The sequence below is a fragment of the Lonchura striata genome, chromosome 6, assembly GCF_050655825.1.
Source record: "Lonchura striata isolate lonStrDom1 chromosome 6, ASM5065582v1, whole genome shotgun sequence".
Taxonomy (NCBI): Eukaryota; Metazoa; Chordata; class Aves; order Passeriformes; family Estrildidae; genus Lonchura; species Lonchura striata.
In genome coordinates this window covers 36,323,805-36,467,146 of record NC_140708.1, presented here as the reverse complement: position 1 = coordinate 36,467,146, position 143,342 = coordinate 36,323,805, and the positions used below count along the sequence as shown (strand labels likewise).

General features: G+C 42.9%; 1 protein-coding gene and 2 long non-coding RNA genes across 18 annotated transcripts in view; all 3 read left to right on the top strand.

The window, feature by feature from the left end:
- LOC146767088 (uncharacterized) overlaps positions 1 to 149 on the top strand; it is a 722-nt gene extending 573 nt beyond the window's left edge. Inside the window, exon 3 of the long non-coding RNA XR_014956346.1 lies at positions 15 to 149. This is a non-coding gene — a long non-coding RNA (uncharacterized LOC146767088). The remainder of the gene's footprint in view (positions 1 to 14) is intronic.
- Positions 150 to 34,122: 33,973 nt separating this feature from the next.
- Positions 34,123 to 114,648, top strand: FGFR2 (fibroblast growth factor receptor 2). 16 transcript variants are annotated; one of them, XM_077784721.2, is made up of 18 exons: positions 34,123 to 34,249; positions 38,497 to 38,750; positions 53,631 to 53,897; positions 54,585 to 54,659; positions 61,540 to 61,709; positions 67,835 to 67,958; positions 85,236 to 85,426; positions 87,945 to 88,089; positions 90,243 to 90,446; positions 98,341 to 98,491; positions 101,113 to 101,234; positions 101,886 to 101,996; positions 102,743 to 102,933; positions 106,467 to 106,589; positions 107,881 to 107,951; positions 109,722 to 109,859; positions 110,617 to 110,722; positions 114,309 to 114,648. In XM_077784721.2, exons 2-18 carry the CDS (start codon positions 38,576 to 38,578, stop codon positions 114,471 to 114,473), a joined length of 2,529 nt encoding a protein of 842 aa, XP_077640847.1. In that variant the 5' UTR covers positions 34,123 to 34,249; positions 38,497 to 38,575; the 3' UTR covers positions 114,474 to 114,648. The 16 variants fall into 16 exon arrangements, with proteins under 16 accessions (XP_077640847.1, XP_085439851.1, XP_021384968.1 ...); XM_085583725.1 differs by lacking the exon at positions 87,945 to 88,089 and adding an exon at positions 86,251 to 86,398; XM_085583726.1 differs by lacking the exon at positions 87,945 to 88,089 and adding an exon at positions 86,251 to 86,398 and having other exon boundaries at positions 34,166 to 34,249; positions 38,500 to 38,750.
- A 7,843-nt stretch (positions 114,649 to 122,491) lies between these two features.
- LOC146767087 (uncharacterized) lies at positions 122,492 to 127,922 on the top strand. Its single transcript, XR_014956344.1, has 3 exons — positions 122,492 to 122,576; positions 125,730 to 125,876; positions 126,856 to 127,922. It is a non-coding gene; the product is annotated as an uncharacterized LOC146767087 (long non-coding RNA).
- Positions 127,923 to 143,342: the final 15,420 nt, after the last annotated feature.

Here is a 143,342-nt window from a genome sequence, read left to right as displayed (position 1 = left end):
TCTTTTTTTGGCAGGTATTCAGCAGGCTGAGAGTGCAGGGAGTGCCTGCTGAAGTTCACAGCTCCTGAAGTGCAAAAAATGTCTTTTAATTCCACTCTGCAGAGAACAGGGATGTGCAGCTTTTTCTGCTCTGCAGCATTCATGGTGCAGGCTCTACCCTGGTGAGGGCAATAGGTGAGAAACTGTCCTACTCTGCTCTACAGACAGCTCTAGAAAATATTGCATTAAATTTCCTCAAGTTTTTAGTGTATCTCAGCCTTCACTTGCTAAGAAAACTTTAAAGGACTTCAACTTAAAGCACTTCTCTGTAGCAATACTTTGTGCAGTATCTGCCACGTGGTGATGACCTGGCTGGTACATCTCCCTCCATTTGGGAGGAAGAATCCCACTGCTCCTCCTTTACAGAGAAGACCTGAAAAGCAGAATTAAGTGTCTTGTGCAGTGTCTCAATGGGGCAGAGATGAATTCTGAACTTTGGTCATGCCAGACCCTCACCAGCATCACAATTCCTTTCCCTTGTCCCAAAGGTTTCAGCTGAATAAGCCCACCTGGGCAGCATCACCCTGAGAGTGTGCAGTTGTTTCTGCTTGGCCCAGGAAATGCTCCTGCCTGCTTGGGGAAGGTTTCCCAAAGGATTGCTGCCCACTCAGTGCTGGGTAGGGATTTTATGTCTCATCCAAAGCACCTGTCAAATGCTCACCACGAGAACTTGGGATATGGAGATTTCAAAAGGAGTGATGGGTCTGAAAGGGAGCCCAAGGCATGAGTGCTGCCAAGGTGAGTCGTGTGTACAACTTGTATTTAACACAAGTGTAAAATATTGATTTTCTGTGGCCTGGATGATTTCACAAATCATTTTGGCACTATATTTTGTTCCCTAAGCCGTTTAAGGAGATAATTAATATCCATGTAAAAAAAACTTGTAGCTCAGCCTCTTGTCCTTCACTGCAGAAACACACCTGAGCTGTATCCACCTCCTCTCACAAGCCTTGTCCAATGCTGCCCTTCCCTGGGTGTTAACCTGATTTATTTGCTGCTCCTTGAAAGACTGGTTTCTTCATTCAGCCTATGTCTTTTAACACCAGCCTTCTCCTTGGCTCTGTTGATAACAGAATTACAGCAAAACAGAGGATTTGATAATATTTTAATATATTGAGTTTTTAAATATTAAATTCTTCAGCTTCCATTTCTTGCAGACAGAGCAGGTTTTGATTCTGGCTGCACTGAGGGGTTTTAATTTGGTGAAGATTCGGGATGGACACGAACTGAACCATTTTATTTTCTTTTCCTTTGTAAGTAACCTTCAGAGCCAGTCTGGCTGGAAGATGTAAGTCTGGCTGCTTCCTTTCTGTGCAGAGACACTGGATCAACACCTGTGACACACAGCTAGGGATGGATTCCACATATTGCAGCACTCACTCCCCTGCCAGTGCGGGGACAGGACAGATTGTCAGCTTCTGCTGCAGCCATCTAATAACCACCATCTGTTTTCCATTTTTAGTTTAGACACAAGCAATAGACCTGAATCAAAACCGTGGTTCCAGACTCTGTGAGGATTGCTAGAAATTCTCCTGAGTTTAAGAATTAAATAAATAACAATAACAAAAACAACAAAAAAATGGTTTAATCTCCCAGCAGAAATCCAGAGAGCTGTGCACGTGCCTGCAGACTCATTACCTCATTCACTCCAGCCCCCGCGCTGTCAGGGCTTGTTCCTTGTCACATCTCAAGCCTCTACCAAAATTTCTGCAGGGCAGGGACTGTGTATGTTTGCCTGGTCATGTATCTATGGGAATAAGGTGAAGTACTAATGGTATTAACAGCAAGTGTGAAAGGCAGTTTGGAAACCAGAGTTAATTCTGAAATTTGGCTCTTCAGTTCACTGTGAGTAACCAGGGAGAAAGAAGAAACCTGGCATTAAATGTAATTAAAATTAGGATTTGAAATGAGAATTGTCTTCCAAATCATAATGGCCATCGAGGAAATGGCCAGCGAAATCATCAGCCATGGGCCAGCTCAGTGACACCCCAATGCCACCCCAATGACACCTCCTTCCCTTTGGGCTACAAGCAAAGGTGATGTGACCAGGTGGGCACGGCCCTGGCCCAGCGAGGGATGTGGCACAGGGTTTGGGCACAGAGGGAGGAGAGGAGAGGCTGTGCTGGGCTGCAGCACTGTCTTTGGAGCCTGGTTTGGGATAAATCCATCCTGCCAGGGGGAAGCAGTGACTCGGAGGGACCACTCCTCCTCCTGATTCCTGTCCTGACGTGGTTCTCTCCCCACAGCCTCAGTCATTCCTGCTCCTCTCCAGCTCTGGTGATGCATTCCCGGCCTGCTGGCAGCCCAGGAGAGGGGTCTACCTGGAAAACTGAAGGAGCATTGATGTAAGAGAATAATATTATCAAAAAGCAGGATTTGACTGTGAGGCTTTCCAGGGACTGTCTCAAGCTGCTGAGGATTGAAGAGTCATCAGGGTTAAACTCTAAAAAGAAGCTAATTCCCAAAAGACCTTGGCCTTTGAAGTGGTGATGTCAACAGGAGAAAGAGAAAAAAGAAAAGTCTCTTCTGCTGGTGTTTGTCACTTGGAGACAAAAATGACTGCCCATGGCAGGGGTCTGGGACTGGCTGGGCTTTAATTTCCCTCCCAGTACAAACCACTCTGGTTCTATGAATACCTGAGGGCGTCATTGGTGATGTCAGAGGGTTGGAAAGCATTTCTGGAGTGAGCAGGTGAATCTCTCCACAGGGAGGGCAGTGACGGGGCCAGTCCTTTGCTCCCCAAACAGTAGGGGACATTGCAGAGGACATTGTCTCCTACATGGCTGCAGGGACCTGTGCCAGGTGCTCCCAATCTCCTTGGGAGAGCACACAGGGCAGCAGCCCTATTCCCATGGAGCCAGGTCACAGGGCTGAAGCAGAGCTGCATTTCTGCAGTGGAGGCTGCTGGTCTGGCAGAGCTGCTGGCAAAGGGATGAGAGATGTTTCCTCTCCTTTTGGCAGAATGAATGGTTTGATTTGGTTTGGTTTCCCCTGACATGGTGAACAAGCTGGCAGCAGAGGAGGGGACAGGAGCAGCAGAGCTGCTGAGAGTCACAAGAATGTTATGTGGGACTGGGCAGGCTTCCCTCTAGGTTTGCATATGTTTTAAAACCTGGATGTGGCCTTGGAGTTGGTTAGAGAGAGCTTCTACCTCCCTCCACCTGCAGCCCTGCCCATGAGACAATATCTGAGCTGCTGAGCTAAGGAAACATTGCTATTCCAGAGCCTCTGGTGTTATCCCTTCCCAAGAAAACAAGCGTGTGGCTCTCTGCAGGGTGAGAGAGGATTTGGGCACTGCATTCAGGCCTGGAGCTCTGAATGGAAAGACTGAGCTCTGCACAGCACTGAGCAAAGCTCCTCACAGCTTTCTGCCCAGAAGCTGAGTCTCCTCTGCCAACCTTCAGCTCTGCCCAGCCTTCCCAGAACGTGGTCCAAAGCCATCCTGATTTCTGCTCCCCACTGCAAGGAGCTCAGAATCAGGATTAGGATAGGTGGGTGTTGTCCTGGCCCAGTTTTTGGAAGGCTGGTTAACAGGAGTTCAGCACTGAAAATACCTGCTATGGACATGACCCTGCAGAGCTCATCCAATGTGAAGGAAACTGTTTTTGTCCAAGTCTCCCAAGCCAGGAAGAAAAAGTGACTTTATAATATTTTTTTAATGTTTCAGCTTCTGCCTGACTGTTGCAACCTTCCTGTTATTTGCTGCATCATTGTTTGTCCTGCTGGGGAGGGACAGGGAGGGCAGCCCTGCTGTTTAATCACTTGCCTTCATTGCTCACTTGTGGTTAATCCTTGCTCCTCAGCACAGCAAGTGGAATGCAGCAGTGCTGCTTTGCATTACCGCCCTGGAGCTGAGAACCAGGCCAATATCATCAAAATTCAAGGCATTCCTTTCCCAAACCCACTTTACATGGAAAAGTACCCTTAACTCTCTCTAGCCCCGAATACCAGGCTTGAGGGCCTCTTTACCTGCCAATGATGCTGGGCAAGCTTTCAGCCCAGATAAATCACAGGCAGCTGGGGAATGGGTGGAGGCTCTCGTTTCACCACTTGAAAGGCAACTTTTAAAAGTTGGTTGGAATTCAGCCTTTAATTTTGCACCCACAGATTTGAGGCTGTAATCAGATGTGAGCTGGGAATCTGCAGATCCCATCTTCTGCAGCACCAACACCACCTCTTGCTGCCTGCCTAATCCGAGAGAACAGTTAGGTAATTAAAGGTCTGGATGTGTTTAGCTTTTCCCACCGCTGAGAATGGGCAGAGCATTAAAAGGCTTTGGGTCCTGTGCACACATCCTGGGTGAGCAGATTCCTGTCCTCCTCATCATCTCTGAGTGCTCCCTGTAGCTTTTCCATTTATCATAGAGTGCTCTGATATGCTCCTCCAAATGCAATTATTATTACTCTTATTGCAGTTATTATCATTATACAAAACCCCTAAACCTGCACACTTCCAAAAATGAGACTTCATTTAGTGAAGATTCTTTAAAATATATTTATTTCATTTTCCAAATCCAAACTTCGGGAAAATTTTGTATGCAGCATCCATGGCTTGGGGCTGTGCCTGTGGGCAGCCAGAGCCTCAACATTGCTTCCAGGGGAATATTGCTCCACACAGCCCAGCAGAAAATTGTTATTTTTATTGGCATTTGTGCTGCAGCAGAATTTGGAAGAGGCCATGGAGGAGCTTTATGGTATGGTCTGCTTGCTCGTGTTGTCACTGGTAAAAAAAAACCAAAACAAAACAAAACAAATGAATTTTAAAACTCTAACCCCTGTTCTCTGCATAATGATGGGGGAAATGTTGCTCTGGTCTGCTGCCTTACCTGAAATGTCACTGCACATCTCAAAAAAAAAGTCAGGGAAGTAAAGTGAAGAAAGAAATATGGGTTTTTTTCATTCCTTTCCTAAATATATGTAGTAAGTATGGAAGGAGGAGGTATATTTTTGCTGGGATACTCCTTGAAGAAGTCACTGATATTTGTGTTTACTGCTGGATCCCATCATATCTGCTGTACTTCATTCACAGAATGATGGATTTAACTCAAAGGACAAAGTGCAATGGAGCAAAATGATTGGACTTACTGTGAAGTACGTGATTCTCACAGGTGCTCTCTTATTTTATTAAGAAAAAATTAAGACTCTGCACAGAAGCAACTGATGCTGCATCAGGCTTTGGATGTGCTCTTCCCTGTGGGACTGTGATCCCAGTGATCTGACTGAGTCCCAGCTGGAAGTGAATGTTGTCTGGGACTGATCCCAATGCCCAAACACACCAACCATGGCTGGGGGCAGGTGACCTCCCCAGAGAAGCCAACCCATGCCAGGAAAGCATCACTTGCAGTCAGGCACAGGAGGGGAGATGCATTTTGCTCTGGGGGTGTGTTCTCAGCAGCAGTTCTCAGTCTGGATCATGATTAATGCTGTGCCTAGTCTAAAAATTCAAATTTTTATTCATATAATTGGGCATTGAGCTTGCTTTTATTTTTAATTTTTGTTTCCTGACTCATTTGAATGTATCAGACAAAGTCTTTTTCCTCTCCTGGAAAAACTCTGTAAATGTCTTATCATGATTCCATCTTGATATGCTTCTGGTTCTCCTCTCCACCTTCCCCTTCATTCTGGAACCTGCACCATGTGTACATTTGACATGATCACATTTGTATTTCTATGTCTTGAGATTAATTTTCTTCTTTCCATCCTTTTGCTTTCATTACCTTGCCTTGTTGCACTTTAGGCTGCAAAACCTGTGGGGCAGAAATTTTCCTCCTACAAAACCAGTCCCAGGGTGATGAGCAAACCAGGGTGCAGAGGGCACATTGTGTGCTCTCATGGGCTGCTGGGGTGTTCACAGGGAAAAGCTCTTTATTGCAGATGAATGCAGAGCATGGAAATGGAGTGGAATTCATATTTCACAGAATCATTTAGCTTGGAAAAGGCCTTGTTAAACATCATGTAATATTTATTCCACGTTTGCTGGCCTGAACCACTAAGCAAAGTTGCTGAGGGCTGTTGCCTCTCCCAGCAGTGGCTGTGGTGGGGGGTTTGTGAGGCTGTCTTGCATCCTTCAAGATGCAAGACCCTGTCTTAGGGATATCCTGTTTTATTATTTATTTAAAGGATGTTTTCATTCATGACACTGCAATTTCTGAACCCAGCATGGCGGGACCATAAAATAATAGCGGGTCTGTTTGGGAGGACGTGTTTTATTTGGCACATTTCGGTGAAGAGAAGTACAAAGGAAGAAAAAAAGGTTGCAGAGCTGGGCTCTGTCCGTTTGTAACCACTCACCACAAATAACTGCTTGCTGCTGCCCACACGTGATATTTTAGGGCCTGAGCTCTTAAAAAGAAGCTCTTAAACATCAGCAATATTTACTGCCGTGCAGCCTCCTGGCCACACATAATGACTGCAGTGTTTTTTATGAAAATGAAACTCATCACATTTGGGGCTTTGCTTTAAGACCTCACATCCATCACTCAACCCCAAGCCGTGCCTCACACCTTTCCAATTCCCAGAGTCCTGCTCTAAATGTCTCTTTTTTCTGCCTTCCTCCTTGCTGCCTGCTCCTTGAGGAAATATCCTCTTTCCAAAGCTGTTTGCTGAACACTCCTACTGATCTGGAGGAGAGAGGGAAACCTGATCACATCCATGAAGCAAATGCAATTAGAGCACAGTTATTGACTGTCAAAATAAAAACAAACATAAGTTGTATAAAGATCAAGCAGCACCTAAGGTAAGTAAAGGAAAAAATATTTTTGCCCACCACAAAATTAATGGTAGGACTCACTTCCACAGGATATTGTGAAGGGCAGAAATAGAAATGATTCTTTTAAATTAACTAAGAAAATGAATGAAGGCTGGATTCATCACTTGTTATGAAATGCAATGACTCAGGTGAATAAAGCTGCTGAGAAAGCTCCCAGGGAGTTGGTAGGAGCTGGGAGGACCAGGAATCCACTGCTGGTCCTGTGGAATGTGGGATGGATCTGACTCAGCCACTCTTACGTGTTTATCAATCGTGCCACCTGTCAGGAATAAAACAATTACAAAACATAATTTCAAACTGCTGCAGACTGCATAAATGCAGTTAATTCAAGGTATGGATTTGCCTTACTGATGAGATGACCTAGTTCTTCAACCTTTTCATCTCTCACTTTCTTCCCTTCTGCCTAATATTATCTTTCTCCTGCTCTGGTAATGGGAAGTTTTGTTTTGCTGCTCCTCAGGGCTGTGCCTGTGGCTTTCTGTCTGTAAAGCTGTCCCACGCAACTAAAAGTAAAGCAGTTTATTCATTTGCTTTTGTTTTCTCCCATTCCTTGACAACCCCAAATCCTCTGGTTCTCCCTTACCCCTTAGTCTCCTTCTCTCTACATAGTGGAGAATAAACACAGCAAAAAACCTTTCCACCAAGCAGGAAAGGTTGGTAGGACATTTCCAAAGTGCTTGGTCCCTTATCAAAGACCCTTGTGATGAAACCGGGTAGGACATTTCCAAAGTGTTTGGTCTCTTATCACAGACCCTTGTGATGAAATTGGGTAGGACATTTCCAAGGTGCTTGGTCCCTTATCACAGACCCTTATGATGAAACTGGGGCTCAACCAGCACCAAGGCCACTGCTGAGTGTCTGAAAACTCTTCTTCCCACCACTCTGTTTCAATTTGAGCCCCCCACCCTCTGGTTATTTTGAATTAGGGCTGTGCCTGGGACCACTGCATTACACAGTGTGACATGAGAATTTATATAAAATATATAACAAACAGCCCAGCACTGCTGGCTGGCTGAGCATCACTTCATCTCTCGTGCCGGGGGGAGTGCAGGATGCAGGCAGATGAATTTCTTACATTGAGATGCACCTTCCTCTCTAAGGTTAGACTGTAAAACCATGAAGGAAATGCAAGATAAGCCACGGCTTCAGCAACCTCCTTTGTCTTGTCCCTCCCCACCCACTGCTGGTGCCCACAGACACTGCTGAGCTTTGTTGGGTGCCCTGCTGGGCAGCAGCACAATGCCCAGTGCCACAAGTCACCAGCTGTCTCAGGGCCACAGTAAACAAGCAGGGACAATGAGGGCTCTGCAGAGGGGCAGTGGCTTTGTGCCAGGGCTGGTGGCCGTACCTGAGGTGACAAACGGACAATTGAGCCCTCTGGGATGGTGCAGAGAGCATCAGCAAGGCTGGGCTTGTGCAGGCTGGCACATGATAACGTTATTGCTTCTGTCATTTGATGCTGGGTGAAGAATGCAGGAAAAAAAAAAAAAAGTGGTTTTAGCCAGCCAAGTTAGCATGTGATGTATTGCAAAAAACGTTAATTACTTGGTTTTTAAAATTTTAAAAGTTTAATAATAATAAAATGGTTATAAAAATAATAATATAATTAGAGTAATAAAGTTTAGAGTTAGGACAATTACAAGACAATAAAAAGTAAAGAATTACGGACGTTTGGATGCTCTCAGACACTAAGTTACGAAAAATATGATTTGTGAACAAAGGAATTACCCTTAAACTAATATACTTGTGGCATATTCATACATTTTTTATAGTTATTAATACATTCTATTCTAAATAAGAAACTCTGTTGTATGTCAACTGGTTTTTTTTTAATTTTCTGGAGTCTTTGAGTTTGAGTAAGGTTTGAAGAAATTAGCTGTTTCTGATAAGAAGCCATAAATTTTTTTTCTTTGGAAGATTTAGGTGTTTTTTGAAGCTAGTATTTTATTCTTAAAAAAAACTTCCCCTACATACATAGTCTCTATTTGAACATTATGTTGTAACCTAAAACTACATTTAACACACTACGTAAGAGAACATTTCTAACATTATACATATAGTATTCATTGTAGCATTTGTGAAAAGGCAATCATAAAATATGCGTTTTTCACAAGTATGATTGGTGAGGTTATTTTATGGCATATTCTGCTCTGCTCCCTTTTTCTGTCCCCTGCAGTCTGGTGGAAAACCACTCTGATATTCCTGGTTATCAGGCACACCAGGATGGTGGAATTCCTGGCTCAGTTAACAACTGGCAATTACCCAGGGATCAATACACCCTGAAAATTTCAGGGTGGCTCACCTTGGGCAGGCTTTCAAAGTATCAAAAACTGAATGCCTGGCCTAAAGCATCCAGGATGGTAGAAAGGTAACTCACACCTGTATAAAAAATGGTCTGGTGAGGATTTATACCCCGAGGAACTGGATAGCTCTGCACAGCACGCAATGAGAAACCCAGCAATGGGCACCTGGGCTTGAAGATGTTGGTTTGTGCTCTCCGTGACACACTTTGTAAAACCAAAATCTGAGTGTAAATAGTAGCAGATAAAGAATTTTTTTTTTTTAATGGCCTGTTGCCATGAAGAAATGGAGCTGAGCAAGCAAACAAGCAAAGGCAGCTGAGAGAATGAAGGTTCCATTACTCACAGTGCATTTGTTTACTTTCTTTGGCAGGAGACACAGGTGTGAGCTCTTTGTTTCTTGCTGCAGGCTGGAAAGAAGCCTGCCTGCTCCTTGCCATGCAGGTAGCATAGCTCTAGTACCAAAGAATATTCTTTAGCCACCTCTTCAATGAAAGCACAAATGCCTTTTGGAAAAAAAGAAGTCCAAGGACCAGCTAAAGTTGAATAAATAAAACCTGCAAACTGTTTCACGCAAGGCTCTAAGGATGGTTTTCATTTATTCACCTCACCTCCCCCTGAAATAACCTAAACTGAATGTTCATGGATTACTCTCCCCAGTTTTGCTTCCTGGCCTAGATCTTTGCACATTTTCACCTCTCAGGTGTTGAAAATCCCCACAGACTCCCCCTGAGTGCAGACTCTGTACACGCTCTCTTCATGGTTCTGTTAGTCTTTTGTATTTTAAACATTGTAAGGATTCTTTCTGTATGCACTTTTTGATTTTAGACCCTTTTAGTTTAGCAAGTTTAATGGAATCACAGAGAATTTGGGAGAGGGCAAAGTGTAAGAGCAGTAGTGAGGATGGGTGAGTGAACCTAGGTCGGAGATGCTGTCTCAGAATCTGTGTTATTGATGATCCTGAGATTGTAGAAAGTCTCTGTCTTTCTGCTCTCCTGCCAAAGCAGAAGCCATAATTGGTCTGTGCTGGTTTCCAGGTTGTTTATTCTGTTTATCTCTCACATGTTCTGCTGCCCTGCCCAGCTCTGTCCTGCAGGGCAGCGTGTGGGGCTCTGCCCTCAGTGGGATGTGACAAACATTAAATACCAGAAACTCCCTGGGCTGGATTTACAATAATGTGCCAATATCTGTCACCTACGTTGGACAGTGTGTCCCCAGCCTGAACCAACAGAAAAATGCCAACACCACAGTGAGACATGGAGGGCATGAAGAAGGAGAAAAAGGACAAGGCACACCCAATTTCCTCCATCTTGTCCCCTTTGGACCCCTCATCTAGAATCCTAAAATTTTACTTTTGCACCCGTGCCACACTTAATTATGACTTATATCAAACACTCAGAGCTTGTAATTCATCCTGTAAGATGGAAAACTCTTTTCCATGGGCAGAGATCACAGCCAGTGTCTCTGGGGGCTCTGTCCAGGGGGTTCCTGACCCCTGCCAGGGTCCCAGGGCAGCCAGAGGGATGCCCTGGATTCCCACAATGCTGGATACAGAGCGACAGTTTTTGGGGAATAGGGGCCACATCCAGCCTTAGGAAAGGGAGTTAAGTTTTCAAAACTAAATGAGCTGTGGAGAAGCCTCTCCTGGAGTAGGAGACAGACACCCAGGCCAGCTGTGTACCCTGGACACCTTTCCTGGGGGATGGATAACAGGGAGAAAAGCAGCACCTGGAGAAAGCAGCCTGGGTGGACTGACAGCACTGTCTTGTGTGCGAGGCTGGAGAGCAGGGAGAGGGAGAGAGGGAGAGGAAGAGCAGGCAGCTGCTCTGTGGATGCTCCGAGTATTTGGCTAATGATGGTAATAAAACAGGATTAGCTGCTAGCCCTGGATTGATGGCCGTGGCAATTGCCAGCCACTCTGCTTCCCTTCTGCGAGCAAAGGAAGGTGGCTGCATGTGGGAATTACTTTTAAAAGCTCATTAGCTGGGTGTTAAGTCTCATCAAACAGTTAACATTTCAAACAAGTACAACCTGGGTATAATTGCAGCCTCTCTAAATTTGTTTGCCCCATTAATACCTGCCACTATCAATTATTTAATTCCTCCTCAGCTGTTTGAGTGCTCGTTTCACACTGAGCCTTACATGGATTTGTTTGTTTGTTTCTGGCCAGAAGCTAGCAGGAGTTTTTTAAACCAGAAGATGTGTTTTCTGCTCCATGAGCCCTGTAATCTGAAGGTAAGAGATTAAGTGGAAGACAATGAGGATGGCGAGCTTTGGTTTCATGCTGCAAAATCCATAGGAAATTTCTAGGCAGAGGGCAAGCCCAGGGTGGAGAAGATTGGGGTTTGGAGGACCTGCTTTGAGTCTCCCAGATGTGCCAAGGAATTCCCACCAAAGCAAATGGAGCCTGAGTCATGCAGGAGACTTCAGGTCATGTTTATTCCAGCAACAGGAGAACCATGGCAGCAGGAAAACAAACTCTGGGACAGAGGACAGATAAATGAGACATTCCTGGGCAGCAGGGAGTGAGTGAGTTCCACAGGGATGCCAGAGGGGAGAGAGGGTCCCCTGCCCTGGAGCACTGGGGGAGTGTAAGAGGGGTGAATTGTCAGGCTGATAAGGAAAATCATAACCAGGAAAAATCTTTATTAGTGCTGACCCAAACATTTTTGCTGTTTCTTACCTCGGAATGTTTGCTTTTATTGCTGTTGATTCTCTTTTTGTCTGGCTGCTGTGTCTCTGCTGAAAGTTTTGTGGCACAGATGGCTCTCTGGTAATTTCTGTGTATGTCCTCCAGGACAGCTATTTAAATTTGACTTTTTTTTTTTTTTTAAAGTGGCACCTGTTGTATGTGAGTATTAACTGAAGAGGGCAACAAAGTGGGCTGGCAGGTGAAAGCCCTCCTCTTGATCTCCCTGTGCTTATCTTTAATGCTTTTAAGCACAGAGAATCAAAATAATTAATTAGGGCAGCATTTCTGTGGTCAGAGGGAGAGCTTTGCTTTGGCTCCCAGCTCCCCACAGCTGCTCAGCTGCCACGTGAGCAGGCATTTCTGTGCAGTGCATATGTGGCACTCTGTGCTCCTGGTGACCGAGAAAAGGGGTTTATTTTGGAAACTGCTAATGGCTTTGTTTGCACATTTATTCCCTTTGCTGAGAGAGGCTGCAGACTTGTTACTGTGACCTTTAGTGATGCTGTGATAAGAAGCTGCTTTGGAGGAAAGCAGGTCTGATGCTTTGGGCATCCAGGGGCCTTTGGAAAGGTTTCCAAACCATCGAGGCAGGATGCTGATTGCAGCTGGAATCCATAGGCTGGGCAATGTTTGCTAGGGTAAATATTTGGAATGTAGGTGTAGGAATTTAGAAGGAAAGAGGTTAATGGATATACTTCTCCAAGGCACTGGGTTGCTAGTTTTGAGAGACCAGTTCTGGAGGCATCTCCAGCTGTGCCAGGGTTGCTTCCAGTTTGTTTCCTGTAGAGCAGAGGCCTGCACATAGAGGGGAATGTGCCTTCCTCCCATCTTCAGTCAGGAGCCCTGCAAAGCTGTCAGGCACCAGCTGAAAAGGGCCTTTTGCCTCCTGGAAAGGGAAATAGCAAACCACCCGTGAAGCCTGAGCAGCAGCACTCAGTGTTCTCCCATCTGCAGACCACCTCTTAAATATAGCTGCAAAATAATTCAAGTTTAAATGTTCATTTTTGTATAAGATGCAAACTATAAATTGTTCTTGCTCTTTATTTTGGCGCTAGAGATGCAAACAGCAAGGCATGTTGTACTTCCTTTATAAATTAATCCCTCCAAAAGTGGCTGTAATTGACTTTCAAGTTTTGGTAATATTGGTTTCCATGTATGTTCCCAGTTTCTAGTAGTAAAAAAAGCCTGCTCACATGAATCATAATTTATGACAGGGAAAACTGAATTATGAAGATATCCATGCTGAAAGTATGGAGTGCTTTTTTTTATTATCATTCTTGGTTCAAGAATTAGCTTGGAACTGGTCATTTAAAGAAGAAAAACAATGCTGGTTGCTTTTCCAGTGGCCTTTTCAGCTCGTGCATGTAATAATATATAAAATGAGGCATATTTCCATAGCTGCCATTCTGGAGTGAGCAATTCTTGTTATTAGCTTGTCTAGCCTGGTTTGTTTGCTTTGAACTTCAGTCAGGGGATGAGTGCATGCTTGACATTTCTTCTGCTTTAGACACTAAAATGTCTAAAGCAATGCCAGCCTGGGCTCCATTATGGGAAACGAGTAAAATCCATTCAGTATGTTCATGAGCAGCTATTCTGATTTTTAATATACTTACAAAGTATATAACCACTTTTGGCTGCTTATGCAGCCAATGTTTTCCATGTTTAAAAGACAAAAAAACCCCAAAAAAACTAGTGTAGGTTTTCTTAGATATTGAAAAAGCACCAGCAAAATCCATATTTGTTTTATGTGGCTGAACCTGTTTATACTGCCCAGGGTGAGGATAATATGCCCTTAAACAGGAGAGGAATCTTGTCTACAGCTGCTGTCATATTTTTTATTATAAAAGATGACACATGAAAAGTGAAGATTTTGCCTAATGGTTATGTTGGTCATGAGAATCCGATCAGACACATCTGTGATTTTAGCTCAGTTCCTTGGTCCCTGGAAGTACTTTAAGTACATCCCTGACCTGATCCCTGTTGTACAAATAAAGTGAGTATATCTTTGTGGTTATTAGTTTCAATGGGGCTTGCACATGTGTTCAATAACTATGTACAACAAAAGCTCTGCTGAATTCAGGCTCCAGGTTTGTTTTTCAAGTCAAGAACAATGGCATTTGTCCAGCTTGTCCTGAGAGCTACGGATAAAACCACTGTGGATGTTGAAAGTAGAGTTCTCCAGGCTCAAAACTGTTAAAAAAATAGACAAACTGCATTTCTCCCTCTCAGATTCCCTGGAGATGTCTGATTTGGCTGATGGCTTGCCATCAATATCATCATCAGATAATCCCAGAATGAAAACATCATTAAGGTTGGAAAAAGCCTCCAGTGAGCCTGATAGTAACTGAGCACTGCCAAGGCCACCACTAACCATGTCCCCAAATGCCACATCCACACATTGAAATCTTCCACCACTGCCCTGGGCAGCCTGTGCCAATGCTTGACCACCCTTTAGAGAAAAAAACTTCTCCTAATACCCAATCTAAACTCCTCTGGCACAACTTGAGGCCCTTTCTTCTTGTCCTGTCTTGTCCTGTTACCTGGGAGAAGAGACTGATCCCCAGTGATGTTCATCAATTTAGATATTGCTGTGCAAGCTCCAGGCATCTCTTTTAATTAATGGCATTATTTATACCTCTCTGAGTATGCCTAAACCTTTTTTTTTCCTTCCCTTTTGCCACAGCAATTAATTAACCTAAAGGCTGATATAAGTGGCAGTGAGTATGACCAGAAATCATGTTCAGAAGTGGTCTTCACCACGTACCTTCATGCTGGCTCTGCTGGAACCCTGTCAGGGCTCCTTCCCACAAGATGTGTCTGAACAGGAGGCATCCAGGCTCTGCCCTTTTCCAGCAGCAGCAGCAGGAAGCGATTTCAGAGTTCCTCCTTTGGGTTCATTCCACCCAAACGTGGATATTTTTTTGGTGAATACAGCATGCATGCAGCCTGCTTGACCTCAGTAAATACTGTGTGAGCCGGTGTGTAAACTCGAGGTTGGTGGCTTGGAGAGGCTGCTCTGGCAGCAGGGACCTGCCATCAATCACAGCCCTTGCAAGCAGAGCAGGCTCTGTTAGTCAGTAAAAACTGCAGATGAGGAGGAGCTCAGTGGTGGGAGAGCAGCACTGCTGTGTGAGGTAATTCACCTGTGGCCCTGCTGTGTGTGCACAATAGCAACAGAGCCAACCTTTCCCCACATTAGTCACTGTCAGGTTTTTTTCCTGGTGGCTAGCAGCTATCACTTGAATCTTCCTAACTAGACCGAGTCCCAAATAGTTCCAAACTGTCCCCTGGTCAGCTTGTTATGGCGAAAAGACTGGACTCTCCATTCACAAACTCTTTAAATTTGTGTTTCCTTCATGAAATCCCTACTTTGGGATGTCCATGATGTCTTTAAACTTTCTGTCTCCAAATCTTCATATAGAGTTCAAGGTTGGCACCTGGTAGTTATCCTTAACACTTCACATCAGACACAGTGCAACTAACATCCTACTATTTATTGTTTTGCTCCCTGGGGGAAACTTGATTTTTTTTTTCCCTGAAGATTAACCCAGTCACCCAAACCAGACATTTTTTGTGATGGTTCCTGTCAGAACATTTTCAGTAGTGGCCCAGTGGTGTTCAAGATGGAGATGAAGCAAGACAATATGGCTCCAACAAAGCTAATAGGAAAAACTCCCATGAAGTTCAGCAGAATCAGGGTTTAATCCCTGCTATTGTAGAGTTAAGAAAAGCTCCATGAGAGAGAAGTCTTAAAAAAAATTATTAGAGAACAGTTATGATCTCGCATGTCAAATGTATTTAATTAGAAGAATTTTTCCAGTACCTCTAGAGATTTAGGGACATGCAGTGGGACCTTTTCTGCTTGGAAAATACTTTGCCCATTGTGGGCACTAGGAGAGGAGAAAAATTGAAATAATCTGTATCCAATTGCAGTTAGAAATGTAATACAATGGGATAGGGCTGAGACCCACAGGGAAGCAGTGGCAGCACTCCCACTGACCTTAATGGGAGCTGGACCACATCCCACACGGCCTCGGAGACGTTTGTGGGGGGAGAGAAGTCTACTGCAAAGCTGAAAGATGAGAAGGAAGAAACTCATGGATTTCAAAACTCTGTGGCTCAAGTGGGGCCAGAGCCAGAACCTGCTGAAGCAAACACAGAGTCGACGGTCAGGCAGGCTTGGTTTGACTCATTCTGTTGGCTCTTTTGTTTTGCAGAAAGTTTTTTGGGTTTGTTCGTTCCCACTCTTAGAAAATACCTGTTCATCAGCAGATACTGCAATTAGCAGCTCCTCTGTGTAACTGATATGCTGGATTTTATCCAAAATCATAGGTTTTATCCAAAACCACAGGTTTTATCCAAAATCACAGTGTGTTTTCACTGATGAAGTCCAGCAGGAGCTGGTGACCTCCACTCTAAGCAGTTCCACTCCCAGAGGGGGATGTCTCCCATGGGATCACCTGTGGGCAAGGGCTGGGAAAAGGCTGGCAAAAAGGGGTCTTACAGTGGTGGCGTTTCTGTTGCTGAAAATTGAGGCAGATCATGGTGGTAAAAATGCTGCTGTCTCACTGGCTTTCAAGACAGCAGAAAAATGATGAGGAGGTAAAATTTGCTAGTGGTAAAATATTTGAAATGCAGCTGAGGAAAGGCTTAATGGTGAAAAGGCATTTCCTTCATGTAGAGGAAAAGGAAACCCAAAGAAATAGAATGAAAATACCTTCAACCTCAACAGGGCCAGCGAAGGGCAGAGAGCTCCCAAAGTGCTGTTGCTTCCTTTCCATTTTGTGAACTTAAGGAAAGAGGTCTCTACCATGGTTCAGTTCACAGAAATCAGGTTTCTGATTTACAAATGTGGGGAGCTAAAGACAGGGCAAACACAAAGCCTCTTCTGGATACCAGGACGAGCTTTGCTCCGTGTTTCTCCGAGTACATCAGTTCTCCAAACTACATGGAACAGTCTCCAGCACTTTCAGCAAAGCCTGGCTCACCAACACCAGCTTTATAGAGAATTAGGAGGGTCCTCCTCCACAAAGAGCTCTTGGAGAGACAGTGCACAGGAGGAGCCCAGCTCCTGAGCAAAGAGCTGCCTGTGCTTCCAGAAGAACTTGCTAGAAGCCACAATGCATCTTGGAAGGAGCGGGGCTCATATTTCAGCCCTGGATTTTAGGCACACGTTGTGACAGCCGGCGGCAGACATGCCAGGAACTTCATTCCGTAAATCACATTTCTTGCAAAGGAGGCCTCTGTGCTCAGTAGTAGTAGCGTTTGTTTCTTCTTTTTCTTGGCTGCTTTGCTTGGAAGTAGTGTAAAGACTTAACCCTGGTGAGAAGGACCTGCAGAGAAATAATGGAGTATGTGAGAGCTCCGGCTTTTGCCTTGTTAAATGAAACTTTGTCTATATAAACACCCTTGAAAAAACCCACTGGTAATGCTGCAAACATGGGATTCTGCAGTGGGCTGTTTTCATTTAGCCTCTTGGCAGCATTTTTAACAAGAATATGTTTTTTTGCGACTTTCAAACCAGACACATCATCTTGGATGAACTATAATGGTAATAAAAGCATTGCAAATATCTCTATTTCTAACCCAGGTTTTGCTGGAAACATCTTACTGCTCAGAGGAGAAATAGAGCCTTCATGTACTGAGTGCAAATTGCTTAGAATTGAGCATATTCCTGTCTTTACTTACACCCCAGCTCTACTCTTAGTGTTCTTTGGTTGGCTCAGTATCACCCCCCTTGTTAAAGGTGGCTTTTACTTTCATCCAGCTGTGCTGCAGAAACTTCTGAAGCTCCTGGCCTGATGTACTTTGCCTTTTCCCTCTGAAGTGTGTGATGTGCTTAATGCAACAGTGTTTTGTATACACAAAGGCTATCATCACCCCAAATTACCTGTTTGTAGACAAATGTTTCCTCAGTCAGTTGCTGAGGGTGAGGAAGATCTCTGCTGTCAGGTAAGGAAAGGCCTCAGTCTAGAGTGAAGTCTGCTTTGAACATTTCTGAATTAATATTTTGCAAAGAAATGTACATACGGAGACATGGTGTTCAGCTTGATTATAGTGGTGACCCTAAAATATGCAAATGGAGTGAAGATAGTAATCACAAAAAGGGTTTAATTAGCAAAGCACCCACTGATTTGTAGAGCAGACATGACCAGCTTCAGTTTGAAGTTCTTGCTCCTACCAAAGATGCTGAACCACATCATCAGCTCATCATAACCTTGTGTATCCACTGCCAGCCTAAGGCTAGGCAGGAATTTGCCCTCACTACTAGCTAGAAAGTTACTCCAGAATCTCTCTCAATAGCTCCAAACTTTCCAACTTCCATGTGTTCTACATTTTCTTGTCATTGCCAGCTGGTAAAGTTTGGCATAACTGTCACTGTTAATCCTGAGCAGCACAACTCTATTCATTGTACCACTGAATTCAGTCTTTCTTTTTTCTTCTTGTCAGTTCTGATCCCATTCTCCCTGAATAGACATTCCCATCTTCCTGTGTTTGGCAGTCCTTTCCAGTCTTATGCTATCAACAAAATTCAACATGCTCCTATTTCCTGTGCCAAGAATATGAATGAAAATATCTAATATTGATCTAATATCTAATATTACTATTAAGCTAATTATCTAATAACCCAACACTCAATGTCTGGGAACTCCCCTGTTCAACTCTCTCCATGTTGATGTCCCTCCCTTCAGTTTGAGATCACACTCCAGCTTCCCTAAGAATTCCTTTCTGGCTCTCTGCTGAAAGTTGCTGGGAATGCTGGGGTCTGCCCATTCCTCTCCTCAAAAGCTGGGTGAAGACCAAAAAGCACATTTCCTTAAAATATACCAGTCATAGAATCACAGACTGGTTTGGGTTGGAAGGGACCTTAAAGCTCATCCTATTCCCCTGCCCTGGGCTGGGACAATTTCCACTGTCCCAGGTTGCTCCAAGCCTTATCCAGCCTGGCCTGGAGCTCAGAGGGATGGGGCAGCCACAGCTTCTCTGGGAACTTCTCTGGCCTCACCAACCTCGCAGTAAATAATTTCTTCCTCATATCTCATCTAAACCTTCCCTCTGTCAATCTGAAGCCATTCCCTCTTGTCTTGTCACTACGTGCCTCTGTAAATTAAAAAAAAGTAACCCAAAACCAGCAGAACTCTGGAAGCAGGGGCTGTCTCTGAGCCAAAACACATCTTAATAATGAAATGTGGAGTGAGAAAATGAATTGTGCCTTCTGCAAAATCGCTGGTTTTATAAGAACCATAGGCAATGGGACGTTTATCACCAAGAGCCCCCAGTAGCTCATTGACAACAATTCATGCTGTCCATGAAGGTATAGATTGGGTGTGCTGTCACACAGCTGCTGTTGGCCAGTGCAGGTTAATTCCTTGAAGATGTGGCCTCAACACCGAGGATTCTCCCCTGCTTTGGAGAAGAGCTTCCTCTGGGAACGCCGGTGGCAGCTGCAGCACCACCACCACTGACCACAGCAAAAATCATCTCCTCCAAACTCCTTCATGTGGGACAAACACCGCGTGGAAAACCTGAGCCTGTGCCCTTCCCAGGGGCTTTGCTCTTTCACCTCTGCCCTCCTGCACCCAGGGAATCGACCATCAGTGCTCCACAGCCCACTGAGGCCCCTTGAGCCTCACCAGAGGAGGGGCGAGGGAGCAGCACCCTTGTGGTGCAGGTCATCCTTCCTGTTGGAATCCTGGGTGCTGAGAATTTTAAACTTTCCCTGCTGAAAGGCACAGACTTGCAAGACAGCACTGCATTCAACCTGAGGCTGCGGAGAAGGCTTCCAAAATTGATTTATAGACTGGGATTGTGGGTGTGTGGTTGGTTAGAAGTGTGTAATATCACAGGGTGGAAAACTTAGAGTTTGGGATTTTAAAATAAAATAGAGTAATGGATATAAAGCAAGATGGAGGTTTTAGGGCAGGTTGTTCTTTTTCACCTTCTTCTTCATGGGTTTGGGTGTTGTTTTGTGATTGGACAGAAAAGCATTGTGGGCTTTGAGGGATCAGTTATTGGGTTAAAAGGGAAAATAATCTCAGTGTCATTTTTTAATAAGGTAGTTTAGTCTTAGTTCAGCCTTAAAAGACCTTGAAACTGTGCCTCTGTGACCATTTTATGCTGTTTTCCTGCATGCAAGGTGTGGTGCAGATATCATGCTGAAATTTTGATAACAATAAGCAAGAAGCTGAAGTCCCCTGTCGGGGAGCCCTGAGGGAGAAGCCAAACTTGGGGGTAGCAAATACTTGTGGTGGTGCAGGAGGCAGGCAGGGAGTTAATTTTGTGCTCTGCCATGGCTTAGAGCTGCCAGCCCTGCCAGCCTGCTGTCGCTGTCGGGGCAGGATGGGAATGAGAAGACTCTGATCAGAAGGCTGCTGAGTGTAAAACTGATTTATTCAAAATAAACTGCTCTTTTATACAGAGCTCCATGAGGACCAACTCCATTGGTCCTGAAGTGAAAATAACCCACAGCATTGGTGCGAAGTGCTTGACGCACCATGATAGAACTTAACTATAAACAATGTGAATAAGAAGAGAGATAGAGAATTATTTACGTTTTTCTCCAGCTCTTTCCCAGGCTTCTGCCTGGCTAGAAACTCTCCATTTCTCTCTTTGACTGGATCTGAGGCCCACAGCCTGTGAGGAGCAGCGGGTCAAGCTGCGGGTCAAGCGGAGCCACGGCGGCGCTCCCGGCCTCACCCCACTGCTCCTCCTGCAGCCCCCCAAGGGCCAGTGGAAAACAACAATCAGGAGTTAGTTCCATTGTTTGCCTCCCAATGTCCCGTGCCAAGCACAACAGGAATTCCCTGCGCCGCGAGGTGCGGGCAGGCGCAGGAGCAGCCCGCTGGTTTGTGGCTCTGCAGCTCTGCTTTCTGCATTTTGGGGTTGTGGGGACAGCCACGGCTGTGCCATGCTGTGGTGTTTCGTGTTTGTGTTGTTTCATGGAGTCGCGGAGTGTGCTGGGTTGGAAGGGATCCATCAGGACCATCAAATCCAGCTCCTGGCCCTGTGCAGGGCATCCCAACTCTCCCACCCTGTGCCCAGGAGTGTTGTCCAAACGCTTCCTGAGCTCTGTCAGGCTTGGTGTTCTGATCACTGCTCCTCTTCCAGTGCTCAACCATCCTCTGGGTGAAAAGCCTTTTATTGATACCCAACCTAAACCTCCCCATAAACACCTAATTTTAATGATGTTTGATGCAGTGTTGTCCCTCCTGTCTATTCGTTATTTTTTTTCAAATGTTTAATTAGCCTAAATAAAAGACTGGATAACTGACATTAACTCAGGAAATTCCTGTAAATGTAGCAAATTTACAGAGTTTACTGGCTATTGCGTGCAGTCTCTCCCTGACTGTGTGTGCATCACCCCATGCTTCCCTGTGTGACAAACCATTAGTGCCAAAGGGTTCTGGTGTGGGGAAAGGGCTCTGTAATGAAGCAAAATTATAATGAGGTTTTGTGGCTGAAAGCTGAAGCTGAAGAATTCAGACCAGTAATAAGGTGTGCATTCTTGGCCACTGGAGAATTTAATATCTGAAACAATTTGCCTAGGGATATGACGAATTCTCTCTTTGAAAGCTTAAATTAAGTTGTTTTTTGTTTTTTTTTTTTTTTTTTTTTCTCTCTAAACAGTCTGGTTCAACCAGAAGTTATGGTCTTAATGCTGAAGGTTCTGGTAGCAAGTACCTGACCCAGGCAATGCAGGAGTTCAGACGAGACGCTGCAAGTCTCCACTTGGGTGAAATAAAATGTTTTAAATTCTGTACTAAAGCATTGCTTATGTTCATGCTTTAAGTCTTACCTCAATCTTTCCTGCATGAAGAAGTGGGGGGAAAGTGAGAACAAATGGCATTTTCTGAATTTTTCTGTGATGTGCTTTTACTTCTGTATCTATTCCTCCAATAACTTCTTCCTGACATTAAATATAACTTGGTTTAAAGGGAATTGTCTCACCTTCAGAGAGCCTCCTGATCCCTTTTCTTGTCCTGGGGAATGGGTTACTGCTTGCCTGATGGAACACCAGTGCTAAGGGATAATTCACCAGGAAATACCCCCGGCCAAGCAATGAACTGCACAGCAGCCCTCTTTCTACTCATTTTCCTGCAAAAACAATCCTTGTGTGCTTAGATATTTAAGGAATGCAAAATACAGTGGTGGTAGTGACTTTTGGAGTTGCTAAGTATATTTTTCTTCTCTTCCCTTAGCATAAAGGGGAATTTTACAAAAGCCCCTCTGGTGGGCAGGGTGCAGACCTCCCTGGCTGGAGCAGGATTTCTCCTCCTCCTCTTCCTCCTCCTGGCCCCTTGTGGAGGAGCTGTGGCTGAATTCCAGTGACATCCAAACCACTGCTACCTGCCCAAGTGGCTCCTGAGCCCCTGCAGATGAGCTGGGGAAGGGATGGGCAAGGAAGATTTCTACATCCCTGGGAATACCTGGGCTGGCAGGAGTTGCAGGGCTGTCACCACAGCAGTGCTGAACAGTCAGCAGCAGACTAGTGATGAGAAGGAAAAAAAAAAAAAAACAAATAAGAAGAGGACCTTTGATACAATCCCATAGAAACCACCCCTACAACCCAAGACTACCCTACAAACTCATCCAGAACTGTATAAAACTACTAAATTAATCCAGTGTTTATGATCTAGATGAACCCTTGTACTGGTTTCAGCTGTTTCTGTACAAGGACCTCGAAGGAAAATGAAGATAAAGGCCTGTATGTGAGGTCTACTTGACTTTTCTCTGTCCCTATGATAGTGGTGCATGAATGTCTACAGGGAATGCCAAACTTAATTATGTTGTCTGTGAATAATGAGTCTTCTCTTAATACTCTGGAATTAGTAGGTAAACAAGGGAGTGTTTTTTGGGGACACAGATGTAGTGGCTCCAGTATTTCCCATGATTATACACTTAGATTTATTCAGTCAGTGGGTTTGATGAACCCTCAGACCACATCCCCACAATGACATCAGTCAGACTCCCTCTCTTGTGCTTTAGGAGCTCATTCTAATAAATGTTATACTTTTTAACCTCTGAGCAAAGCAGGGTTGGAGGAGAACTGAAATACCAATTTACTTTATATGAAAAGCAGGCAATGTCCAAGGGATAAAATACTGGATCCATCCTTTTGCCAATGCTAAATTATTCTTCATTGTGTACAAAACAGCTTCACAAATTATTGCTTTTTCAACCTTACTGCCCAGTAGTTACTGAACAGAAAAATCCGTGTTTTCATTTAGAAAGCTGCTCACTCTGGAGAAACAAATTTATTTACCAGCAAGAGTTTTACTTTTTGAAGCAAAACCAGTACTTTGCTGAAGAGTGTTTTGGGGAAAACTGCGTATGTTTATCTCCCTGTGTTTACTGAAAATAAACAGAAAAATCTCCCTAGCAGAGGTTCTCTTTAATGGTGATGAGGCCCAGACCTGAAAAACTCTGGTGGGTTGTGAGCTGGCAGATGTGAAAGTTCTTATTCTCTTCTGCCTTCATGGCTTTCATCAGCAGAGATGCACAGGGTGGCATTTGAAGACTGTAGCTCACCAGGAGAGTGTGAATAATACCCTCTGGTAGGAAAGGAGATGAGATTTATACAAGGAATTTCAAAGCCTGCAATTGAGGAGTACATGCAGGTAAATTTTGCTGGGGAGATGTTTCTTTATTGGCCTGAGACACACTCACTTGACAATGCTTTGTGTTTGGCCAGTAAATTATTTAATGGAACAAACAGTTAATCTTCAGTCCCAGCCTTGACTCTGGCTCTGCTCTTCAAGCTCGTACTCACTCCAGAGAAAATGTTCCTGCTGACAAATTCACGGTGATTTTTCATGTTGTTGGCGAGGTCTGGCACATTTCTTCAAGGAAAATAAATCTTGATATGAAATAGGGAATATTCACCTAAGGAGGAGCCGAGTAAAGGTTGGCTATTGGTTATTTGGGTGTACCTTCCTTCAGGGGAAGAAACTCATCCTTCTGTTTAACTCTTGAAACATTGAGAGCAGGCCACAATCTCCTGACAAATGTGTAAAATCCTGTCCATGTGTATCCACAGAGCAGAGCTGGAACTGAGCAATGAATAAAGACCATCAGAAAACTTGCAGGAGATGAAACAATGAGCAATGACCCAGAATTTGGGTGGGGATGAACTTTTGGGCAGGGGTGGTTTCAAACTAAAAGGTTGATATAAGGAATTTTTTTTCACAATGAGTGTGTGAAACACTGGCCCAGGTAGCCCAGAGAAGCTGCCCCCTCCCTGGAAGTGTTCAAGGCCAGGTTGGTTGGGGTTGGAGCCACCTGGTCTAGTGGAAGCTGTCCCTGCCCATGGCTGGGAGTTGGGATGAAATTATCTTTAATGACCCTTCCAACCCAAATATTTTAGAACTCTGTAATTCAATAAAGAATAAAGGAAGATGTAGCCCTGGGGTGCTCTGTAGCAATAGTAAATTCAATAATAAATTTCTAGGACTGGACATGTGTATAACTGAGCCTTACCCCAGCACAGTGACACCCTGGATGGAAAACTGCTCTAAGGGAGATTTGTCATATGGAAGTGGTACCCAGCCCTCACAAGGAAATAATTTCTCCTGCTTATCTACAAGCTCTTCTGCAATGCTGGGTGAAGTCAAATATTACACTCTAAAAGACAATTACGTGTCTTTCACTTCCTCAAGTCCCTCGAAAGCCAAATAGTGCTATCTAATCTAAACCACCAGCTCTTCTCCATCCCCTCAGACACATGCTGTGCATTACATTTCTGCAGAAATCCACTGCAGTCTGCTTCAGCAATCCCTTTGAAGTCCTTGGAAGCTTATCTGTACTCCAGCAAGCAAGGGTGTGTCTCCAGGCCAGCTTGCTGGCGACCATAAAGCAGAAATTTATCCCAGAGGCCACAGGTGGCTCTCTGGGGATTTTTTTTTTTCTCTGACTGTAAAGAGCTCTCCAGAAGTTAGCCCAGAATAAAGGGCTTCTCAGGCTGTCAGTGATGCTGAGTGTGAGTGGGAATGTATTGTGGGTCTGGCCCACCAAGTCTTAAACGAAAACCTTCAAGAAAGCACATTTTCAGAAGATTCTTGAAGGTCACAGCTGCCTCGTGACAAAACTGAGCAGGCAAAACCAAAGAGGGGTTGGCAGGAGGCATCTGCCTGTCTCCTCTCCAAACCCCAGCCAATCCCCCAGGTGCACCCACCAGCACCAGCCTTCCCCTGCCCAGCTCCATTCCCACTCTCCAGAGGGGGTACAGACCCCACTTCCCTTGCCTCATCACCATTCTCATCCCCCTTTCCCAGTAACCACAAATACTATGCCAAAAAATAAAAGCTAGAAAATGGTTTTAATGCCACAAGAGAAAAGAAAAAAAAAAAAAAAAGAAAATCTGACATTAATCCTGAGATGAAAATGGTTGAGCAAGTATTTATGTTGATTTAGGGCTGTTCTTGTTGCATTCTTGAAACTACTGAAGTTATCTTGTAATCCATCTGAATTGCAGCTTGAGGCATTTTGAGCTAATTTTCAATTGTGCTGCCTTTAACTATTCTTTACCTCCTTCTGCCTCCCAGTATCTGTGAAAAAACATTCATCAGGCTTAGGAAAACTAAGCCTATAGCCTCTGAGGTGTCTCTGTATCAGAGAATGAAGACAGCATTTCTTAAAAAGACAAATTTTGGGGTCTGATGAGATTTTGGATTCTGTTGAGAGATGACACTTTTGCAGGGCTGGGTTTTGCCTGGAGGAGAGTTTACTGAGCAGCTCCGTTTCTGTTTATTTTCTGAATGCTTGGAGTGAATGCACGCCTCTCTAGATGTTTAGAAAGCAGCAGCAGCACTGGAGATGGGGTTTATTTATTCACAAGATATGTATTGTGCAAACAGCTGTGCACTGCTTCTCCCCACTGCCCTGGTGATGAGATTCAGCTCCCAGCCCACAGATCCCATGGGGAGAGGCAGCACAGCCCCCCAGGAGTGGGGTCTGCAGTGCCTGGAGGCTCCTGCCTCTCCTCCAGCACCAGCCCAGTGGGTTTATCCCTTCCTGCAGCTGGAGCTCTGTCTGCTGGCTGGAAAGAGGGAGGAAAACTGGACATGACCCAGCACTCACTGGGTGCCCAGAGCAGATGTGGCTGCCCCATCCCTGAAGTGTCCAAGGCCACGCTGGACAGGGTTTGGACCAACCTGGGACAGTGGAAGGTGCCCATGGCAGGGGAACTTGGAAGTTTGACCGTTAAAGGTTCTTCCAACACAAACCATTCCATGATTCCAACATGGATATGAGGATTTTGGAAGAGTTTTTCCCTCTGGTGAAGTTAATTCCCTTCTCCCACCATTCTCCCTATTAACAGAAGAGCTCCAAATGGGTGGCAAATTTGTCAGTTTTGGATGCAAGGCTGTTGGGCCAGTTTGGTGATCTTCTCAGCATCCAAGGAAAGGAAATCTCAACACTAAACCCAGCATTTAACATATCCAATGACCAGACAGATTTTCCCAGAGTACAAAGCAGCTGTCTGTCTCTAAGCACATGGGCTCATACCATGATTTTCCTCTGGGATCTTTTGCAAGTTGCTCCCTGAGGAAAGTGGGGTTTAAAGCCATTTTTCATGTGCCTCTGGAAAATACTCTTGGTCTGCTCCTTACCCCTTAAACCAAAAGAAATCTGGGCATTCAAGGTAGGAAAGAAGAAAGAAAAGAAACATGGTATTCCCCAAAGAAATCTTGTATTTCGCCATCATGTCCTGGCTCCAGGACAGTTTTAGTGAGAGCACCATATGAGCACCTTCCTTTGCTCCTTCAGCTTCATTTCCCTTTTGTCCCTTCTCTTGACCCCTGGGCACCCCTGTGGCATGGAAAGAGACCCATTGCTTGTAGTTGCCTCCTGCCTGTTTGTTTGCAGAGACAGGGTTAAACCTGCATTATTTCTTATTTCTTATAATTATGTTTTTCCTGTTGAACACAATTCCAAATGCAGGTCTTTTGCTTTTAGCTCATTTTTTCAGTGCTTGTTCCTCCCCACCACCGCCCTTGGTTGTACTCTGGCGATCACAGCAGTTTCTGTTTAAAATGTTTCAGTTTCTCTGTTTTCTAGAATTAACCAGGAGCTTGTTGCTACATGTGGAGCAGGGCGGGACTGCTGATGCTTTTTTTTTTTTTTTTTTCTCTTTCTTTTTTTTTTTCCTCTCAGAAAGTAGATTACTGAATGTAAGGCTTCAGGGAATAAAATTTACAGGAGAGAAATTGCCTTGTATGTTTTTAAGGCAGAGCTATGTTGCTGGCCAACACAGGATTTCACCCTTTGCATGCCATGAAAAACTCTTTTCAGAGCTAATGCTTTCTGTAAATCTGGGATCAGTGTTTCTCCAGTTCCTCACTCCTTACTACTCTTTTCTTATCCTCTGAGGCAAAAATTGAATTTGTTGCTTTCAGGTGCATTGCTGCTCTGATTTGCATGTAATGAGGCTGAATATTCCTGTAAAAATTTGAAGCCCTATTTAAAATCTCCCTTTTTAAAGAGATGTTTGAGATTTAGCATTTGTCACCCATCAACATTATGGCCCTTTTCAAAGGACCTGCAAAATTTTGGGACCCATCCATCTCGGGAAGGTAGGGAGAGGCTATTTATCATGAAACCACTGTGGAGGATACCCGTGGGACAGGGCTGGGTCTACAAGGCTGTCTTTGGCAAATTAAAGGAGCACCAGGATTAAAAACCAGCACAAGCTCTGCTGCACATCCTCAGGACCTGCTGTATTCCTCCCACTAGAGGACAGCAGCTGGGTCAAGGCAGCCACCAGGAGCTTTTCACAGCAGAAGCAGGAATATAACAGCCCTACCCTTCCTGTAGAAACTTGTTCCTTTCTAGTGGTTTTCACATAATGAATCCCAGTGAATATTTAACTCAGTCTCCCCTGTAATCAAGTTTCTGGCCTCTTTACTTGTACCCACAGTGCAAAACATTTCCTGACCCATGGAGTTCAGCAGCCCTGGGAGTCTCCAGCAGGATCTCTGCTCAGTTGGCATCAGGAGAGCAGCGTGAGGGTTTTGGGGTTTTTCTCATCCAGCAATCACCAACACAACCTTTGTTATCCTTTAAGAAATGGAATCTGACCTCAACTTGGCTATCTAAATCAAAAGCAGGCCTTCTCTCCAAGCCCTGAAATATGGCTGTGTGTTTACACATATATGAATATTCATTCATATGCATATGAATATTCAGTAATGCAAGTCTGGATTTCATGCAAAGCAAGCTTCCCTGCAACCCTGTATTTAAAACAGAAGATAAAGAAGGAGAAAAGTATGTTTCTGGGTCTGTGGGAGCAGGGAAAAAGGACAATTTGGGTCTGTGTGTGGGAAACCTTTCTGTGACTTTGGTTTAAAGAACTCCCCATGCTTGTATCAAATTGCCTTTGGACTTTATCTGCCTGACCATCACCTTTCCATGCCATTTTTGGGGACTGCAGCTTGTGAACGTGGTTGCAAAGTTAACAAATGTGGGCTGTTAAACCTCGATGCATCTCTGTTTATGGAGACTTTCTTGGGCAGATCACTGGCTGCTCCCCAAGGCAACCCAGTGAAATTGTGGGTACCACAATCCCCTGGCAAAGTGGAGGAGGCCACCTTCCAGTGGGCACTGGAGCTGATAAAAGGCATGGCTTACACTGAGAGGAAGAAGAAAATTCCTGTGAAAACTACGGTAGGAGATAGGAAAGGAAATTATGTGCAAAGGATGGGGAGAGGAGAAAGAATATTGACTGCCTGGAGAATGCTGACTTGAAAGATGTTTGAGGGTTAAGAAGAATGAGGCAGGGAAATAGTTGTAGGCATTTCATGCTTTATTACCCAAGGTGGGAAGTAGAAGAATTTTTTTTATTTTATATTTTTAACTGCTACAGAGTGACTGTGCCTGCTTGTGTCTGCACCTGGCCTGTGGGAGAGAGAACTGGAAGTGCAGAGCTTGGCACTGCAGCAGAGGATTTGGGAAGCAGGAGGGATCTGTTGGGATTTGGTGCTGTGGGACAGCTGGGTCACAGAAAGAGCAGAGTGCCCACACTGTGGGTTCCTTCCTTCCAGTTTCCTGCTCCTTGCAGGATTCAAACTGTAACACGAGCCCTGGTGCAAGGCTGACTTCACACCTCCTGCTCTGTGCCTGGAAGCTGGAGCACCTCTGCTGAGCCCTGCGGTGTCAGCAGGGAGGAACCTGATCTGATGGAGCCCTGCAGGGAAGCTGCCACAACCACCAGTGAGGCACAGGGCTCCTCTAAAACAAACCAGTGGGTATTGATCAGCTGGAAACAGAAACGAGAAGTGCTTGGGCCAGCAAGTAAAATATACCCCAGTTCTGTAACAGAAGGAGAAATTTTCTTTGCAGCCTTTGTCTCCTCGTTTTTACAAGTCTGGCTCTGTCAGAAGTTTATTCACGGGGTTTCTCTGCATTCTGCTTTAAAGGAGATCACTGCTAAAAGATCTTCTGCCATGTATGCTGCTTTCCACTCTTTTAGAAATGATACTGTTCCCCGAGAGCCAGGGGTGCTTTACCAGGACAGTGTGTGACAAATCCTTTATGAGGGAATACATAATAAATGGAGGATTTTCTTTTATTTTGATTATTTAGTATTCAATATTTGCATTATGGAAGTGCCTGGAGGTTCCAGCTGAGATCACTGCCCTATTGTTCTAAGCCATGCATAAAAACATGGTCAGAGATGAGGAGCTTAACATCTAAATAGATGAACTGGATAAAGGGTGGGAGACAGGAAGCATCTATTATTCTCATTTCATAGCTGGAGAGCTTGGACACAGACAAATTAAGTGCTTTTCCCAGGAAAGCCAATGGAGAAGGGCAGAAATCATGGATTGTCCAGGATGCCACTGTAATACCCTGCTCAAAACACTCCATATTTCCTGCTTAAATATATCTTGCGACACTGTAATGAAAACAACAAATATTTGTTTGGAATATTTTCCTTAAGACACACAAAATGAGAGGTGCAGCAGAAAGGTTACATGGCTACAAGGCATAACAATCCAAGGGGAGTGTTGATACTCAAATGCCATTACAAGACACTGACACAGCAACAGTCAAAGTAAGATTTTTTTTTTCCTCAACTGCTTAGCCTTACTGCCTGGAGAAGTATTTCCTAGAATATTCAGCTGTTCATAATGCAGAGGAAGATCAAATATTGATGGACAAAAGCAATTAATTTGCCCCCTTCTCTTGCTTAACCAAAATGAGGTTTCCTTGTTTGATAAACACCCAGTAAAACTATCCTTTGATGGGCCAGGAGCAGCAGCTTCCCCTTCCTGTACAAATTTTCCTGCAAAAGAACTTAGTAGCCCATCTGCTTCACACTTTCATGGATAATTATTGGATCTATTTGTATTAAAATAATTAATTGTTATCTCAATTTCTTAATTTAGCAGCCTCTTGAAGTAGTATCTGGTGAGAATTATTGATGGAAGCCTCTCTTTTAGTAGTAGCTTTTGTTTTAAAACAGGGTTGTTTTTGTATGAAATGACTTTTCCCTAAGACACTGAAAAATCTATAGAGCAACTTTGCCTGTCTTTGAAAAAAAAAAATCAGAAGTGGGGTCCTATTATTTGCTCTTGGGTACCCTAAAAAGGAGTTTGAAGCTGCCTGGAAAGAAAACCATAAACATTTTGGAAACCAGGTAAATATTTTAGCTGCCAAAGTTTGAGTTTAGACACTTAGCTTTGGAAGAACTTCAAAGAAAAGAAAAATCTTAGACAAGCATTTAATCATATCCAGCATGAGCAGGAGAAATTTTTGGATGGGACAGTTGGAATAACAGGGAAGAATTGTTGATTCCCATTGTCTTTCATGGAGAAAACCCTCGGTGATGTGTGTGGTTGAATTTGGATTTAGGGAGTTTCTCCCCAAAGACCTCTAAGACTTGAATGTGTGGGCTTTCATTTTCTTTCATTTTTTTCCCTGCTTTAACTCCATGTATTTTATTGCTGTTTCCATCAGCGGCATGTTGGCAGGTCCTGAACCTGGAGAATGGTGCAGTGCTGCAGAACCTCCTTCCCCGGGGTACCCATGGCCTCCCTTGCCATCTGCCAGGAGCTGGGGCTGCTTCCTCGCTGGAATTCCACGGAGGAGCCGCTTCCCGCGGAGCTCTGCCTGCCCTGATATCTCCAGCACTTAAAAGAAATGTCAGAGAGTCTGCGGGGATTAGAAGAACTGAGAGAGCTCTGTGCTGTGCTTTTTTCCGAGGTGACTTTTCCCGCATTTCTCGGAGGCGCTGCCTGCCCATCTCACCCCATCTCCCCGCAGACACGAGCTGCTTGCCACCTGCTGAACCTTCTGCCTTCATCCCTTCCAGCTGGGATGAAGGGATGAGCTGGTCCAGCCCAGGAGCAGCCTGAAGTCGGGCACATCTTTACCCCCCCAGGTAAAAGGGATGTTGGGAGGGAATGAATCCATTCCCTAACTTTTTGCCTTCATCCCTTCCAGCTGGGATGAAGGGATGAGCTGATCCAGCCCAGGAGCAGCCTGAAGTCGGGCACATCTTTACCCCGCCAGGTAAAAGGGATGTTGGGAGGGAATTAATCCATCTCCTCACTTTCTGCCTTCATCCCTTCCAGCTGGGATGAAGGGATGAGCTGGGCTCTGCTGGGTCCAGCCCAGGAGCAGCCTGAAGTCGGGCACATCTTTACCCCGCCAGGTAAAAGAGATGTTGGGAAGGATTGAATCCATCTCATCACCCAGCTGTGCCCTCGCTGCAGCTGGAGCAGGGCTGGGACCCTGCTCCTGTTGAACATTAACTCTATCCCTGCCTGCGTGCAGAGGGAGGACTGGACTGGGCTGACAGCAGCGACAAAGAGCTGGCAGGGCTGAAAGATTCAATTTAACTTTCTTTCTCCTCCCCCGCTTCCACATGCGAGGGCACACAGCGCTGTTCCTGCTTTTGAAACTTGCGGGGCAAAGGAGCATTGGTGTCCTCATTTTCCTTCCTCCCTATTGATGTATCATTGCCAGGATGAAAAAGGACGTCTCAAGAGCTTTTGAAAAAATGGGTGACTACTCAAGACATTTTATAAAGGAGGAAGAATGGGAGAGAAAATAGGACTCGGTAGGGGGTAGAAGGAGCCTGAATGTGTGCCTTGTCTGTCTATTCTTTAGCTTGAAACCTGGAGCTGTTGTTCCTATTTCAGTTCAAACTGTCACCTTTAGTTCATGATGGCTTTACTGCCCTTGCTCCTGAACCTCAACAGATTGGGGCTTATTTACCTATTCACACTCTGCTGTGGAACCTCATTAATAGGCTTATTAGCCACACCATTCACGTGCAGGAGGGCTCACAGAAAGGATCCCAGCCACTTTGAGAGGAGGAGGAAAAAACTAAAGAGATTATGCTCTCATTCAGCAGCCTAACTGCTATGAAAGGCTCCCTGGGCCCACTGAGATCTCTTGAAGCCTAAATATGATGACAGAATTGATCCCCCCCCCCCCCACCCCTTTAATTCCAAACATGCTTCTGCTTTTCTCAGATTGAGGAGCTGGGCTGTTGTGGGCCACTTCAGGAGAATGTGGCTCATTTAAGAGAAAAGGCTGCTATTGATAGACTGCTATCTTTTCATCCTCCAAAAGAATAAATTCTGACAAGTGCTTCCAGACCTTGGAAATAGGTGTTCTGACTTGTCATTTTTAGTGGAATGCTTCCTTTTCTTTCAGAGTATGCAAAGATATCGATGAATGGGGAAAGGTATTGCAGCTTCCTGTGCCGGACAATAATTTATGTGAGAATGTGTTAACAATGTTTTCAATGGGCGATGGACATGCCCGGTGCTGGGAAAATTGGATCTTGACTGTGACATCTCAGCTTCTCAATTAGTAACATTCAGATGTCTGTTGCTTTAGGAACAACAAAAAAACCCCGCAAAAACAAAAAACGAAACCTGTGTTTCCAATCAATTACAAATTTGTCTGCCCTCCCTCATAAAGGCTGCCGTAGTGGTGGGAAAATACGTGCTGGGAGGTAAGTACAGAAAACTTGAAGTTTTTGGTGTCTAGGTGTGTGGAAATAGTCTTACACTACGATGCGTGGCCTCAGTCCTTGAAAATCCCCTTGATCAATACTTCACACAACATATAAAATGTACAGTAGAGCTTAAATAAAGTAACATTAAATTGATCAACACTGATTAAATTTGAGGCAACCACCACTTATTGATTTTGTTGTCAAGCTGATTCTACACAAGCAAGCATTACAGACTCCATATTCAAAACCTTTGAATGGTTGATGGTATCTAAAGCAAATGTTTTATTAAGCAAGGATCAGGCTAAGCTATATTGAATTCTGAATACCAATATTATGCAGTTTTAAATCCGTGTGGCCAAACAAATGATGTTTGCATAACTTTTCGACAACTTTTCCCATTTGGGCACCACACGGGTATTAAAAGTGCACTGTCAGACCAACTCACGGGGCAGCTGGAATCAAGCTTTGGATGAGAGGCTCCTGAGGGTAATTTTTGGAGCGGGTGTTATCCAGCTACCCTCTCTGGATGGGACTGGCCGCTGGCCAGCCGTGGCTTCTGAGCCAGAAACACTGCAGGAGAGGTTTCGGGGACAACTGCCGAGCTGGTACCATTTCAGCGTGAGGATGCAGACGCTGCCCAGCGCCGGGGTGGCGGTGCCGCAGCCCAGGCTCACCCGCTGCGGCGGCGCTTTCCGCGCACCTCTCCCTCTCCCTCTCCTTTCCAGCCCGCTGGAAAAACTTTCAGCGGAGCAGCCGGCCGGGAGCAGCGCGGGTTCCTGCCCTCGTCCCCGCGGCCGCCCCGGGATGCGCTGCCCCGCTGCCCCGGGCGGGCAGGGCCGGAGCGCGGCTCCCCCGCTCCCCTCCTGCCCCGCGCCGCTGCTGCCGCGGGGGCACCCGCGACCCCCGGGCGGGGTGGGGGCTCCCGGCTCCGCACCTCCGAGGGCTCGGCGGCGATTGGCAGAGCCCGGCAGCGCCGTCCAGGAAACGGCTCGGGTTGCAGCGGGGGGAGTGACCGGGGGAGGAGGAAGGAGCCGGAGGAGTGCGCCGAGAGGGGGGGAAAAGGGGGCAGAGAAAACCCACCTCCCACCCGAGGGGGCTGTCGGCGTGACAAAGCTGCGGCGGCTCGGGGCGGGCGGCTGGATGGAGCGGAGCGGGACCCGCGGCGCGCTGCTCGGCGATGCCCGCGCGGGGGAGGAGGCAGCTGGCGCCGGGCACGGCGGGCTCGCCCCTGTGAGGCGGTAGCCGCCGCGGCCGAGCCAGGGCACGGCACGGGACGGGGCGCCGGGCCGGCTCCTGCCTCGCCTCGCCGCCCTCCTGCCTGCCCCGGGCGCGTCCCGCGGGGGATGCGCGGCGCTGCGCCGCTGCGGGCTCGCCAGCCGCGGCCGCCCGCGCCGTGACCGCGGCCGCAGCCGCGGGAGTTCCGCCCCGTCCCGGGAGCCGCCGCTCCGCAGCGGAGCCCGCCCGGCGCTCTCGCCGCAGGTAAAGGCAGCGGGCGGGCCGGGGAAGGGCGGCTCGGGGCAGGGCTGGGGGTCCCGCCGCGCTCCCGGCTCCGGGCGGGGCTCGGGGGTCCCCCGGTGCGGGGCTGGGGGTGCCCGGGCCGGGATGCGCCGGTGCGGGGCTCGGGGGTCCCCCGGTGCGGGGCTGGGGGTGCCCGGGCCGGGATGCGCCGGTGCGGGGCTCGGGGATGCCCCGGTGCGGGGCTGGGGGTGCCCGGGCCGGGATGCGCCGGTGCGGGGCTCCCTTTGCTCCGCGGTGGAGCTGCGGGTCGCGTTGCGGTCGCTCGGTCGCCGCTGCGGTGCGGGGGGAAGCCCGAGCAGCAGCGCTGTTCCCCTGCCGTTCCCGCATCCCCGTGGGTGTCTTCGGGGATGGTTCCAGCGGTGACAGCAGCACGGGCGGAGGAAGGGAGGCTCGCCCCGGAGGAGCAGCCCCGCCTCGGTAGCGGCCGCGGGTCGGAGCCCGGTCCTGCCCCGCCGTGCTGCGGGAGCGGGGCTGCGGGGCACAACCGCCCCGTCTGGGACAAGGGGGGAGAGAAATCGTCAATGAAATATATATTTAAATGCAAAACGGCCCCTTCAAACTGGGACCCATTATGCGTTTGGTGTGAAACGCTATCAACATTTAAAACTTTATTGTCTCCTTTGTACCAAATCCCTGTAAATCTTCCACTAGCCTTTTCTCATTTTCATCTGAAAAGCCTGTTTGGGCTGAATAGACAGCAATCAGCAGCCTCTGGACTTCTCCCGCTCTCTGGAATGTCAATTAAAATGCAGATTTTTCTTCCCCCCCCCCCTCCCCGATCTCTTGGTGGCAAAAGACTTGAGAAAAACAGGATAGTCCTGGAAAGCAAATGAAAGAAGTTCAAACAATGAAAAAGTACTGAAGCTGCCAGCCGGTTCCCATTAGTCCTTCAGAATTAATGTTTAATAGCTGTGATACTCAGATTTGCTTGGCGATTGAACTCTGCTGAAGAGTCTTGTTAGATATATATGTGTATGTATATTTTTATAGATGGATGTATATTTCTGCATTTTCTGTCCATACACAATTCTTCTGTCAGTGGAATTGTGTATATAAAGCTGTTAGCTTTAAAGCTTCTTCAACCTGGATTTTTTCTGACGAAGCTACTAGGCTTTTAGAGCCCTTGAGGTTTCTTTGTGGAGGGAAGATCCATATTTCACTCAGATTTTGCTATTCCCCGCCTAATTGAGAAAGATGCTGAAAAGTTATACAGTGACCAATGCATTGATTTGGTTAACATACTCTACAAATCGTGCTGTCCCTGGGGAGTGATAAACATCTTATAAACAACAATGCAAGTAGATTAAAAAGAACACTGAGAATTGAATTTAATTAATGTCACTGCTGAACAAGTACTACTTGTTTGTGTGTGCGAGTGTGTTTAAACTGAAGTGCAGCTTGGAGGAATTTGGTTGGGCTCCCAAACCAGTCTGCTTTCCCATGCTTGTCAGTTTGGCAAAGAAAATTTGGGCAGGTATGTGACGAGGTGAAAATTGACTTGATGAGCGAGTGGCAAGGAGAGCCATCAATCATTGGGGGCTGACAACTCCTCCCCAAAGTGTAGGCTGAGAAGAGAGACAGAGTTCCCTTTCAAGGGGAAAAATAAACACTACGTGTGGCTTTCACTGAGTCTGAGACTCCAGGAGGGATTATGGTATTGTAGTCAGGAAGCCAGAATTGTGGAGGCCAAAAAGCATGCTGGGGCTGTGTTCCAAACATTGAGATAGAGGTACATAATTATCCAGCACAGGAGGTCTTTCCAGGGACTCGTCCCCCAGCAACTGTGGCAATTAAACTATGAAAAGAATTTGGTTTCGTTGCATCTTCGCTGGACTCCACTTCTTTTGGGAGAGGGCAATCCTTGAAGCCTGTCTGCTGTCCTGGTGGTAGAGTGGTTTGGCTCCATGGATGGGTGCAGAGCTCTGATTTTTGCATCGTTGCGCCTTCGCAAGGCAGGATTTTGGGTTTGCTGCTGCCCTGTGGATGAAGAATCCCTTCTTTCTGCCGGCAGATGTTGAGGTGCAGGAGGCAACAAAAACCTTCAGGTGAGGAGACGCGTGGCCAAGTAGCTTTGTGCGGCTCTTCAGGATTTAGGGTGAGGATAGGAACCACAAATGTGCTGTCAGTGGTGTTTAGTGTAGTCTGAAAATCTGAAACTGCAGGAATGTCAGTGGAATTAATGCTCTTGGAGTTTGAAATACATGCTGGCGTTCTGGTATGTTTTCTTTCTGCAAAACCGTGATAGGATTTTGCATTTATCAACATAGGCTTTAATCGGAGTTTACAGGATGATTTATGGAAATGAAATCAGCATTACAGCCAGGCTGTTAATGAGGGGTTTCTACCCACTTTACAGCTGGATAAACTGAGCTGCAGGGCTGTGGCTGCCAGACAGCGAGGTGGGCAGTGGACCTGGGTGGTGGCATCCAGGGGGGTTTGCTCCACGCACAGAGTGGTCCCAAAACCAGAGCTCTCTTCAGCTCTACACCTGCTCTCTGCTTATTTAGAAAAGGGCCGGGCAAGCTCTTTGCAAATGTTTGTGCAGTGGTCTGGTGGTGTTTTCGCTGGAAATGTAATGGTAGTTGCTAGCTTGTGGTCTGGGATGCTGGAGCCAGGCTGAAATCTTTACAGGAAGGGACAGGGCTTTGAGGTGATACCAACGGAGTTGGAAAAAGCTTGCCCTGAAGTAGCAGGGATTCACCTTGTATTGTTTTCCTCAAGTGATTTATTTATGTCATCCAAAACCTGTTTCTACTGACTCCAAAAGTTACTGTGTATAGTGCCCAAGATAAAAGATGCCCCAGCAGCATTTGTGAACTTTGTAGCAGCTAGCGCAAGGCTAATAAAAATCAGAATCAACTTTTTAAATGGTTGGCTTTATAAAAGGAGAATCTTTGTCCCTGTTTCAGCATGCTGAGGTACCACACCAAATCTGAATGACAAGAAGTTTGGAGAAGGTTTACATTATCTCCACACTCCCTTACTTCTTCTTTTTTTTATTATTTTTTTTATTTTTTATTTTCAAGTGTTGAGGGCAGGAGGGAAAAAGAGGTTTTGTGGTTTTTTTTCCCCTTCCAGACAAGTGCTCTCCAAATTTTAGTTGAGTTTCATCACATCTAAGATGAATCATTGACCAGATTAGAACAATTGCTGCAGTTACTTGTTTTATCCATTTACTGAGGTTTTACTTTTATTTCTGAAGCGGAAAATCAGGTCTCATTTTCTGCTTGAGCTGTTAAATCACCCTGTGAGGAGGATGCTCTTCTGACCCTCACCTGGCATCTCAGTGTGGAGGCAACAGGGTCCCCTGAAGGGAGTGCCAGTTCCTTTCATGCCACTTCTGTCAGACCGTGGCTGGATTATCACTTAACTTCATCCATTTAAATTTGTTTTATTGTGAATAAGATAGACTCTTTTTTTTTCCCCCACCTCTGAAAAATATATCTCAATAAGCATCACTGAGAGACTGAGCAAAGAAAGTTTTGTGCACAAAGGTTGGCATGTATGGATGGAAAGTGGTGATTGTGAAACAGCACTCTCTACCATATTTTATACAGATTTTAATTACCTGTAATGCAGTGTAGCAAACCAATATCACTGCAAAGACTTGAGCCTTTCACCTGACAAGGACTCAGGGGTTTCCAAAGACCACTAAACTGAGTCAGAAGAAGGTACATCCATGAAATAGTCTTACAGATCTTTCCAAGTCTGAGCAGTATATTTTTTCAACTGTTTTTCTTCTGGAAAATTACTGAATTCCTGCAAATTCGTCTGGCTGCAGAACTGCCTAGGTGAAGGAATGAAAAACAAGGCAAACTTACATAAACCTTCAAACAATAACAAGAATATAATTTGTATAATTGTGGTAATTTTGTAGCATTACAGGTTATATGCCTGCACATGTGTGTGCCTCTCATTTTTTGAAAACCTGTATGTTTTTCTGTCAGTAAAATAGCTCTCAATATGTGCTGAGAAGTGATTTTGTGAAAACAAGGAGGACTTGGTTACGCCTCAGGTGATGATGGAAACTGCTAACAGAAGATGAAAAGTCACTCACTTTTCACATATTCTTGAAGCTGGAAAACTACTTTCCCCATCCTCCTGCTCCCCTCCCTCTCACCTCAGCTCTGTTGGAGGCTTTATGAAGTTTTTGGTTTGTGTTTGGAGATGTTTTTGCTGACAGTGTTCCATCTCTCTCCTCCCCGCAGCAGCCGTCGTTCCAAGGGAGGAGGCATTACCCTGGCCGAAGGCACGGCTTTCTCTCCATGCTTCTCTAGAGGTGTTCAGATGGGATTAAAGTCCACATGGAGATATGGAAATGGACCAGGAATTTACTCTAAAAAGATGGTCAGCTGGGATTCGGGTTGCCTTATCTGCCTGGTGGTGGTCACCATGGCTGGACTTTCCCTGGCTCGACCTTCATTTAATTTAGTTGTTGAAGACACCACGGTGGAACCTGAAGGTAAATCACTCTCGAATACTTAATTCCTTAAAAGAAGCTAATTTTAAATGCTTGGACATGTGAAATAGAAGTCAAGATCTTTCCATGTGCTCTGGTAAATCTAAGGCAAGTAGCAGAGCAGCCCTGGCGAGTTACGGTTTCTGACTTTCCCTGCTCTCGCCTGGGCTGTGTTTGTACAAGCGTGCGTTTGTTTATTCTTGTGCAAGCCAGTGGTGTCAGTGATTTCACTTGGGACTGTCATCACGTTGTATAATCAAAGTGTACAGATGAAAGTTTTCAGGAACGGGTCTTTAAGGAAACCACTCTGTGGCACTTGGGTGTTGCTGTCTCAAGGAACAAAGCGGATGAGTGGCTGCTGCTCTTTGGGATTGTCTTAACCTGAGGAGTCCAGAGAAAAATGAATCTCTGTGGTTTTCATTTGGGAATGTTTAGTTTTGCTGGGCACGCTGCAGAAATGCTATGGCAGCTTTGTTGGTGTTTGTACTCAGGACAAACGTCCCTGTTGCTGTTAATATCCAGGCACAATCGGTGGTGCAGTGCCTGGATCACAAGTTCTGAAGATGTGAATGTTGAGATCTCAATAGAAGGGCTGGAGTTTATTGCTGTGAGAGCAAAGGCCAATCTAGACCTTCACGTTGAAAGAGGTGTTTTGATAAAATCTCCTATTTTGAGCTTGCACGTGTTGGTATGTTCTTCTAGGTTTATCTGCTCCTCAAGCTTTGCAAAGTGGTTTTCTTCTCTGGAGAGCTCAGGAGAGGCTGCTTTTTCATTGTTGTGAGCTGATTGTGTTGAAGAATGATTTTACTGTGTTGTGCTGGATCATTCCTGCTCTCTGAGCATCTGGGGGAGGAAGTGAGGCTTCTTTCATAAGGTTGTATCTGCCTTTTGGAGGAGTGATCACAGTTCTAATAACTCAGCTGTCAAGCTGATCTAATAGTCCACAGAGCATTTCTGACCTGGCAAGCTTGCTGCAGAGAGTTTGGCCTTTACACAATCTACTACTCATGTCCATGGATGCAGCTTCGTTTTTATTTAATAAATATTCATGCAAAACTTATTTGTTTCTATCCACTGCCTCTAAAAATAGACGTCACCAGCTAACGCATTTTTAGAATCCACTCCAAGTACATTTTTATTGATGGCAGGGGATGAACTATTTAGAGGTGATGAGCCCTCTTCCCTAGCAAACATTCCTGAAAAAAATTCTCAAAGAATAGCAATATTGTCATCTGTCAGGCACAGAGATTGTTGATAGCAAAAATGCTTGGGTTTTTTGTTTTTTCTTCTTTTGAAGGTAACCCGAGATTTAAAAAAAAACCAAAACCTCTTGTTGCCACTTACTGTATGATTTGTTAATTGAACATCTGGTGCCTTTTTGGCTTTTCAGGAGAACGACAAAATCATGAATAATTCTGGTTTCAGCCTAGCTTTGTAGTGAGGTCCCCTAGTTTTAGGGTTAAGTCAGAAATAATGTGGTTGAAGATTGGCAAAGTGCTTTATGGGAAGAAGAGTAATATTTTTTGAATGGTGACTGATAATTTTGCAACTTTTCAGGGAAAGAATAGCTTTCATTATTTTGGAAAGCACAGTTTGAGACTATATGTGTCGTACACACTGATATGTAGGGGGTGGAATCTGGGTTTTATCAAAGAGTAAATTGTTAAAAAAGATTTAAAACTTCTTTCCTGGGAAGGAATGTTACTGATGTGAAACAATTTTTGATGTGAGAACCGAAATCATTACCAGAAACAAGAAAAAAAAAATCAAAACGCTTCTAAGTTAATGGCATAATAAGAGCTTTTATGCTGCAGAATACAGGGAATTGTGTGGGTTTTATATCTGAGATTTGGGAAATAAAACCTCCTTTATGTATTTCATTAAACCCTTTGATAAGAAAAAGCAAACCAAAACACAACCAAGGTTTTTACACAATCACCTTCTCTGGGTTCTGTCACTGCCACCCACAAGCTCTCCAAGCCCAAACCAAAAAAACCCTTCAAAAGATCTCTTCAAAGACAGAGCAGACTTCTTTTTTAATTTAGTAAATGCCAAAACGTTTTGTACACAGCTAATTTGGGGGGTCAGGTGCTCCAATAATGTAAATTTTCAGTGGGGCTGCTGACTGCAGTCATTAGAGCTATGACATTTCATGCCAGCTGAGAAGGTCGGCAGGGCCACGACCTTTGGTGACATTTGCTGATCTGCTCCTGAGCCTTCCTTCACGGACATGCCCTGAATTGTCTGTATTTATTTATTTATTTTTAATACAAGGTGCTTGGATTGTTATTGTTTATTGTCTTGGTGACTCAGACTATTGGAAAAGCTTCACACAGCATTAACGGGAATTGAGATTTGTTGCTTTGGGTGTAACAGAGAAAATGCCTTCTCTCAGCTGTGCATAACTTTAGGGGCACTTGCAATCCTTTTCTTCAGATTATCTGGCTATATATAAAAAATACTAAGGTATGTGCTTTAGTTCAAGCAGTATTTACCTAGCAGGGTAATCAGCTGATGGATATGTGCAAGATGTCATGCATTAAGGGGGTGCTGTGCCTTTTGGCTCTTCTCAGTCAGTCTTGAGTAAATAAATATCCTCTGTTACCACTGAGTATTACTCTGGTCCGCTTGAAAGTGTTTACACTGGAAATAGCATCTTGATCCATTGTGAGTGGTAATGTTGGTGCTGCTATTGTGGCATCCTGAGTGTGGTGGATCTCAGCTGTGGTGCTTTATTCCCAAGCAGTGGTGGCAAAACCCAGGGCTGTTGAGCTGTGTGAGCAGAAACAGGACCTGCAGGACTTCTGTGGGGACTGCCAGCTCTCAAATTATCTCTCACATCAAGTGTTTACATACATGTTTTTTGTCTCAGGGAGCAGAGAGACTTTTTCTGCTTTTAAATGTTTAGAAACAAGCTTTCCCCAGCGTGTACAAAGGCACCATTCTCTCAGCCTGTGCGTGCCCAGGCCTTTGATGATAGCCAGCATTTCACAAGGGCTCTGACCGCACACATGGGTTGAAGGGTTACTTTGTGAACTGAATAATTAGTTTGGACGTGTATTTGATAAATAGTGAGCTCTCCCTTGACCTCCCCTTGCCCAGGCTGTGTGTTATCATCCTGCTGGGGAGCTAATTTGGTCTCTTACCCCCATGCAATGCCTTGACACCATCCTTGGAGCACCCACTTGGAGCCCCCGCCCGGTGCGGTGGCAACACGTTTCAGTTCTTTTAATTTAGGTCAAATTTCAAAGGATTAATTTAAGCTTTCCACAAGGGACAGCCTATTTCTGTGTCCTGTGGAAAACAGAGTAGTTCAGAATGGTCCTACATTTGGGAGATTCCCAGGAGCAGCAGGGAAGGGGAGAGAACCCCTTTACCGGGTGATGTGTGTTTATGGTGGAAGTGAATAATGAATTTTTCTATGGGATTTAATCAGTCATAGCCACTTGCTGACACAAAACAACATCCAAAAATAAGTATGTTCAGCAGAGTACCTTCCTTTCTGCAAAAATGTTGAGTCTTTTGAGCAACGTACCTTCATTTTTGTCAAAATGTTGGCAGTGCTTAAAGATTAATGTCACCTGTGGTCACAGTGGTCAGCACTGTCCACTTGGAGATCCTTCTTGAGCTGCTGTGAGCTGCCTGGGCCAGGATGGGGGATTTTGTGAGGTGCTCCAGTGTGTGCAGCAGGGATGCTGTGGTGGTGGGATGTCCCCTGTCCCACTCCCCAGTCTGGGGTGTCCCCATGGGTCCTCTCCAGCCAGTGCCACCCTGCCGAGAGGTCACAGGGCTGGAGTACCCTGCACATCCATCATTTATTTTCCTGGGACAGAGGTGGTGTAGAAGCACCAGAATGCTGCTTCTAGTTTGGTAGGAAAAAAAATAAAGCAAATGGTTCACCCGAACTTCTGACTGTTTTATTTTGGCTTTTTCTTTTTTAAACAAGAACAGCGGCTTTGATATCTGCGAGTTAAATTAAGAATTCAAAACGATTAGTTAAATCAGAGTCGGCTTCATATTTTAAATTTATTTAATTTTAATTTTATTTCATGGAAGGGCAATTATTAAAGCCCATTATGGAGGAATGTGACATCCCCACAGCTTCGGGTGAGGGCTGGCTGCCCTTTCAGGGATCTGGTTCAGTAAGTTATTTGGCCCAGTACAGGATTTGCTAGCTGAGATTCTGGGGAATTGTACAAGCAGCCAGATTAAATCAGTCTTAATGTGTCCATTCTGTGTTTAAAATCTGCAGCCCTTTAGCAGGAGCATGGTCTTGAGCTTCAAACTAATTGGACATGGGTAGGGTTGTTATTTACAGTCAGTGTTGATGAGACACTGGGAGTTGGTAGTCTCTCTGTGTGGCTACTATTTTGCAAAGTAGCAGAAATAATTGCATGTTTTAGGCTTATCTGCTATACAGTTGAAGCTTTTTGAAGGAGTATAATAGTTATTAACTTTTGGGAATTTGATTCCTTTAGTGAGGGTTTGTTTTGTTTTTTTTTTTTTTTTGAGCCAGATTATCAAAGATGCTGACTTGTGAGGTTTTTTTATCTTTTTATTCTTTCTTAAAAATAACTTGTGTAGATAAAACTCCAAACCAGCAGCTGACTCCAATGAATGCATGGTTTCCTAATATTAAAATAGTTCTTCCTTGGCAGGGAAATAACAACAAATTTTGGGCCATAGCAACTTTTTTACAGGCAAGTTTGAAACCTCTGAAAGCAGAATTTACAATGAAAATGCTGACATCTCCAGTTATGCAAGTTGCATGAGAAAATGGACTATTGTGATGTTTTAATAATACCCATGGCGTAGCTCTTAACGAGCTTATTTCTATATCCAGCTTCACTAGAAATGATCTTTAAATGGCTTTAAACAAAAACAGAGATAAGTGTTTTCTTAAAATGAATATTTCGTTTAGGATCGGATGGGAGTGCTAGAAAAATACTCAACTATGTCATTTTCTGTCATTTAGGGAGAAAAAATTGCTTATTGGAAGTGTCAGATTTTAAGTGTCATGCATTTGAGACTCAGTATTAAAGCTTTAGAGTGAAAGAGACTTTCTTCGAAGCAGTGCTCCTGAGCAGTTTAAATCTTGTGTTTCTAAAAGAACCATCACCCGCTTTGGCAAGTTGTGTCTTGTCTAGCACACCTGGTTTGACTAGAGGAGAAAATTCATTTCAGTGTAGTTAAAGAAGTGCAAAATTCAGGCTGAAAAGGGACCATGAATCCCAGCTGGACAAGTGGGAACATCTTCTGCAGAGGGTTGGTGGTTGTGGTGGTGGTGGGAAACGGGGCAGTATTTGGTTTGGCACGGAGCCTTCCAGAGTAAAATCATCCTGTGAGCAACCTGGGGACTGATTTGGAACTCAGACCTTTGAGTTGAGGCTCAGCACGTTGCAGGGTGTGTTTGCAGTGGGGTTTTTTCGGGGAGATTTGGCACGGCGTGCTCCCCAAATCACAGACGCCGTCTTGCAGTACCAGGGAATAAACTGACTTTTAAACTGATTGAAAGAGAAGTTGGAGCAACTGAGCAACTTTGGAGCGACTTTGTAAGAGTCAGATCTTAAATAAGGACCAGATTTGCAGGAGTTCAGCAGCCAACAGCTCCTGTTATAATTACGAAACGTGCGCTGGGAGTGCCAGAGCTGTTCTGGAAGTTTGGCCCTTCGGGTTTCAGTCGGAGCTGGGAGCGTCAGCAGAACTGCCTTGGCATTTGCTCCTTGGGGACTGTGCTTCCCAACCAAGACATTGCAAAACAAGAGATTCTGTAAGGATTTTTTTTTTAATGTGGATTTTTTTTTTTTTTTACTTTCAAGACCACCTTATAATGCATAAACTGATTATGTGTGTCTCCAGATTGTCCTTTCCCATCTCTTAATTATCACTGGTAGTTTCTTTGTTTTGTTTTGTTTTTTTTTTTCCAAAGAACCCTTTTTTAATGGGTTTGTTTTTCCTGGACTTCTGAATATCAGATACTGTGATACATCTTGTGGGCTTCATTTTCTGCTGGTTCAGGTTTTTGTGCCTCTTGTCACCACACAAATGCAATTATCCATATCAAAGAAAGGGATTGAAAGCTGAATTCTACAGTGTTGCTTTGTTCACTTGCTGTGCTATTATTATTTTAATTGTATTTTTAAAGTGACTGTAAGTGAAAGCATTTGGTGAACCCCAGTGAAGCTGAGGAGTTGAGACCTGACCTACTTTCATTCCCCTCCTCACACGTTGCAGGTTGTGTGTAATTATTGCTTTTCCTCCCCCACAAAAGAACTGGCTCATCAGTTTGGGACATTGACCGTGTCAAGCAAAGCCACAAGAACTGGGAAGAGGGGAAAATTCCTTTGTACCAAGCAAATGGCTTGCATTTGTGAGGGTTTACTGGAAAGGGAAATGTGTTGGAGGATGGAAGGGAGAAAAACGAGCATGAGAGACTGGTTGAGCATGAGAGGCTGGTTGAGGATGAGAAAACCATAGTTTGGTTGTATTTGAATTTTTGTTTTCTTTTAGCTGTTCTATTTTGAATTGAGTTTTGTTACATGGAAGGAAAAAACTTTTGTGACCCTTCAGGCTTTCTCCCAGGGGACTTGTGGCTGTTTCTGAGTGGGGCTGGAGTGGGATGCTGTGGCTGGGGGTGCCTTGGTGGGCTGTACCCACCAGGACAAGGCTGTAGGAAGTTCTGTTGTGGTTGGACGGACAGCAATTGATCAGATCACCATGAAATAACTTAGTTTTTAAACTGTAATAAAAAGTTGAGTGGTAGGAAAACTCATGCTACGCTTCCTTTAGGATGGGCAGTGTGGGGAGGTGAGCTGCTGGCAGGACCTGCTGCTGGGCAGGAGCAGAACCTGCTCTGGGAGACTGGCTTTGCAAGTTTGGAAAGTGCCCTGCTCAGTGGCTCAGTGTTGCAATATTTAATTTGTTTCAAGGAAAGTAATATGACTTCTAATCCTGAATGCCACCTGACAGTTCTTGAAAGTAATTTTTAACACCCAGTTCAAATTTTTAAGTACTTCTTGAGCATGGTTCTGTTAAACACTGTTTGTTCATGAAAATTAGTGCTGTTGAGATACTACAGTATTGAAGTATCCAGATTTCCCTGGTACTGTTTACTCAGCAGGGTAGCACAGGTATTTTAGCTGTGCAGGATTAACATGGAGACTCTTAATAAATCTGCAGTGAACCACAGCTCAGTAATAGCTCTTCTGACAATTCAGAAGCATTTGAACCTCTCCCATTAGTATGGCAAAGTGCCCAGGAGCCACTGGTCCTGTCAGGAGTGACAGAGGTGTCTGCAGGTTCACTGTGTGAGTGCTTGTGTGCCACCTGGAAAGGCATGTAGCCAGCCTGGCTTTTCACTTCAGGGCTTGTGCTGCTCTTTCTTTGTCCCCACTGGAGACTGTCCTCTGTGTGGAGCTGGAATTAAACAAGTTATGATGCCTCTTGCCTAAATATTGCTCTCGGTTGAAAGGGAGCCTGGTATGCCTTGAGGCTTTGAAGTGCTTGGAGAATATCCCGTGGTTTATGCCCTGTGTGTTGTGGATGAGGCTCTCAAAAGTGCTGAGAGGATGTTTTGGGGATATTGTTTCCAGTGCCTATTTTCAAATCCCCCTTTAGGAAGTGGGGGGAGATGAATTTCAGGGGAGCAGGCAAGATGAGACTTCCAGACGAGCTGCTAAAATTAAGAGGATTTGTATAGTCAAGTAAAAGTGGGACCGTGTACAAAAGAAACAACTGCAGATTTGCTTGTAGGGAATCTGAATAGATGTTCTCTGCATCCAGAACTAACACTGCAACATTGAATTGTGCAATTTTTATCCTCCCAGTTGTAATTTATTTCTTTTGCACATTGAGCAGTTATAGTCTTGAGCATGGATTTTGGCAAACACGGAAGAAAAAGGTTCTGTTTTTATGTTTGGATCTATGTTCTGTTCAGGTTTTATGTTGCTCTTGAAATGCAAATAAAGAACCTGAAAAAGAGCTACAGATTGGAATAGACGGAAGAAAATACTGAACCCAAGAAAAACCTTTTGTAACCAAATATACGTGCTCGTACGCTTTCCCAAGGCTGTATATCTTACTATGGAGCCTTTCCCAAGCAGACTTTAAGGCTGGGTTGAACAACAGGAGCTGGTTTAATTGCTCTGCCACTTGGTTACGTGCAGAGTTCAGTCAGGGAGATTTAAAGTTCTGCTCTTGCTGAAAGAAGAAACAATAAGAAAACGTTCCTAGTTTCAAATTCTGCTTTTTTAAGAAGAGAAGATTAATTTTTTTTTTTCAGCTTTTCATTTGAGGTTCTGGCAAAATGCGATTCATTTCCCCTTTGTATTGTATAATAGATTACATGAGAAGACTCTTCTGTAATGAGTTTGAAGAGTAGTTAATTATTTTTGAGATTGTGTTACAAGTGTGTTAGGTTTGTCGTACTCCTCAGTTCACTTAGCAGAGAGGTTCCCACTCTGTTCATTTAGGCAGATGGTGGATTTTATAACTTGGACAGAAATGGTAAAGATTTGCTGCCTGGAACCAAGCATTCACATCCTGAAGATGGCCTTTAGTTTCTCATCAAACTGACGAAATTACAGACAGTAATTTTAGGGGGTTTGGTGTGACTCCTCAGGGTTGGGGATGCTCTTTCCCTCCATGCTTGCCACCTCTTCGTGCAGAAGCCATCCTGGTGCTTTCCTGTTTCTTGCCCTATCTGGAGATCAGTCCTGTGGTGCTGCTGCATGAAGAACTCTCCATCCTGCCAGGAGCAGACGTGCGGGATGGGGACGAGCAGGAAGAAGTGGCAGGGCAGTTCCCAGCAGCAGGAGGTGGCCTCGCTGGTCTCTGCTGTTTACTTTGAACTTGGCATGCTCTGAGTCTTCCCTGGCCTGGCTTCCAGCAGCACAGACACCCAGCCAAGCCCACGAGCATGTGATACTCAAGGCTGCGTGGTTGTGCAGCCGTAACTCAACACTCACGTCTATAAAGACAGGTAGGAGCAAGCAGGCTACGAGTTGTAGGAATTTTTAATCTCTGCACAAAGCCTAGACAAGTATAATTTCTTTCTCTTTGGGAATGAATCTTTCTATAACCACACGGTGAGTGAGACACATCCACCCAATGCTTGGCAGCCATCAAAGCCCTGATGAAACTTTTCGTGTCCCTCACCCCTGGTAGCAGGGGACCATCCTCGTGAGGTTTGGTCCCGCTGCTCTCCTCTGCTGGGTGTGATGAGGTCTGGGTGGCTGTAGCCAGGGCCAAATGCTGCCTGGGGGCTGCTACCTGCTGCCAAGGAGTATGACCCAAGACAGATGGGATATAATCACATGGGGATAATTTCTGGTTTTAGCAGAGGATTTTTTCTTGTCCACGGAGTCTGACAAGTGGCAAAATGCTTTGTTGCTCACCAGAATGTTTTATTTTTCTAAGCCTTCAAAGCTTAGGAAAACAAGATATAGTGCAGTGTAATATTTTCCCTTACCCATGATGACATTGGCAAGTTATTGCAATTGGAGGAGATTCACTTTTTTAGGCTTTTTTAGATGGTTTTAGTATATGCAACACTCAGTAGGAGTTGACATGGTGCAGAGGTCCAAGCTCCAGCAGGTCACTGTGGCTGTAAGCTCCAAACATGCTGGAGAACCAGCCACGTATGATGTGGCAACTTTTTTTGCTAATGTTAATTTCCAGGACAAGAGGATTATTCTGGTTCCTTATGTAATTTTTTTTTTTTTGTGTCTAGTTTAATCTCTTTACCCATCAGATGATTGTGTCCTTATTCTATAAGGATAACAATACTAATGAACATGCCAGGAGAAAGTTATTTTTGAGAATCTGGCACTTTGTTTTGTGAAAGTTTATCAAATAGAGCAGATGAGGGGTTTCTGGTAAAGGAATGATTAAAGACTTAGAATCTGCCACATATTTATATTTGTAACCATCATGGATAGCTTTTTCAAGTTTTGTGTTTGAAGCTTTTCTACAAGGCCCAGATCTTTTTAATCAGATTTGAGCAACTAATGTTTTTCTACATTATCTGGTGGGAAATGATTCGTGCTCTTTGCAGTCTTGTTCAGGGACAAGGGATTTAAAAAATAATAAACTGTTAGTGTTTTAAAATTATGGGAGGAACTGTAGCAATTTGGGACGTGTTTTATCAGGACAGAGACTTCCTGATGGTGCCTGGCAGAGGCAGAGCTGGCAGCTGGCTGACAGGAACAGTACCAGTGGGACAGCAGGAACCCAGTGGCTTTGGAGCAGCTGATGGATGAATTGCAAACACTGTTTTGTGCCCCTTTGTCTAAGGAACCTTTGTTTTGCTCTTGGCTAATGGGAGATGGTCACCATGGCCAGGAATGACACTCTGCATTCTTAAACTGGTGGGCTGTGTCTTTTGCAGGCTGATTTTATCATCCGTTGTCAGAAGAGGGCACGGAGATCCTCTAAATATTGGTCTGCCAGCTTAAATGAAGGGAGAGTCCCATCATCTTGTCCCTGGGAGCGGGGAGGGAAGGCTGCACACCTGCCTGGTGATACCTGGGCTGCCTCCTGCGGAGAGCCTAAAGCCTTGGGCTGCACTTGCAAAGTCATGAGACCTATTTGACATCCCCATTCCATGCTGTTCATCCAGCATGGCCTTGCTGGACTTCCCCCAGTGACAGGAGAACCACGAGGAGGGGTAGGAGAAGCAGCAGTGGTGGTGGTGGTTGGCAGCCTGGCATTCCCTGTGGGGACATGCAGTTTTGCAGTGAACCTCTTGGATTCCTGACAGGTCAGGTCTGTTGACCCTTCTGGGCACACTGTGGTGAGTGTTTAGTTATTTACTGAAGCCTTTTGAAGTGAAAGTGGCTTGATGGGGTCTGAGGCTTTTGTGTTCTGGAGAGTTGTGTGAGAATCTTTGCTGGGGTTAGCTATTAGCTGATGGTTTCATTATTTGGCTCTGTAACTAAGTAACTAAATGACTTGAGACTTAAGATAAGCAGCTCTTTGTTAACATTTTATTAAATGGAGACTAATGATAATGATAATAATTTAAAACTTAAGGAAGTATAAACCTCTCTCAGTGAATGAATTTGGAACAGAAACATAATTTCGAATACAATTGCGTATCTTAATAATCTGAAATAGAGCAGTCAGAGTGTCCCCAGTCCTCTATTGTGGTCATGGCTTTTATACAAACAGTCTTTACTCCACTTGATGGCTGGATGGAATAAACCATGCTGTGAGGCTGTATGAGCAGGCAGAGAAAAAGTTCACAGCTGTTTATTTAACAGCAGCTTGGTTTTCCATGGCAATATTGTTCAACAGCTCCACCTATAAAGTTTAAATACATTGTGTGCACCTCTGTTACAAATAAGGATGTAGCTGAGAGCAGAAAATAGCAGAAGCAGTGGTCCCTGTCCTGCAGTGTTTAAGAACTCCCAGAGTCATTCTGCATGTGCCTTTGTTGCTTGTTTGGTGTTCTAAGGGGTGACAGACAGGTGTAATTCACCTCAGTCAGTGTATCTCTGCAGGAGGAACCAGTGCCACAGTTACAGGATTTGCAGGATTTACTTAAAAAGGAATCTTGTGCCTCTTTAGAATCAAGGAATGGTTTGGATTGGAGGAGACCTTTAAAGGCCATCTTGTCCAACCTCCCTGCAATGAGCTGGGGTATCTTCAACCAGACCAGTCTGCTCAGAGCCCTGCCCAGCCTGACCTCAAATGTTTCCAGGGATGAGCATCCACTGCCTCTCTGGGCAGCTTGTGCCACTGCCACCCTCCTTGTAGAAACTTCTTTCTATCTAACCTGACCAACCCAGCAAAGGGCTCTGGTGATGGCTGAGGATCCAGATCCAAGGCAGAGCTTCCAAGAGGGCTGGAGGAGCTGGATGTGATAACAGGTCATCAAGCCTTGCCTGGAGAGCAGGGACAGAATCCTGCCGGCAGCCACAGGGCAGCCATTGGTTTGGTGGTACAGCATGGACATGAGCTCAAACTTTGTCCCTAAATTTCAGAGCAGAGCAAAAATCCCTGTGTAGTGTCCCAGGGAGAGTTAACTCTGCAGCATGGGTTGTTTATGTGCTGCTGGGAATTTCTGAACAGTTTGAACTGGTTGATTTTTGCAGTGAAGCTGTTGGGTGGATTCATGCCTCAGAATCCCACCTGTTCTCTGTTTGCTTTTGGGCACCATTTCAAACCCACACTGGAAAAAAGTTTATAGGCAAACATTATAAAAAGTGACAGTCTTAAGTGCTGCTACATTCTAGTTTGGCAACACAAAGGCTTACCTGAAGTAACTCACGATTTCCAAACATGACTTCATTATATCATGACAACACTTTGCTGCATCTTCCCTGATACTCTTAAGAGAGAAAGAAATGGAGGAGGATAATATATACCAAATGCTAATACCTGTTTGAAACTTGTTTTTCTTTAGTGTACTACTGATTTTCTTTATAAAAGGAGTTTTTTAATTGTAATTTTGAAATAAATTACTGTTCTCAGGTTTGGATTTGGATTTGTATTGAAAGACTCTGCAAATTTGGAGTTAGTAGTTGAAAAGAGATGAAATCAGTAATATGATGCTAAAGATTTATTTTCATTTTAATTTCTTTTTAATTGTGTGTGGGCTCATCCTGTGAGTTTCCTGACACTGTTCAGCAGAAGGCTCTAATGCATTTAAAGGAGATTTAAGGTATCATCACCCAAGGTGGCTTTTAAAGAAGTTTAAACAAAGACATTTTTAGTCTCCAGTACATTGCTGTCACAGTGTAAACTCTGTAAAAGAAATTTTTTTGCAGGTAGAATGTTACAAAGAAGTCTTATTTAACTTCAAAGTAAATTAGGTGACTGGCTTCAGGTACCTTCTTTATTTGACAGTGAAATCTAATTTAAAACAATTCTCAAGCAGACTCAAACACACTCATTACTGTGATGAAATATATGTAGAAAGGAGCCCATGCTCCTTCTGAAAATTTGATTTCTGTGAGCGTAATGTGACACACCTCAGTGAAACACCTGAATTGCAGACCTGTGTGTTCATGACTCTATCAGCAAGACTGAATTAATTTATAAGAGGTATAAATCTCTACTGGAGCCTAGACTCTTGAGATGGAACTCTGCATGCTAGGGAGTTAGAGACCTTGTTATAAAATCTAAATCCTAAAAACTTTACAGTCTCTGTAACTGGTCGTGTTTTGGGATGGATTTCACGTGCCACCTTGGTGTGATGTGTGTGTCAAACCTGTTCTTTGAGCAAACATGTTTGCCCTAATGAAAAGGCAGGAGAAGCTTTGATAGGGCACGTTCCTGTAATGACAGGATTGCAGGATGAGTGGGAGAGAAATTGGGTCTCCAGGTCCATGAGTAGAACCTGATACCTAAATGCATGAGTCCCCCACCCTGCTGGACCCTTCTGGTGCTCATAGAATCATGTTTCCTGCTGGAATGGACCCATGGAGACCATCAAGTCCAACTCTCTGCTCCTTGCAGGGCTGCACAAAACCCAGCTACTGACACAACTTCAGCATTTCCAGACATCTCAGACGTGGTGCTTGTTTCAGGCTTCCCTGTTGAAAGTGTGATACAGAAAACGACAACCCAAGGAGGAGGAACACTGGTTTCAGGGTTTTGGCATTCTTAGAAGGAAGTAGGGACTTCACCTTTTAGAGCTGCCTCAGATCCCAAGCAGACAGAGAGGTGTTTTATTTATTCCTGGGCTCACAGGTGGTGCCTGTGCAGGGCAGGACGTGTCCGGGCTGCGCGGGGAGCAGCTGTCTCTATGCTCTGACCCTCCCCATGAGCAAACAGAAGATGCCTCTGTGCTTCTTTCCTTTATTTACCATTCCTGCCACTCTTGGTGAGGCCCTTGGGAGAGGGATAGTGTGGAGGTAGGGAGCAACCAGTTGCAGAAGCAGTGCCAGTCTGTGGGACAGCCTGAGCTCATGGTAGGTGTGCTGAGCTTCCCACTGTGGAGACAGTCTGGAGTGCCCGGGGCTGCAGTTCCTTTCCCCCTGCTGAGAGCTGGCCCTGCAAGGGGGAATGAATCTCTAGTAACTATAGGCAGATGTAGTTTTCCAAGGGTGTTTTTTTGGAAAAAGACTGTGGTTTGACATTCTTGTTACCAAAGGGAGCTGACGGATGAGCCATTTAGTTCTGAACTTCTGTGTGTACTTCGATTCTGAAAGCTTTGCTTGTGCTCCTGGGTTTCTGCTGTATTCACTTGGGAGAGGTTGTGAAATAAGTAATGAAGCAAAAAAGAATTTAAAGGGAAAAGTTACTGCCATGGAGAGAAGTGTTCATTGCATAGAAGGCAAATGAGACTTCGTGATGAGCACAGGGAGAAAAATAAAAGGAATCATATATACTGTGTATAGGAACTCATGTTTATTAGTTTAGTGAATGAAGGGGGTTTGGGGTGTCCTTTTCTTTAGAAACAGCACCTCCTAGGTTTTAACAATTAAAAAGTGACTTATAACAAAATCAGGTAGGGAAAGATAATTATTCATTTGAATTGTGGACCTAAATGCTAAGATAGAAAACAGAATTTGCCTTTTGAACCCCTCCTTCTCCTTCAAGTCCTTTGAAGTCTCCAGGTTCTGCAGCCCTCATTGTCCCCTGCTCTCTGTGACCCATGAGAGGAGTAATGTGTTGGTGTGGCACTGGGGACAAGGGACATGCCAAGACACTGGTCAAAAGTGCCTGAGCTTTACTCGTGGTGAACTTCTTGAAAATAACCTGCATGTGGTTCAGTTTAACAACACAGGCTGATCGGGACAAAACTTTTTTTTTTTTTTTAATTTAACGTAACTTGATTTCCGTGGATACAAAGGGCCTTCACTGACCTGTGTTGGAAATTCTCTCCTTTCCCTTCTCTTTCTTCTATTTTTTCCTCCTTTCCTTCCACCTTCGCAGAGCCGCCAACCAAATACCAAATCTCTCAGCCAGATGTTTACTCAGCACTTCCAGGAGAGACGCTTGAGTTGCGCTGTCAATTGAGAGACGCCGTCATGATCAGTTGGACTAAGGATGGGCTCCCTTTGGGGCCTGACAATAGGACAGTGATTATTGGGGAGTACTTACAAATTAAGGATGCCACAGCCAGAGATTCGGGCCTCTATGCTTGCACTGCTGTTAGGACCCTAGACAGTGATACTCTGTACTTCATTGTAAATGTTACAGGTGAGTGAGTCAAACACAGGTTTTTGCATGCAGAAGGTGTAAGATGTGATGTTAAGACAAATAATGACCTAACATGAAACAGTCCACTAGGGCACAGTGAGTTAAGATGAGCTCTGTAGCTGTTTTGGGGGTTTTTCTCCTCGTCCTGACCCTGAAATTGGCTCAGTTTATATCTACTCCTTTTTGCTCCATGGGCTCTACAAAGATTAACAGCTGCTGTAGAGCTCTCTGTTTTATGCCACTCCGACAGGATTAAATTAGAAAGAGTTGCTGTGATGATGAGAAATCCAATAGAATGAATATAGGTTTTTGTCCCCTCCATCAGAAAAGGAGAATGTGTGTTGTACATCCTTCAAGTTTAGCAATAAATTGTTCCGGAGATACTCAGTTCTGTTCAACTGCATTTCTCAAACAGAAATTAAAATATTAAGTAGAAAGAGATTTTTGCGATTGGCAAACTCCCTTGGGAAACTCTGTAGCACTTCAGGACTATTAGCTAGTTTTGTTACAATTTTACATGGAAATAGCACATTTTGTGGCTGGATTTTCTTTTTCTCTAGCTTCTGCACAACTAACAAACACTTGTTTTTCTTAATATACAGTCTAAGATGTAGCTTATCAATTTGTTTTTCTGTAAAAAAAAAAAAAGTAGGCTGGTTTAAAGACTTGGTTGTTTTTAATGTGCAGATGCTCTTTCCTCTGGGGATGATGAAGACGACAATGATGGGTCCGAGGACTTTGTGAATGACAGCAACCAGATGAGTAAGTAACAACGAACTGCCAGAAGTCACTAGCAAGATCCACGTGGAAAATTATGTCCCATCTCTTGCACTCCTGTCTTCAGAGCTTCTTGATTGTTAACTGCATGTCCTGTCAAGTAGTGGTATCTTTGTCCTCCTCTGTTTTCTGTTTCATGTAGCTCGTAACTTGGAAAAGAAAAATAAAAATAAACTAGTATTCTTCTGAATGTGCTTTTCTGGTCTGTACTTTCTTTTTCCCCCTTCTTCCTGGCGTTTCTGCAGTTTCCTTTCTTTCTGAATTGAAGTTTGGTCTTTGTCTGGTTTACACTCTCACAGATGAACTAACTTTTCCTCAACCTGAGCAGAAATGCAACAGAAGAAACAAAGATCCAGCTCATTTTGTTAAAAGGTGGTATGAAAACTTAAAAAAACCCTTAAATTGTAATGAGGAAAATACTTCAATCCCCAATTCCAGCAGAAATCTCACCAGGGATAATGAATTTGGAAGCAATGAGGTTCTTTTGTCTGCAAAGGACCTTAAGGTTTGTTGCAAAGAAGGCGATTCAGTGCTAAACCCACATTTTATGTTACTTATGCATGATGAAAATGGGCTAAAAGAGTCTTAGACCTATCTGAATGCGTTAAACCTCGTCCCCTTTAGAGAATTCCTAAAGCTATTAATAAACTCTAAATAGAGCACTCTCTAAGAGGAAAAAAAACTGTGTAAAATTCATATTGGCTCCTTGTGCCACTGTGCAGCGTTGCAAAACCCCCTCGGTGGCTTGGTGGTTTGCTGTCGCTGGTAAAGGCAATAACACAGAGAGCACAGAAATCCTTTGGGGGAGATGACAGTGGGCAGGGAGTGCATTTGGTGCTCAGCCTGGCAAGGAGCTGGCAGCTGCCCTGCAGCTTGGAGCACTCGCTCAGGTGGGACAGTGTGGGGCTGATCTCTGTGCCTTTTGTGTGCTGCTGCCCCCGGTCTGGAGCTGTGAAACGTTAGATGCTATTTAAAGTGATATAAGTTCCTAGCTGCCTGTTTGGCCTCTGCCATCTGTTAGTGTGATTAACCCTGGGCTGATGCACAGGTGCCTCTGGAAGGGGCTGAGATCAGGCAGCTGGAGGCTGCCCTGACAGAGGAATGCAGTGGCAAAGAGAATGGGAGCGCTTGGAAAAGGGACACTGCTTTTAAAGGAGGTTGTCTAGGCAAAACTCACCAATCCAGGCAGTGTTAGCTCTGCCCTGAAATGGACCCGTGGTTGGAAATTCCTTTTAGGAAACTTTTCTGATGCTTGCTGTTCCTTAAAGCTTTACTAGTATTGGTCAGAAAAGGGTTTGTGATATTTTCAGTGGCAATTGTGCTTCTGATCTGCAGTGGTGGCTTTGGTGATCCATTGTGAGCATAAATGGCTTTTGGAAGAAGTGAAGGGCCTGCTCTCGAGGCAGCTGTGCTCTGTAATGGCCTCAGAAGGATTCCTGCCCTTCCAGTGACAGGGAGCAGTGCCCAGCGGTTGCGCTAATGACGTTCTTGTAAAACGAGCTATCATTTTAAGCTACTGTTAATCAATCTTGATTGGGGAGCTGGTGAAAGGCCCTTGACAGTGTCCATCTGCTGGGACAGGGCTGTGTGCTGCAGCAGGGGCCAGCACACTTTCCCTGCTCTGAGCGAAAGATGCCTCTCGGGCGTGAGAGTTTAAACATCGCGGATGGAGGGGAAAGCACAGCCATAAAGATGGAAGGGAGGAAACTGCAAAAAAACAGATCTGGGCCTGAGCAGAGCATTCCACAAGCAACTCCTTGTTGGATTGCTCTCTAGATGGTGCCCACTGGGAGCAACACAGCCTCCCAGGGTTTGAGCTGGAAGCAGGACTTTGACTGAAGGGTCGCAGCACCGTGTCCCACCAAGTATTCTGTGCTCAGCGAAAAGTTGCATCCCTTGGATTAATACAAGGCTGCTGAAAGAGGGTTGTGATTTGGCAAATAATATATGAAAATCAGGGATGGGACTTGAGATGGTGTGCCTAGTGCCTTGTAAGTCTTCTTTTCCTCTTCCAAGTTTTCTATCGCATCCAAGAGGCCACAGCTAATTGAAGGCACTGTGCTGCAAGGCAGATGGAGGAGGGATCAGGAGCTGTCTTCCCGGTGTGTGCTGTGGGGCAGGCAGTGGTACACAATGGCCAAATGTCCTTTACCCTTCCCTGCCTAAGGGATGTTGAGCCTGGCAAAGTCCACGACCTCACAATAGTCCCTGGCTGCTGTTCTTCTACAGAAGTCTTTTAAGTGTTTCCTCAATCATGGTTTGAGCTTTGCAGATCTCAAATGATTTAACTGATAATTTACATACAAATTATAGCTGTGATCATTAAGGATAAGCAATGGAAATTGGCCTGGTTATGGCTTTACTGATGGAAACAAAAGGCCGTAGTCTTCAAAGGTTGTTGCTTTTTGATGAAACAATTCTGATAAAGTCCAGCTGTCTTGGCATGTTAATTATGATGAGATGAAGCAGGAAATGGCTGTAGTGCCTTCAACAGGAAGCTGAACCTTGGCATTCTCATTCCTGCATACTTAAAACTAAAACAAACCTTTTAGAGCTGTTTTATTCACACTGCTAAGTATTCTTTTAAGCTGTTTTATTTTCTTTGTCTCCTTTGCAAATACATATTTCAGAGGCCAAGGTTTCTGAATGCAGGTGGAGAGGCTGTTGAGGAAATCTAGTACAATTTTCAAGGCTACCCAGAAAATGCAATTGCTCTTGAAGTCAGTGGAGTCTGTAGGTGACTGTAGATATGAGGAGCAGCTTCTCCTTGGGGAGAGGAGGGCACTGGTGTGTACCCATGTGCATTTGACCATTGGCTCTGTGTGTATTTTTCAGTAAGAGGCACGCAGAGCAGATTTCACTCTGTGTTTGCTGTCCCTTCAGCTTGACAGATACTTTAACTGTCTGAAAAAACACTGTGGTAGATTTGTTCCAGACTGCATCCTGAATAGCTTTTTATTACTTCCAGCTTTTGTTGAAGGGATTAGTGCTCGTGGAGAAGGTGCAGGATTGGTTCCACTGCAAAACAGTCCCCTTTCTCCACAAAATGGCTTTGTTGGCAACTCAAGTTTTCCCCTTTGTTACCCTAAAGATGGGCCTTAGCTTGGTTCTTGGAGGGTCATCTCCAAAGACTTGCTTTTGCAAACTTTTGTGCTGATCATCATTCTGGCAGCAGTGGAAAAGACATTGCTGGCACTTACTGCCTTGTCCTTGTTGTGATTTTGGGAGGTAGCCCTAATTTGAGGGATTTCTACAATCCTGACCTGATGCTGGCAAGGCAGCAGCTGTCGTGGTGGTTGCAATCAAGTCCACCAACTAATTTATTCTGTAGACCTCTGCGTAGCCCTGAAGATGCTGCTGCTCTGCCTTGAATTCTGGTCAGGCAACTGGAGACTTTATGACTTTTTTTTTTTCTTATCGCCCTTTAAACAATTTCTTCTGGGCCGAGCAATGGTAAATTGGCACCAAGAACAAAAAGTATCTAAATGTAATCCACATGCTGTTCCTTTCATGCCTTGAAGAGTTTCAGAAAGGATGAAACAAGGTTCAAATTCATCAAATCCTGTAGAGTGGAAACCCACTCAGGGGAGCAGCAAAAATTGGATGTTGCCTAGAAGTGTTTTTTAATTAAAGGTCAAATACAATAGTAGTGAAAACCTTGGAGGGGTTTGATGTGGTCACTTCTGGCACTCTATTGCCTGCTTGAGGTGCTTGTCAGGCAGGCTTGGAGTTGACTGCTTTTGTGTTTCTTTGTACTAGGTAAGTCCAAATAAAAACTGAAGAGTCCTGAAGTGGTCCCCTGGGCTCCCTAATTTCAATTTCACATGCAGGAGATTTGGCTGATTAGATGTAATGTCTGTGCAGTGTGGGTCAGCAGGATATTTTCTTCACTAATGAGAACTCTACGGGCAATCAGGAATTCCCACCCGTTCCCCTGCTGCTTGTTGCTGCTTCATGCTGGAGTCTGCCCTGTGGTTACTGTGAACTTTCAGCAGTGGTGCCACCAACTTTACCTGTCCTGATAGCAGTGATGGGATGTGATGGACATGGCCCTGAGAGCAGTCAGCACCTGGTGCTATCTACTCATTAATTGTGCTCATTATGGGTTTTAGTGAAGCTCGGCGTTTTTCCTCTCAAGACAATTAGAAGCCCTAAAAGGTGTTTTGGGTTATGATGATTTAATCTATAAAGAAGAATGCTGTGTGTTGATCAGATCAATCACTGGATGAAAGCACAATTTGAGGGCAAATGTGAAGGTTTGTGGATGTTGCTGCCTTTTCTTCTTTTCCTTGAACATGCTGAGGAGCTGCCAAATGTAGGATGTCTTGAAGCATTTTCAGATGGTGCTTTCCATATGTGATGTCTGCATGTTTTTCTCCAAGCTGACCTGTAATTTAAGAGCATTGCAGGTTATGCTGAGGGTTGGGTGAGGGGAAACTTTCCAAACAGACCTTTCTCCCATTCTGGGGTATTTATTTTCCCTTTCTGTGGGACAAAACAGAGCCACTTCTCTTATTCCTGCCTGCATCTGCTTGGCCTCTTTTCTGCACCCATCTCTGTCAGAGATTTCCCTCTGTGCATTTGTTGTATTGGAGCTTTTCCAGGAGCAGATTGTTGATGGAAAGGATAGTTATTTTCAAGAAAACCAGAGCTGGACCATAACAGTACAAACCTGGCTGTATGAAGCAGCTTTGTTTGGGGAGCTGCTGGAGGCTGCATCCTGACCAACTCCAGTGCCCTGGTCCCAGTCTGCAGCCTGATGGGAACATCCAGAGCTTGGCCCTTCCAGCCCGTGGGCTGCAGGGCAGCTTTGCCATGGGTGAGCTGTGGAGCTCGAGGCTCAGAGGCTGCATTTGCTCACTCATGTGAGCTCTGTGTGCTCCCTAAGTGTGAGAGAGGTTCGTGTGATGGATGTGACCATGCTGGCTGCAGAGTTGCTGGCTTGGCAGTATCCATTTGGGACTAAAACAAGCCCTCTGCTCTGGCTGGGGTGCTGAGACAATGGTTTGGATGGTTGATTGTCTTTGACCTGCTCTAGTTTTCTTTGACTTTGTGGGAGCTGTGAGCAGGGCCCAGCAATGGTTGCCTTGTATTGCCTTGTGGAAGACTTTTTAGCAGTCCAGAGAAAACAGCTTTTTAGTCCCTCAGTACCAGCATGTAATTCTGCCTTTGCCTGCTGTACTTGTAATGTAATTTGGCCTTTGTGTGTAGCAGTTAATTCCTCTGTTTGGCTTTGTTTAAAGTCTTCTGTTGTTTTAATGTGATCCTGCTTTTAGCAAATAATGTTAACAGTGATTTTCCTTGCATCCCTAATTCACTTTAGTCTGCGTAACAATTTCTTAGTGTTGCAGTTAAATTTTCAATAGTTACTTGATTTTCTGTTTTGATTACATGCATAAATTTGCTTTGCTTTTCTACTTCATTAATTTTAACACTAATTGCCACTTCAGGCAAAAAAAAAAAAACACCAAACACTTATCGTTCATAGCATCATTATGGGACTTGCTTTTAGAATGTTTTCTTTATACTGAGAGAGATTTTGTTAAAGGGTTCATTCCTGTATTTTCTGTCCAGCTGTATTTTTATTTAGAGAGGGGGAGTAGCAGGATTTCTGAGTTTGCACTGATTGTAAGAACTGCTATAAATATTTGAGGAACGGAAGAATTTATTTATAGTGGAGTGTTGGCTTGCTAATGAAGGAAATGAAACAGGGCTGGGAGAAATGGAGTTATTCTTCTGGACCCCTCTAGTCCTAAAAATTCCACGCTAATCTGATTTGCTTCAGGAAAACTCCATTGTAAAAAAAATTAATGTTTCCTACTATTTACTAGATCTTGAATCTTTAACTTAAAAAAAAACTGTTACGGTGAGATGACTAAAGCAATGCCATGAAGTCATTGAGAAATGTAGATGAAGTGGTGCAAGGACCCAGAGCATGGGATGGCTTTGTCTTTGGGTCTGTGTATCCAAGTTTACTTTTGTGAGGGTAAAAACATATGGGCAGTTGTAAATTCTGTTCTGCTGTGTTTTCTCTACTGGTACATGACAAATGTGCTTCTCATGACATTCACGTGGGCATAAGCTGGGCAAGGACATGGGAAGGAGTGAGTGAGAGCCAGGAGAGCCATGTCAGGGTCTGGGAAAATGATCACCTCAGAAAATGTGAGTTGAGAGAGAGGCACTCTCATTTTGTGCCATGTTTTTGGATGCCACTGACCCTTTGGACTTTAAGAGGCCCGTTAGTGTGGGAAAGCCCTTCAAAATGAGAAATTATTTTGTTGATCCACATTTCCTCATTTGATTCCATCTGCTTGGGTTAAGATTTCAGAAGTATGTTCCATTTGTAAATAGATTTCAGTGGTTTCCGTGGCAGTAGGAGCACAGTTCACCTTGGCTTCACACGTTGCAGGCTTTAGCTGCTGTCAGGCAGGTGGGTGTTTTTATCCCCCTTCTCACAGAAGGGGAAAAGGGCTGATGCTTCCAAGCATCTTCTGTGTTGGTTTGTCTGGCTTCACAGCCGAGGGGGAAAAATTCTGAGTTTGAACCATTGCAGTAACTCAGCTCCAAAGTGTCTGATGAAAACCTGGTCCCTGTGTCTTGACGTACACAAAACAAAAGTTGTCTGTGGTTAATTACTGGAGTTTTGTCACAAATTAAATAGCCTGAGCAGCAGATTGAGCCATTTGCAAAACCCAGGCTGACACTTGCAGCAGCCGATCTGCCGTGTGCTCTTTTTGAACCAGTTGTTTAAAAACGTCGCGTGTTCTTTTTAAACCGCGCTTCAAGCGGTTTCCTGGTGGAAGGGGCTGGAGGGGGAGCTCGGTTTCCAAGTGCTGATGTTTCTGGATGTGTCCCTTCGGAACAGGGGCACCTTACTGGACACACACGGACAAAATGGAGAAGAGGCTCCACGCCGTGCCAGCCGCCAACACCGTCAAGTTCCGCTGCCCGGCCATGGGAAACCCAACGCCCACCATGCGCTGGCTGAAAAACGGGAAGGAGTTCAAGCAGGAGCATCGCATTGGTGGCTACAAGGTAAGGGCTCGTGGTGGAGTTTTGGAGTGTCTCTTCTTGACCAAAGCTGTAAAAAAATATAAAACCACCCAAACAACCCAAAGCCAGCCCTCCTCCCCCTCAGAAAAAAAAAAAAAAAAAATCAAAACCAGAAATCCACCAAAAACTTGCTGAAGTCAACAGAAAATCTTTTAGCGGCCTTGGATCAAATGTGGAAGCAAAAAGAGGTGGTTGTTTTCTTCTGGGGAAGGTGGGTGGTTTCTTTGGCAGTTACTGAGCACTAATTTTTTTTTTTTTTTTTTTTGAAATTCAAGCTTCTAGCCTAGCAGTGCAGCTAAGGATTATTTATAGAGACGTATTTGGAAAACTAAAGACTGACTTAGCGAAGCAGATTAAGACTGTTTTGCTCTACTCATTTTTGGCTGCATTGTTAAAAACATGACCATCCGCTTTGGTGAGCGTAAGGCAGTTTAATAAAGGAAGCCTTGGAAGTCAAAAGTTATTATTTTCTATAGAGTTTATGGCCTGTGAAACTGAAATGGGAAGAAGAATTTGAGGGAAAGTAACAGCAATTACTTGGAAGGGTTTGTTTGAATTTTAAATAGCTTCAGATAAGATGTCTTATTCTGAGTTGGTGGTTACTGATTAAGAGAGAGTTTTAGGGAGGCCAGCTCGCTCTGTGTGTCAGTGCACAGACCTTTCACCTCGTGGTATCTGCCTGGGTCAGGTCAGAAGTCAGGATTTGGTCATCTGATCCCTCTCCTCCAAGGAACTGGGAATGCGTGACTTTGGTGGCAAATTGCTGTTCAAGCATGGCCATTTCTGACTTCACCTCCCGTGTGGATCTTCTCTCAGTGGTTTCCTCATGTCCCCGACACCTCTGCAGCTCTTCCCTCAAGAGGAGAAGTTTCGAGCAGTCCCCTTGTGTCAGGAATCCCCAGCCTGGAGCTTGTGCTGAGCTGCTCAGAGCAGTTTGCAATGGTCATTAGACACAAGTTAATTGTCTTTGCTAGACAGAGCTCAATTCTGAGTCCTGAGGCTGCCCCCAGTCCTGCCCCACTGCTTTGCCCCATGGTTGCAGTGTTTTTGGGGGGCTGCCTTAGTTGAGCCATTGCTTTGTGAGCTGTCGATTCAGGTCCTGCCCGGTGCAAAAAATCTGTTTTCCAGTGCAGAGGAGGGCAAGCCTCAGTCTCCTTTCCTCTCTAGCTGGATTTACTGTAGAAAGTGTCAATTTTTCCAACATTTGTGTTAGCAGAGAGCAGAGCCCAGAAAGTCTCCCCGCTTGAGCACTAATTATCTAGGTAGACTTTTCCATCTATGTTTGCTTACACCATAAATTTCTGTTGCTTATGAGTGTACACCTGGCAACACCTTCTGCCTTTCATAACGCTGTGGAGTGTTAATGAATTGGCTCCCATTCAGTGATTTTTGCCCTTCTCAGTGCTTTTTTAAAAACAAAAAAAGTGCCAATTAAGGAAAAAAAAAAAAATCCCCAACCAAACTAATCCTGTCTTGGAAAATAATAGTAACTGTGCTGGTAGTAACCAGGCTGTTACTTTGAACACTTTGCATCTGATGAAGGGGAAATGAAGATATCACTCTTGAAGACCATGTAGGAAAATGTGTGTCTAGAGAGGCAGGATGGGGATACCTGGTGTCTGCTTTGGGATCTTTGGTGGGTAAATCAGCTCGTGTGGGGCTCTGTGCTGCCACTGTTAGTCTGGGTTAGGGAGCTGGGTGAGATCATTTAGAGTTGTGCCCATTAAGTGGCACAAATTCAACTTTTGGTCACGTGTATTAAATGCATGCAATTTCCTAGGTATGTATGTACTCTGGGAAGGAACTACAGATGCCTGTTCCTAAAAGCCAGCTGTACCTCTAATTCTAAATCATAACTGCTTATATCTCTTTAGTCCAAAGAAAAAAAAGAGGGCACACAGCTGAGGATTTCAGACTTTCTTGTTGCTTGTAAAGACATTACATTTTAAATTATCTTGTAGGATTTACTTACCGTTGTCAAATCAACGAAATCTGTGTATATTCTATTTTCTGTCATTTTGAATAATCATCTTTGAAGATGGAAGTTTGTTCACAGTGAAGGGGTGTTAAAGAGTGAGGACTCCATAGTCTTTTTTTTTGAACTGTGTCCTCATCCTGTTTAAGGGGCAGGATGAAGTCACTGTGGGCTTAAGAAAAATTACACTAGAATAGAGAGAATAGTATTTTCTTGACACCACTTTTATTTTATTGCCAATGAACTTTTATTCAAGGAGTCCTCAGGAAGGACTGAGTCTATTCGTTTTGGTCTGTGTTTAACCAGGTATCACAGCAGCTCATGCTAAACCTTGCACATTGCTTTGTCTTGAATCTGGGTGTTGCTCTCTGCAAGGCATTTTTGCTGGAGATATTCACAATATTTGGGATAGAATAGCTGGAAGCAAACCTGGCCATATCTGACAGAAGAGACAAACATCCCTTGAAGCCCTAAGGGACAAAGGGAAGGGAAAGAAAACGTGAAACTTCTCAGTAATCCTTCAGCCACCTCTTTCCTGCTAAGAATGAGAAATCCCTTGGTGTATTGTTTTTATCAAAATCAGATAGTGGTCTGTAGCACTTTGTCCCTCGTACTGGGGAATGTCTTGAGTCAATTTGCACTCGGGCAGGCTAGCAGGAGGGTGTATGTTCTGGCCAAGATAGCTTCCAGGGCGGAATTCCTGCACTGTGACTAATTCTGGGTGGTGAATTTCAAAATTGATCCTTTTATGATCTTTCAAGATATACCCAACCTCCTTAAAATAAAGAGAACAGGATCAGTTACTGAATAGCTAAATCCTTTTTACTCTGATTTCTCGAAGTGATGATAACTCTTGTTTGTGCCTTTGGAGGCATTTTATATTTTCTTTGAGTTGATAATCTAAATCCTCTCAGAGACCACAGGAGCCTTTTCTTTCCTGTACATCACCCAGAAAGCAAACGCATTTCTATCAGCTGTTACTGTTTAAGCATTAACACGTGTGTGTTTGCACCTATGCATTTGGATAAGCTTCATCACTGCAGCTGTCTTAAACACATTTAAATCCAGCCAGGTAAATACAGAGTAAGAAAATTCATGATTACAGGAACAACTGCAGAAGCCTATGGCCTCTGCCAGGGGTGTTCTGTACTTGTTCTCTTTGTCTGAGCAGTACCACTGTACTGCTGTCTGAGCTGTGCTGCTGTTGTGAAGAGCTGTGTTTTCATTTCTAATCCTTCTTTCCTTTGAGATTAGTTTAAAATTGATCTATTTTTAGCTAACTGACAACTTTTCATGGCATTATCTCTCCAGTGAAGACACACATTTTAAGACTGAACAGAACCGTCCACTCTTCTTTTTGGGAAACTCCAAAAGCAAAAAGTTTATATGAAAAATTCCTTGCCCTTTCCCAGTTCTCTGACCAATATTCCTTGGCATTTTGATTCCAGTTTGTTTCCCACCTCCAAGCTATAATTTAACAGTGCAGTTTGTATGCAGTTTGATACTGATAATTCAGTTTAAAAATGGAATCTTTTGTTTGGAGGAATGGTTAAAACCTTAATGGAGAAGATCTTCCCCCCCCCCCCCCCCCAATAAAGCTGTCAGTAATTTGCTAGAAGTGTCCATAACTAGTCAGGAAAAAACCTGAACTAAGGCATGTAGCATTTCACATTAAAAGACCGTATTACTAAAGCCTGTGTTTCAGGCTGTGTGGGTGCAGGGATGTGGCTGGAGTATTGCATGTCTGAGAATGAAAAGTTGAATTTGTAAATCTTCAGTGGGAGAAGAGGCTCCTCATCCTCAGCAAAGGGGGTTTTTCCTGGACTTTGCAATGCTGCACTTGTAGCCAACAATCTTGTTGGATCCAGATCCCTGACATAAATCCAGTTGTCTGACAATGTGTCATAACTCCTTTGGACCTCTACAGTAGTTGTTTAGCTTAAACCAAAGTAGCTTAAGCTGTTGTTTTGTTTTAAAGATATTATCTCTGTCTATGGATTTACAAGAAGGGAAATTGCACAAATACTTTTTAATATTGCCATCCAGTATATCCACTTGTGGCTGTTAAGTTAGATATGTTTTTTTACTGAACATAAACAATTTCTTGTGTTTTCCTGTCAAATTAATTACCTGCAGCTTTTTTGAAATTTTTATTTGTTTTAACTTTTGTGGCAATGTGATCTGGTCTTCCTGTTTCACAGTCACATTGGTTAAAAACTCTTGCTCTGATTCCGAGAAGTGTGTTTTAACTTGTTTTGGCAGAAAGTTCAGGTCACTTTGGCCAAGTGTCCTTCAAAATAAATCACAAAGAAGTATTTAATACTCAAAATATGTAGCTGTTTATTTGTTATTTACAAACAATTTATGACAGCAGCTCTTCCTCACCCAAACTTTGACTTTCAGAGTTGCTACACAGAACAACGAGATGTTAAAACAACACTGATAAACTCTTTCTAGTTCTATAAACTTATCCTTAGCCCTTCACAGTGCGAAGAAAAGTCAAGATATTTTAATGAAATCAATATAATTGTTTGACCATCAACACGAGGGGCTGAGGAGAGAAGCCTTAAGTTTAGGCTGGAGATTTTGAGGCCGTGTCACAATTTCTCTGACATTAGCATAGCATCTTCTCCTGCTGCTGGAGTCTTGCCCACACTTTCTTTGCTTTTCAAAGCTCACATGGCCAGTCATTAGCTAATATTAGTCCACAACTGAGCAATAAGAGACATATCCAGCTATTGAGATAATTCCTAGCTGGGGCAACTAGGATATGCCAGGAGGTGCCTATAGAAAGAACTTCTCTTCCAAGCTTTGAACCGAAGGCATTTTTACCTCCAGCAAGTGCTCTTGGCACTGGGATGTGGCCCTGTGCAGCTTTTCCTGCTGGATAAGGACCTACAAAATAGTCAGGCCCGATGCAGGATTTCATAGCTATAGTTGTAATGATGTTTTAAGAATGTATGGTTACTGGAAGCGTCACTGAATGGTCCATAAATTTTTCTGGTGTACAGCACTGAATTACTGCTTTCCATTTGGCTGATTAAAATGACTGTAGCAGATTGTGTTTTATTCCATTTGCTGAAATATGTACTTTGCTGTTGAAGAATTGTACGTTGCAGCTACAGAGAATGTTAAGCTTTCTGAGCACTTTGTCAAAAATGTAATGCTAAAACAAGGAATTTGTTTTATAAGATATAGCCAGCAAAAGGTCATTTTGGGAGCCAACTTCTGATGCAGGAAATATATGTATGTACCGGATGGCTCTGTATCCTTCCAGTACTGGGCTGGATCCTATTTTCTGTGAGACCAAAGCCAGTGCTCCCTTGGAGCTCGAAAAGGAATGGAATTAGTACCTTTAATAAATTCTGAGAGGGATTCTGTGAGATAAATATAATTATAAAATACATATATATTATAATCCTATATTATTTTATATCAATACTATAGTATATATATTATTATTTTTATTATTTATTTTATTTATAAAAATAGATATAATAGAATCCTTATGCTCTGTTTCCATGAGGACTTTTTTCGGGCATTTTTAATGAAGCAGCATGTTTCTAGGATTAATTTCTTTCTTGGGGTACCCCAGAGCAGCAGGAGTTCTGGGGGAGGCATCCCAAACATAACCCCTCAGTTTCTCTAAAATGTGAGCTGTGTCATTGGGCTTTTAGGAAGGGTGAAGACGTGGATGTTTAGGGGATCATGTCCATCCTGGGTTGCTGATGGGTAGTTATTACCAGGTGGCTGTTTGGAGACAGATGGGGAATACCCTGAGAGTGTGCATTCACTTTAGAGTGGATTGAAAGACAAAGTCCAGTAAGACAACTGCTGCTAATTGGTGCCACCCTGCTCAGCCTGGGAGGACTGAGTGTGCACTGACATCTGCAGTGCTTGGAGCAGGGGCCAGGTAGATTTACAGCAGAGGGTGTGAAAGCTTTCACCCTGCAGCCGTGCTGTCCTGCATCAAGCACAAATCATTTCAGCATCCAGAACTGTCAAACGAGCGCAGAAGAGGCTTCCAGCTGTGGATTACACCAGGTTAATTATTCAGGGAGCAGTTTTTTGGAAGGGGAGAGGGTAAAACTCTGCTTGAGAAGATCCCAACCTGCCTGGTTCCATCCCCCAGGTCCGTAACCAGCACTGGAGCCTCATCATGGAGAGCGTGGTGCCGTCGGACAAGGGGAACTACACGTGCATAGTGGAGAACCAGTACGGGTCCATCAACCACACCTACCACCTCGACGTGGTTGGTAAGTGAAGCTCTCAGGGGCAGGACAATGTTTGTCACTAATGGCTTTCTCTATTAAAGCATTTGGAAGTGAGCTGATGCATTCCACGTTTATTTTGGAGATGATTTCACAGTATTCTAAAGATAAGATTTAAGCCAATTGCTTCATGACTTTGTATATTCATCTGTCTCACTTGTGCCTGTAGGATTAATCTACCCCTGCCTTGGCAAAAAGTGTAATATCCATGTGCAATATCCACCCACAGGTTTGCCATGACGACCAAATAATACATGCTGATGCAACTTTAATCATTAGCATTACAATTTAATTATTACTTGTACAATTGTACTAACACAGGCTTTAATAACTGCAGTTAGGAAAACTGTCAAGCAATCCTTTAGAGTCCTGTTATTATAGCTGAAATTATTATTTTTTTTTTAAATGAAAAGCTAGATATTGACTTTGCAGCCAGAGCAGACCTGGAGCTTCAGGAAAGGGAGTTTGCATTCACAGCAGCTCTAAGCCTTGTTGGGTGGGCTCTGAGCAGTCCCCAAAACACAGATGATAAAAATTCAGAAGAAGTGTTTTACCTGAGGACAAATTCTAAACAGCTGTGTGGATTTTTAAGTAGCAGCAAAGCTGTGATTACAGGCTTAATAATATTACCCAATTAATACCTAAATCCTGATGACTTTAATAAGGCTTACAGATATTTATTTAAGTGGTTAGCTAAATTAGAGCTTGAAATCTCAGGAACAATTTTTGTTCACCTCTAGTCTTTCTGATTAGCCTGGATGGGTGTGAGCAATTTTATTGACTCTGAAGGTATTGTCCAAAATAACCAGTGTGGCTTTTCTTACAGCACCTTTAGGGAAATGAGTCATGGTTTCTAAAGAATATCTTGCATGGGCTTTGCTGTCTCCACCTTTGTGAAGTGATCTGAGCATTAGAAGCTCTGTGAATAGAACTTTTGATCAATCACTACTGAAAGCAAATATTAATTTGGTTATTGTATGCTATTTTTGGCTGGTGACACACAGCCAAACTCCATAGATTCTTTGTGGAATATCTTACTGTAAGGGCTTATAGAACTTAAATGGTGAAAAAATGTTAATTTCCCTAGTTCTTGATTGGTTTTACGTGAGAAGAAATATATCCCTTGCATTGTTTTGGATGGTCTTTAAAAGTAGTGTCTTGTTTCATCTGAGACCGCCTAAATCTGCAGAAACACACAAATCCAAGAGAAAACAAGTGCCAGCTTCTTGGGTGGCATGAAAGGAAAACATTCCCTGTGAAAATGCCAAGGAGAGCTAGGCTTTGTGGAGCAGAGGAGGAGAAAGATCACTTTGGGATGAGGATGCCATCAGACCAAATCCCCACCACCAGCCTCATCCTTTTAAGTCTTCAGAGCCCCTGAACCACCCAGCTCACCTGTACTTGAGTTTGGGCAGTCAGCACTGAAAGCAGTGAGGATTTTCATGGCCTAGGCAATATTTTTACCCAGGGTGAGCTCTGGGGATGGTTGAGGTGGGCTGGGTGGCTGGCAAAGCCATTTTTGTTTGAACACTTGTTTAAACAAAATTTATGGAGGGTGCAGCAGCAACGGCTGCCGGGGATGGGTGTCAGTTGTTGTGGGAAGCTGTGTTCTGCGTGGTGTGGTTCTCTGCTGGCCATCTCTCCCCGGGCTCAGGCTGCCTGCAGGGGCTTGCCAGGCTCTAAAAACCTCTCCTTGATGAAATGAAACTGGTTAAAAATTCCCCTTCTCTACCCCCTCTTCGTTTTCCTGTCCCAGCCTGGCGTGTTTCGTGTTGACCATAAATTTCTTCTCCCATTTTTTTTTTCCTAGCAAATGTGTTCATGGATGATGCAGTCACTTGAGCAAATATTTGTTAGAAGCCCTCTCACCTCCTCTCCTGCTTTGAGCCTTTTGAATGTCTTACATTGAGGAATATTTTGCAGAAGTTTATTTTTCCTTGCAGTAAAGTATAGTGGCCTGCATGAATGAATGGAATGGTAGTAGGGATTATGTCATTTATTTAAATGTCTAGTCCTTTCCTATAGAGAGGCAGGAAAGTAAATAATGAGGTTTTCAAAAGTGATGAGAGGTTTGGTGTGCTGGGTACCCAGCTGATGGCACCCAGAGGACCCTCCTTGTGTCCTGTAAGAAATGAAACCAGAAGTTCAAAAATTACTTTTGCAAGTCACAACCTGTGTTTTGGAGTCCTGCATACTTAGTAATTTTGCCACTCTTTAAAAAAAAAAAATCATTTGATGAGTTCAAGGGTATAATTGCGAGTCTGTTTTCAAACCTGTGCATGGGAATGTGCACCTTGGGTTGAATTTAGTGTGAATCTCTCAAGAGATTGGGATTTTAACCTAAAGGGGGGTTGATGTTGGAGTGCCCAGCCATTCCTGTGCGGCTGGAGGCTTGCAGTAATTGTGGAGCATTCATAAAATTGCTGAAGCAGTAAATTAAGGCTGGCCAGAAGGGGAAACTCTGACAGTTTTTCTAGTTGAGACAGTTCTACAGAGTTAGCTTTATGCCCTTTTTTCTGTTTTCATATGAATTTTCAGTTCCCACAGGGTTGTGGAGAATTATGAATGTTTGTTTAGAGGCAATTGCCTACGTAGACCGCATCTTACGAACTTCAGGTCGTAATTCTAGGTCAAGTTCTGTGTAGAAAGCTGTCAGTTGAAAGCCTCTGAAATTACTTTTTCTATATGGTTTAACTGGTTCCAGAGCTGATTAAGTGTAAGTAATAGCAAATGGTATTAAACATGGTAACATATTACACTAACATGAGCATCTGACTATATGGTGTAATGTAGAGAACCCTCTGATTATGTCACAGAGTTGGGAGGTATCCCAGGAAAAATCGTGCCAAATAGTGACACAATGCTAGTTAGGCATATGCCAATAACTTTCCAAACCTTGAACTCTTTTGACAATTAAAAGCCTGGAGCCAGCAGGGCTGAGAAGTTTTCAGTCAGAATGTAGGTGTGAAGCATTCTCATTTTTACCTTGTAATTACTTGCAAGAACTCTTAAGACTCAGCTCAGATGGTCTTGTTCAAATTTACAGACCTGGCAAAACCCTTGCAGTGATTTTTTTTTTTTAACAGTGAGAGTAGAAAATACAGAAGGAAAAAAAAAAAGCAGCAAGTCATTGGCAGCCTCTCTACTGCACAGGATACTTGTGCACAGTGACTGTGTTAGCAGGGAATGGCCCATTCAAATTGGCCAGGATGTTCTGTGCTGAACAAAGTTATTCTCTGAATGTTTGGGATACCCCAGTCAATGGCTTTTTCCTTCCTTCTCCATTTCCAAGTGGGGATTGAAGCAGGGCTTTGCTCAGGGACTCAGATGTGTTTGCAAACAGTGGTGATACAAAACTCCAGGAGGACGCTGTCACAGGGAGACGAGTCGATTTTAGCTTTTTATTAGAGCAATACACAGAGGCTTCAATTAATATTGGATACTTATTGTCCAGGGCAACGTGCCAGCACATAGGAATTGCTTACAACAGAAATACAGCAAGGCCAGGAGAGCGAAATGTCACTGTCCATTTTACAGATGAAAACCTGGAGTGATGAAATTTCTTGCCCTGGGTCACACAGGAAGCTGGTGACAGAGCCAAGAAGCAAAGCTGGTCTTTGAATCCTAATCCAGTACCTTAATTAAAAGAATGTTCTTTCCCTTGTATAGCTTAGCCCATTAGCTGTTTTTTTACATGCAGCTGAAGTGCCTTTTCTCCTCCTTTGTATTTAACAGTAGGTAGAAACTTGGGTTTTTATGGCAAGCTTACTAATAGACTAACTCCATTCTCAGTACATGTATATAAAGTCGTGCAGTCTTGAGGGAGAAGGAATGGGAACGAGGTGGATTTCACTCTCGAGTTGTATTGTAGTGAATCCGGGTTGTAGGAAGCAACGTGGGAATGCAGCCACTGAGACTTGTATATAATTAGATCACTCTTGGATGGCAATTATTGCTGGAGTACAATTTCAGCAGCGGCAGTTCTGTTTGAGCATGGAGGAGCTAATTGAATTTGGGTTTTAACGGCAAAAGAAAAAAAAAAAAGTCACTCTTTGAGCAGTCCTGCTCCAGGTAGCCATTTCTGCCCTATTTAATGTTGTCATCCGGGGAGACAAAAGATGGTTTGGTTTCAGGTGAAGTTTGCCACGTTGCCTCATTTAGTGGGATTTGCAAGCAGCTGCTACAGCACAACACCTCTACAAAGAATATATGATGACCCTGCTGTTTGCTATAAAAATGAATATGCTGCAAATGTATTTTTTTCCAAAAGAAGCCCTTCTGCAGCCAGGTTAGCAGTACTTTAAACAGTTCCTAATTTGCCTAATAGCCATGCCTTTGGCTCTCTTTGCTGAGGAGTTAGCTCCAGGGGTGGCAGAGCACCACGCAGCTGTCCCTTAAGAGTAATTCATATTTTCATATAAAAGCAGTGTGAGAGTAACTTCTCACCCAGAAAGCATTTTAAATGACTCTCAGTTTAAAGCTTGTGCCTCAGAAATCTCATGTATGAGTGATTTTACTGATGGCTGTGCAGAAAAATACTTTTATTCTGAACTCTTGGTAGTTTTAGAAGATATATTTTAGGATATTATAAGATATCCTATTTGCCATAGGATAAATTTTGTTCTTGTTTTTTTATGACATGCTGTTAAAAATCTTACTAAAATGGAATCGACATTTTGCTATTGGTACTTCACTGTTTATGTTTCCCTTCGTTTAGACAGAAGGAAAAACTTCTGCTTTTGCTTCTAGTCAAGTTTTATTTTTGGACTTTCATGTCCTCTCCCAGTCTCTAGCTGCGAACATGGCATGAGCACATATTTTTTTTTTTAAAGACATGTTTCCATTTTGTCATTCCCAAATCCATAAAAACATATGGATTGTTGTTTGCCTTTTGCTGAGGCTTGTTGAAATAAAGTTCAGAATTAGTTTGACTCAAGTATAGTTCTTCCCTTGATTTCCAGATTGTTTTTAGGATTCGGGTTACATACGAAAAAAGGAACTGACACCAACTCAATAACATGCCTTGGGTGTTGCATCATTAAAGTCTGGCAGGAGTTAAGGGCAGGTATTACAACCAAGCCTAAACTTGCATTTCTGGCAGATGTTCTTGCAGTTGTTGACTGCCTCTTTACAAGGACAAGCTTTGGCTTGACGTCTTCGCCCCGGCGCTCGCGGCGCGGGACAAGATGAGGCAGGGACAGAAAGCACGAAGGAATCCAGGCTGCTGCCTGCCCTCGGGTCTCTCTAGGCTGAGAGGGAAGATGCTTTTATTTAATGTGTTGATAAGCCCAGTGTGGACTTTACACCTGGCACCAGGCTCTTGGCAAGGTGCTGCATCGCAGGAGGAATTACGCAAATTGTTTAGCGCTGGGGGCTGTGCGGTTTGCTCCCGAAAACAAAGCCCACACTGTGATGGTTCAGCTCAGGCAAAATGAAAGCTTATGGGTTTCCCCCCTCTGCTCCCTTAATAAGGTAAAAATATTCCAACCCTGTAGTTTTATAGCATTAAAGCTTCTGATTTCATTGGAGTAGTCTGGCTAAATTACATTTTATGGACAAATACTGGTGTCATTACTTCATCTGCTGGGTGAACAGTGAATTTGTCATGTTTGGAATGCTTCCTGCAGAGTCTGCTGGGGAGGACTGGTCTCCCTGTCCCATTTTCTGTCTTATTACAGCCCCAAGGCAGTTATTTCTCCTTCTTTTGATGAGTGATGAACAGGATATTGTTTCAGCTCTGTTATTATAATTTTTAATCATGCCTTCTAATTTGTGTTGTATCCTACTTATGGAAGTGCAAGTAGGAATTTGCAGGAGTTGTCTGAAGATGCAAACACAGGACTGTTGCCTTGTTAATGTGCAATTGGCATCTGTCAAAAGCCATATCTGTGCCTAATAGGAGGTTCTTTCTGACCTGATCCAGGTTTTCTCACAGCTTTATTAGTGAAAAAATGGAAGCGTAATTGGCAGCAAATTGGTAAAGCTATGTCTTAAAAATACAGAAAAAAATGAAGCTAAAATTATTATAAATATAGAAAAGTTGTAAATGAACTGTGATACAGGTTGGATGATGACATATTGAAGACAAACACAAGGTTTACAATGTAGGAGAAAAAAAAATATTAAGGGCTGTTACCAAAGTGAGAAAGGGGAGAGGGGGAGGAATCTGGCAGTAGAAAAGCATGGACAAATCAGTAAAATGTAAAATTCTGTATCTAATAAAGAAAAAGGCCTCACTTAGAACCTCAGTGTTGGTCTCCTCTCCTCTCTCTGCTCTGCAGAGCACTGTGTGACCTGACATCCAGAGGTGGCTGTGATTTACAGCTTTTGAGGGTTTTTGAGGGTTTTAAGCAATTATGTCATCTTTGGATTGCTACTGTTCCTCTGGTGCAGCTTCCACAGCTGTTATTCCATTTAAACATAAAAAGACACATTAAAAATCAGAGTTTGGTAAACACGTTTGAATACTGATTCACTCTGTAAATTTAAGGTACTGAGTTTATTTTTTTTCAGATTGCTCTTTGAAAGGTATCATGAACATGTTGAAATTTTTGACTTTTCATGAAAGTAAAACACTGTGCTGTCAGAACTTAAGCAAAGGGAAGAACCCAACATGACAGTGTGTTAGTTGGAATAAAGTAATTTATCATTTTTACAGGATGCTTATAAAAGTCTAAAATTACATATACTTTTAGGGGGGTTTTAATCACCATCACAAGTAAAGCATCAGTTGTTTTTGTGTATTCTGCATTTATAAGTGAATCTCCCTGCATTCCTTGCTGTTTATTCCTGCAGCACTGTTTCTGCTATTCAGTTGGACTATGTGCATTACTGAGCAACATGATTTCATTGCAGCAGTTGGTTTCCTTTGATATTTGTGCACCTAGGGTGTTTGTGAGCATACCTATGTCTATATTTCACAGAATAATGAGGTTGGAAGAGACCTCTAAGATCATCAAGTCCAACCTATGCCCTAGTGAATTTTCCAGCAAATGGGTTTTACTGCCCCAACTGCTTTTCAGAGACATTTTCTTAGAAAGCAGCTCAGGCACCTGCTGCTCAGCCAGAGGCTGTTGGTGATGCTCCTGTCCCTGCTTCCTAGGAAGCTGTCCTTTTTTGCTGAAAGGCAGCAAAAGGGGGTGCAGGAATGCTGTGGGTTTTCCCCAGCAGGCAACCAAGCCCCACACAATTCTTGCTTACTCCTCACCATGGGATGGGGAAGAGAATCAGAAGGGCAGAACTGAGGACTCGTGGGCTGAGATAAGAACAGTTCAATAATTTAAATATAATGGCAATAATGAAAAAGAAAATAAGGAAAAGAGAGAGAAATAAAACTCAAGAAAGTCAAGTGACGCAAATGAAAAACAGTTGCTCAGCACTGACTGACGGGTGCTCAGCCAGTTCCTGAGTGGCTCCTGGCCACCTTTCCCCACAATTGATGCACTGAGTTTGTGGTCTGGAGTATCTCTGTGGTCAGCTCTCCTGGCTGTGTCCCCCCCCAGCTCCTTGTGCCCCCCAGTTATCCCCCCTGGCAGGGCAGCAGGAGGAGCTGACAGGTCCTTGACTGAGTGTCAGAGCTGCTCAGCAGCCACCAAACCATCAGTGTGTTCTCAGCATTATTCTCATCCTTGATCCAGACAGGGCACTGTACCAGTGCTAGGAAGAAAATTACCTACCCCAGCCAGAACCAGGAGAGGAGCTGTGGAAAGTTAATACATCAATTTTGTAGTTCTGGAGCACCAAGTTTATGTCCAAGTGTGGCCAGCCTGTGAACGCTGCTGCATCTTGTGAAATGTACTTGGATTGACCCAAATTACTGGAAATAAAATGAAAAATATGTGTAATCAGGGTCTTCCCATGAGCAGTTTTCTTCAGCATCTGGCCCAGCTTTCAGAGCAGTGGATTGTGTGCTGCAGAAGGGAATGTGGTGCTGGTGGAGGGATGTCCCCAAACTTCACCACCAGGGAAGGGAAGCCCAAAGAGCTCAGTGAGGGCTGACACAGACATGTCATGATGCTGAGCCAGGACTGTCCAGCTCTGAAATTCTGTGTGCTGGAGCTTCTTTTCTGCCCTGAGACCTGCACAGTTGGTATAGCCAGTCAGCTGCTGGTTGGCTGTGTCTGGCAGGGAGCTGGGGAAGGGTGAATTCCACAGTGCTTCTGATAATTCCACACCTGCACTGCTCAACAGAGCAAGCTTGCTGTGTAAGAAAAGGGGGGAGCGGTGTAGAAATGTAAGGAGTGCTTTTAAAGCTTTACATAATCTTTTCCATTTTACTTTAAAGGCAGAGCTGTTTTCAGGAAAGGAAATTTGGCAGATGAGAAATATGTAGTTGGGTCACAATACCAGGAGAAAGAATAACTCCCCCCGTGTGCTTTATGGCATCACTGGGTGCACTGGTGAGCTAAAGCCACTGCAGCTGGGAGAGGACATCATCCCTGTGGGAGGGATGCTGTTTGCCAGGCATGCAGTAAACCTTTGGCAGAGCCTACTGGGGAGCCCATTCCAGTGCTGCTGGACCCAGCATTGTCTCTGGTTATTATACAGCAGCTGAGTGCTGGGAGCTGTGCACAGTACAAAGGATGATATCTCTGGGTGTAAAAATTAATGCAGTCTCTGGGAACAGCCAGAACAATAAAATTTTACCACTTGTCTGTGAGAAGTCACAAGCTGTTTTTCATATTCTCTTGTAGACTTTTTCTTTTAGGGCACCCTGAAAGGAATATCAATGAAAATTGTAGCCTCTCATTGTTCTGTTTCCCATAATTTTTTCACACTAAAATAAGGCCTCTCCACCCTTTGTTCAGACATGTATGAAGCATTTGCTTATGCATGCACTGTGTGAGGGACACTGCAAGGGAGCTCCAAGATCTGTGTTGTACAACTCTTGCTGCTACGACTTTTTCTGCTCCTTGGGGCTGATGAGGCCCACGCTGTCAGCCTGATAATAGGGCTTTGCTTTTAAGGACAAGCTGATCTTAAAACCCTGTTGATAATTTCATGTTTTAAAACAAGAGCATTCATGTTTCCTGCTGTAGCCTCAGGCTTGGTGGATGTCCCTGTGTCTTTTAACCCTCAGATATATGTGTGGTTTGAAAGGACAGCTTTTAACTAGTTCTGATTATGACTTTTTTTTTTTTTTTTGGGTACTGTTTTCATTGACACCAACAGGCTTTGTATCAAGCCAAATAGGTCAGTCTTGCTTGCTGTCTCTTCCCCATCTTGCTGCCCTGTGAGGAAGCAGTGTAAAGGTGTGCAGAGATGGATTTTTAGCTAAAATGCAGAAAGGAGAGAGAGCTGAAGCTCTGCTGTACAGCTATCCAAGGAGACAGATGGGATAACATCAGTGGGAGCTTGCCTGCTTGGGAAACAATGCCATCACTTAAAATTAGAGGTGAAGGTGGTGAAGCCAAGGACAAAGAGTTTGAATACATCTGCTTAACTTCTGTAAAGCTTTTTAAAAGGCATTGCCTTTTCCTTGGCTGGTCTTGGTGAGTAGAAGGGCTTGAATGTCTCAAGGCAGTTGGATGGAGTGGCAGAGGCTTTGCTATGGGTAACAAATGGGTCTGCTTTGATATATGTGACAGAACTTTAATCTTTAGCATTAAAACTCTTTAATGATGTTCAAATGTTTAACTTCTGGTGAAAGTATCAGTGACAGCAGGGATGTGTGGAGTCTGGTTCCCTGCTGTCTCACTCTGCTGACTGATGGTACTGCCCAGAAATCAGAGCAGAGCTGGGTGGTGGGGCCCAGAGTGAGACACAAAGCAGCAAGAAGTGCCTCAAATTTGTGTAAAAGGCTTCTAAATTAAAGGACAAAGATAATGGTGATGGAGGTTGGCCCCAGGTCCCTGTGCCAGGTCCATGGGAGCTCCATCTGCAGCAATGCCCCTTTGAGCTTTGGCCACCACAATGATTTCTCCAAGTAGTGTTGAGCCAGTAGGAAGTGCTGCACATGGAGACTCCTGCTGTACTGGAATGTGGAGCAGCATGAACTGTTTGTTGGCTAATGCCTACTGGTTAAAAGATGCCAAAATTTGTAAGGTGGGATATCATCAGTACTGGTAGTGCTGGTTTGATCCATAAGCTGTTCTGCAAGCCTGCCTGAGAGGCTCCTGTTCTTTATCAAGTGTTCTTGCCAGGGATGGTCTTTATCTCTTACTGTTTTGTGACAGTGATGTTAATCCTTCCAGCCTTCAAGCATCTTGTGATTTTGCAGAGTTTAGCAAGAGAGCATCATCCCTAACTTGCTGTGGGCTCTGCCTTGGCGTGTGTAAATTACCCAGGAAGAGATGACTGGAGGGGTTTGCCTTGTGTGTCTGTTTAAATGGAACATGAGAGTTGAACAGCACTTCTGAGTTGGCTGAAAGCAACATGCAGAGCCTCATCTTGTGCAGAGAGAAGCCCCAAGTGATGTGGAGCTGGTGGAGCCTGCTCAGCTCCTGGTCCAGGGACGTCTGGCCTGTGACATTTGTTAGCAGAGATGTTCTGCCTACACCTGCCTGCTTCTTTCTGATCTTCTGAATGAGCAGCCATCACTCAGCCTTCCTCCTCCACGCCACGGAGCAAATGGTGGCATTAGGAGTGTTCTGCTTCCAGGATTTCAGAGAGCTCAGGTTCCCCTAAGCAATGGATTTGTGCTGGGGAGAGGAAGTGAAGGCTTGGCTTGGCCCATGTGTGGAGAGCTACCTTGGAGGAGAAAACTCCTGAAGGAGCTGGCATGACTTTGGCTGGATCCCTTTTACACCTCTCTGTCTCAGGGTGTGGAGTGCAAGTGTGGTCCCAAATGGGGTCCAGTGTATGAACCTGGAAAATGCTAGATTTATACAGAAACCCAAGCTGCAATTCCTCATGCTGGAGTTTCTCCTGGAAATCACCTCAGAAAGGTCCTCTGATTCAGAGAACAATGATTAATCCAGCCTCTGAGTGCTGGGGAAGGGATTTGCAGTTAGTGTAGGTGGGATCTTTCATGAAGGGTGGTGATCCTTGCAACCTGGTGCCTTTGCAGTCATCTAGCACAGGATAGAAACCTGAAACTCATTGCTCACTGAGCAGAAAGCGTTTAATAATCTTATAATCTTTCCTCTAATGGTTAATATTTAGCCCAAATAGATGCTGATCAGGCACATATCCTGTGGCTGACCCTTTGGCTTTAGTAAATGCTCCAGTCCTGTAGCAGGTACCCACATCACCAAAAGCAGCAGCAGAGCCAGCAGTAGCAGTGCCTACATGTCTCAACAGGGATGTCAAAAATGGAGCACAGAGACAGAGTGGCTGGCACAGATGGAGGGGGTTGTTCCCTCAGACTGTGACTGAAATGGTCACTAGTGCCACTTCTGAGAGCAAATCATGTTTCAGCTTGGAGGTGGTGTGGGGTGCACTGTGGGAAGCTGGAACTGCACCTGAGAGGTTTCACCTTCCTGCCTTCAGTGGTTAAGTCACCTGAAAAGTTACCATGGGACTGCCCTTCCTGATGGAGCAGCTTTGGTAATCCCATGGGAGTGGTTGGAGGAGGGCATGAGGAGAGGGCTCTGGGTGTCCCAGAGGTGGGTGACACTGCTGGAGAAGGTTCTGGATGTCCCAGAGTTGGGTGACACTGCTGGAGAAGGTTCTGGATGCCCCAGAGATGGGTGAAACTGCTGGAGAAGGTTCTGGATGCCCCAGAGGTGGGTGACACTGCTGGAGAAGGTTCTGGGTGTCCCAGAGGTGGGTGACACTGCTAGAGAGGACTCTGGGTGTCCCAGAGGTGGGTGACACTGCTAGAGAGGACTCTGGGTGTCCCAGAGATGGGTGAAACTGCTGGAGAAGGTTCTGGATGTCCCAGAGGTGGGTGGCACTGCTGGAGAAGGCTCTGGGTGTCCCAGAGGTGGGTGACACTGCTGGCTTCCCACTCTGTGAGGTCTGTGGGTCACTTGGTGGCACAAGGGATGTGTCAGGTGGCTTCACACCCCAAAGTGTTTCCCAGGGGAATGCCCAGATGTGATGTGCTGTTAATTCAGGGACAGAGCCCTGCTCCTCCATCAGCAGGGCTGCTCCCAGACCCCAGCAGCCTTCTGAGATCTCCTGGGTCAGGGAGATGGCCCAGTGGAGATGGTGGGAAAGTGCTGCTCCTTGGTGAAGATGAAACACAGGGGAGGAATGTTTCAGTCCAAGCCTGCAATGAAAAGGCTGTGGTTAATTTTTTTAAAGGCTTGCAACTCAATCTTGCAAGTTTGCTACGTGAAGCCAAAGCCAGTGCAAGAGGCTGTGATTACAGTCTGGCCTAAAATGCTGGAGGATGTTTTTGAGACTCATCATTTACAGCACAATTAGCATCTTCCAAAGCAACAGATGTTGCAGCATCTGAGGGAAGGTGTTTTCTCCAAACATGGTCCAGGCTGCTGCTGAATATTTCCTGAGCTTGGAATCAGGCAAAATAAGCAATTAAAGCTGAGGGTGCTGCACTGACCAGGGGAAGAAGAGGGCATGGCAGGTCTGTGTTTTCAGGGAGAGCTGGAATTACTTCATTTCTCATTTAGTGATGGCTGAAGGCACAGAACCTCTTCCAGGAGCTATTGATTCAGAACTGGTGCTCAGAGGCATCATTTGAGGGATCCCTCTGTATTTGCTCAGTGGCAGCCATCAAGATGAGTCCTAGAAGTCAGTAACATTTCAAAACTGTGATTAAAGGCTCTGATAAATGTGTCCAGCTAAAACTTTGGTAATTTTATTCTCCCTCACTTTCCCCCTTAATTGAGGATCTCTCCATTGTCCCCAGAACTCATGCTTGGTCTTGCATTTGTTATTAAGCTTTTATTTTTCTAGCCCACACTTGAATCACACATTTGCAAGGAGAGGAAACAAGCACATTCAAAAGCAGAAAATAAGAGTAGTTTTTCATTTTCTTTTTTTTTCAATGAATCGGATGCCTTATGCAAAGCCCATTGAATTCCATGTGAGTTTTCCCCCTGACTTCAATGGGCTTTGGTTCTGGCTTTTAGCTCCCCTGAAAGGTCCTGAACTATCTGTGCTAGGGTGACAAGGAGGCTTGGAGAGACAATTCCCAGAGCTCTTCTCAGCCCCTGGCACAGCCAGGTTGCTAAGGAGACTTGGCCTGGCCAAGCTCCTGGAGCTCCCCCTTTCCGGGTTTATTGTCTGCTGTCCCTGCCAAGGCTCTCTGGTGGCAGCAGTGCCACTCTCCCAGCCACAAAACCTCTCCCCTGGCCTCTGACAGCAGCAATTCCTGCCCTGCATCTCCCCTCTGCCAGCGTGCTTGGCCAGCAGCCTCCCTTCCCATGGCTGCTCCATCCTGCTCCAGGGCTGGAGCGATGGGCTTGTGGCTGCTGGCCTCCCTCTGCTCTGAGGGTTGGGCTTTGGCCCCTGTCAGCCACCTCCACACCCCAGCATCTTCATCTCCTACGGCTGCATCACTTCCCTCTTTCTCTTCTCTCTCCTTTACCCCCTTCTCTCTCCTTTGCCCAGCACCAAAAAAAAAAAAAAAAAAAAAAAAAAAAAAAAGAAATAAAGCCAAGGAATCCTCTGTTCGGGGGATTAAATTCCTTAAGGAGCCCGTTCTCAGGATTCCTTGTTAAGTGTGTAGGCTCCTACAGTCATTTCCAGTAGCAGGACAGGCTCCCACCATCTCTAGGTGTCCTGCAGTACTTTGGACTTCCTAGGAAGTTCCTTCCATTGTGCCAGGTTTTTTTTTGTGGTTTTTTTTTTCTTTTGTTTTGTGTTTTTCTTTTTTTTTGTTGTTGTTGTTGTTGTTTGTTTGTTTGACGCTTTTTTTTGTTTGTTTGTTTTTGTTTTTGGGTGGTTTTTTTTTTTTGTTTTTTTTTTGACTTGGAATTTTCCAGCTTTCCTGGATTCTTTGTAGTTTTATCTCTTGGAAGGAGGTATTTTGAAGTTTTAACATTAACAGGCTAAATGACAGTTTCCTCTAAGCCTTTTGGGCAAGGTCTCTTTGTCAGTATCCCTTCAGATAGCAACTCTTGTTTGTCTACAGATAAGTGAGCAGAAATATTCAAACCCTGGGCACTTTTATGGTGGTGTAAAATTTAGGTGCTTGTGGCCTTGAATCTGATATATCTCATGTGAGCAATCATTTTGACTCTGTGTTTTGTAGATAACTAATTCCTCAGACGGGGATGATGTTGATTTTGTATCTAAACTGCAAGCTGGTATCTTGTCTCTTGTGGTGGGATCCAGCAGGAAGCATGTTGGGAGTGATTTTCTGTATTATAGTATAAGTTTTTGACTTGTTTTTATAACAAATTGTGTCATTAGTGAGATTGTAACACTGAAATGTCAGTGCTCAGGCAGCATATATTTATTTCTCAAGGTGTTTATTCAAAATTCAAAAAATAATGAATGAACAAGGAATAGTGAAATCACTCCCCAGAGCTATGAGATTTGCTGCCAGCTTGTTTTGTATAAAAATATTATTTAAATAACTGGAGATGTATATGGTCACAGTGTTTTAGTGATGATCTTGATTATAATTATTAGGTAATGATACTATCACTTTCACCAGCCTTAAAATTTTTTTTAAAGGCAATTTTGACTCCTTTGCTGGTGTTCAGTAGAAAGGAACATGCTGTTTCCATCTAATATTAGTGCAGCTAGCTGTTTGAGTGATGATATCTGCTTACAAATGTACAGCTTGTATTTTAAATGCTGAATAGTGATGTGAGATTTATGAATATGGCTTTGACAGTACCTGTGCTTAACAGAGACCTTGGATGTGTGTGGGTTTGCAGAGACGTAGGATAACTTCAGGATGTTTTTGGATAACGTCCTGAAACGAGTATTTCCAGGAAAAGGTGCTCTACAGAATTAAGCTTGGTCGTTGGTAATTATGGAAGTTTCTTTGTAGTTATTTTTCCCAATCCTGAGTGTTTTTTGTGGGCTCTTTGGACCCCATGCCTGCTGGATTTACATGGTGATGGTTTTGTTCTCCTGTGCTGTTTGCCTGTGTGGGCACAGGACTACTCCCCTCTGCTGAAGTGGAGGAGTTGGTGAATACTGATCCATGTGGGGGAAGGCAACAAAAGTTTATTTTTAACATATTTCCCTTTAGAGAAGAAATTTCACAAACAGCCATACGTATATGCCCATCCACATACACACACTTTAATTTTTTTAATAAAACTGGGGGCCAAGAGTGTGAGAACTCTGCTTTTACTCCTTTGCTTTGCCTCCTCTTTTTTGGTAGAGGAAATGCTTGACAGTCATCAATAAAAGATTAAATCATTGATGGCTATCAGGATAAACGAAACACGTCTTGTGTGTGGATGTTGGCATAGTAGGAACTTTTCCAAGATGTTTCAGGCCTCATTCTCTGGTTTGTTAAAGGGCAGAGAATAAGGTCACAAAGGAAATCAAACCCTGATGTGGAGAAATGAAACATGAGGCCTACTGACTTCTAAAAAACATTTTAAATAACATTCTCTAAGGTTTCATTTTATACCGAAGGCAGCTGTAATAAGTTTTGGAAGATGGTGTAAGGTTTCTATTAAAGAGAGATTTTTGCTTGCTGTTTTTGTACCCAAATGAAGGAATGAGGGAGATGGAATTAGAGCTTATTTAGTATAAGGTGAGAAACTAAAAGTTCTCTCCAGAACTGTAAAATAATAATTTATATGTTCTACTGCAATTTACAAATTAAAAAATATGAAACTGTTCCTAGATCTTCAAAAATGACACACATAGCCATGGAATAATTTAGTAACTGCAATTCAAGTGCACTTTTGCCACAAGTAAAATAAGACTGCTGCTTTGTAGTGTGCTGCCAGCATAGCCTCAGTGAATAAATTCCCAGTAGATGTTTGCTGCATGCCAAATGTATTGGACTGTATAAAAGATCCCATTGTTCAATGGCATCATTATTTGCTATTATACTCACAATGTTTGCTTGTGAAACAATTTATTGGAGACAAGTATGTTTAAGAAAGAACGCTCGGTTTGAAATTCAGCTGATTTGGCTTGTAATGTCAGAGCATTTACAGTATATAGCCTCTAAAAATAAATATTTAGGTCTGCTATTTTTTACTTATCTTTGAAAGAATTCCTGGAGCAGGGGAGAATGTGAAGCTGAGGCTGGGGATGGCCAGCGAGCATTTCACTTCTGATTCATAGAATTGTTCAGGTTGGAAAAGCCCCCTAAAATCATTGAGTCCAATTAATTAACCCAGCAGCGCCAAGGCCACCCATAAACCACATCCCCACATATCACATCTACACACATGACCTTCAGATGTCCTTTAGCCTGTTCCAAAGCTGGGCAGCCCTTTTGGTGAGGGAATTTCCCCTGATACCAAATCCAAACCCTCCCCTGGCACAACCCGAGGCCATTTCCCCTCCTCCTGTCACCTGTGAGAGGAGCCTGGCTCCCACCTGGCTCAAACATCCTATCAGGGAGTTGTAGAGAGTGAGAAGGTCCCTCCTGAACCTCCTTTTCTCCAGGCTAAATAACCTCAATTCCCTCAGCTGCTCCCCATGAGAGGTTGCCTGAAAATGTGTGAGAAATGCTTATGCATGGGCATAGATTAGAAGCTGAATTGGCTCACATTAAATACACTTTCATTTTCCAGAGAGCTCTGTATTTGCCTGTGTCTTGGTGAGAATAAGAACGAAGCAGTGTTTCTGCTGCTGTGTCTGGATGGTGGTGGTGGCACTGATTGGAGCATTTTAGGAAGCTGAGCTGCCTAGTTTGTGCATCCTGCACTTCTGCTGCTATTTCTGAGAAATTCCTTTTGGTTTATTTTAACATGTTTTAAATCAATCATTATTCAAAATTAATCAATAATATTTCTTCCTAATGTGTGTCAATAATATTTCTTCTTAATCAAAAAATTAATCAAAAATTGAACAATAATATTTCTTCTTAATGTGTGGAGGTCTAGTTGAGTCAAGACGTTCTAGAACTCAGAGGTAACTTAATTACGGTAGCTTAAAAAAACCCAAAAGGAGATATTTTACCTAATTAGGGCTGAGTTAAACCACGGAAAATGAGCAAAGTGTTTTAAGCGGGGTTTTTCCCTCCCTCCCCCCAAATGGCTATTCTTTAAATTACAAGTGTAGCGCTCAAGCCATCTCCTTTGAACTGCAGGTTTTGTTACACGCTTTGGCTGCGGCGTTACTTCGGAGGAGTCAGCCAACAGGCTTACAGGGCTTTTTGGCTGGGGTTCACTTACAGTTTTCTTGGCAGCCCTGCTTATTTATGCATCTTTATTTCTCTCTCTCTCTCTCTTGCTCCTTCCCCGCCGTTCCCTGCTGGCGCAGAGCGCTCCCCGCACCGGCCCATCCTGCAGGCGGGGCTCCCCGCCAACGCCTCCGCCGTGGTCGGGGGGGACGTGGAGTTTGTCTGCAAGGTCTACAGCGATGCCCAGCCCCACATCCAGTGGATAAAGCACGTGGAGAGGAACGGCAGTAAATACGGGCCAGACGGGCTGCCTTATCTCCAGGTTTTAAAGGTGAGGCTTCGCAGATGCCGGCGGTGGTGATGCCTTCTTTAGAGCGTGGTGTAAATCCGAGGATTTTGAGTTCTGAGCTTCTTTTGAAAGTGGAGATGTTTATGTTAGAAGTGAAATGATGAGTTAGATTGTCTGAATGCTAACTGTGCAGCTTATCGACACTGTTTTGCTCCTTTTTACTTCCATGAGAAATCGTTTATATCTGAATGTTTCAGGCATGACTTGTTAAGAAAAAATGAAAATCCTTCTAAAGAACATCACTGACATTTCTGTATGGGTAGAAAGCATCCAAAACATACCTGGGACAATCTACTCCGTTTCTTTCATGTTTCTTCAGCCTCTTGATTTCAAAGAAACATGGCAGCTGCTGCCAAAGGCTTGCTGGAGGACTGGGCTGTCAGGATGCTGAGATGTCGGGTTTGGAGCAGTGTATTGGTACTGTCATACCTGCCCGTTTGGAGCAAGCCTGACAGGGAAACTGAAGCTTTCCAAGCTGGGTGGCATTGCCAAAACTCTGTCAGGCAGGACAGCCAGCTCTATACCTGCTTGTCCCATGCAATACCTGCCTAGGTGGATTCTTTTTTCCCCCCACGCTGCTGTTTTCTAACTCCTCGTGTGATGCTGCAGATGTAAGAAAACCAAACAACAACAACAACAACCGAAAGGAAAATAAAAAACCCTACAAATTCCAACCCCAAGCCTTTCAGTGTTTAGAAGCTGATGTGGAATATTCTGGTGACGTGTTGGTGGTGGGACCATAGACAGATTGGTGTCCGTTCTGGGCAGCAGTGACGTTGTTCTCCTGTGTTATTGGTCTGTTCTAGCACTCGGGGATAAATAGTTCCAATGCTGAAGTGCTGACACTGTACAATGTGACAGAGGTGGACGCTGGAGAATATATTTGTAAGGTCTCCAATTATATAGGGGAGGCCAACCAGTCTGCCTGGCTCTCTGTTCTGCCAAGCATACAAGGTAACAACGTTTTTTAAAGCAAGCTGGAAAAAATGGTGCTTTGGGAGACTGCAGGCAGCTTGTAGGATACTCTCTGGCCTTGGTGGTATATGTGTAATCCTCCTTTGGTGATGCAGCTGGTGTTACACCAGCAGCCATGGAAAAATTCCCACAATATTCTCTGTACCAGAAGCACTGCTTTGGTTTCTGTTTGCTGATCTTTATTCTCTCTTTGGTGTCTTTGTGTCTGTGTGTGCTGAACAGTTTTGTTGTTGATTCTGCATACTCTGCAGTTCACACCAAGGGTACTCCTTGAATAATGTAATTACAGCCTAGCAGTGTATATTTATATATACACATAGGTGTGTATGTATATGACCTGTTCACATAAAAACCCCCTGGAGCACAAGTCAGGTCAGTTTAGTCACTGTGACTGTGCAGGTGGGAGGATTTTTCCAGGTCTTACTCACCCATTACTAACTGGGTTTTACTCAGCAGTAACGATAAAGACAGGCAACCGTGTGACTGCAGCCCACAATTAAATTAACCTCAAAATTGTCCAACAAAAAGGTATTTATTCCCTGATTGTGTATTTCAAAGTAACATTTTTGAATGGAACAGAGATCAAAAGTAGCAAACATTAATTTCTCTAAACCTCCATCACTGAGCTCTTGATGCTGACGCTCTGATGTGCCCATCTTGGGGCAGCTGGGGAGTTCCAGGCCTAAAATTTACTCCATTTGTATGAGTTTGGATACTTGGAGTGGTGCACAAGTCTGGAAGATCACGAATAAAAAATGAAAAACGTGCAGTTTTTTTTCCCCTCAATCTTTAGGTTGTAGAAAAATATATTTTATTTCTATTGTCTGGTTCTCAAACCTTTGAAGTCTTTTCTCTCCCACCTGTGAGAGCCACAACTGAACAAGATCTCTGATTTCTGAGCAAGAATTGGGATAATTTTCACTGTGCTTCTAGGCAAACCATCAAATATTTCCAGATCTGAGATTTAAATGAGATTTGGCAACTCTTCACAATGTACAGTAGTAGTTACTACTCAAAAGTGCAGTGCAGTGGGTGATGCAAGGATCATACCATCTAAGACAGCTACAAATTTGTCTTTTGGAACAGAATTCACCCCTTTTTTATCATTTTAGAGTATACTTTTACTTTAGATTCTTTCTTCTGAAACACGTCTCTACATGTGAAGGATCCCACATTCTGTCCTACTTTGTTTTCTCTTTGTTTTTCTTTCAACTTTCTCTCGTCGCAAAAGAAGAAGGCAAAAAAAAAAAAAAAGATTTGTGGGTGAATTTTTCCATGTCTTTTCATTGCATGCATGTTTAGGTGGTGAGTTTAGGCCTGGTGAAGGGTGTTGATTACTTTCTGAGGTGAGCTGGGACCTGTTGGTAAACGCCTTTTGGATGAGGGATTGTGGATGGGGAAGGAGCTTTGCATCTCTCCACCTCTGCCTTTACCAAGTGCAAAGCCCTGTGGCTCCACCTCCCTATCCACAAAATTTCTCTCAGTGTCTAGCTTTTTCTCTTGCTTCCCTCTTGTTTTTTTTTAGGCTGCCGGTGTTAACACCACGGACAAAGAAATTGAGGTTCTCTATATACGGAATGTAACTTTTGAGGATGCTGGGGAGTATACATGCTTGGCGGGTAATTCTATTGGGATATCCTTTCACACTGCATGGTTGACAGTTCTGCCAGGTATACACTGCTCTCTTTCTGTGGTTTTTCCTCTTTTTTTCCCCTCCCCTCCCCTTGTTGATTGCTGAAGAATTAGCACGGCTTCTGTCTCAAAAAAAAAAAAGACTTTTACAATGATTTTGGTTTTTTTAAGCGCAGTTGTCTCAAGAAAGTGAGTTGTTCTGTCACGTGTTTGCAACTCCAAAAACCAAACGGCAACAACAACAGAAGAGTGGAGTATGTGGCTATTCCACTTAATTGAAATGCTTTTACATCATCAGAAATGCTAAGGAGTTGCATTTCCTTAGCACTTCAGTGAGACAACTGAAAATTAGCCCATAAATCATTGTAAACTTTGTCAAGAGGATGAAATTCAGTTCGTTACAAAGTTTGGAACTAATTTGGCCATAGTTATGTACTGGCTCATTAAAATGCCTGAGCTGTTCAGTGTACTTCAATTCACTTTTACCTATCATGCATATCTCTCATGGAAATTCCAGTTTCAATGCCAGAGGATCATGTACAGAAGCAGTGCCTTCCATATCTTGGGAATCGGCTCCGTGCATCTTTAAACATTGCATGCTCTAAGGAAATAAGTAGTCATTTGCTTTTACTGCAAAGCATGTCTTGCTGTTCTGGGGTTGATGATGTTTCTGTCCTTAAAAGAAACAAACATCAATGTGCTTTATTGCCTGAAAATTATTATCAGCTGTTAGAAGATGTAACCGTAGTTGGTTTTGACATTAGTCAAATTTTCTCATTTATAACTGTTGGCAGCTGCCTCCGGAGTTCCTTTGGAAAAAAACATGAACTACCTGAGGTTTGCTGGGTCATCTTGTGCTTAACATTTATTAATTGTTAATCCTAAGTAAGAGGTACAACAAAACCTGCATGTGCGTATTGCTGAGGCTCACAATGTGGGAGTTAAATGTTCCCACTGTCTGCAGATAATTTCTTACCTTTTACTGAAATATATTGAACAAGGCAGCTTTATTCCATCTCACTCTGAACTGAACCCCGAGCCTGTGAAGTGTCACCAAGCAGGCAGAGCAGTGCTTATGTAGAGTTTGCTTCTGCTGGCAATGTTTGCATTTTGCAAGTGCTTGAACAGCATTTTTTTAAACCCATTTTCTTTTAACAAAGTATTTTTCTAAGCTTGGAAAGGCACGAGAAAATTTCAGCTTGAAACGTGCATTGCTTGTGGAGTGACCGCTGATGGCTGTGGAATGCTGTTTATCCGGGGGTTGAATCCCAGATAAGGGATTAGGGACACTGTTTGCACATATAACTGTCTTGAAGATAGCTTCAAAATGGTTTCAATCAGAGCAACAGCTCTGTAGAGCCACTCCCTCCCAAATCTAATCTCATAGGCCAGTAACCACTGATGAGGTTACTGCCGTCCTCACTGAAGAGGGCTCGTTAATTAACGTGTTGCTGCCAATTCCTTTTTCAATTATGCTTCAATTATGCTTTTTAATCCAGCACTGGGCTCCTCAAAGGACCTCAGGGGAGTTGGGCACCCAGCATGAAGCACAGCTGGTTGAGCAGCTGGACAGCCAGCTCCTTGAAACCCTTTTGAAACCCCTAAACTGACTTTATAGACATGATGGGGGACTGATTCATCCTCCCTTCCCTCTGTGTTTTAAGATCCTACTGCAAATTTTGAATAAACAGGCAGACTCAAGCAGGCTCAAGCCCAAACATTTATTTTCAAATTTAGACACTTTTCATTCAGGCTAGCTAATTCAGTTTTATCTTTAGATGTGCTTTGGTGTAGTTCACAAGAATTGCTGTGTTTTTGCAATTTGGCTTGAGTAACAAAATTAACCTGAGCCTAGTTTGAACAATTTTTCGTCCCTCTAAAACGATCCTTGATCATGCAATATTTCAGTGTATGTGTACGTACCTACCTAGGCAGACACGTGTATACGTTTGTGTCTGCATACATAGATGCACGAGCTCATGCTCGGTGCAAACTGAAAAATCAAAGCAGTAATCTGCAAAAAATAATTGCTCTTAGATTACAAGATGGCCTAAACACCCAGTGCTCTGAACATCACGGAGGAATTTATATTTTATATTTTACCATTACTTACTCCAAGCGCTGTGCCGAACGCTGCCCTGTTTGCTAACCCTGTGGCATGATTGTTCCCTCCTGCAACCTTCCCACCCAGCTCCTGAGAAAGAAAAGGAATACCCAGCCTCTCCAGACTACGTGGAAATAGCAATTTACTGCATAGGGGTGTTCCTGATAGCCTGCATGGTGCTGACAGTGATCCTGTGCCGCATGAAGAACACCACCAAGAAGCCGGATTTCAGCAGCCAGCCCGCTGTCCACAAGCTGACCAAGCGAATCCCCCTGCGCAGACAGGTAACAGAAAGTAGATAAAGAGTTTCAAAAAAACTTTTTTCTCACCCCAACCACTAAGCCAGCACATCCTCCTGCTGAGGAAAGGGAAGGGAAGAAGGGAATTAATAAATTGCAGCAGGTTGCGGTAAGGGGTGGGAGGGAGCTTAGCACAGCGATGGGCATCTCGAGGAAATCAGGGTAGGGCTGTTAGAGAGGGGAGAAATGTAAAAAAATGAAATATTTCCTGTATTAGCAGTCTGTACATGAGGGGAAAAAAATGTATTTCAGCTATTTTGGGGCCTGATCCCGCAGCTTGTTGGCGTCAATGGAAAAAATGTTACTGCCATAATGGGCTCTGGAGCAGAATCCTGTTTAATTGTATATTTATGATGTTTCTAAGGTGATTATTATTGTGGTAACTAGGTACCAGATGCAGAGAGGTATTTTTCAGGGAGACTTTTGAAGACTGAAGGGAGGGAGTTTCATAGCCAGGCCTCCAGAAAACACCCCAAAATAGAAAAAAGACTGTAATAAAGTAAAAATAGTGAGATACTATATCAGATTTTGGGCAGCTTGATTACGATAATGATGCTTTTGAGTAAGAAACAAAAGCAAGTGCCAGATTTAAAATGCACACAACAGCATCGCATGAAATATATTTTACAATTGTTTGTGGTTGGCAATGAGCAATACTGGAGAGGGAGATACCACGAGCAATGAACCAGTTGAACAAGTAACAGGACTTTGGCTTTATCACAGGCCACCACTTGCCAAAACAGCCTCCATTCCCACACTCTGTCCTCTCCTGAAGGATTTGTGGTGTTTTTAGAAGCTGGTGTTTAATAGGTTTTGATTTTCCTGCACTAGGTCTTGAGGCCAGGCCTCTGCACCCCCAGATTTCAGCCCTGCAGGATGGGGGATGTTGGAATCTGAAGCTGGGGTTCACCTCAGCAGCCAAAAAAATTCTGTCTAGGGGGGTTGGATCCAAGCCCTGGCCAGGGACCTGGGATGTGAGGGTTCACTTTGTGTCCATCTGCACCATGAGTAGTGGTGCAGGATTTCTGCAGATTTGTTTTTACAGTCCAGAATATTGTCACTGTCAGAGTAATACATGTACCTTAAAAAGGGTTCTTCAGCATGGGTAAGTGTTTGAAATTACATGTATGGGCACACAGAGTGGGAAATTCTGAGCAGCATTATATTTTTCTGGACCCTCGTTTCATGGTGTCTGAATTTTGTTGGTTAAAAATACCAAGGAGTGGAATACTTTAGCTACCTTCCTCTGAATTCAGTATTTTACAGAACCTTGAGGTGAGGGACCTGAACTTTTTTCAATCTGAAAGATATTTGGTTTGTTTAACGTGCAAAAAAATGTTAATTCTTTTTTTTTTTTAATCTTTCTTTGCCACTTTAGGATGTTTGTAGGGGATTTTGGATTTTTGGTGGGGTTTTTTGTTGTTTTGTTTGTTTTTTGATTTTGTCTTTTTTTTTTTTTTTTTTTTTTTTTTGTAATTTTGATTTTGCACATTTGTTTGAGTACCACTGGGACAAAGAGAGACTTTTCACTCTGAGTGTGTCAGAAAGAGTGATGAGAAGCCCTCAGCCCAATATTCACACATCTCTCTGGCTAGAAATCTGTGTCTGCAGCTTTGTGGACAAAGGAGGCCTTTCAGAGGTTGTGTGCTTAGCCAGAGAGAGATACACATCAACTGCTTAGATAGGAGACATTTATTAGATTTCTGCCTGAATATAAAAGCCTAATGACTCAGAGACAAGTTGATGGTAAAAAAAATACCTAGGGTTTGGTGTGAGCTCAGTTGTGTCAGCTGGAAATGGCTCCTCGGGGAGCAGAGTGTTATTTCATTGCATGTGACAGCAGTGCCAACCACTGCCCTCACTTCAGCTATTTATCCTTAAATGATGCAATATGGACCTTCTCCAAAGCTATTGTTTGCACAGAGGAAAGAAACTGTCTTACAACATGTTTGTCACGTTGGGTTTTATCAATTTATTTCAGTATTTCTACATATTTTTAGCCGAAATGGCATTTTGCTTTTAAAACTGGGAATACTTTAAAAAAAAAAAATTATATTTGAAAGTGCAAATGCTTTTTCAACGCCTAAGCAAAAATCCCACTACTCCAAATTGCTCCTGGTACTGTTTTGTTAGCAGCAGTTGCTCATTGAAGGTCTCTCTGCTCTTGTGTCTGCATGGAAGAAAATGTAACTACTGTGTAAGCATTGTCTGAAATCTGTATTTCTGATTTGATGATTTCACTGGTCAGTTTGCAAAGGCAGGATGAGACAAGCAGTCCCTGAAGAGTCGCTTGTGAATATTCCTTCATTTCTTCTTGATGCTGAGGCTGCAGCAGCTCTTCAGTTTCTGCATCTTTTAAATCTGGTTTTGGATTTCAGGGCTGTTGTCACAAGTGAAGAATTGAAAAATAGTCCAGATGTTTTATTTAAAGGGTGTGTGTTTCTGGATCATTCAACCCTGTTTTATTGTGCCACCAAGCTCACTTTGTTCCAGTTTATTTGTGTTTCAGAGGATTGTATGTAGACTTGGTGGGGTTTTGTCACTAAACCTTTATTTATCTGTGGATCACAGGAGGTTTCCCTTGGTGCTGTGTGTGGGAGGGATGAGGTGGGAAGGGAGCAAGATGCTCGTGGCAGGTAGGCTGTGAGAATGGGGCTGGGTGATGATGGGATTTGTTGGAATTCCAGAGAAATGAGGCCACAGACTGGGAAATTCTTGATACTGTTTTCAAAGCTCCTCTGCTGCTGGGTCAGGGTCCCCGAGGATCTGGGCTGGAAAATAATCCTGGTTCAGAGAGAGACGTTTGCACAGCTCTGATGCCATCTTGTCTGAGCAGGAGAAGAGTCTTGCTGAGTAACATATGGTTTGGTTTGGATCCTCCTGCACTGTTTAGCCTGAGCCACCACAGGATTTTATCATTCCCCACATGCAGGCATTTTTCCCCTGCCAAAATGCAGTTCTGTTGGCGTTTGCAGCAAGGGTCAGGGTGAAGTCAGGAATTATCAGTTCCCATCCCCTAGCATCCTCATCCTCCCCAGGATCTGGTACTTGGTTTTCAGGTTTTTCCATGGAAATCCAGCAGGCAGCTCCTTTTTTCATCAAAGCAGTTAAGTGTTACCTGTGTGGAGGTGCCAGCTTGAGAGGGAGGGGATGGAGAATTTGTGGGATTGAGCCTCACAAGCTGATTTGCAGGACAGGCTTTAAGTGAGAGGGTCACTATCCAAAGAGTACAAAGTAGCCTTCAATAGGATGTACATCTCCTTTGTAGAACCTTTGTTTTAGCAGATAAATTGTAATTGAGGCAGACAAAAAGACAATGCCATCGCTTGTGACTTGCTCAAAGTCAAGTACAAATGTTTGTCATCACTAAAGGTTTTTGTTAGGGCTGTCACAGTCAATCTGTCAAATTTGGACCCCCTCAACATGCGTCTTAAACAGGAAGCAGTGATCTTTTTAATGCTTACATTTAAAATACACTCCCATTAATTTATGTCTGTTGTTGTTGTTGTGGAGTCTAATCCTTCATAAAGATATAATGGGTGTATTTGTGATGAACAAAGACTGATCAGTTTAAAGCAAGGCTTGAGCTCACCCAGCAGAATAGTTCAAAATGGTAGCTCAATAATTCAAAATTATAATGGCAGCTGGAATGTAAAAAAAAAAAAAAAAGTGATAAGGAAAAGGGGAAGTAATGCAGTATTTCATGTAATATTGAGCAGTAAAATCATAATTTTTTTAGAGGACTAGACTATGAAGTACAAATATTAATTCATAACTGTCAGTAAGATATTGTTGAATGGAATTTACCTTAAATATTTATTTTATTTTTTTCTTTATGCTTGGGTTTTTTTTAATGGAAAACACTGTCTTGTTTAGTGGTACTTATTGGATATGATTTTGTGTATAAGTGTTTCCAAATGAGTGCTTTTCATGGAGGGGTGGTGCATGTGTTTTAAATGTCAGTACTTAACATGAGGACTTCTCAGTTTTGTGTAGTGCATTTAACCTTGTATTTTCCTGCATCAGGTCACTCGGGCTGTTTCTACCAGCAGCTAACAGCATTATTTACTAATTATAATTTACAAATATGCATATGATTCCAAATTAACTTTTACAGCAGAGCCTTCAAAAAAGCTGACAGTTATAGGCAATCACTGCATGCCTGCTAAAAAGTCCCAGCATGAGTGCCAGAACTGACAGATCTAGGCTCCAGGACATGGTATGAATTATCAGTGGAGGAAAACACCCTTCATAATCAATTACAGACAATTACACACTGCTCTGCAGCTGATTTTGCCACATGGCATTTAAAGATTCCAGCTAAGATTTGTTTGTTTTAAACGCTCTGCTGCTTGGAAATGCTTGTAGAGCATTCACTGAGAGCTGATTAAGCACAGTGTGTTGGTCAGGGGAAGAAGATGAAGTTAAAATATAATATAATCATGCATTGTTAAAATATAATCATGCATTGATGGGTGAGGGTTGGGTGCAGTGGGCTTTTCTCCTTCCCCAGTGCAGATTTGGAGCTAAAGGTCTGTCTGAGGCTGGTGCTGTTCTCACTTCTGGCCTGCTAAAAGCACAAAGGAAGCACACAGGAATATTTTCTGGTGGAGCTCTGCCTTCCTTTTGAGGTTAACATCTACCATAATGCTTCTTTCAGTGCTCTGCTCAACTCAAGCTGACTTTCACCTTTCTTTCTTTAATTAAGAAATTAAACACCTCCCTGGTGCAGTGTCATCACTTAAAACAGGGTGTCAGCACACTGAGTGGGCCCCCAAGATGTTTAATTCACCTGTGTCAGGTGAAACTGCATGGTGAGGAGCTGGAGAACAGAGCTGGAAAAAAGTAAAAAGCATACAGAAAGCTGCCACTTAAATGTAGATTAAAGCTGACCATGTCTACTGACCTTGGAATAGGTAGGATTTTCCTGTCTTTTATAGTGTGCTCTAAGGCAGTGAAAAAAAAAAAATGCTCGAGGGAGGAGATCAAAGGTTAATTCTTTCTTATTGCAGGAAAGGTGAGAGGCCATTTCAAAACAGAAAATCCCCCCAACCACAGGCCAGGCTGGGTTGGCTTCATCTTTTCTGGAGCAGATTTTTATAGCCCTTGAGCTCCTGTAACTCCTTGTAGCGCTCCAGTTAATCAATCAGGTGAATATTCCCTGGGAGTACAGTCCATTTGTCTTCTCCCAGACACGGAGCAGCTCCTCTGGATTTCTCATCATTCCTATCCACATTAATGCACCTTGGTTACCTCCAGTACCTCTGGCCCATCACACAGTTCTGCTGTGAAGTAAACACGTGGAGTAGTGTTAAAAGGGAAACTGGCAGAGCCTTTAATCTGCTTTTTTTCTATACATTATTGCTATTTAAGCTCTGTGTTTAAAGCGCATCACTGGATTATTTCAGTTTATTGCAAGTTTATATTTATAGGCTTTAACCATGCTAAAGCTGCTGAATGGTGAGTGTAAAAACTAGTGAAAAGATGAAACTCTGGAAGAGATCCAGACAGTGTCCAGTACAATGATTGTATTCATGAAATGAAAACCAAAACCAAAAAACAAGACCCCAGAATCCAGAATTCTGGACCATTTTTGATACCTAAGGTATCTAAATTTTGTAGGTTCACTTCTATGCCTTTCTGTCCCTTGAAAATAATAGCTGTAATGGCAAAGACAAGCACAGAAAAAAAGGAAATGTAAATTAATAAAAAATGTAATAGTCAAGACTTGAATAAAAATCTTGGTAGAATGACTGGAGAATAGTAAGTAGGTTTTGGAAATATGGAGGAAGTGCTCATAGAGTATTGATAGTTTTGTGGTGAGAGATGAAAAAATGGAAGCCAGAAAGAACAGAAAAGTGGAATTCAGGAAAGTAGGGTTGGGGGCAGAGGAGCTGCCACACTGGAGATTTGCACATTTCTTGCTGCTGAACTGGTTCGTTTCATGAAGCATCATTTTCAAACTGTAGTGAAATAATGAAAATGAGAAAGAAAAAAAGAAAAAAGCTGATCAGAGATCAGATTCCAGCTCTAGTTCTCTTGCTGGTCCAGCAGGTGAGTTCCCTTCTGCAGGCTGGCCATGGCAGCACCTCTCTCTCTCAGGACTCCATTCAGTATTCACTCACTGATTTATTTACAGCTCCATAGTCTGCCTTAATACTGCTTTTCTGTTTGTATCCCAAGTGGTCACTGGATTTATTTTCCTAGAGGAATGTGCCAGGTACTTATATTTGCTGAAAGTAAATATTAGCATTCATGATGGTGGGGTGAATGAGGCAGAAGCAGTCCACCTTTCTTTTTTGAATGGTGGCCTTGTGTTTGTGCAGCTTCACTCTCTCTTCCCATGGCCACATCTTGTGGGCAGGAGCTGTTTCTGATATCAGGAAAGGTCTGTCAGCTGCAAATCTGGTTACCAAGATTAATTTTTTGATAACAACCCTTAATATTTTCTTCCTTGCGAAACCTCTTTCCACTCTTAACAGCTGGGTTTAGAAAGATGCCTTTTTTAATCTAAGACCTGCACAACAAAGCTGCAACCTGGTGACATTTTACATAAATAAACCTGCTGGCAAAGTTGATCTCATCCAGGTGATGAGGGTGTGGGTGCTCTGGTGCTCCAGGCTTCCAGTGGGTCCAAGAGAAGAACCTCCTGCTGCCTGGTGTGAGGATGGGTGCCAGTGATGGCTTTGTGGCATCCTTCATCCCAGCCTGGCTGCCGGATTTTGGATTGCCAAGAACGCGATCGTGGCGTGAAGAGAGAAGGAGGATTCACACTCGGGAGGGGAAGACTGGCAATTCATTTCTGTTTTTTCTACAAGCATTTCTATTTTGTGTTAGTATTCACTTGAAGCTCCGAGGTCAGCAGATGTCAGGCTGCTGCTTGCAGGCTTGAGGAAAGAGCCTTATAGAAGATCCCACACCAAACCAAATTTTGCTACACGGGTGGAGCAGCAGCCTCTTTTTTCTCAAAGCATTTATCAATCAGTACTTTTGGTTCTCTAAGGAAGATGTCAGGGCTGATGAGAAATCACGCTCCAGAGTTTCAAAACGGAGTTATTTTTAGTACCTCTTCCCCACATTTCCTGTAGAGTCTTTAGCTAAGAATGTAGTTAATTGAAAACTGAAGTGTTGTGATAGCTTTTTGATGCTTTCAGTATTGGAGACTTGGAAAATCGAAAGTAATAGAATCATATAGACTGGAAAAGACCTTCAAGATTGTTGAGTCCAAATGTAAGCACTGCCAAGACCACCACTAAACCATGTCCCACGTGCCACATCTATGCATATTTTAAATCCCTCTGAGGTTGGTGACTCCACCACTGCCCTGGGCAGCCTGACAGTCCATCCATTGAAGGAGCTGTTCTTAATATCCAGTCCAAACCTCCCCTGGAGGCCATTGACTCTTGTGCTATTGCTTTTCCTTGGGAGAAGAGATGGAGCCCCATCTGGGTGTGCTGATTTGGGAGAAAACGCGGTGACATGGACAACTAGGAGTGGAAAAAGAGAAGTTATTGGTCACCTCTGCTTGTGGTATAAGCTGCTTACTTGGGTATCTGAGGCTAGTGATGTAAATACTGCCAGTTTATTAAAAAAGTTTAATATGATAAAAACACCTTCTGAGGGAATAAATTTAAAACTTACATGGTTTTTGATTTGTGGGACAGACTGTATTGGCAGCCTTTAGAGCCAGTATTGTGCTTACAGAGAAGGCAAAATGTGAGAAGAGAGCTCTAGGATCAGGACTGTAGATTCAGCCATTTCCTACCACCATGGTTCTGAGCTGGCTTGGTATCAGGTGCTGGTGGTTTTCAGATTTTGGGCCAAGATTACATCTCCATCTTTTTTTTTTTTTTTCCCCTTGTTGCATCTTGCATTGCAACCACAGGTGTCGGCCGACTCGAGCTCCTCCATGAACTCCAACACGCCTCTGGTGAGGATCACCACCCGCCTCTCCTCCGCCGCTGATGCCCCCATGCTGGCAGGAGTCTCGGAGTATGAGCTGCCAGAAGACCCCAAGTGGGAGTTCCCAAGAGATAAGTACGTGGCTTGCTCCCTCTGACATAGTTTCTGCCTGTCTGAATGCCAGCATGGCAGGTGGAAGCATCTCCTCATGTCTCCCGGGGTTTCTCTGGCTTAAAGAAAAATCTCAGTTACCTGAAGCTGCTCTGAAGATCGAGATTCAATTCAATTGTCTGAAATCAGTTTGGTTAAATAGAAACTGAATTTCTTCTGCCTGCAGCCTCGATTATATTTTCAGATTTCTTGCAGGTTTTCAGATGCTCTGCTGAAATGTAGCTCCTCTGGTAGGAAGTGAGTTTGGAAAACTCGGTGTGATCTAGACTGGGAAAAATATCCACATGCAAGCACTGCTGAAAGGCAGTGGTGATTTCCCCAAGCAGCACCTCTGAACATTAAACCATGTTTCTTAGTCAACTCACTAATTGGCTAATATTTAAAAAAACATGTAATATAATATGTAGGAGACAGAGAAAGTCTGAATTATGCTATTGGACAATCTTTTCTTTCTTTGACGTCTCTGGATAGGATTTGGTGTTGAGTTTGTATTGACATGCATTAATGAGATGATTTTTTTAATTTAGGGGAACATTTTGCACGTTGGTGCAGGTATGTGCAATTTCCATGGCTCGAGAGTGTTGGGTTTCAAGCAGAGCATACTAAATTTTGATATATTCAAATTCACGTGGCTACATAATATTTTCTCCAAAGTCTGTTGACTAACATTCAAAATGAGCTTTTGGATAATCTAATTAAAACTGCAACTGCAAAGCTTAATATAAAAAAAGACATGCAAAAGAGAGATAATGTTAAGACAGAACCATGATTATTTATCAGAATTAGTGCTAGCTTTAAGAAGCCCTTTTTATCATGGACACTTTTTATCATGGACAGTTCTCTTTGGAAGTTCGGGGTTGTAACTTTTGAATAGACAAACTGTAGTTTTGAGCTTTCTGATCACTGTTGTGGAAATTATTTGATTGGTTTAGCTGAAAACAAGAGTAAAAGTCTGTAATTGCCACCTGCAGCATTCTGGTCAACAGTGGGGGCCTGTATATGTGCTCCTGTCAGCCCATGCCCTGGGGGGATCCACTAAATGCGGAAAATTTTAGAGTTGCTAAACATTTAAACCCAGTGTTCAGCACAAATGTAGGTGGAGCAGATTTGCAATGAAAGGAGGCTATTTAGAGGCAGTTTATGAGGCTGGGGGGCAGCAGGCACACAATGAGGGGTTTGTTACTTTGGTCCTAGCAGGGCAATAACACATAAATTAACCAGTTTCCAATGCAAATGTTTGTTCTCTGCCAAGACCCTAAATTCAGTTTTAGTTCTGGAGAAAATGTAGGGTGACCTCAGCATAGCATATGCTGCCCTTCGGTCTTTGCACCTTTTTAAAACTTGCATTTGCTTTAGAAACCAATCCAAAACAGCTCGAGGAATTCTCACCAAGCCAGAGCCCACATGTCACAGAGTGAGCTGGCTGCCCTTGGGAGGAGCCACCTCACTTCTGTCCGTGCCCAAGCAGAAAAGCAGGGTTTGAAATCACTTATCCCTCATCTAACACTGCTGCTGATGGCATGACAGCCTCTCCCTGTACTTCATGGTGGAAGACAGGTGCCCATGCTTTTAAGAATGAGTCCCTACATCTGTGATATCTGTGAAATCCTCCTGTTGACCACGGAAAGTCAAGTCCTTAAGAATTTGTTTCTAAAAATGCTTGTCTGAATCTGGCCCCTATGCTGGATAACATTATCAGCATCACACTCACTGGGCATCCTCCTGATTCCTGCCACAGCACTGCTGCTGAATGTCAAAAGGTATTCTCTGCAAGTAAAGGAGGCTGGCTCTGCCCCTTAAGCACTTAGGCTGCAATCAAAAAGATTTTGACCAGAGGCTTTCACGTTTCTTTTTTATTTCTTCTCTTTCTCCCCGTGAAGCTGAGATCGACATCTCTGTGTCTGTCTGTTAGATATAAGCAGGTTTTGCAAACAGGAACATGCTCAACAAAATTCATTCTGCAGAGCCCACTTAGTGACTGCTCCTTTTAGAAGGGTTTGATGTTGGTGCTGTGATTACAACCGAGTTTATTTTTCCCAATCTCTGCCTCCCCTCTCTGAGCAGAGCCTGGGCTCTGTGGGCAGGAGGCTCCTTCTGGTCCTCTCAGCCAAGACTCTTGTGGCTGCAAAGAGCCTTGCAGCCAAGAAAGAGCCCCTGTGCAGGACCCTCTGTGGCTGAAACTTGACTCTCACCTCCTTGCAGTCAGTGTGGAAACAAAGATGACCAGCCATGTCACAGTGACAGGACATGCTGGCCTGTTGCTGGCTGCTCCCCAATTCCAGCCACGCTCTGATGATGCTCTTTCAAAGCTCTGCCCCTCCACTCTGCATCTCCCCACGAGCCACCAAGTGCAGCCTTGAGGAGAGCTTAAAATCTGGTTTTAGTGACTGATGAGCCTCTCTGAGATGCTCACTCCAACCTGACGCGCACCCAGGCCCTTATTGGTTCCATATGATAAACTCCTCATGCTGCAGCAAGTTGTTGAAAGGCTTTTAGTTGAAAGGTTTTTATATTTAGCCCTGGAATTTCACTGGCTGCACCCCTTCAGCAGATGCTGTGTGTTAATCTGCTGTTTGCACCTCCAGGCTGACGCTGGGCAAACCCTTGGGAGAAGGTTGCTTTGGCCAAGTGGTCATGGCTGAAGCGGTGGGGATTGACAAAGACAGGCCGAAAGAAGCAGTGACCGTGGCAGTGAAGATGTTGAAAGGTAAGAAAATTGGGTGATTAGGGGTCAGAATGGGCAGTGTGGCAGCTCTCAGCCAGAGAATTTTCTTTTGTAGCATCTGAACTCTGTCATCGTTGTGGGGTGGGTCAAAGAGCACATAGCTGACCTCAGCCTTCAGCGGTGTGGGGTGTAAATCTGCACCCTTGACAGCCTGTTTATCTTGAGCAGTGACTATTTGGGAGCCAGGAGATGTATTAGCATTGTGTGGGTCTCTCTGCTTTCAGTTTATTTCATGTCAGAGGCTATCCTTGTGTACATCTGAGCCCATTCGGTCCAGGTGGTTGGTACCAATTTATTTTGAATTTAATTGTAAGGTTATTTTGCGAGAAAGGCAGTGTTATTGGAGGTTTGATAGCTAAGGACAGCTTCTTTATGTCTGGTCTTGCTGTGCTTTTTTATGCCTGGTCTTGCTGTGCTGCCACTTTACATAATAATACTGAAGAGTTGGTCAGTCCACCAAAGAGGCTGAGACTATTTTTTGGCAGGCCATAGTATATAATGTGCATTGTAAACTGGAAAACAAATCCCACATTCTGCATTTTGAGCCACACATATTTTACACCAACTAATGAGACTTACTGAAGCTGAGGCTGGCACACTAAAATATATGAACTGAACCTGTGCCTTCTACAGATGATGCCACAGAAAAAGACCTGTCTGATTTGGTGTCAGAGATGGAGATGATGAAGATGATTGGGAAGCATAAAAATATCATCAATCTTCTTGGAGCCTGTACCCAGGACGGTGAGTAGAGAAAAGAAAGTAAACCAGGACTTTCCAACAGGTCTGTGAAAGTCTCATTAATCATAATTTTTCAAGAGGTTTTAAGGAAGCAGTCATGCCGTGATAGGATTTTTAGGTATTTCTTTAGCTTAACAGCAATATTTTAACTTCTGTTTCTCATTATAGTTGCGGCCTTAATATGAGAAAGGGTCCTATATCATATGAAAACTCTCTAATCCTTTGCTGTAAGGAACAAATGACCTTTAACAGGGCCTTTACCCATGTCTGCTGTTATGAATTTTCAGCCCTGCTTTAGGAGAACTTGCACCCCACAAATTTGAAATGTGTACTTTCACTCCTGGAAAGGTGAATTATCATATAAAGTGATACAGAATGGTATAACGCTCTTGAAATTAAAAAAAATATATGGAGAAACACTTCCCCTTTGTTGTCAATCTCAGGCTATTTTTGGATTGAAAAGATTTGTTTTTCAGTACTTGGTGAGGTCTGAAAGGAGCAGGCACTGGGGCAGGGTTTAGGTACTTTAAGGCACTAATTGTGGCTCTGCCACTCCTGCTGTGGAGCTTTGGGCAATCACTTCCCCATATCCAGACCTTTTATTTTTATTTTTTAAAGCGGTGCTTGCCATTTTCCCATTTCATTGATTCAGTTCATTTATTAGGGCTCACTAAAAGCTTTTTTTTTTTACACAAAACCCATTTTACCCTGGGACCTGACCCTGCTTTTGCCATGGTTTTCATCCCAAGGTCCTTTGTATGTGATAGTGGAATATGCTTCCAAGGGGAACCTGCGGGAGTACCTGCGAGCGCGCCGCCCGCCCGGCATGGAGTACTCCTTCGACATCAACAGGGTGCCCGAGGAGCAGATGACATTCAAGGACCTGGTCTCCTGCACCTACCAGCTGGCACGAGGCATGGAGTACCTGGCTTCCCAAAAAGTAGGTGGAACTCAGAGCTTTTTTTTCCCTCGGTTTGATTTTGTCCTCGTCTCATTCGCGCTCAGGAGTTTGCTGGGAGAAGGAGCTGCCTCAAAGAGGTTGTGTAATCCACACCCCTGCAGATCAGTGGGAGAATTCATGCACTTAAAGGTTTTTCACCTTTGTTTAGCAGCATTGCTGAAATGAGGCCCGGAGTGGGTCATTTAAAGTAAACACTGTGCACATACCTGCAGTTTGAATCCAGGAGCACAGGTGGTCACTGGATTACACAAGTCACATCACTCCACCCATGAGGAAGCAGGCTCTGTTTGCCTTCTGTTTCCAGTCAAACCAACCAAATCCTTTCACATCGTGGTGTAAAACAAATTATTTCAGTGGCTGAAAGGACTTGCAGAATAACAACAGGCAGGGTTGAGAAGACCCAAGACAGCAGGGCAAAAATAGTGGGCAGAAGAGGCAAAAATAAGTGGAGTGTATTAGTCACTTGAATTATACACTTTACTGTAAACTGGTGTTTTCAGGAGAGTGAGCTGGTTGAAAGAATTTATTTATCCTGTCATGTCTCCAGACACTTATTTCTAAAACCCATCTTCAAACATTTCTTTTTAACCAGCATTTTGATTAAATCATAGCTATAAAACCTTAAATAGCCCTGTATAACTAACTCTGTAAACATACTGTGGCTTAGTGGACGAGCAATCCTGGATACCCTGGGTGATGTTTGGACCCAAAGGCTAAACCAGAGCAGCAGATAGCAATGATAAGTACTTCCTGCAGGGTGTGGAGTGGTTAGTGGGATTTATACTGATTTCCAGTCATGTCCACTCCCAAGTATGGAGCTGTTTTTAACCAAAGACCAGGACTGAGTGTAAGCCTCCATTCCTGTTGTGTGGAGTCATAATTTTGTTATTGTTTTTTCTGCACTTGTAGAGGTTGGGGAAGAGAGGGAGTCCAGGTTTAATTTTGCTTTTATCCTTTTTGTTTTGAAACAGTAAATTAGTGCAGCAGGGTGACGTGCGTGACAGCAAGGCACAACTCTTCTAATGGACTAAAGCAGGGGTATTGATTAGGTGACACACCTCAGGATATCACTTTCTGAAATTATTACAACTCCTGCCTGGCAGTGAGCCACATCCCAAGAAAACAGAGCTGATGTGAAAGGAAAACACAAATCTTTTCACTGGCCATCTTGAGAGCAAGTGTCCTCCTGAGGAGCTCTGAAGTGCTGCTGTAGGACACTCCCACGAGCCAGTGCAGCCTTTTTTGTTTGCAAAAGCACTTGACTGGTGCTGTGCTGAGCTGGACAGATTGAGAGGCATTGCCCAAGGCAGAGGGAGAGCAGGGGCAGCACAGAGTGCTGTGCTCCAGATATCCTACCACTTGTGTTTGTATTTTACCCACTATTCTCCCCTTAGGTGTTGGAACTCAAAATGTCTTTCAGACATTTTTAGAGGGTCCAGGCCTTGGTCAGAGGCATTTTAGACCCTGACAGGCAGCTGCAAACAGCTGTGATTTTGGGTTTGAGCCATGGAATGAGTTACCAACTTTGGAGGTGGAACATGCAGTCACAAAGGGTTAGATAGTATAGTAAAAGTAGTTACAAAACAGAGGGGAAAATTTTTTAGTATTGTACAGGGGGGTTTTAGCACTTGTGTACAAGGGGGGTTTTTACTTTGTACATGGGGGTCAGAAGTTCTAAGATGGAGGAAAGTGGGCTGATCCTGTTCTTACTCCTTCTTCTTCCTTGCCTCCATGTTCTTGGTGTTGTTGGCACTCACAGATTGGTTTAGAGTAGAAAAGCACCATTTAATATAGGTAATAGGTATTGGGGAAAAACTGTAACCATGTCACATGTAATGTCCCATATAAAAGACAGCAGCAGCCCTGGGTGGGGAGAGAAGAAGCAGTCGGGGTCAGAGAGGATGTCAGGGTGTGTGTGTGCCTCTGCCTGAGCTCTGAGCAAACCACAGCAGCTCAAGAAGAAAAGCTTTTAGATAACTCACAATAAAATGCCTTGAGACTGAACAGCTAAAGCCTGCGGAGTTTTTCTTTGGAAGCAGGGTTGGAGGAGAGACTTTTCCACCACACAAGACCCCTGAACCAAGCCTGGGGTTCTCACACTTGGGGATCCATTTACTGAGCTGGAATAATAAAGAGCTGCTCTCCCCATGGTATTCCCATCATGAGCTGTGAGAAGGGCAATGTTCTTGTCATTTCAATCCAATAAGGGGCTCGCTGAGACTTCAATAAAGAAAATGGTGAAGGTGATGTTTGTTCACCTACCCCTTTGCCTCACCAGGAGTTTTTGCCTTACAAGCAGTTGTACTTAGAAACAGTTTCCCATTTCCAGTGTTGGATGGATGATTTTAAAAGTAGGAAGCTTGGCCCATGTTGTTTCTGCCACCACAGCATTGCTGATGCTGGGCTGGAGGACTGATGGGATGCTGAAATCATGCACTGCTGGCTGGTCCTGTGCTCATGAGGGCATTGCTGGAGCAGGTTTTTCCTGGGAGTTCCCCATGTCTGACCCAGTGAGGAGCAAAAACTTCATTTTACCCATGTGGGATAAGAGATGTCAGCAGTTTGCTGGGGCAAGTTAAAGAGCAAGAAAAAAACCTGGTTGTTGTATAGCTTTTTGTAGTGTTTCTCTGCACATACTGAAATAAAACATGCAATGTCAAGAGTTATCTAAAATTGAGGAGGGAAAAGAAATATATTTAAGTTGAAAATAAATAAAATGTCCTGCTGGGATCCAAAGTTGCAATGTTTTTTACCATGCCCTCACTGCCACCTTGTATCAACCCTAATAAAGCTGCTTGGACACAGGGATAATACCCAGAGCAGTCAGAGTCCCTTCAGTGTCAGGATAATGCTGACCTGAAGGAAACATCTCTCTGGAGGCAATAGGTTTAGTTTCAGTATCAAAACTGTCTTAAAATCAAACACTCAAACCCTGATTGTTTGGGGTTTTTTTTTTTTAGTTTTCCTTTTCATAATTGCATTTTTATAGTCTTGTGGTTGAAGTAATTATATACACCCTAGACATCCTGCTGACAATTATATTAATATCTTTACTATTAAAAAGAGTTGCACTGATTCAGACTGGCTGTCAGGTTTTATCTCTGGTGAGACAGTATAATTTAAGAGAAGCCACACAATAAAAATGTTCATTAACAGTATTTCTGATGAAACTGCTGTATCTGTTCCTGGGCACATGTAAAGGAGAGTGGATCACACAATGCTTGGCACAACTTGGGTCACCACCCAGCTTTCAGCCTTAGCAAAAATATAAGATTTAAACAGACCAGGACTTTCTAAGGGCCTTTGTTCAGCTTGGAAACACCAGCTGAGGGGATGAATTGCAATAATTAAGGAAATCATATTTCACAGGTTTGTAGTGAATGTGTGGGTTTCCCACCTGGTTATTTAGGTTAAAATCTATAAAGGACAATTAGTTGTGGTGTAGAGGCACTTCTACATTTGCTGCAGTTTATTTCACTGGGCTGTTTTTTTCTTCTTTTTTTTGTTTCCAGTGCATCCATCGAGACTTGGCTGCAAGAAATGTTTTGGTAACAGAGAACAATGTCATGAAAATAGCAGACTTTGGTTTAGCCAGAGACATCAACAATATAGATTATTATAAAAAGACTACTAATGTAAGTGGATGGTTTTCTAATCTCTGGAAACAAGCATTTCTTTCAGTGATTCATTTCAGGACTATGGTTGTAACCTTAATGGGCTTCTTGCACAGCAGACTCACTTTTCATCCCAGACAAAAAAGCAGGGATCAAGGACATGAGCATTTCTGTCTCCTCTTACAGCAGGGATAGTTGGTTAAAAAGATAAGCAAAGAGGCTGTGTTTTGGAGGATAAGAAATGCTAAAGCACGAGAATTTTTTTTTTTTATTGTGTCCCTGACTCCAGTCAGTTGTAATAAGTGGAAAAATTCCTGCTGATCCCAGCTGGCTTAGCACCCAGCCTAGGATCTTGGAATACAAACAATGCCAGCAACAACCACAATAAAAATTCTGTTTACTTGTGGTGATGTCACACTCAGCCTTCTGCCTGTGCCTGTACTTAACTTGCTAGGGACAGATTGTGGTGATCTCAAAATGGGGCTAGAGATAGAGAAAATTTATCTGTACTCCCTACACTGTCACTGTTTTGCTGCTTAGCCTGTACCAAATCAAGAAGATAAAAGATTTGGGATGTAGCACTGGTACCTGGTTTGAGCTCCTTACACCTCCTCAGGGATTCTCTCAAGGTCCTGTTGAGCTGCACTTGGGTTTTGATGGGAACTCTGTAGAACCCATTGAGTTCTACGGATTTGCTTTCTATAAACATGACTTCTTATTAACAATCATGTTAAGTGGCTTATTTATGAAAATCACTAAGTGATTAGTGGCATTTTAATGGTAACATCTGCCTATTTCCAAAAGCCAGAACCACCATGTAGAGCAGGGTTGGAGAGGGTTGAACCTTCATTTCAGACTCAGTGCAATTCCCAGCTCTGTGTCTGCAAAGCAACAGGCAGCTCTGACTGTGAGCCTTGGGTCACTGCAAAAGGGACAGGAAAACAAAATTCTTGGGTTTAGTAATCAATTTGTTTTTTCAGGCAGGCCTGTTTTTCAGAATTTTATTAATCGTGGGGTTTTTTGTCTTTAAAGAGCCATAGCAGAATGATACTTCTGATTTTGATCTGCTTATCCTATCATTCTCCTAGCAAGCACTCTGGGAAATTTTTGGGAACTCTCAATGCTTTTAATTTTATCTTCAATGCTTATACCCATTTTTTATAACAGTCTCTGTACTTTAGCCCATCTTACTGTTCTCTCACAGAAAATGCTTAAGGTAAATGATATGCTAGTTTCTTTAGCAGACAGCTCTTAGAGAAATCATCCTGTAAATTGTTGCCATTTTAATTTCTCTTCCCCTCCAAACTCACAGGGACGGCTTCCAGTAAAGTGGATGGCTCCAGAAGCTCTGTTTGACAGAGTCTACACACATCAAAGTGATGTGTAAGTGGCCTGATTTCAATGGGGTTTTGGGGGTGGGAAGGGGAGGTTGTTTTGCTTTGTGTTTGTTAAAATTTGGGGTATTTCTTATGTGTTTTGCTGTTGTCCTTTACCTTTAAGCGTGTTCATTCAGTTTCACATATTAATAGATGGAACAGGACTTGCCCTTAGAAAGTGAGGATTTTATGGTAGACTGCTAACCAGTGCTCTGTTACTAATCTGCCCAGCTTCAAAGCACATGAAAGGTGGAAAATGCTAACCTCCTTCTGTCACTGCGGAAGTTCCCCCCTTGAACTTATTTACGGATGTGCAGCTACAAAGAGTCTATCTAATTTGCTTGCCTTTTGACATACTCTGGACTTCCTTCAGGTTTAAAAAAATGAAAGGAGAGAGAGAGAAAAGAATGAAAAAAAAAGAAAGTTCCTGAAGACTTCTTCTAAAAATTTGTGCTTATATTCGGTGCAATAAACGTAGGCTGGGTATGCTGGAAAAGTTTTCTCTGATTTTCAGAAGTGCTTCCCAGCAGTACTTCACATGTAATAGGAAATCATTGGACTCTGACACTTCAAAAATCTGTTAATGTGTGCACAGAGCCACTGGCTGATGCAACTGCTCAGGGTTTATTCTGCTTCTTATTACAGTTCTGTGTGTGTTGTGCTTGAAGTAGATGTGTATTATGCAATGCAGATGAAGATCCTGTTTTTTATTTCTCCAAGAAAAGCTATTAACTGTAAAGGGCTGGATGCTTCCCAGCAGAGGTACAAAAGGTTATGCAAGTCAGTGCAGAGTTAAAAAGGAAAAGGGCAGGATAGAGAAAATAAGAAGTACTTCCTCTTTCTTTAACCTGGGTGCAGTTTCCATAAGAAAATCTTAAGGATTTTATGCTCTCTCCTTAAAAAAATCATTTACTGAGGAGTTTCCTGCAATCTCTACATAATTTAAGAAGGAAACGAAATACACAGGTTAAGGGTGGATCAAACTTGTGTTTTAAAATAACATCTTGGCAAAATATTTAAGTGAATGTGAAGTAAACCACTTTGCTGGCTTGGGGCTGAGAGTCAGCCTGAGCTCCTCAGCAGCCAGGGAGCATGAGGATTTCAGTGCTGGGACTTGGAGACTATTGGCCCCATGGTGGCTTTGAAGATGGCTAAAGATAATATTATTGTAAGTTTGTGCAAACAGTTTACTAAAATAAGGTACTGCAGAGCTGGGGGAGCTGCAGAGGAGCTGGGGAGCCAGTGCAGGCTCTGTGCTGGTGCTCACCTGGCAGAGCTGCTGCCACAGAGCCCCAGCTTGCCAGCCAGGCAGGATGAGGCAGGCAAACTGGCTTAAAAATTATCCCCCTTCATTTCCTAGCAGAAGTTAGCAACAAAAGAAAAGGAAAAAAAAAAAAAAAAAAAGAAAGGCTGGGTGATGCAAAATATTTTTGTTTTGAACAGTCTGCTTTTTCCAAAATATCCTGCCACATAATTGCACTCCAGCTGAGCTGTGAGTGCTCTGTAAGTCATTAAGCTGTGAAGATGCAGTGCTGGGCATAGCCCCAGGGTGCTCAGAGCACACCAGACAGAGGAAAAGAGGGTATTTGGGAACATGCTGGGGTCAGTCCCCATCCTAAATGCTGTCCATACAGCTGATGTACTTCCCAGATCCCTGTCCTGTTCTGGGCAGGCAGACCTGGGCAGAGCCTGGTTTAAACATCTCTGGGAGGGATGGGATGCTCTGTTTCCAGCAGCCTGGCAGATCTACTAATGCAGTTTTCTCTTTGATTTGCAGTTGGTCGTTTGGTGTGTTAATGTGGGAGATCTTCACCTTAGGAGGGTCTCCCTACCCAGGAATCCCAGTGGAGGAACTTTTTAAGCTGCTGAAAGAAGGGCACCGGATGGATAAACCTGCCAACTGCACCAACGAGCTGTAAGGACCCAGATCTGCTGCCCCAGGGCTGATGGGCACAGCTGGACTGAGTTCATGGGTTTAGTGCTACCCCCAGCTGAATCAAACACTTCCAGAAGTGCTGGACTCTAAAATCTGGGATATTTGTGAGGGTATAGATGTGTAAGGAAAAGGTATGGGAAGGATTTCAGGAAATGTTTGGCAGAGGATGCTGCTTTACGCATCCTGCTGTGATCCTATTGGAAAAAGATGAAATCATCTGCAAGCCAGTCTCTGTCAGTGTTTTTTACACCCATATTTTCTTGATTTTAATCTTACTAATATGGAAATTCAAAAATGTTGCACATACCACTGATCAAACGTGAGGTACATCAGGCTGCTTTTATACGTAACAAAATATATGTCCTGGTGGTGTGGGGAGTGTGATTTCAGGTATTGCAATACTATATTTACTTCTTTTTTTGCATTTTAATGTCTTCACAAACACTGCAGTCCCTGACATGCAAAAAATATTGTAAATTAATACCTTTGAAGTTGCTGGGCCACAGAATTGGGCCCACAAAAAGGTGATTTAGGCACTGAGCAAGGGAGAGACAGGAGTAGGAAGCCCCTCTGAGAGCAGGGAGTGTTGCCCAGGTTTGGGGGTTCAGTGGTCCATGAGCAGAGCCGTGTGTGCTCGCTGCTCCCCTTGTGAAGGGCAGCACTGACTGTGCATGAAAAGGTTTGTGAGGAGGACGTGTGATTTTAATTAAGCCAAGCAAATGTGTGTTTCTTCCAGCTATATGATGATGAGAGATTGCTGGCATGCTGTGCCTTCTCACAGACCCACTTTCAAACAGTTGGTGGAGGACTTGGATCGGATTCTCACTCTCACAACTAATGAGGTAGGTGAATTGTCTCCCCCCACAAGCTGCTGGTCGGGAAGAATGGTTCAGGGGACAGATGGAATTTATTCAATTATGAAATCCTGCTCAAGTTCACTTCTTATTCTGTTTGTCATTGTCCTCTGAGGTTACACGCAGCTAAACTATGTATCCTATGAAATCCTCAGTCTCCTGCCATTATGCCTGGAATTATGTAACTAAAGAGAAACACATCTTTAAGGAGCTTTTGTTTATTTCTCTCTGCATCTCTGCATGTTGTTAGTGTCGAGGGATGGCACGTGGCAGGTTGAGGGGCAGTGTTTGTGTTTCAGCAGGAATGGCACGTGAGGGAGGGATGAGGAGCTCGTGGTGGTTCTCATTTGCTGGCTCAGTTTGAATCCCAGCCATGCTATGTAGGTCAGAAGAGGAGAAATCGTCAATGGCAGATTTCAGATGATGTGTCTGAGAGTGAATTAGGTTCACTGCAACAGCTCTCTGTGGAGGGAGTGAGGACCCACGGGGGATGTGCAAACAGCCATCCAATTATCCAAAGGTCCTGCCTAGCACTGCTTCAGGTTGGGGTATGTGAATGCAGGAAGGTTTTATTTGAAGAGCGTTCTTTCAGAGGTCTGAGATATTATTAGTGTTAGCAAGGAACACACTGATTAGGGTATTCACACAGGAATCAGTCCTCTTATCACTGAACCACATGCACCTGTGAGGAAAATCACAAGTGATGGAAATGTTGATTCTTTTGGTGGAAATTTTTTTTGAGAGACAATACTTGGTGTCCCAGAAATATTCTACAAACTCTATTACTTCTGAGAAATAAAATGTCTAACAGGAGAAAAAAAGAAAAAAGCAGTTACACAAGAAAGTTGCAACAACTGGGTTTGACCATTTCATTTGTATTTGTTATTGCTTCTTTGTAGGGAAAAAAAAAAAAAAAGATTTGAATCACTCTTGTGTGGCTCCTCAACATTATGTTCTAATTTTTTAGAATTGTCAGAGAAATAAAAAATGGATTGTGGAGCAGCTTTTGGAAAGCTTTTTCACAAAGGAGATGACAGGAGAACCTGAGTAAAGAGGTGGTGTTTTTTATGATCATTTTTATGATTATTTTTATGCCCAGTAGATCTGGTTGAAAAAGATTCTTTGGCTTCAGTAGCGGCTGTAAATTTATCTGGGTTCAGTTTTTAAGGCTTACTCTAAAAAGTGGCACCTTCAGGGCTGGCTGAGAGACATGGAAGGAATATGCTCTCCCTATGGAGTCGTGGATGGAGCTCTGTGTCCTGTTACCATGTTCGCCTCATCCCGTACTCCCTGCATCTCTTCCTGCCTAATTCATATATGATTTCACAAGCCCAGTTGGAGGTGGGCTGGCTGCCACTGCGGAGTGCTGGGTGGCTTGGACTGGATATGTGTTTGCAAATTCAAGAGGGAGGTTCTGGGCTGCAATTCCAAGCCTGGGAAAGGATATTGCTTTCTTTTTTTGCGTGTGTTTAACCGTCGAGCCTTCCCAACCCCATACTGCTCACAGACCTGGAATGATCTCAAAGTTAACCTGAAAAGGCCTTTAGGGTTATGTAAATTACTTTAGAGTAGAATCATAGGAAAAAAGTCTGGAAAAAGCTTAGGAACACATCCAGTCCATCTGATGGGCCTATGGCAGGGCCCACTATACGTTTGTCATTCCTGACAGATGTTTATGTAACTTGTCCTTGCACATCTCCACTGCTGTATTTCGGCATCGCCTCTTGACAGCCTGTTGCTTTGTTTTCCTAATCTCTAATCTTTCAACATCAGATATTGCTTTTGTCCTATTTACCCTGGACATAGAAAGCAAATCATTCCACTTGTCCTCGCAGCACGTTTCATGTTCCAGAGCGCTTGTCGTCATCTCGGTGTCCCCTGAGAGCTCCACTGTCTGTGTCCCATTTTCCTCCACAGCTTTGGAGATCTCTGATTCTGTGCAGTCTGCGTGGTCTTCCTGAAGTGCAGGTCCTCACTTCTGCTTCTCCTCTCCCCACTCTCCCTTTCCCCCCAGAATCACACTGATGGCCCAGGCTCAGTCTGGTTTACCCAACAACTCATTTTGCTGGGGCAGCCAATAATTTCTACTGTTTTTGTGCGAGTAATGATTTCTGCTTAAATAGTAACATCTTGCTCTTTTCCATGTTGGATCATCGCTTGTTGGGTTTTTAATGTGTTTTCTTGCTGGGTTTTTTTCCCCAAAAGACTCTCATTCCCATGTTTCTGTGACCCACATGAGCAGAAGTCACCAGGAATCAGTCTCATGGCTGTGGTGCTTTCCCAGCACCAGAAATCAAACTGGTGTTGGTTCTTGTGCCCCTTGGTGTGACTCTGGCTATTGACACTGGATATGGATCCTGTCTTCAATGCTGAATTAATATCTAGGGTACATCAAGTTTTCTGATATGACGAGCCATGTCTGATAGCCCCTGGGAAAGCCCTGTTTCTTCAAAGACTGGGATCTTTTATTCTTCTATCTATTTAGAAATTGTCTGATTATTTCTGCTCACATAGGGCTGATTTGCTTATCCACAAATATGTATGAGGATTGCCCTAGTGGATTTTTCAAGAGCCTGGGCAGCCACATAGTCAGTAATCAATAGATCCAAATTCTCTCCTTTTGGTTCCTATTAAATTTTCCAGCATTTTAAAACATACCACACCCTCCTTTTAAAATGGTGACCATTTTTTAACTCTAAGATGGTAATGACTGAATCTGACTTAAAAAAGGAATGTTAGCCAGAGGACTAAATTACTCCAAACCTAAGCACAGCAGCATAAAATACTGACTGAGGTGGAAGACTTGTCTCGTCAGTGCGATCATAACTTGTGGTTTAGCAAATGAAGAGATTGCATTTAAATGAATGCAGCTGCCTTTAGAAGTTGAAAGAGAAGGAACATTTCAAGGGGAAAAATAACTTTATTCTCTTGCCAAAACTGTTGTTTCTAGCAAAAGAGTCTTAACCCAAAATTTGGACTCAGCAGATGATATTTCCTTTTTTAATGACTGCTTTGGTCATGGCTACTCTGGGATGCACAAGACACAAATATGCAGTGTCAAAAAAACCCAAATCGTGTGAATTTGGTTTTGTTTTTCCTTCAGATCTTTTTTGCACGTATGCCACTGCATGTTGAAACACAAATTTAATATCACAGAATATAAAACAGGGATTCAAAGTGACCAAAGGCATACGAAGTTGGAAGCGTCTTTCCCTCTCCAAATCACTACCATGTGCTAAAGAAAAATGGTTCTATTTAGGATGAAGTTTCATTTTTATCATTGCGAGTGAAAAGCCCTCTTTTGATGTGGTTGCCATGTTTATTCCCACTGACACAGCTAATGCTGGTGATGTTGGACTTCAGAAAATACCGTGTTATTGGCTTGTTTTTTCTTTCCCTAGTCGAGCTCCTTGTTTTATGAGGTATTTAGGCAACAAGGCAGTTTTGAAGGCAGCTGATCCACAGAAGCGAGCGCCACTTTCAAACCGCTCTCTTCCAAAATCCGCGCAGCGGTGACGTTTTATTGCCAGCTCTCTTCACTGGCTAAAAACTGGTTTTATTCCTCTTGCCACAGGAGTATCTGGACCTCAGTGGACCTCTGGAACAGTATTCACCCAGCTACCCCGACACGAGGAGCTCGTGTTCCTCGGGGGACGACTCCGTGTTCTCTCCCGACCCGATGCCTTACGAACCTTGTCTCCCCAAGTACCAGCACATGAACGGGAGTGTGAAAACATGAAAAGAGGAGCAAAGAGGCAAGAACATCAAGCTACCTACCCCAGGCAAAGCAAAAGCTTTTCTCCAGGACCTTCATGTTTCTGCTTGTACATAGGAAATACGGAAAATAAAAAAAGAGAGAAGAAAGAGGGGAAAAAAAAAACAATTTGGAGGAAAGCAGTCAGAACCTACATAAAGATTCTCATCACTTGCAGCTTTCAGATGTTCCCAAGAAAGAAGAATGTTTATGAACTATGTCTAGATACCCATTGCTATCAATTTTCTGGCTTCCTGTGAGCTGCAACAGACTTTGTTTGTACAATGGACCAGTTGGACTTGAGGCGAACTCTGGGTCTGCCTTTCTTGTTTATTTTGTAATATTTGGAGAAAATATATGTTGGCACACACTTACAGAGCACAAATGCAGTATATAGGTGCTGGATGTATGTAAATATATTCAAAAATATGTATAAATATATATTATATATATTTACAATGAATTATTTTTTGTATTGATTTAAAAAATGGATGTCCCAATCCACCTAGCAAATTAGTCTCTTTTTTAACAGCTATTTGCTAAATGCTGTTCTTACACAGAATTTCTTAATTTTCACCATCCAAAGGTGGAAAATACTTTGCTTTCAGGGAAAATGGTATATCATTAATTTATTAACTAATTGGTAATGTACAAAACAGTTAATCGTTTATAGGGTTGTTGTGTTTTTGTAATTTAAATGGCATTTCTATGCAGGCAGCACAGAGGACTAGTAGATATATTGCTCAGACTTTACTAGTTTTCAGATCTTTAAGAAAAGAAATATTTACAGTATATAACTAATTTGTGGGAATTAAACTTTTGATTTATTTGTGTTTAAAAACTGCAGTGTCAGATGATTATTCTTATCAAAACCAAATCCTTTAACAAGAAAGTCTTTTTCTTATAAGGTCCAAAAAGCAGAGTCGTTCCACTCCCCCCCCAAAAAAATAAATAAAGACAATAAAGGACATTTTGAAGAAGGTTCTTAAAGTAAGGAAAGGCATGAGTTGGTCTATTACCACAGCAGAACAGACTGCTCTAAAAGGAGCTGAGTTTCTACCCTGAGTTGCACATGCATCAAATTATCTACAATTCTCTTGCCTCAGTTGCATAATAGGTTCCAGACCTTTTGGCCTGGATCTCTTGCCTTTATCCCTCTATTGTAACTTAAGTTAAAAAGAAATAAGTTGTTTATAATGACAGCTTGCCATAGGAATATCAGCATCTTTTTAGGGGATTAATTCATGCTGACTCCAGTATTTCCTTCTGAACCATTCCATAACAGTAGGTGTAGCACTGGCCTCTGCTAGAATATCACTGTTGTTTGCATCTTTTTTACAGAATCTTGTATTTTACTTTCAGAACATCCACATTGATATGGCCATGGAATATGAATGCAAATTTCACTATTTTATGTGGTGGTGTGTTTGTTTTGTTTTTGGTTTGGTTTTTTTTTTATAATTTTTTAATTGGGTAAAATAAATCTTAAAATCTGTTAACTTTTGTACTGACAATAAAATGTTTCTACAGATATTAATGTTAAAATTACAAAATAAATGTCATGCAGCTTATTTTTCCTAATCCTTTGTGTCATACAAAATGGCTTCCTGAACATCAAGTGATGGAACACGTCCAGAAAAGCTTCCTTTAGACCTTATCATAGATCCTATATTACAAAGCAATCCTTTCAGGAATAATACTTTTGCCTCTGTCTTGTAAAATATCTACTCATGAATAGCATGAGTTATTTGAGTAAACACATGTACAGTCTTTGGTGGAAAATGGCTTGAAGTGTTCATAATGTAGACCCAAAGTATGTTCTTTTTTTATTTAGGCTGTACTCTTTAATTAAGTGAGGTTTCTGATTCATTCAGGGGAGGCTGGAGGACCATTTGCATGGGAGATTTTTTTTTAAAATCGTAACAGATGGAAAGAGGGAAAGAGTTTGGCATCATGGCAAGAGTTTAGAAGTTTTCTATTGTACTTTTTTCTCTTTTTTTTTTAAACTTGGAAGCAGAAAGAAGACACCCCAAAACAGCCTGTGCTTGAGGCAGAACTTTATGGTCACATTGCTGCAGGTTAGCCTGGAGAGGGATGTTGGATGTGATCTTCACCATGTGCTCTGGAAGTGCTCCAGACACCAAACTGTTCCTTGGTTCCTTTCTGCCTCCTTCTGCTCTGACTGAAAATCCCATGCCAACCCTAAGAAACTATTTCTAAAAAAGTTCTTGTTAAAAACTGGTGGTTTTCAATTAAGAATTATCTGATTGGAAGATTCCCACTGACTTCACTGGAAACCATAATTCCCTTTCCCCACAGCCCCTATTACAATCAGCAGCAACGGTGACTACTGTGACAGAAACCACAATGTTTGTAATGACACATGTCTGGTTCTAAGATTTTTTTTAAAGCCTCTCAGAAGATCTTGAATCTTTCTCTGCTTGTATTGAAATGGATTTAACTGCATCTCTACTACTTTGATTCCTTTTTAAAATAACAGGATGAAAACATGCAGAAATGTGGTGGAAAGGTGCTGTTAACTAATGTAGTTTATTGCCCTAGTTTTGTTTTAAACAGTTGATTTGGGTTTTTATGTTCTTTTTTTAGCTCTCAAGAGAGATTTACACCTTGGAGGTATTCCACAGTTCCACAAATGTTACCTGAAGTCTGTTGTGCTATTTTCCTAATTTTATACTGTAATCCCTGGATTAAGTTTTTATTCTTTCCTGCTATCTGAAGACTTTCTTCTCCACTGCCTGCTGACTGATTTCCTTCTGTGGAAACCCTGGCTCTAGGGCAGGGCACAGAAGCCTCAGTTTTGGGGCAGAAGCAGAATATCCTCTGTGTGTGGAGTTGCAAGAGGAAAGTGGGCACCAGAGAATAAAATGTGGCACTGAAATTTGTTCCAAATCCTACCTTTGGATCGTTCATGAGTAGAAGGCTTGAGGATTTGGGGTTGCTAAATTTCAGATTCCTCATCTGAAAAGAAAGTTGCCATGAATTGGAGCAGTGATGGAGAGTGCATTTTGTCAGGAAGTGGATTTACATGGATGTGGATTCTGTGTGTAATCTGTTCCCTTCAGCACCTCCTTGTTTTTTGTCCCTCTTTAGGTATTGATTTGAATCAACTCTGTGCAATAATATGGGAAAATAATGTAGAAATGAGGTTTCTTACAGCTCAAATCCATAAACAAGTTCATATTTCCTGTTTTGGAGGGTTTCCACGTTTTTACTGTAATTTAGTAAGTAGCAGGGGTGATATATATCAGACAAGACTGCAGTTTTTGGCTATAATCTACCAAGTAGCACAGGCTGTATGCATCAGATAAGAATATAGCTTGTTCTTTTTTTCTGTTGATGTTATACCATCTAATATCTGGTTCATTTTGCCTTTACAAAAGTAAGAGTTCAGCTGTGTTATGAGTTTCAAATTTGTCTAAATACAAATAAATCGACTGTTTCTGGAATTTCTGGAAGCAAGATGAGCAAAGCTGAGTGCAGAGTGTAGCAATTTTCACATCTAGCCCTTGAGAAAAAAGCACCACAGAACCCTGAGGTTTAGAGAGAATCATTCTAATGAATGATTCAATGAGCTCAAAGTGATAAATTAAACCAAGAGATGGTTAATACTAGAGATTTTTCTGTAGTCAAGGAATTTTAAAGTGTATGTATGTTTAGAAAAAGCAAAATATTGTCAGAAGACAAGTCCTTGGACTCTAATGTGTTTTAGTTTTATTTACATTTTTTTAAGTGGCCAAACATACTTGAGGAAAAAAAAGGGGAAAAAAAGAAGCAAATAGTTGATATTCATAACCCCACCCCCCCCAGCCATAGAAAGGAGAAAAAAAGCCAACAAACACCTGGTTTTGAAAGGTCATCTGTCCATTCTGTAATCAGGAAGTTCTGCAGTTGCATAATTTGATCTAATAATTAGAAAAAACTCATTGGTTTTTCCACAGTAAATGTAATAAGGTCGTTGGGATGAAACATAAGGTACCTCCAACAGTTTGTTCTTGGAAAGACTGCCTGTGAAAATGTCTGTACTCCTGAGTTTTTGCTGCCAGAGTCCTGAATGTTACAAGCAGCTTAAATGCAACAGATTCTGTGGAGCAAATCTTTTTTATTCCCTTTTATTTGATTTACCTGTTAACCTTTCCTGTAAAGCTCCAGAGGAGAGAGAAGATGGAGACAGTGCTGGGAGAACAAGGGGAAGAGGTACCAGTTGCTTCAGGGTATTTCTATCTGAATTTTTGAAGGCATTTCTTCACTTTGGGACCACTTGGACACTGGGATAAACTGCCTGGAGAAGCAGTGGAATCTTTCTGGCTGTAGATATTCAAGAATTTGGCTTGCCAGGGCCGTGGATAACCTCATCTAAGGCCCTACTTTCGACACAGAGTTGGCCAAGATGATCTCCAGGGTCCTTTCCAGCTGAAACTTTGTGATTTTGCAAATCTGTGTTGTTGGCCAAAGGTAACCCAGATCTGCAGCAGTCCTGGAAAGCTGTGCTGGCACATGTGGAGGCTGTCAGTGGGATGCATTGTTCAGTAAATTCAATTTAGTGATGCATTTAACAAGAGAGATCCCCTCTATTAAGGACATTAAATGTCAGGTCCTGGCTTGTTTGTGATTATCACAGCTGGCTAAAAATTTTTGAGATTGGATTCCTGTGCAGTAGAAAGCAGTGCTTTGTCAGAAGCTTTCTAGAGTGAGTGCCCTGCAGAAGATGGAGTATTTTGACTTTATCAGAATGATAAAGAGTCAGAAGGAAATTAAGGTGTTTTATGTTGCAGCTATTTTAGACAATGGCATATAAAGTCAAAATACAAAATGAAGTATTTAGATTTTGTCAAACCAGAACAGACTAATTCTAAGTGACATCCAGGTACCACAAATAATTTTGCTTTTCACATGTTTTATTTCCAGTTCAGGCTGAAGATGAGTTTCCTTGAAGAATGCACTTTGAAGGATCAAAGATGTCCATATAGCTCAGACTGTCAGCCAGTATTTTGACAGGTTTTTTCCTGATTCCCCAGCATTTGTCCTCTGGAAGCAGAGGCTGTGAGTGAGGCCAGGGGCCAGGATGGTTTTTGAGATGGTTTGTGATGGGCCTGGTCCCATTTCCCTTGCCCAGCCCTGGGTGCTGGGACAAGGTTGTTTTCCTTGAAATAGTGAAATACTGGGAAAGTTTTTCCAAAATCTTCATTTCCAGGGAGGACTAATAATTCTCTGTGGCAGGGGAGCAGCACATCTTTTCTGCTGGGGCATCTCTGAATTGTCTGAGAGGGTGGAGAAAGAGGCCAGCAAACAGGAGCCCTGGTGTCCCCGGGGAAATCTATGGAACCAATGGGAAATACAATTCATGGGTGGGGGGGGGGGGGGGAAATCATTACTCCCCCAAAACTATTCTAAAGACATCTAACAGAAGGTAGAAGGTGCAATATTTTGTCTAGATGTGTTTCCCTGGCACAATAATTTTTTATTTTTTATTTTTTATTTTTTATTTTTTATTTTTTATTTTTTATTTTTTATTTTTTATTTTTTATTTTTATTTTTTATTTATTTTAGGGTTTCTAAGCAGCATGAGAATTATATTGTGCATAATAATATATATTTGTATTTATTTTAGGGTTTCTCAGCAGTATGCAGGACTTTCTATTCCAAAAGTTTGTTGATGCACAAATTGCCTGCTGAATACCAAACTGAGTGAGGGGTCTGCCATGGGAATGATGCTTTGGGTGTCCAGAGGAGCAGCAGCATCCAGGGCTGGACAGACCAGGTGTGACACTGCTGGGGAAATTGGGGTTGCATCTTCCTACATGGTCCCAGAGTCTCAAGGCTCGTGTGCCAAACCCTGAGTGCCAAAAGCACTTGAGAATAACCTACTACCACCACAAAAACTCCTGAGGAAATCCTGGCCTGTAGTGAGAAAGCTGAAGCTTTTTCTTGCATGTATACCGTCCATTCTTACCAATTTCCTTGAGTCTATTTCAGTTATTTCCAGTAAGATTCTTTTTAAACAGTATTTGCATTTTTCAGGTCAGAGAATTGAGAAAAAAAACCCCAAACATTTGGGTTTCTGCTGGAAATTGTAAGTAGTGGAAATTTGCCTATATATTTTTTCAAATTGGTGTTTTCTCTCTCCTTTAGGATTTCCAAGACTTGTTCCCTGACAGCTGTTGTAACAAATGGTGGGGCTTCTTCAGCTGATGTAATCCAAGACTTCAGTCGTGTCAGTGGAGTTGTAATATTTATTTATCAACTGGTCAATGGAACATAATCTGTTGATTTGTTCTTTAGAGTCAAGTAGCCCTTTTGTTGTATTTTTCCACTAAAAACACTATATTTATTTCTAACTATCTATGCAGACTAGGTCTGTGCAAGAAATTCTGTAAAGAAATTTAAAAACCTGTTTGCAGGTTTTTAAATCAAGAGACTAATGCTACATAAATGTTCAGTAATCACATAATAGACATAATCATGACAGGGTTCTGAGAGGGTCAATAAAAATGTTACAAACCAGATTAAAATGGTAAAAAAAAGGAAAAGTGTTATTATTGTGAGTTAAAAGCAGTGGGGTGTTTCGGGAATTTTCCCCTTAGTGTCTGGCAGTGCTTTGCTTGCCCTTCATTTGACTTTTTGCTTCAATTGTTGACAATTACTCTGAATCCTCATCTGGCTTAATATTTGGGAAACAACAGGTTCAGGATGGTTCCAGCAAGCTTTAAAATCACCCCAGAATTTCATGCCTGGCCTCTTCTGCATAGCCCTAGACATGAAGGATGTCACTTGGATGCAGGCTGGAACCCTGCAACCTCTGTTTCTCTGCCTGTGTCAGTTGGCTCCTCAGCGTGTGTGCTGAGCTGCCTCCATTCTTGGGGTTGCAATAAAAAAGGAGGAAAAATCTCCTGTGGTTTTCCTTTGGCTTTGTTTCACTCCCTGCAGGCAGATGAGGAGGGAAGAGGCAGCAGCCCCTTGCTTTTCCTGGAGCCACATTTGTTGTCTGTGTTGCTGGAGCCTCCTGCCCTCATCAGGGTACCACCACATCTGTAGTTTAAAAAACACACATCCTCAAGCACCCATATTTTGTGGAGATTTCTTTGTAACCTGACTAGACAGCCACTGGCCCATTCATCCACTCCCTCTGTTTGACACACAGCAGATTTATGGCTCTGGGTTGATGAAACCAAAAGGCAATTAAACACAATCAATCAGCTGGGCTGAAGGTTCCAGGTTCTGCTCATGAAATCCTTTTCAGCTGCCATTAGAGCTGGGGCTTTGAGAGGCCTGGAGTGAAAACAAAGGAAAGATGCTTGTTTTTCCAGGTTTTCCTGGGTGTTTTTTCAGCCTCTCAGAATATACCCTCAAAGGTTCTAAATGGATTTTTAAAAAAAAAGAGCCAAGGGGAAGAGAAGCTTGTAGGGGTTTGCTTTCAGTCCTGGGTGTGTGGGAATCCAGAGCTTCCCTCTGGCTGCCCTGGGACCCTGGCAGGGGTCAGGAACCCCCTGGACAGAGCCCCCAGAGACACTGGCTGTGATCTCTGTCCATGGAAAAGAGTTTTCAATTTTACAGGATGAATTACCAGCTCTGAGTGTTTGATATAAGTCATAATTAAGTGTGGCACAGGTGGAAAAGTAAAATTTTAGGATTCTAGATGAGGGCTCCAAAGGGGACAAGATGGAGGAAATTGGGTGTGCCTTGTCCTTTTTCTCCTTCTTCATGCCCTCCATGTCTCACTGTGGTGTTGGCATTTTTCTGTTGGTTCAGGCTGGGGACACACTGTCCAACGTAGGTGACAGATATTGGCACGTTCTTGTAAATCCAGCCCAGGGAGTTTCTGGTATTTAATGTTTGTCACATCCCACTGAGGGCAGAGCCCCACACGCTGCCCTGCAGGACAGAGCTGGGCAGGGCAGCAGAACATGTGAGAGATAAACAGAATAAACAACCTGGAAACCAGCACAGACCAATTATGGCTTCTGCTTTGGCAGTGGGCTGACAGACAGAGACTTTCTACAATCTCAGAATCACCAATAGCACAGATTCTGACAGAAGTGGGGGTAAAGAAGAGCATCAGATGCCCAAGTGGTAAGTCACTAAATCTGTGTGCTTTCTGCTTTTGCTCTGAGAGGTGCAGCAGACATGAACAGCATGCTGCTCCTTTTTGGGGGGAACATTCCCCCTTCATTAATTAACAGCAAAGATACAATGCAAGCCTGACAGAGTTGCCTGCTGGGTTTGTAAACCCTTTCTTAAACAGCTCTGGGGTTCTTGGTTTCCACTCTGTTGCTCTGTACAGCCTTAGTCCAGCAGCTGACTTCCAGGAAACAACCATCAACCAGAAGCAGCTTAATTTCACTTGTTCATTTATTTATTTGTTCTATGTAACAATCCTTTTTCTCCAAAGCAGCTGTGATATACAGGTAATGAAACAAAAAAAGATTAATTTTTATTCTTCCATCCATTGTATCTCTTTTGAGGAGAAATGCTTGGTATTCCTTGAGTGTGCACACATTAACAAATGTCAATATTTTTTGTTATATCTGTTACCACTACAAACATATGTAAATTGCTATATGCTCTTTATATAATATGAAAAGAGAAAGGCACTCCAGTAATGGTGCCTGTGCTCCTATGCAGTTCATATTGGGTTGATTCTTACAAAAAATAAAAGAATATATTCCTATACACACTTGGGAAGCTGCAATGTCCCAAGAACTTCTTTACCCGGTGGAGAATATCCTGAGAGTTTTCCAAAAATGGGGAAAAAGAAGGGAATCAACTTCCACAGCAATAAGCAAACAAATATTTTTAAAAAATAAGATTTTGTCCTTCTACTCAATCTATATGTTAGGTCACTTCATAAATCTTTTGGTGTTTCTGGAACTTAGTTCTGTGTTTGATAGTCAACAAAGGCCAGCTCCCATTTTTGTGTATTTATTTTTCCTTACAAATGCATCTTTATCTGAACTACTTCTGATTCTGCTATGGAGCCAGTACTCCAGACTCATCACTAAAAAAGGAACAAGGATCTCTCTCAGCAGAGTCTAAGGACATTTGATGCCATTAATAGTAGGGCTTTTGCTAGGATCCATATGACTGAGCTTCCTATGGTTTCAGGGTAAAGCAGTGGAGAAGCTGTCTCCATCTCGAAATCCCCACTTTATGCTATTCCTAGAGAGGTGAGGAGGGTGCAATGCTTGACTTCAAGCATATTGCTTTGAAAAAAATCCCAACATTTTCCTGGTGATGGAACAGCCACAGACATCCAGATCATGATGTTTTTCCCATCATTGATAGCAAAGTGTTGGGATCCTGCAGTGAGCCTGTGAGATGGTGAGCATTCACATTGTGACAGGTGGTTTGCAGGTTGAGATCCAATTCTGGACCAGAGTCTTGGACCACAGAGTCCAGCAGCTGCTGCTCCTGGTGCTCCATGCCCAGAGCAGTTTGCTGTCTCCAAAGGGCTGCTGGGATTTGGAGAAAGGCTCTGCAGCTCCAAATCCAACTCCTTGACAGGATCGTTGCTTGTAAGGTTTATTTTGACTCTCTGAGCACCTTCTGTGCTTCTTGTTGCAGAACCACCCACCAGAGCTTCTCTGCCTGCAGCAGCAGCACCAGAGGAAGAAGCAGCTGATGGAGGAAACTGTGCTCTCCCTCATTTGTTCTTTTTTCTCCAAAAGGGAACCCCATCCTTGTTAAAGCTCCCCAAGACACCTTGCCAGACCCGCTTCAGCAGCAAGCAGCTCTCATCCCGGCATTACTGGTTCCCACTTTACCTCCTAAAAATTCATCTCACTTTTATTTTAGAACAAAAAACCTCATTTCCAGGTTCTCTGCAAGATGATCTTCTAAAGACAGCTACTGCATTGACCGTGTAACCTGGACATTGCACACACACAGCTGGATCTTGGATTGGTTTTAAATTTTCCAATTGTTAATATTATAATGTGTCCCTCAGGTCCTTTATTAATGGACAGCTTATGGAGGAGGTCTGGGTTGCTGTTTACCACAGCCCTCAATACTTTGGCATCCCTTGAGTCAAATTGAGCTCTCAGGCCTCTGCTTGCCAAGTTAAATCCTTTTAGCATTTTTATAATCTCCAAAAACACGTTTCTTCATCTCTCAGAGTCAGTCTCTGCACTTCAGTAAGCATTTGTTGTTTGAAATCAGATCATGATGAAATAGTTTAATAGTCGGTCTATGAAAATATTTTGTTTAAAAAACACTCAGAACTTAATTGGAATGAAAATACCAGCAGCTGGATTGTAGTTTGAAGTCAAAAGTCTGAGAAGCAGCTGGAACAGCAGGATTCAGAGAGACACTTCCAATTCTTCCCCTTCCTACAGGAACATTCCAAGGCTGCTCTGTTTTGGCAGGCAGTGAAAAGGACCCACTCGTGTTCAGCTTTCTCTGACCAGTCTCATCTGCTGCTGGCACATCTGCCCCTGAGCTTTGCAGATAGAGCACAAAAACCTCCTGGTTTTCTTTTTTTTTTCAATTTTATGAAGGGTTCTGATGGACTCCATGTACTCCCACAACATCCTTGTCATTACTGGCATGTCTAAGCAATGGCTTGCTCTAGAAGAGAAATTTAATTTCTTCTCAGATCCCCTAATGACACTTAAAGAAGGATATGTGGTAAAGAAAGATTTTGGATTATTTGTTTAATGGACATGGGGCTACTCGTTCAATTGTATTGAGTCTGGTCCTGTGATTTGTGAACATTCTGGACAGTTTATGATGTGTTTTATTTATGCTTGGTTGGAGGAGTTCTTAAAGCTTAAATAGTTGGAGACCTTGGATATGCACAGTAGTGTCCCTGCAACGAGTTCATTGGCAAAATGCTGGAAGTTTTCAGACCAGATCTCTGTCCAGTTTCCACTAGATAAAATTCCTTCCATCAAAGGAGTTAATTGATAAGGGTCTAATTAAGTGCCTGAAGTAATTGCCTTCTTGGGGTAGAAGTAATCTCCATACACAGCCCAGCAGCTTCTTGTTTGTATCAGAAAAGACTGGCTCTTCAATTTCTATTTTGTTTTAGATAAAGATGAAAATGGATGTATAAAAAATGAAGTTTTGACACTGAGGATCTAAGAGGTACATGCAAAATACCCTTAAATGAATGCAAACTTACTGGAACTGCCTTTAGAGAAATTATTCTCATTGGATGTTTACTTCCAAATTGCACATATGACCAGCAGGATATCTGGATGCCTAAAACCAATTTTTTTTTTTAAGTTGCAGATATAGTAATACAAACTTGGCACAGAATGCAGTGAAAATGTCAGCAGCCTCAGAAGTCTGAAAGGATCCAGTGGATGAAGCACCCTCCTCTGCCAGCAGCAATAAAGGAGCTCCAGTGAGGACTTTTGGGGCTTTAAAGAGGTATCCAAAGTTATTTAGTCATGGCTGCAATCATCACAGCATTGACAAGCTTTTTGATATGTGGTTTTTTTGGTAGGGATTTTTTATGTCCTGGCATGCAAACTGAGATCAGAGGACATAAATAACAAAATGTAGTTGCCAAACTCACTGGTTAAGGATATAAACCAGACTCCCAACTCAAAGGTGTTGTCCTTAGTTTATCTCCTACTGAACAATCTGTTTAACCTAAGGTAATCAAAACCATGAGGATGAGGAGAGGGAGCAAGCATGTTTTAGTGCAGAAGGGCAATTATTATCTCCTGTTAACTCGCAGTCACTCCTGATCATACTGTAAATTATTTCCTAGAGCTAAAGTGTGCTCCATTTACATTTGCTAATTCTTTCTTAGCAGTATTCTTTCAGTGGCCATAGGCTTCATGAATTTAACACAAAACTAATTTTACATCAGCAGGATGGGTCTGGGTTACCTGTCTGGGGCCACCTCCATGCTGATGCAGACAGTGCTCAAGCCAAAAATGTCCCAAAGAGGAGAAAACAAATTTAAACAATTTACTTCTAACCATTGGCAACTAATTCTGGAGGGGTTTTTGTTTGTTTAATCCCCTTCCAAATTCTACATTACAAAGATGTTGTCCTTTCTGGACAACACTGTAGACAGCAGGAGTGTCTCACTGGTTTGGCAATGAGAAATGGACACAGATTAAAAATGTGATGCATACTAGACCTGGTGAATAGTTGCCAAAACATTCCATGCTTGGAATATTTTAAAATTCCAATATTTTAAAAATATTCCAATTGCTTGGGTTTTGAAGTGAATTCACTTTTTCTTCCTTCTTTGGACCTCACACACCAAGAGCATTGCAGTCTTGCCATCCCTGACCACGTATGAAAGCAACTTTTAAAATAATTTGCATTAGCAGAAGTTGAATTTTGTATTTTGTATTGCAGATATTGTCCAATTTTATATTTTGTATTGCAGAGATTTGCCCAAGACTTTAAAAAGAAAGGAGACAAAAATGAGTGCAGCACTTCTGTCTGATCACAACAGTGACAATGAGGAAGGGAATAATGCTGCCAGATTTGCCTTGTGAGCATAGCAGGAGAATAATTTTGGGAGGAAAAAGAAAAAGCATAGAAAATGTATTTGTTCCTGCTTTTTTCTGAAGGCTGAAGAGTGGTCACACCAATCCTGAAATCAGCATGTGATGCCAAAAGAGGGGCAGATCTTGGGTGATGGGATGGGAGTGGAAAAGGTCACTTGGGACTACAGCAGGATTCCTGCTGCCACTGGTGAAAGTTTCTGCTGTTTTGGGTGGTGTTTGTTTGTGTGCTGCTGTGCTCAGGGCTTGTCCCCAGGCTGTAAGGAATGGGGAACAACAACCTGGTGCCAGTGGCTGGGAAATACACCTGGGGAGACAGGAGTGGATCAGTGTCAGAGAAAATGGCTCCAGCACAGAGAGTTCAGCAGCTCCATGAACAACTGATGAAAGAAGGGCAATCAAGAAATACAAGAAAAATATTCCTGCTGTGGTTTTCCTAAGGACAGCGTCCAAACAGGTTGTAATCTGTTCATGGAGTTTCTGCATTCAAGGAAGTGAAACCTGTCAAACACTCGATTGTCTCTAACATTCAATTGAGAAATCAGGTTGTTCATTCCACTCCTAAATAAGCACAGAACCCGACAGATAAACTCGAGTTTCTAGAATAACTGGCTGTCGTGAGGCAGAAAGCTGAGATTCCCAGCTGCAGCCTGGTAAATCTGTTTTCCTTTATCCTTCTGGAGAAGCCAGAATCCTGAGTTGCTAGATTAGGTTTACCTTTCAGACAAGAGTGATTTAAACCAAAATATTTTATCACACATATCCCAGAGCTCAGCACAAGCCTTCAATTGTGCTCTGCTGAAATTCATGTGAATGCCATCATTGTATTGATCAGTTGACTATCACTGCAGATGTTTGAGGGTTATGGATTCTTTCCTGAGATCATATTAAATCTTAAATTGGGTTTCTGAATTACCAAAGTAAATGAATAAAAGGGTATAAATGGATAACCAAAGAAGTTGCATCAGTTTACACAGCCTGAGGTTGTGAGCTGTACTTTATTTTGTGCCAACTCTGTGTTCCTGCATCATTAAGTTATCCTTGTGGTATCTGGTTGTGGCATTTGATTACAAAATAATTCTGTCATAAAGAAAGAAGCTGTCTTCTATTATAAATCTATGTTTAGTGTTCAGGATTTTCATGTGCTGTGAGGATATCAAGTAAGAAGCAAACCTTTTCTTCATGATTTTGACCATACTCTTGAGCATAGTGGATTTAAAAATCCACTGCAACCTTTTGCTGTTGGCACACAGCATGTGTCTGACCTCCTGACCTCACAGCTGTATTCAGGGAATTGTACACCTCAATGATTTCTTTTTATACAGACCTGTGTTTGGTTAATTTTAAAAATAATTGTTTTGAGTTTTCCTAGAAAGGAGGGTTAGAGACACAGCATGTTCCAGCCTACAAGACACAGCTACTAAAGCACCATGCTTAAAACCCTTATATATAGGGATATAAGTGTTATTTATAGCTGCCTCTCCTTATCTATGTGAGTATGGGTAAATATTCCACTTCTAACTACAGTGCTGCTCTGCTGTTCTTGAAGAGTAATACCCCATGAAACAGAACTGGAGTGGGTTTTCATACAGTGATATGGAGTCTCAAATGGTGTATGGCTGAGAGGATCAATAATGAATTATTCTGAAATACAGAATAATATTTGAGAATCCTGTTCTACACTCATAGGTCAGGTCAGTGGTTTCTCCCACATTTTTGCTTTCAGTTTTGTAACGTTTATGACTTCACCAATACAATTTCTAGCAGACCATTGCAAAATGCTGTACTGGTGCAAGTGGTGGGCAGTGAACAGTGATGTTGGGATGATCATGTGAGGAGGGTGTGAAAGAAGAAACCTTTAAAACTGGTTTTATTTTTGGAGGAAGGCTGATGTTGCATCCCGATTGTCAGACTTGACCTACAAATGAAAATGTAATTATTTCAGAACGTTGAATAGAAAGATGTAGGTGTACATAGACAAACACAGATTTAATTGAAGTACTACTGGTGGACATCTGGAAATAGATACATTTTTTTTTTGAACTTGATGTCGTAACAAGGCTTCTAACAAGAGCTTTGGACCTTAGAAAGTAGAGAAATATTCTGGGTTTCACTTTTACCTACATGTCAAAGCCAGTCATTTAGTGCTGAGTATTGCCTTAAATAAAGCAGGACAGATATGTTTCCACTGTCAACCTTCTCATTCCTTTGTGGTTTACAGAGTGAAAGTTGTTGTTTCCATGTGTGATCTCTCTTTCTCTCTCCTGAGAATGCAGAAGGACCTTGGCCTCAGCCTCTGGGCAGCATCCAAGCAGGTCCTTGCTCCATCCCACTCAGGGCAGGGCCCTTGCTCTGCAGCATCTTGGTGATGCCTCTGCCTACCTGACCTGCAAAATCTGTGATTTTCCAATTATCAGGGTGTTCACAGGTTATTTTAGAAGAGAAAACAGTCCAAGAAAAAGCCCAACATCTCTATTCATCTTCAGTACTGCCACGTGCTTGACGTGGTACTTCATACAGTACTGAGTAAAATGAGCCTGTACAAATGGTATGGGTGCAAAAATTAGCATTACACAGTCGATAAATCATGCAAGGAATTTGGTATCTGTGTACTTAATCTAAATTTGTTAACACTGGCAAGATAAAGGTCATTTGGACTCCATGCTGACTCTTGAAACTGGGACGCTGTTCAGAAATTTGAGGTTTCTCCATCCAGCTGTGTACATGTGCCTTGTTATCTAATACTTTAATTGCTAACAAAACACTGGGTAGTGGAGAATATACAGGTCTGTGTCAATATTTAAGCAGGACTTTACTTATGGCTGAAGTTTATTCACCTTGGAGAGAGAAAATTTTTTTGCCTCACTTGAATAACTGGTCAAAGCAAAGGCAGGGTTTCAACTTGCTCCTGTGGTTTGTGCTTACTACAGGCAAAGAGAAAAGTATGTCAGCTATTTTTGAAACCTGCATTTTCAGATCCCTTTTTTTTCTTTTCTTTCTTTTTCCTTTTTCTGGATATTTCAGGAACTCTTGAGACCTCAGAAGTGCTTGGGACCTTTCTCCTTCCCTCTTTTAAATGGTTGAGGTGAAATAACCTCTCTGGTTTGTTACTGATGAATATTTGCCTAAATTCTTAAAATTCTTCCACAAAGGAGATTAGGAGTTGTAATTGTCTCCCCTCTCTTGTCCTTCTCATCACCCCTTGGAAAGCTGAGCCTGGGGATGAGGACTCCTGCAGGCTTACAGGGAAGGGCACCTGAGAAAAGACAGGAGAACCTACTGAGGTTTAGCAACCACCACCACTGTCTACCTACACCCCATTCCCAGAGGCTTTTTCCCAAAGTCACTTTCCTTTAAGCTTTTAAATTCTAAAAACTTGCTGTGTTCCATGTCCAGAAGCCTGATTCTTGCTATGGAGGAAGTTAAAATAAGGGATTGCCACCATACTCAATAAAGCCATAAAACTTTTGGTATGACAATGAAGGAGGGGGTTATAGAGATGAAATATTTCCTTATGCAAACTGGAGCTGTCCATGAAGGAGATGCAGCATTGTGGAGCTGTGAAGTCTCTGCCATGTGCAGAGGCTCAGGCTGGCTGATTTTTCCTGGAATCTGTTCACATGGCCAAAGGATCTGTTTGTTTTTCATACCTCACGTTCACCAACCCGTGGTAACGTTAACAAACCAAGTCCTGAGCTAGTTCCATACTTTGATCATTCTTTTATGCTTCCTGAAATTCTCTCCTGGGCTGATCCTACTTCAAACTTCCCCTTCCATACTGACAGTTGAATTCTTGCTTCTGCTTTTCCCCATTTTTGTGCTATATTTGGACTTGAAATAAATATATAGCAAAATGACCCCCCTCATAGCAAGGCACAGAGGGTACACTCAGTCTTTGTCCTGTGAAATAATACAATATTGTCCCCCAAATGTAGCACAGCTTATGGCTGCTCTGTACATCACAGGACACTAGAAAATAGGAATCGAGGTACCCGACTGCTGGTTTTAATAGAAATCTCATTATTAGTGTAAGGCCTGGCTTATGGCCATGAAAGTGGTTTTGTTGGGTGTGGGTTTTTGATTTCTTTTTTCTCTAAGCAGAGGAAATGTGCAAAGAGCACACACCCCATAAGTTAGAGCTAGGTGCAGATAGCTGCAGAGAGGAAGAAGAGGCAGCGAGCTTTGAACAAAGAATCTTTTCTGCACAGGAGATGTGCACATGGGCTGTGCCTTCAAAACCCTCTGCCAGCCCTGACCAGGCTGCTCAGGGTGACACCTTAAGTTTTTCTGTTCTGTTTTGGTGGGCAGCTTTTAGCTTTAGCTGAAGTGTCACTAGGATCTTTTCATGGTGTGGTGAAGACAAAACAATCCAATTCCAGCTGGACACTCAAGGACAATCTCTTCAAACCTCAGGCCCAAAGCATAAACAAGGTGAAAAGAGGAGGGTGGGCAAGCAAGCAAGGAGGATGAAACTTCATCATTTGAAGTTAATAATAATTGGACAGTTAATTTAAATTTAATAATTTTATTGGACAGTTAACTCCTGTATGCAAATGGACTAAAACTTATAAAAATGTCAGATCTCATGACCAAGCTCTTTTGCTTCCATCTTGGAGCCATCTGGGCACAGCCACGACTGTGGCTCCAGTCCTGCCAGGGTGTGGCCTGTGAAGATGCTGCAATAAATTTCCACTTTATTCCCCCTTAACTCCATCTAGCTTCTGCTCCAGTTCCTATTTCACCAAGGGAACAGACTGGAACTTGTCTGTGTGTCCTGCAGTAGGTGGCTTCTGACCTCCCTCCAGGGGAACTGGGAAGGCTCAGAGCAGGGATTCAGGAGTCAGGGCTGATGTTTGTGGTGCATGAATACACACAGAGTTGGAAAGAGCTGCATTCAGCAAGCTAGCCAACAGTTTTCAGCCTTGTTCTATGACACTCAGCCCTCCCTTGGCTTTCAAGGTAAATTTTGGACATTTTTCTGAGCTGGTTTCAAGTGTGGCTTATGTTTGTCAAGCAGAGTTTTCTTCCACATCCTCCCTCAAGTCCAGATTTTTCAGCAACTCAAATTCTTATTAATGCAAATCCAGCTCCTTAACAATCCCAGAACACTGGATTTAAATATTTAACTGTTTTATAATAATTTCAATTCTCATTCAGATATATATTTTCTGTAGGAATACTTATTGGAAGGACACCATTTATTTTGTAAACTCACTACATTATATCATGATGAGGATCTAAATTGTGAAGTGTTGAGCTTAAAACTATCACTATCTGCTCTGACAATAAAAATCAAGTCTGCAGCTCATTATTGCTAAACCTGAATATATAAAACCTCTTGTCTGTCTTTCACATCTCTAATATTTAGCTAGGTGCTAGAACAGCTAAAATCTGAGATATTTTTAAATAAAATTCTGGAGTTTGGACCTTTAGAGTTCATCTTTACAAGACCTTTTTTCTAATGAAGCCTCATATGATCACTCCAAAAATTGATATTTTAAGAAAAAGTACCAAATAATTTTTACAATATGGCAGGTCATGCAAAAGGATGAAATGAGAAAGAACTAAGTTATTAATATCAAAGAAAGCTCAAAACCCAGCCATGTTTAAATGCTGAGTTTTACAGAGATGTGTTTTCTTAAGGATTTCCTGCTAAGGATGATAGATCAAACATCTTTTATCATGTCAGTGATTTTTGGCTTTTTAGGATTTTTGGCTTTTTACAGGAGTGTGGTGGCAAGAAAAAGTCTTCCTGGATTGCCCATGATGAATTTTTGGACACAAACCAGGTTTTGTAGTTAGGAAAAAGTGGTTTCCTTCCACTCCCAGTACTTTCCTTCCTGTATTCTCTGTGGTACCTTGCTTCTCAAAGTCAGGTTTTGTCTCAGCCTAGCAAACATTTGAAACATAGGTTATTAGAAATGTTGTTCCTTCTTATGCAGTTAAATGCATGTCATTTTTTATTTCCTGTGCCATTAATTTTAAATATGGATTTTTGGCTCTTTTCCTCACTTTTGGGTGTAGGCAGGCTCTACAGAGCCATGTCTTACACCATGCCAGTTGTTCTCAATCATTCTTGTGACAATATTATCCCTGTAAAGTGGCCAAAGCAGAGGCTGTGTGGATTATCTGATGCTTAATTATCTGAATTACATAGATATAAAATGCAATATGTGCAATCATAAGGCATGTAATCAAATTATTTGACCACTCTTGTATTCTCCCCTACTTTATTCCTTTTAGTGGTTTGTATTTTTGAATTACCACTTCAAAAAATAGAAGAAACCAAAACATGTGATTGATATTTCTACACTGCTTTGGATTATTGTAACACGTGATGTAAATATGAGAGTCCATTTGAAGGCTTCCACCCTTCTCCACATTATATTTAAACTCAGGGCAGCACAGTTGCTCTGGACCACATGACTATTAATTTTTCATATCTTGAGCCTGCCAATATATGTGCTATTTTAAAAAAATCAATGGCCAGGTAATTTTTTTTTTGTGTCTTCTTTGTCATTTCTTGTATCTGATGTAACTCATGGATTTAGAGATCCTAAAACTCTGGAGGTATCACTGGCTTGATGATGCTTCAGGGGAAGTATTTCTGTAGTAATTTTAGAAGTCTCTGCATCTGTCATTACTGGATTTGCTGTTGCCACTAGGAAAATGCTGCATCATGTGCAGTGCCAACACTGACTTGGGGACAGATTTGATAGAATCTCTCCAAAGTTTAATTCCAGTGTATTCTTGCCTAAACCAGTCAGATCCTTCAGAGTGACAATCCTAGCCCTATCCAAATTTTATATTGGGGAAAAGACAATGTGGGGAACCCTTACCCATCCTGTTAGGGTTAGTATATTCACTATAATACTTAAAAACACCCCTAAAGCCAAATTACCCTGATTTTCTATGCTGTTTTAGCAAGCAATTATTCAGCTGATGTCAAGTTATTCTACACAACTTCATAGTAAACTTCTGTTCTAGAACGTCTCTATGGCACTTTCTTCTTCCTTTTTAAAAAACCCCAAGGTTTGAATGCAGCCTTTATAGCTCTTTTCTAAGCCACTGCTCTTAATCTCTGTGTGTTACAAGCTGCTCTTAGGTAGTACATTCCAGATAACAGAATGTAAAACAAATGGTTTCACTTGCAGAGACTATCACTTAGAGCTAAAATCATTCCAAGCTCTGTGTTGCTTTGAGACTTTAATCAGCCACCTTTTGCAGTTAATTGCTATTTTGGCAGGCTGGAGAAGGGAAATGGAGCTTTTTAACAATTTCATATCAACACAAACCAAAAAGAATTTGATGAGACAAATAAAAGGTCTTTTTCCTAACTCAAAGAAGCTCAGCTTGCCAAGTGTCAGAAGCTTTTTGCAAACATCAGAAGTGTGAGAGGATTTTTTTGAGAAAAGCTTGCTAGATCCCTCTATGATGAAAGATTTTATACAACATAGGTAAGTTCCATTTGGAGCATGTCCTGCCTAACACATCTCACCCAGGATGTTCCACCCCAGCAAGCCAGGCTCTTGGGAGGCTTTGTGGAGCTCTGGTATGTACTGAAAAGTAACACACCTGGGTAAATTTAAATTTACCTCTCTGTCCCTCTTCTAGGTAGTATTTGCACCACAGCATTTCTGCCTTTCCCCTCACTGACCAGCACCCCAAACTCAGCATTACCAGCAAGCTTCATCCTCTCCTGATTCACCCAGTAAAAAAAGCCATGCCAGAGCTGACAATCACGAAAGTGGCTGTTTGTCATTAATATCCACTTCACTTTAAACCCACTGAAGCCCTGGAAACCTCAGAAGCAGCTATTCCAGTTGCTCATAAAGCTCTCTTTGTTTGGTGCTTGGCTTATCTTTGAGCACAATGCAATCTGAAGGAAGCACACCCACTCCCTGATGTTTTCCTTGGGAGCCAGAAATGTGCGTGCAGCGTTTTTTTTGGGGGGGGGGCAGTGGTCAGTAAAAGTGGAGTGTGTGTTGTGAAAGGTGCGGGGGATGCTGGTGGTGGGATGCAGGAAATCGTGCTGCAGGTCCAGGCTAAAAGCAGAGTTGTGGCACTTTGTGGTTTCAGGTTGTGAGTCCAAAAGCTCAAGCAGAGATGCAGAGCCATTCCAGCTTGATGGATGCTTTTCCAGGGCTGGTACACCTTGTGCTCTGAGCACACCCAGCCCGTGGAAAGTTCAGCAGCTAAACTGAAACTGCCCATTGTTCAAATGCTTCTGAAATGAGAGAATCTCCTTTCCTTTAACGGTTTCCATCCCTAAGAGCAAGGCAGTGATTTCCCAGCCTGAAATGTTTCTCCTCTCCTTGGCATTTCCAGCAGTGACAGTGTTCCTGGATCCTTACATAACTAATTCTGATCTCTTTACAATTTTTTTTTTTTAAATAATAAGTCTATGTGAAAAGTCCTAGATTTTATTTTAGCTCATGATTAATGTGGAAAGTTTAACTTTACACATGGTTGGCTTGGAAGGCTACCTGGATAGTCCAGATCTAGTCTGTATGTATTATTTTTATTTTTATTTTTATTTTTATTTTTATTTTTATTTTTATTTTTATTTTTATTTTTATTTTTATTTTTATTTTTATTTTTATTTTATATTTTATATTTTATATTTATATTTATTTATATTTATATTTATATTTATATTTATATTTATATTTATGTTATTGTTATAGTTATATTTTTAAATATATATTTCTATATATATATATCTCTATATTAATATATTAATATATTAATATATTAATATATTTATATATTTATATATTTATATTTATGATTTTATGGGGAGTAGGGAGGACATGAGAGCACACTACAACATTTAAGGATTCAGAATTTGCAGAAAGTACCATAATCCATATTTGCTACCCACTCTTGTTTATGGACAATAGTATTACAGCTAAAATCCTGATGTGGGTATGGACCTAATCTCACATATGTGTCCATGTCCCCTCTAATGGCTCAAATGGCACAGAAGGGCAGCCCACTGCTCTGTTAGTTACTAGAGATGTTCTTTATTTGAGATAGTGAATTTTGATCTGAACAGCCCTCTGCTCTCCAAACTCTGTGGGATTTTCTGCCTCTGCACTCTCAGCCTCTATTGGGTTTTCCCAAATTACTTTTTATTTTCTGCTGCACTCTGAATGCAGTTCTAAGGCATCAAAGAAAAGATTCTAAAAAATTACTGAATTAAAAATGAAGTCATGTGTCCCCTGCTGCTAAATAAACTAAGACAAAACCATATACAGACACCAGGTATCGGCCTCATTTTCGAGTTCCTTTAAATTTCACAAGGACTGAATCTTAAATGGTGAAAGTGAAAAGTCATTTGTTATTTGAAAAGTCATTTGGTTCAGAGTGACAGGTAAATACCATTGGAGTTCTGTTTGCAAGGTGCTGAAAATTCGGTTTAAAAGCTGATCTTGGAAAAGCTCTGATTTAACAGAAAAATATAACAGTGTTTTTCTCTTTCACTGAATAAAATTCAAACCTTGATTTAGATTTGAATTGTAGCTCTGGGTTTTTAATATCAAATACAGTTTGAGATCTTTGCTGATCTCTTGCTCTATCTTGAGCAAAGCAAGCTAGAGACCAGGCTGTTTTCCTTTTAAATAAATAAACATTGCTGTTTCATTGATGGCTCTTAGCAGAAGAGGTCAGCCCCATTGTTTCTGAAACAGCAGCATATGAATCTGAAACATAAATTATTAGTATCAACAGCAAAGCTCATGGTATAGTCAAGCATTTGTCACAATGAATGAAAAAATAAACAAGTTATTCCCCCAAGACCTCAAGGCCATTTTGAGATTAATGAAAACTTCATTGAATAAAATAATCAGCTTGAATATTTTTTGATTGTTCTGTGATTGTTTGAGAGATTATATCTTATTGAAAGATCTACACATAAAACGCTTAGCTTTTAAAATTGCTCCAAATTAGAGGTTAAGCATTAAATAATGTTTTCCCAAGGAAAACATATTTCAATCATGTTTCAATCTCACTTTTATACTATCTTAATGTTTGTAATTTTTTCTAACTAAAAAATCTTAGTGAAATAAAAAGGTTGGACTTCCTTGTATCTCTGGTATCTCATACTGCTTCATCCTTTCTAGAGAGAGAAAGGAAGAACAGAAGGGAGAGGAAAAAACTTGAAACTGGAAAAAGGAGAATTGAGATTTTTCAGTTTTCAGAACTCGAGCTGAAATATTTTGTGCTGAATTTGAAGCATTTTCTTCAGTGAAACACCTGTCCCTATAAAAAGTGGTGGTTGCATTTCCTTTGATGTTGTCTTCTACTCAAGTTAGAACAAAAACAATTACTTTTCATACGTTCATTTTCATGGACTAAGAGAAGTCTCTGGTAGTGTTTCCATAATTCAATCTCAGACTGGTGAAGGCAATGTAGTTAAAATGGTTCTGCTCTGCAGTACCTCTGTGCATCAGGGCTTCGTTTTTCAGGCTGTTTCACAAGCACAAACGAGCTGGCCTGAAGTTTATAAACAGCTTTGAGTAGCAGCTCTGTACTTTGCTAGAGCAGCATCCATCACAGGGATGCAGCAGGAGCTTTGTCTTATCTCCTCTCCCTCCTCGTGTGCTCTCATACCTAGACAGTTGGCTCATTAAAACAAGTGGGCTATTGCTGAGCACAAAAAAAAAAAAAAAAAAAAACAAAACCCACCAGAAAACAAAAGAAGAAGAACAAAAAAAACCCTCATAAAACCCCCAAAAACCAAAAAGACAGACACTGATTTTAAGACTTGGATTTACAGCTCCATGTTGTAATCAGACGTCACAGATTCTTTCTCAAGAACTGTAAAACAAGTTTCCTCATGAGAAGGAAAAATAAAAAAAAAAAAACAACAAAGTGGGTGTGCTGTCCCCCATTAAACAATTGTGAAGTTCTAGTTTAGTGCAATCTTGAGGGGAAAAAGGGGACGTGACAGTAAATCATCTGTGTAGCTCTCAGCCATAAAGTTTCTTGAGCCATCAAAACTGCCAGGGCTTGTTTGGATGACTTATTCCAAGGCATGGGGGATGGAAGAGAATTTATAATACAGCTGCAAACTTCTGCTGTCTCTGGTGTCACTATTGTTTACTTTACGTGATAATGTGCTCCAGAAACCTCCTTCTCTATCACAGGTGAGGTTTTCCTGCCTGACCTTGTGCTGGGGTTGTTTCCCCATTCAGTGGAGCGGGGATCTGGCACTGCCTTGGCTCTTGCAGGGAGTGGGGTTGGGTGAGGGGGTCAGCAGCCAGGCTGGGCTGGGCTGGAGCTGATGGGTCTGCCTGGGTTTGGATCATGCCCTGGAGTGCCTTGGTCCCTTATCCAAATTTGGGAGGGACTGAGTGGCTGGGATGGGTTGGGGTTGGGTTTGGGTGGCTGCTGGCTCTGAATAATTCAGCTGCTGCTTGGAGCAGGCTGCCAGAGCTGGGTGTTAAATCACCAGAGCTGGGTGTTAAATCACCAGATCTTCACCATTAGGCTCAGCTTAAAATGTTCACTGCCCATCTCGGTGGGCAATGAATTTGTAGAAAACTCTCAAAGCCTGACACAAGGCTCACCCAGTGTGCATCTGTATGCAAAGCTTGAGACAAGAAATGCTGACTTAGAATGCCTTGGAATAGGACAGATGTTGTTGAGAGAGAAATGGAGCTAGAAAAAAGTTTCCAAGTGTGGCCTTGCATAAAAAACTAGATACTTTGGAGAAATAAAACTATGAAAGATGCATTGTGGTAGGACCCATGAGGGGTAATGTTAGGTGATTGGCTTTAAGGCATTTACAGAATGGGTGGCAAAAGCTGATAGGCAAAGAAATAATTATAGTGTTTGTAATTAGGAAACAGTTGGCTTCTGATTGTAATAGCATGAATTATAACATCTGTATTGTCTCACCCTTCACATGAGACTGCAAATGGAATAAAAGTTTTTAAAGCACCTCTCAGTAGCCCCATCTCTGGGTCAGGAAAGGGCATAATCTGACATATCTCGATGAACATCATTCAGAATCATAAAATCAAGGAGTGCTTTGGGTTGGAAGGGATCTTCAAAATCATCTCATTGCTACCCCCTGCCATGTGCAGAGACACCTTCCACTATCCCAGGCTGCTCCAAGCCCTGTCCAGCCTGGCCTTGGACACTTCCAGGGATCCAGGAACCGCCACAGCTTCTCTGGGAATCTGTGCCAGGGCCCCAGTACCCTCCCAGGGAAAAATTCCTTCCCAACATCCCATCCAACCCTGCCCTCTGGCAGCTCAAAGCCATCTCACCTTGTCCTGCCACTACACACCCTTGTCAAAAGTCCCTCTCCAGCTTAAAGAACTTCATCACTGTACTTGCATTTCAGATTTTAGTCACTGCAAACTGTGCACAATGGTTGGCAAGACCATTTTCAGTAGGAAGAAGTGGTTCTGTTTGACAGCACAGGGATTATGTGATTTATCTGATTTATCTGATTTATCTGCTAGGAGCCTGTGCCTGTGTCCCAGCAGTGTGTGGGCAGGGGTGCAGTTTTCAGACAGTCACTGCCTGGGTGAGTGGAGAAAATGCTGAAGCACTGAGAGAAAATCACTCCTGCAGAGCAGCAGAACTTGCCCAGAAGGAAGTTTCATAGTGCAGCAATTAACAGGTAAGTTAGGAGAGGACAAAGGTATTTTAAATCTTCATTTTAGACAAGAGACTTGAAAATTTGTGAGAATAATTCTAGAACTGGCTCCTAAGCTGTGTTTTTCTGGGGGAAATGGAGGAAACTAGGCCTGAATCAGGACTGTATTGCTCTTTCTTCTCCTGGAATTCTTTCTCCTCACTTTTTCCTTGTGCACTGTAACAAGAAAGACATCCAGTATCCCGAGACCTCTGACTAATGCTTGAGATGAGTATCTTTTAAATTAAACAGAACTCAGCCTGACCTGTCTTTGTCTTAAATTTCTTGCTAGTATGAAATGTACCCTTCCAACAATCTTAGACCCATGGTTCCCCCTTCTCCCCTTAATCTCAGGTATGATTAGTGCTTAATGGACCTTGAAAAGCACCTCTATTTATAATGGCCACAGGTTGCTTTTGCTTAGATATGATCTCCAATTTTCTGTTTTCTCTTGAAACAAAACCCAAAATACTGGGAGACATACTTGGTTATTATGTTCATATATGCTATTTTTTTCCCAGAACCACAGTCTTTGGTGAATGATTTAATCCACAGAACTTCTTGTGAACCCAGAACAATGGGCAGCTTTGTTCTGAGCAGCACTGATAACGTGATATCTCTTACACAGATACACCAGGCTGTCAGGTGCCAAGGGGCTCTTTCCATGGAAGAGGACATCTGAATCCGGGACATTTATTTTGCATCTGAGGAGGTGCAGTGAGAACCAGAGACAGGACTTTCCTACCCACTAAATTTTGCTGCACAAAAAAGCTCAGAATCCCACAAAACTGATTATCAGTCCTGTGCTATTTGTTGAAAAACAGGGATGAAAGCACCCAGTGCTTTAAAAGAATCAACTCAAGCAGGCAAAGATCCAAACTGTGATTCCAGCATCATTTCTTGTGTTGAATAAAACCTTGTGGGTCAGACTTCAGCTCAGTTATGCCTGAGCCTCTCCTTATTGAGCACATTTCCAAGGAGCAATCTCCAAATCCCACAGCCTTTCCCAGACCTTCCTGACTCCACTCAGACTAGAAAATGAGAGGGGAAGCTCTCAGAGCTGGTAGAAGATCCTGAGGGATGAGATAAACAGTCATTACCTTTGCTAATGATGGTGAATCCCTGTGATGTGTTAGTCACGGAGCAACAGTGCCCACATCCAAAAGCCTAATTAAATTTCCTAGGAATAGATTACTGGTTTTCTCCATAATGGCATCAGATCTAATACAACCAGCCAAAGTTCAGACATATTTGCATTGCTAATGGGGCAGGGACTTATTTCTCTTCTACTAACAATAATGTTGCAGTAATGGCTGGGAGTTCTGGTGGAGGCTGGGGCTGCACCACTCTCAGGAGTGGGAAAAAAGTGGAAAAGTTCATCAAGCCCAGTGATAAAAGGTTCCTGTATCAAATCTGGAGAGAGCAGTATCCATCTCCAAGGCCTCTGTCCAGCCACTCAACCAGAAGACAAGTATATTTTTTATTATTTTGTATAATGCACGAGCTTTAACATCCAATCCCTGCTCACTTGGATTATGTCATTTTTAGCTATGCTAATTTTCTAGCAATTAGTATCCCCAGGGCTGGGTACCATCTGTTTTCCACAGCTTCTATCACCTGAATATCTAAGGGCAGATTTAAAATATAAAAAGAGCTCCAGTGGGACATGAGTGCCTGTAAAACACGGATTTTCATGCTCATCTTACTATCAGCACATTCAAAGTGGTTTCTTTGATTCCCTTTCTCTCCCCAGGGTCTTTCCAAAAATAGCCAGTGTGCTCTCCTTCTCTCCCTGGCCAAATCCTGAAAGGTGACTTAATGTGTGGAGACTCCCCCTCAATCACTGTAGGCTTCAGTACATGACTCAGTGGATAAATATTCAAAAACAGGGCAATTTCTCAGTGCTGTTTCACTAAGCAAGTTAAGGAGGGTGACAAGGCCAGCGAAGTTTTGATTTCAGATGATCAGCATGGAATGTGGCTGTGCAAAATGAAAGTGGTGAAAAATCACTGGCTGCACAGCATATCCAAATTTGCTTAAATGTATTTCCAAATTAGAATAATTTGGATTCTCCATAACTGAAAGCTGTTTCAAAAGCGTTCTCTATTTTTAGATCATTACTGCTGTTTCAGAATGTTCTAATATTACATGATTTAAGTCCTTGCAGCTATTACACTCATAGGCAAAAATTGCATGGAAAAATGAGGCAATTTAAAATGTGTCATTTGATAAAAATGAATGGAGAAAATAGAAAATATTCACCCACATATCTTGTCAAAGGATAGCTAGACAAGCAACCTGGAGAGATGAAAGGAATCTAAAAGTCAAATAATTAATGGCTGCAGTACATTGAAAGGTGAAATACTAATTAAGAAGTGAGAACTACAAACAGTAAGACAGAGAAACGTGATGGAAAGCTGTGGAGAATAGGCTCCTTCACTCTCTTCCAATCCTAGAGCCCCTTATACTTGATAGGATGCTCTCTTATTCTCAATTTTCCTCTTCTGAACACTCCTCATAATGATAGCTGTCAGGTTTAGGTTTTTTTAACACTTGGGTAAAATACTTAGAGAATAATTCTACAGCTCTCTCTGATGTTTGGTGATATTTAAACAATAGTAGCTCAGTATCTGAAACCTCAGGTCTGAAATCTCAGTGTCTTCACCACTGGAAACAATGCTGTAAAGACTAAGTTTTGTATCATAAATTCAGTGATAACTTTTAATAATCCATTGGCTGGGTTTTTCCATGGGTAAGTTTGTGTACAGATATTTACATTCTAATTTATATGGTGAGGAAAATGTTTGTTTGTTTTTATTGCTGATTGCTGATATTTGAGGTATGTGAAGTATTTTTTTGCGCTGCTGTTTTTAAAATAATGCTGAAATTATTTACACATAAATTACTGATAAGCCCCAGGATTTTATTTTCACTGCTCACTGAAAAAATGTAAAAAATGTAAATTTGATTTTTAGGGCTACCCACATCATCTAGGAAGAGACTAAAAAACCCACAACTCCTCTCCTTTTTTCCCCAAACCCACATGAGAAACAGGCCAAGGATGCTGTGGTACAGAGAAATTAACAGATGGGTCCTCATCTGTGCTGTACATCCCAGACCTGAGTCCTGCTGCGGCTTAAATAACTTTTATTTCCATGACTCATAAAAAAAATAAAGTTGAAACAATAGAGGTTAAACTTTGATATTACTGAACTGTGCAAAAGGTCCCTCTGCAAGTAACTTAATTCTCCATATGGGATGTATCTGAGAGAGAATGAATCCCAAAGCCTTGAGAAGAGTAGGGCAGGGGCTCTGAAGGGGATTTGCTGCTGAGGACATGATGCTCTCTTTCTGAGATGAGCTCTGAGCTGCAGGAGGTGTCTTTGAGATGCTCCACCTGAGCTGCTTGGCCTTGAAGAAGAAAACCCTGAGCTCCGAGGGAATCCGAGCCCTGGTGCAGAGTACAAATGTTAGGAAAGCTTCGCTGTCGTCATTTTTGTTTCTATGCCCAAACACTGTACCAATAAATCAGAATTTTTTTTTTTTTCCCCTGTTGCACTCTCAGTGTTCTGGGCTGAGACTCTTCAGCTCAGGTTGCAGGCAGAAATGCTCACCATGGGGGTGCTCAGACCCAAAATCATGGTTTGTGTTTGTGATGGAATGATGGAGCTTGAACCCCCTGGACACAGCATTTCACTCACTGGTTGTTAACTG

What these genes read in the sequence shown, in the direction of transcription:
- FGFR2 (XM_085583720.1), top strand. Translation starts at nt 36,272, where the DNA reads ATGAAGAATCCCTTCTTTCTGCCGGCAGATGTTGAGGTGCAGGAGGCA. An exon ending in GGCAGTGAAGATGTTGAAAG is followed by an intron (nt 101,235 to 101,885) that starts GTAAGAAAATTG and finishes TGCCTTCTACAG; the next exon opens with ATGATGCCACAGAAAAAGAC. An exon ending in TCACTCTCACAACTAATGAG is followed by an intron (nt 110,723 to 114,308) that starts GTAGGTGAATTG and finishes CTCTTGCCACAG; the next exon opens with GAGTATCTGGACCTCAGTGG.